Raw genomic sequence first — 144,179 nt, 5'->3', positions numbered from 1 at the left:
ACATCCTTGTATGCCAAGATAAAAAATAAAAAAGATAGCATTGTCTAACCAAATCCGTGGATGTTAATGCTTGGAATGAGTATCCCAGTTTGCAAGAATGGTCTTAAACTTTCAATAACTTTTGTTAGCATAAATAAAAAATTAAGGTTGGATAAATTAGGAATAAATTTAGTGAAGAGCAATGAAGTTGAAATGACATGAATATTTTTAGAATGACAGGGAGGAAAATCACATTTTTGATTCGTCCCAATCATTTGATGCTTAAAATGAGAAAGAGGAATAGAAAAGCATTGAGAATAGTATGAGCAGAGCAAGGCCTCCGGCTCCCGGAATATTGATCGTAGTCCTCGAAAAAGCCTGAATTGGCATCTCCAAAAGAAGTGTCGTTTCCGGCTGTCCACTTGCCCATATTGTTGCGACTACCCCCAAGCACACCCGCATTCATAGTAATTTGGTCAATATATCCTGCAGATTTGGGTTCTATGCTATAGGCCTTCTCATACTTGACCTCCACCCCCTCCCCCGACGCCACAAAGTACGCACCATTCGCCATTATATCGCCTTCACTCCTCCAATTCCATCCCCTCCACTCCTCTTTCGAACTACCCACTCGCTTTGTCACCTGCCAAACAACGCATTATAACTTGTAGGAAGTTGAAACTAAAATATACTATATAATATAACTATCACACATCAGTGTATAAACAGAACTGAAATCACTATATAAGTTTATGTCAGTTACCTCCTTAGCATTCCGATCATAGGGGGCGATGTAGCGATTCCCCTGGCTGTTAATGGTGGGATTCCCGCTCCCGCCAATGGCATACATCTCCCATCTGGTGAAATCATTGTTCACTACATGAATGTACCCTCTCCTGCATCTCGGCATCCTCTGTATCAGCTTCTTCCCGAAGTGGTTGAAAGCGATGGTGACCTGCATCCCGGAGTCGGGGAAGTAGTAATCGCTGTGGCCTAGCAGCATGACCTCGTTGTGGTAGGAGAAGTGGTTGTTGGAAATCCTGATACCCGTGGACCCCATGACGACGTCGATCAGGCCGTCCTTGCAGTGCGAGAGCGAGCAATGGTCGATCCAGATGTCCTTAGCGCCAAAGATGGAGATGCCGTCGCCGTCGGATTTCGTGCGCCAGGGGAGGAGCGTATGTTGGTCTCCCCGGACTGGTGGCAGTGGTGGATGTGGACGTTGTGGATGATGACGTGGCTGATGTACTGGAGGGTGAGGCATCCGCCGCCGGTGATGTGGACGTCGGCGCCGCGGCCGTCGAGGGTCTTGTAGGAGTTGAGGATGAGCTCCTGGGAGAGGTGGATGAGCATGTTGGAGGCGAACACGATCCACAGGGGCTCTGTCTGGATCGCGGCGAAGCGGAGCGTGCCCGGGCAGGGGGTGACGGGGTCGTGGTCGGACGAGTCCGTCACCACGTAGTAGCGCCCGCCTTTGCCGCCCAGGGCGGACTGGCCGAACCCGATGCCGCAGTCGGCCAGGCGCTGGCGGTTCAGCTGCCAGTTCGGGTCGCAGCGCCAGCAGTCGTCGATGGGGTTGCCTGTCAGACAGGAGTTGGATGTGTAGGATAGCATTTCTCGTCTAGAAATTGAAACATTCACTTTCCTGCTTGGAAGCCAATGTTTGTGGATTAGAATTGGTGTGTTTGTGAAATGAGACGAGCATTGGATGCCGCCGCAGTCAACATAAAAATGAAATTATGCCCGTCCTAAATTACATTAAAAATGTTTTTAATGAGTTTTTTTGTTGTAGTACGTGAGGAAAATGAGTTAGTGGAATTACCAAAAATAGTAAAAGTGAAGTTGAACAACTAATAAGGGACGGAACAAAATGGGACACAAAATAGGGGAGTGATGAGTACTCCATTAAAAAATCTCGATCATGAAACATAATGTATACTAAAAATGAAGGGAGAAAGTTAGCATTACTCAAAAACAGGATGGAGAAGGTGGAACACAAATACTCCTTTAATCTCATCACCAACATGAAATTTACCAACAAAATTTCAGACACAAACTGAAAATGTAGGTACTCTGCTAGAAGAAGATACTGAAATTAAAGCAAGAGCTGACCCTGAAAGAAACATAGAAAAATAAAGACTAGAAATAGAAGAGTAAAGTATAGTAGGTTGCCTGTGAACATCTTGAGCGACATGGTCCGGGTTGGGGTGCTGGCAGGGGAGAGTGAGGTTAAACACTACTGCCGAGCCATGCCCGGAAAAAGAGGCCAAAACAAGCAGCACAGACACAAACACAATGTAGCTCAGCATTTCAAGAATCTGCCTCATGCTGCTGCAGCGTTGGTAAAGAATTGAAGGTAGAGTGATGTGAGTGGAGAGAATGAATCTTGCTACGTACACTAGGCTACTTTTTGTTCCTTCTCTATAGTTGTGTGAAAAAGAATCTTTTCAGTTGATATACTAGTATGTTTCAGAAAGTATACCCATTTTGTGTAGGTGAGTGAACCAATTTAGACAAGTTGATTGTTTAGTGCATTTTACGTAAATTTATTGTATCATTCTGGCTTTTGTCAACAACTATAATAATTGCATAAATGAAATAAAAATAGCGCCTTTTGAAATGGAATTATGAGAGAGCCGGCTTTCTATTTATTTATTTATTATTATTATTTTTATCATGTCTTATAATATAAAAGATCTGAATTGAAGAAATTATAACAAATCTTATGGAGTATAAGATTTAAGAACGATATCGCACTATAATTTGTAGACTCTCATATTTTACAATTCAATCAAGCAATTTATTTTAGAACTTTTCGTTGAAAAATCGATCCAAGAAGTAAATAAGTCTTCTTTTACAAAGTTAGTAGTAACATATAGTAAAAGCAATAATAATTTGAGTGACAGAGCGTACCGTTTTTCTCCCTTGGAACCGGATTGGAAGAAAAACACAATTAAAACCAATGTTTTAAAAATCGGACCGGCAAGCGAACCGACGACGTTACTGGTTCACGGTTCAACCGGTCGAACCATCGGTCTAACCGTTTTACTGTTGCAAATATATATAAAAATATATTAAATTTAGTAAATGATTTACAATTAATAATATATCACAAAACATTAAACCTTATAGATAATTAGTGATGTATAAATATAAATAATATTAAAATTTAGTAAATATATTCAGATATATATATATATTTAATATTAGTTAGTCTATATAAAAAATTTAATAATTCATGTATTAAAATAGATAATGTTTATATTAATTTAAGAAAATTTATTTAGTAAAATAATATATAATTAAATACGAATTAAGTACTTATTAATTAGTTTAGATAAGATTATTCATTAATGTCAATAGCTAGGGTATATAAATTAAGTATGTAATATAAAAAATTTATTTATAGTAAATAATGAATCTTATATGGTACTAATAATAATATAGGTGGTAAGTAGAGCATCATTAAAATATAAAAGATGATAATTATATATATTATAATTAATAATTATATTAAAGAATAATAAAATTAAAATGAATTATTAGTTTTTGTAGATAAAATTAATGGTTAATGTATAAAAATATTTAATGTTCAAATTGTTCAATGAGCCGATGTGGTGGAGTGGTAGAGGTCTTCTTAACTAGAAGATAGCTCATGAGTTCAACCTCTACCAACAATAAATTTTAAAAAATTTTGAAAAAAAAATAGAAAATCGGTTTCCAGTTCACGGTCCAACCGGTCCGACCGACCGGTTCCACCGGTTCACGGCGGTTCAATGCAGTGGTGGTTTAAAGGGGTGAACCGGACCGGACTATCTACCGGTTCGGTATCCGACCGGTCGAACCGGCCGGTCCGGTCCGGTTTTTAAAACATTGATTAAAACAGAAAGAGTACAATGGCCAACAAATTATCCAAAGTTTAGGGCTCATGATTTCTGGCCTACTCACTAAAGGCATATCTTTGATTATTAAATTAAGATTATACATTTATTAAGGGGTTATTAGAATCCTGTTTTCTTCTTTAAGACGGATTCTGAGAACATAATTTCTGCTTTTCATCATGTTGTACGTAATGAATATCAACAAACTTTTTTTATCTAATCATTTTTCTTAACATAATTTATTGTATTTTAATTTACATATTGCTCCATTTGTTCACGAATAAGAGTCTCATTTCTTTCCGGCACGAGTTTTAAGAAATATTAAGAAAAGTGAGTGGAAGAAAGTTAAGGGAAAATGAGTCTCACTGTTATATATTTGGATTACGTGAATGAAACGAGTTAGTGGAATGTGAGGCATCTTTATCATTTATGGTAATTATGAACCAGAACTCCTATTCGCGAACAGTTTAAAATGGAAAAACGGGACTCCTATTTGCGGACGGAGGAAGTATTTTCACAATGGGATATTGACATCTAATATCACGAAACTTTCAAAAAGTTGAGATTTTTTCCACGAACATTAAAATTGGCAAATAATATCACGAACTTTACCCCGGGTTTGTTTTTTTCTATGAATGAAAAAATTCCCACAAATAATATTATGATACAGATTTGTTTTCGTAATTTCTCGATAACAATTTTGAGAGCTTCAAGTTTTTCAATCTTTGAAGTTAGTTTTTCTTGAAGCACACCCTCCAAAATTGTTGTTCAATCTATTAAAATAACATGAATTTTTTCATTCGTGAGAAAAAACAAACTCTGGGTAAAATTCGTGATATTATTTGTCAATTTTAAAGTTCGTGAAAAAAACCGAACTTTTTAAAAGTTTCATTATATTAGAGGTCAATATCCCTTCCACAATTAAGATGTGGTTATAAAAGGGGCCTTAAATCGAGCTTCCATATACTATCGCCAGGGGCATTTTGGTCATAGCCATGTCTCCCCATTTTGAAGTAAGTCAATTCAGAGGATTAACTTTTTAAAAGTTTCATTATATTAGAGGTCAATATCCCTTCCACAATTAAGATGTGGTTATAAAAGGGGCCTTAAATCGAGCTTCCATATACTATCGCCAGGGGCATTTTGGTCATAGCCATGTCTCCCCATTTTGAAGTAAGTCAATTCAGAGGATTTTCATTTAGGCGTATTTGCACTATTTATTTTCTCCACTAACACTAGTATTGGGTAGATATTTTGTGGAATGATTGCATATTAATTTGATCGTACTGTTAATTTTTTGCTTATGTAGATATCGAATTTTATGCTTATGCAGAGAATTGTGTAGGGATGTCAATTTAGCCCGCAACCCGTGGGTTGGCCCGAATAGCCCACCAAATTTATAGGGTTAGGGCTGAAAATTTTCAACCCGATAAAATTACAACCCGATTAGCCCGCACCCGATTAACCCGTAACCCGTTAGGGCCAGACCCGAAAACCCGATGGGCTGGCCCGGAAACCCGTTAAATTTCTATTTTTCTATTTGTTTGACTCTAATTTGACACATCATTGATTATTTTATAATATAAATTACTGAAAAAATAACTTTCCATTTTATATATTAAATATATAAATTATATATTAAGTTTTTATTAATATAATAATAGATAAATGAATTAGAAACTTCAAACTCACTAAAAAATATATTTACATTTCTAAACATGCTTTAAAATTTCTTGATATTTATTTTTTATTTTGCATAAATCTCAAATATTAGTATTTGATCATATTTATGTTTGAGTTTAAGCATATATCTCAAATTTTTCATAATTAAATATTTTATATTTTATAAATATAACTAATTTCCATCATTATTTATTGGATTGATCGCATGTTAATTTTATCGGTAGCAATCCGATTAACCCGATGGGCTAGCCCGAAACCCGAGCTTTTAGGGTTAGGGTTGAACTTTTATAACCCGAAAAAATCACAACCCGATTAGCCCGCACCCGATTGATCCACAATCCGAATAGGGTTGGTCGGAAACCCGGTGGTGGGCTGGCCCGATTGACATCCCTAGAATTGTGTATATTATAGTAGTATTTGTTCTATTTTATCTTTATCGTACAATTAGGCGTTCCTTTCACTGAAATTAACCATATATTATGACATGATTTTAATGCAACGTATATTATTAAAGAGTGCGTATCAAGTTACACACTATGAATAATGAATCAATATACATAAAGCACAGATTAGGTTTCATTGGGTTCGTTGAGTAGTCACCTTTGAATATTGATAACGCAATACTATTATTTTAGCTACTCTTATAGATATAGAATTATACTAGTACTAGCTTTTTTGCTACTTTACCGTCTAATTAAAGTGAAAAATACCCCTACTTTTATTTAGTTTGGTTGTTTATTTTCTTTTTTCGCTTTATTTATTTCTCTATTTCTTTCTTTCTCCATTTTAAAATATAACTCTCTCTATTTCTCTCTTAGATAGAGAATTGATTAATAAAATGTGTACTAGCATTTGCAAAAGGGATTGATTAAACAATGCATGAGTTTGTAGAGGAGCGATGATTACGTATAGAAAAAGGAATTGATTAAGAATCCACGTGTTTTTTTAATGCACCTTAAATATTTGAGAATATAATATACATAATTAATCTTACTACATTAAGCTAGCATCAATTTGTATTCTATTTACACCCATAATTGCTGGAATCAAGTAATTTATCCCAAGGTTGGTTTGCTAAAAAAGCAAATCTTATTGAATAAATTAATTTAGATCATCGCTAGATATTTTTTAAAGTTGCAGGCATGCATATTCTCTTCTCATAGAAGCCTGCTTTTTCATCTTTATTAGCCTTTAACTACTTACAATTGGCCAAAAACAGAAAAGGTTCGTAATGATAAGAAAAAAAGTAGAGGAGAGAGTGAGTGAGAGAGTTTCTAATTTTTATCTTTATCTGCTGCGTTTTGCAACGCCCGGAAATTTCACTCTAGCTTACCTCTTCTCAACAAAAAAATAGTGAAAGTGGGAGCCTCATACTTGACTATGCTTCGTGAGTAGGTCCATATTCTTGACCTTTATACTCGCTGCGTGTCTTTTTTCATGTGAAGCTCAAATTGCAATTATTACTTTTCTTCCAATTTTCAGCTTCTGTTGGCTCCTCGACCTCTGCAGCATAATATTAGTACGTATTTTTCTAATACTAATTAATATAGTGACTGCATGATCAATTTTAAGGATGATTTGAGATTATCTTGACTAAGGATAAGGATGCATTATATATTACTAACTTTCTTAAATTGCTAACTATGCTAACTCATCAACGCACTGTATTAAAAATGTGAACACATAATGTCAACATAATATATTCAAATGTCAATAAAATTATGTGTTGACATATTAATGTCACCGTGTTCATATTTTGAATACACTACGTTGATCAGTTAGCAGAGTTAGCAATTTAAGAAAGTTAGCAATTGATCACACCTCATCTTGACTATATATACCACATGTCACGCTTATTTTGATATAGAAGAAAATTGATCAAATTACCAAAAGTATTGAATAAACGTTCAATAGAGTAACCGGCGAGGCTCTGCTACAAAACACATATAAGAGTCAAAACCGAAAACACAAAAGAAGTGGAAAAAAACAAAACAACAAAAGTGACAATATAAACCAAAAGACCAGCTAAAGCCACAAGCTGAACTCACACATACCCTAAGTGAAGACAACATACTCCATGAGGACATGCTCGCCATGCTATAACTCATATGTATTCATACTCCCTTTCTTCCCCTTATGTTTTCCATGTCTTGCCATTCTCATGTCCTTCAAATTTTCAATCATTTGTTCTAGTGGAAAGAGAAAGTTTGGGCTCCCGCCACGTATCTAAATTGCCAATATGCAACAACCTTTTTTCTTCAATCTTCCATTTTGGTTTGAAGTCTTAAAATATGATCTTATTCATAATATCTCAAATGGACTAAGATATCACATACAACATGGACGTCCATATCTTCTTGTCAAACTTCTTAGAGAGTGTTCATAATCACGAAAGAAAGCAATACTCCTTTCCAGAAAAAGAGTCTCATTTTGCCATTTTGGGATGTCCACAAAAAATAATCTCATTTCTAAAAATGGAAAATGTTCCTTTCATACTCTACTCACTTTTTCTTAACATCTCTCCTACGTTACCAATTTTTTCTCCTTCTATTTTATTTTACCTATTTTGTCACGACTGCCCTTTTAAGGTTAATAAATGCGGGTGGTCGCGACTAATGAGATTTTAAGAAAGAGAAATATTCTAGAGTTTCAATAAAGAGTTTGACCAAAAGATTTAATATTCAATTAACGGAGGGAAATAACAGAGTAATGTCTAGACATTTAAACCCAATGACAACAACTATCAAATTAATATTCCAAGAGTAAAAGGGGTTCAAAATATAATTGGGAAAAATAATATTATCTCAGCGAAAGTATTCAAGAGAAAGAGTGACGTCACGTGTGAAGACACGACGACACTCGGAATTCAATTTAAGCTCAACACTACCCAACTCATCGCCGTTCAACCTGCACATAGGGAAAACACATGTAGGGTTAAGTACTATAAAATACTTAGTGGACTCATGCCGAAAACAAGTTATCAAATATATTTATTTTTATCATGCCATCGTAGGTAACCATTGGAGTTTTAGCTTTTGAAAGGCCCGAGGCACCAAAATATTCCATCGTTCAAAAATCTTGGCTGCGCAACCATTTTCCCATAGACGTTTACCATATCAGCTCATACATGACTTGGAATATGGCCACAAACCAACCGGCCAGCCCGTACGCTAGCCCACGGTCTACCATAGGTGTACACTAGTCCAAGTAAGGTTTGCTGTCCTACGAGGACCCGAATTCGATTTAAATAATAGTGGCAAAAGCCACATCAGATAGGCACGTTAAAATCAAAATACCGCATGATAAATATAGTTGCATTCCCATCGATAAGATATTTAGGACATGGTCCTTATTTAAAAGAAAGCCCACCTCGACTTCTTAGATTTCAAGTATTTCATTTCCCTTGCTGTCACGCTGAGAGCGCGAGTTATCACCTTTAAATTATGTGTATCACAATCAGTCTCAAATACCGACTCAAAATCATACATGTCCCCAACGTTCCCCTTTTTCCTATCAATTCGTTTTATCAACATGAGAAAACATCATAGCATATATCAACGTACAACACATCACTTCATAGTAGAATAGGTTCCTTAACACATATGCATCATGAATATCATTCAAAACTTAATCATCAAGATCATTTGAACGTGGTAGAAATCAGGCAGTACAGCGCAATCGTTTTATAAAAATCATTAAAAATTCATCCGACCTCCGTTTGGGCTAAACTTTTACCACAATACAGTAGACACATCAAAGATCATCCAGTTAAACTTTCACATCAAAATCCCATCTTTAGGTTGGTCAAATAAAAAACGAAACCCACTAGTCGAGAAAAACAATTTCAGGCAGAACTGTGCAGTCAACTTCAGAAATTCACTAAAAATTCATCTTTCGTCCAAATAGGTTGAAATTTACACACGACACAGCAAACACCTTAAAGTTTACTCAGTAAAAAGAATCGAACAAAAAGGAGTTCGTTTGGTTGGTCACACATGCGTCGGAATCTACTGTCCGAACACTACAGATTTCATGCTTCACAAATTCCGAATTAGGGTTTATCAAATATTCATCCAAATACATATATTAATACAATCATGCTTCAAAAGATTTCACAATCATGTTCTCATATATTCCCATAGCATTCACCACAATCATTCACAAGTTCAAGACATATACAACCATAAACGCATAAACATATCTTTTCTCATGAAGTCATCAATCCCACCCGATTAATTTCTTAGACCTATGATCCTACACTCATTATGCATGAGGGAATCAAAATCAATTTTTGAATGGAGAGGATGAGGAAATGAAGTTCAATTGTACCTTTCTTGATTGAAACGATCGGTAGAAACAAAGTATGAATCTTGATTCTTCAACAAATTCTTGGCAAAAATGAAGAGGTCTTGAGTGGAATAGAAGAACAAGTGGAAGAGGAGTGGATAGGAGAAAGTGGCGTGTGGGATGTGAGGGGGGGTGTGTAGTTGTAGGTTTAGAGTTTTCTTCCCCTAAAGAGTTGAAATAAAATCCCAATTAATTACATGAAGATTTGGAGGAGATTTGATGGGGGAAATTAACGTGATTCTTGGGAAGGAATAATGGGGATTTCGAAAATTATAGGCTATTTAATTAGCCTATGATTTAAAATGGTATTTCACGGAGTAGAATAAAATAATACGGACCGGAAAAATTAATAATAATCCTCCCAAGATATAGGGAAATAGGTGTGTATTAAGTTCCTCCCATAAGGAATAAATTTCAAATCTTTAATTGAATAAGGTAAGACAAGATTTGCTAGAATATTTCAATTCACTCATGAATAGAAATAGATAAGGGATAAAAATAAATAATTTCCTCCTCCCATAATTAGGAAAATTTCGAAATCTCCCTTGGAATAAGCATAGGGATCGATTTTTCTCATGAAGAAATAAGGTGATTGGACTTTGGATTTAATTTGGATAATTATCCAAAACAAATAATTAAATCCAAGAAAATAGAATTCATCTCCAATATTTAATAGTGGTCAAAGATTCTAAATAAAATGGCCAAAATAATTATTGATGATCCTATTTAATCTCACTCACCCTTAGAAAAAAAAAAATAATTCACCGCAATATATTTCACCCCACATCAAATATTCAAATAGCCATGTCATCAATTCAATGAAGTTGACTCCGTCAACCCAAAATCATAACTACGAACCAAAATTAGGTCACCAAAGAAATCACATAACAATTCGTAATTTAATTCACGACATTAAAAGAAATAAATGCAATCGCCTTAGGGTTCGAAAATTAGGGTTCAAAAAGTGAGGCGTTACACTACATCTCATAATATATGTCACATTTTCATTTTTAGCTTATCCCATAAAAGATATTATTTTCTCTCATATTAATATAAACTAGTATCACCCCCGTGCGATGCACGGGTCATTTTAATTTCTTCATATTTATTTCATTATAATAAAATTTTTGAAATGATAAACAAAAGAATATTCGACGTCCTCTTACTTTGGATTATACTTTTTCAATCACATTAACCCCACATGACACAAGAGTGCGCTTAAATGCTAACTTTTCTTAAAAATGTCAATACGGTCACATTAAAATTTCAACACATATTTGTGTTGACATTTTAATAAATTGTCTTGACATTTAAATATCCGACTTAAAATTAAAAATCATTTTAATTCTGTAAAAATATGAATTAACCGTTGACTTATAACTGCAGGAGCAAGTTTACATTGCAATAATTTAAGATTGCACTGGTGAGACACTTCCTAGTCGTGCTTCATTTCATTGCAATATAGTGACCCTATACACTAAAAACCCAAACCTTGAAACCTAAAATCATAAACCCTTAACTTTAAAATATACTCATCATATCCAAGCCCCTTGGCCTAGCGGTAAAGGGTGCTGGATACCGCGTCCATCGTGGAGGTCTCGAGTTCGAACCCTGAGTGGCGTAATTTGTCTTTCCTCCTTGTTATAGGAGTTGATTTGTAATTGCCTACTTCATATATATGATATAAATATATGAAGTTAATTTTAAAAAAAAAAATATATATGCTCATCATGACCAACAAATGAGCCAAATATCAATAAAATTCCCCCTCTGCCCCAGTCCAATTTTACTTTGTTGATCACTTATTCAAAATATACTCATCATGACCAACAAATGAGCCAAATATCAATAAAATTTTCCCTCCGTTCCAGTTCAATTGTAATTTGTTGATCACTTATTCTATTTTGGGGGGTTTTAGATCTGTATTTTATATCTTACATTGGGTCAGCCTACTTAATAATCCTTACTGATAGTGGAGGTTTTTTACCTGAATTTTGTCTGTAAATTTGTTTATATGCTCATATCAGCTTTTGGCTTGTCATTTTAAACAAATACTAATAATATTGTAACTGAAGAAATATTTTAAATAAATTTACTATCACTTCTAATATTTAACGTTTGATATTTCAATAGCCATTTATGTTATTTGATTTAAAAACCTTTTCATTTTAAAAATTTAAATCCTAAACCCTAAACTCTAAACATATATCATAACAATTGGGAAAACATTTGACTTTCCTCACTAAGACATAGCAGTATTTTATAGCAATTATATGCACGACCCATTGTATTTCCTTCAAAACTATATTATGAAATTATTATGCGTAAAAGTAAGAATATAAAAAAATCATTCATTAAATATAACCTATAAATAGTGACTAAAATATTTTTTATATCTAATGAAAAAACTACAAACACAACAATATATAATCAAGAACATGTGTACTTCAATAGTGAAACAACATTAATAAGAAATATGTGTCTCATTAATTTTTTTGGTACTAACTTCACATTATCGATTAATTAATTGAAATGGAAAATGATATAATTGTACAAAATCTAAAACTAAGAAAATGTATAAGAATTTTAAAAAAACATAAAACTCAATCAATTTGACATTTAAATAACGCAAATACATACTCCGGTATATTTTGACTATAATACTTTTGGATCTCTATTACAACTTTAAAAAGATCATGAAAAATCATGATCCCTAACTCATATATAGTGTACACTTTATCGTTTTATTTGCAAGTGAGTGAGAATGAGTTAGTGGGAAAATCATGATCCCTAAATTACTTAATAAAATAAATAGAATAGAGGTTATAATTTGTGTATCAGTAAATCACTCATAGAAAATGGATTTATGTATCGTTATTAAAGATTTTATTGTAACGCGTTATCATAATGTCACACATTCTTTTAATTGCAGTTACTTTACATTTATACTTTGCGCCAATTAGTCGGGATCTTATTGCCACTTTAGCATTTTGAGGTGATTTTCAATTAACTAATTTTGAATTCTTTATTTTTGTTCTCATAATTTCAACCGCCCCCTATTTTAGGGCGAATCATTATTTTCCCATTTAAATTCTCTGTTTCGTTATTTGATTCCCATTTAAATTCTCTAAGTTTGTTCTCATAATTTCAACCGCCCCCTATTTTAGGGCGTATCCTAAATTAAACAATTTTTAATTATTGTATAGCCGTTACATTTTTTATTAATGGCTTCCTTTTTAATGGCTGTCTGAACTAAATAAATTTAATTAGTGTATAACTGTTCAAAAATGTTGATTGGCCATTGAATCTTTCAAAATATTCACGTAAACTAATTATCTTGTCAATAAAAACCAATGACATCAATTACGAAGCAATCTTAATTATGTTGAAATTCTAATCTTATACTTATGTTTGATTTAATTACATTGTTCATCAATCCGTTTAATTATTAACATTCAATAATTTCACTAATAGAAAAAAATCGATTGACAATAAAAAAAAATAATCAACTTCATTAATAAGATCTATATCAGAATGCAACCAAAAAATGAAGAAATCGGTAAAAAAAATAGTAGAATTCAGAATCATTTAGGCTCATGCAGCTCTGGCCCACCGCCCATCAGCCTCCATCTATCTCCAATAGCTTTCATCTTCTCCACTCATCGTCTCCAACACTTTTATTGTCCTGCGTCGACAGCATCTTCTCCATCAGGTTAGTATGCTCTCATATGTAGATGAGAACTTCAAACAAAAGTCAACTAAATACCCCATATTACAATTCGATAAATATTTCATTCATGAACAATGCAAATACAACTTTGCGTTTTGTACTATAAAATTTTATAGATACTATACCAATTTCAAAACCAAATTTGGCAAGGGGAATGCTTCCATGATTTCAACATTTGATTGATAAAGCTGTGGTAGTTTGTAGATCACTAAGAGAGATTAGTTCTATTTCCATAGTTTCAACCATCCTCTATGGTAAGAACACAACAACAAATATTAGTAACATAATAATCACACAAAAATAATGCATAAAGTGGTTAAATATAAAAAGATATTGTTGACAAAGAGCAAGAACCATACCGAAAATATTTTTTTTTAGAAAATTCAGTGATGCAATAGATTATAGGTGAAGGTAATATGAAAGTGGATAATAAGCTAGCAATGACACAAATATATAGACAAAAAATATAGGGAGTTTATAGTGTGTTATAATTTTCATTAAATTATTATTAACACAATTACTAATAATGTGTAATAATGTGGCGGTTATAAAGTTAATCTCTAGTTCGTGTAACCCCAATTCCATGGCTGATTGATATGTGGTGCTTATTATTGAAATTTTGAAATTAAATCATAATTATTAAAAATTTGCAACTGCCAAAATCTTTTAAACCTGTATGAAGAAATTGCATGCCACATTTATCACTCTAATTAGTGTAACTGCCTATTCTATTTTTATGGGCGAAATATTATTAGTGTAAGATTGAGATGAATTGATTCAAATGATGTTTATGATTGGTGAATTGTAACAGCTATATTAAATAATTGAATTATTTTTTTACGGACCAACCAAAATATCTAACGTTTACAATATAATCCAAAACTTATATATTTTTACAATTAAGGATAAAACTTTTCCACTTCCACTTCCCTAAATTATTAATTTATTATAATAACAATAAAAATCGTACACATTATAATTTTATTTAAATATTTATAATGGCACATTATAATCTCAAATCAAAATTTTTAATTCCCAAAATGCCCCCAAAACTCAACTTTTATATATGTATAGATAGATATATTATTTTTCTCTCTCCATTTAATACACAAAATAACATCTCCTAAAATCTTATGTCATTCTTCAACCATGACAGATGGAGTATAAAACAAAAGAATGGAATCTCAAAACCATCGGCCACTCTCTCTACTCTGTACTTTTCAAAAGAACACACCCAAATCTGCATTTGTTGAACAAAACAAAAATCCTTGAATTCATCTCCCTCCCGATTTCTCTCACAAAATCCGCCACCGGAATCTCTTCCCGATGGGGATCGGAGCTTCAGCCGCCGTCTGCAATCTGCCGTCGCCGCTGCTGTCGCCACCATCGCGCAGCCGCTGGTGCTGCTGTCCAGTCCCGTTCTGGCAGCCGTTGCCCCCATTCCCCAAAGTTAAGTCCTTTTGTTCTAAAGTTTAAATCTTTAAATTTGGAGGTGTTCGATTTATTATGCACTTTGAGTTACGGATTATGTGTGCTTTGCAACTGGTGAAGGAAACAAATTGGGTGTTGGAAGAATTGATACCTTTGTGATTGGGGCGATTTGGAGTTTGTTTTATCAAGCAGTGATGTGTTTAGAGTCTTGGTGTGGCTCCAGTTCCATCACTATATCTTTGTCATTAAGATTTCTCAAGTGTGATGATAAAGATGAGAAATTTCAAAATAATGGTCTTAATTCGCTGACCTCTCGAAATGACCTTTTGGAATATGTTTTCGAGTCATGCCAATTTTTCAGAATAAGGGTTTTTCATCTTTTTATATTTATTTTCTTCATTTTTTTATTATTTCTCTTCTAGTAATTATAAATAGATTAAATTATCCTTTAAGCTAATTTCTCACAAATTTCATTCTATCCCTTCAACCAATTTGCGCTCCACTCTAAAAAGTCAATCTTTCTCTCTCAAATTCTCACATTCACGCCGCCTCCACCTCCACCTCCACCCTCCACTTCACCGCCACCTCTTCCTAGCGCATCTTCACCGTCTCTGCCTCGACCCTTCGCCACCTCCGCTTCCACTCTTCGCCCTAGCTTCCTTCGTAATCGTTGCAGAGGTATGAAATTTAATTGCTTTAAACTTCCAGTGTCGTGTTCTTGGAGAGGAGAAAACTCAATTTATTAACAAGTTACCATTAAATTTTTACAAAAGCAATTGCCTATTAGAAATAAAGAAAGCAAATATTAAATTGCGTATGAGTTAGAAATTTTGTATCAGATTTCATGTGGAGAAACAACCATAAGCAAAAATACGAAAATGAGGTTAAATATAATTTAATTATCAAATTTAATAATCACTGAGCGGAACATTTTTCATAAATTCAAAAGGGAAAATAATTTGTGGTGTGAGAATATGAGAGATCATATTGATTTTTTGGATATTTGGAGGGAGTAGAATGAAATTTTTGAGAAATTGGATGAAAGGGTAGTTTAGTCAATTTATAATTATTGAAAGAGAAATAATAAGAAAAATGAAGAGAATAAATATTAAAAAGTAAAAGGTGAAAAATCTTTATTCCGAAAAATCTGCATGCCTCGGACCATATATTAAAAGGTCAGCCCTCATCTTGAAAGGTCAGCGGATTAAGACCATTATTTCGAAATTTCTCGATAAGGGATATCAGATTGGAGTGTGTTGAGGCAGAAAGAAATTTGGGATTTACCTCCGTAGGTTCGGAACAGCGATGTGAGGGAGAAAAATATGAGCTTAAGTGCTAAAGGCTGGTAAAGGATCTTCTCCGTCTCTTCTCTGCCGCATTCCTCTCAAAGAAAAATAGAAGTGTTTAAGATATGTGAAAGAGTTGTGTTGTGTGAGGGAGCGGCGATGGGAGGTTAGGGTAGATAAAAAAACGTGTCTTATAGGAGTGATTGAGGTAATTGATTTCCAATTGATGGAGAATAAATGTTGATTGACTGTTTTAAATTTGGAATTTATTTTGCAGATGATGGAGAGTAACGAGTGGAACCGTGAAAAAGAAAAAGGAGAATTTATTTTGGCGCAGATTTCCCTTGGTATTTTTTGGGCTCAAGAAACGGAAATAGAGTTTGAGCTCACGAGTCTGTGTAAGATTTGAATTTATAAACCGGGCTTAAGAGCATCTCCAATAAAAATAGCCCAGTCATAGCCCAGCCACAAACTCCTCATGTCATATCATCAGCACTAAAACTCCTCCAGCCACATCATCAGGACAAGCAACTGAACAAGCAATAGCCCAGCCACAATAAACAAAATTATTAAAAACAAATAATTAACAATCACACAAAATACGGAATTAAATTTACAACACATATACGGGAAAATTCAATAATAATATTAAAATTTAAAAAAGTACATTAATTAAAAAAAAGTACATCTGCGCCCGCGTTTGTTGACGCGACAAGAAGACGAGGTAGGCTGTTGGGCTGCCAACAGTGGGGGATGGCGACTGGACCTCCTCGGACCTCTGGCGAGCCCGTTGCGCCCGCCTTTGACCAATCGGGCGAGTGCGGCGAGTAAACGCGGGAGGGGACGGGGTCTCCTGAGCATCTTCGGGGAGTTCGTGGGAACCGCCGCTGCTACCGCCGGCGTAATCACCGGTATAGTTCTGGCGCTGCTTCTTCGGCCAGCCAGCATCGACTCCTGCCCGAAACTTCTCGGAGTCCATTAGCATCAGGTAGCAGCTCCAGTAGGTGAACTCCTTGTAAAGCCCGGGCACGGGAAACTCTTTCTCCGCCATCCTCCTGCAGTCCTCGTCAGTTTGGCCACTGGACTGCATTCGTAGGGCGTTGGTGTACAAGCCCGAAAATCGGGAGACCCCTTGCCGGATTCGGTCCCACCCCTTCCGGCACTCCTCCCCATTGCGTGGCCTCCCCTCCGGGCAAAATGCCTTGTAGGCTGCTGCTATCTTAGCAAACAAGTTGACGATCCTCTGATTGTTCGAGGCGAGGGGATCATCACAAACACTCACCCACGCCTTGGACAACGCGACGTTCTCCGCGTCCGTCCATTTCCTCCGTACCGAGCTGTCGTCACCAGCTGGCTACGACGACTCGCCGACCACCCTCTTTCCCTTCTTCTTCTTGGGCGCGCCCCGACCCCACCCTACTCCCCCCGTTTGAACGGGAGTGTCCGCATCCCCGAGATCTAGTCCCAACTCCTCTAAGGAGAAGGTCTCAAACCCAGTGAACTGCGTCTCCGCTAGGGTCGATGTGTGCGAAGCAGCAATAGCAAAATCAAGACTGGGGCGATAGACGTTGTCCCCGCCAGCGTCCCATGCATCCCCGGGTACCCCGGCGTCCCCTGCATCCCCGGGTGTCCACCCCGGCATCATCGGCATAGGGGGTTACATCCCCGGTCCCCCCTGCCCGCCCGGAACCGCCGGCCCGCCCTGCATCCCCTGCCATCCCGGCATACCACCCCCGGATGCCAGCCCGAGCATCATCTGCTGCCAAGGGTAGTAGTACCCGGGCATCGGACCCCATCCATCTCCCGCGGGTACCGTCAGAGTTTGAGACCCGCTCGTCCCTAGAGTAGGCTCGTTGTTGTGCTCCATTTCGCTTTGTTGCTCTTGTACAGAAATTAAGATAGAGAGAGTACTCGTTAAAACAAGTGGTACAAATGAAAATGACGTCCAAATCGCGTATATATAGTGTTTCGAAAATTAAATAAAAAAATCCCGCTCGCCGATCTGGAGCCTGCAATGGCGGCTAGGAGATCGGCGAGCGCATCACCGAGCGCTCGGGAATCGGCGTGCGCTCGCCGTTTTTCTCGCCGATTTGGCGCTCGCCGGCTGCAATGGTTCGGCGAGCGGACCGGCGAGCGCCAAGAATCGGCTAGCCGGTGCGCTCGCCGCTATTGGAGATGCTCTAAGACCCCTTGTATTTTATTTAAATTGTCCAGCCCAGTAATTATATTCCACAAGATTGGACTTGTATCAATTATTTAATCCAACACAGAATTGAGTACAATATATATTCCTCACGGAAATGAATTATTAAATATTCGACTTGTGATTTCATCATCGCGATTTCAACTCGTAAATCAAGTTCTCGTGCCTTGTCAATAATTCTAAATAGTCAAATTAAATTCACCATGCCTCAATCATTCAAACAACCACGTCACGTAATCAACAAAGTTGACTAAAAAACGCACAGTCAAAGTTCCAAATCCAATTAGGTCAGAAGAATAACAAATAACAATTTCACTCGTCATTTAACTCACGGACTTCTCGGCATTAAAAGAATTAAATGCAAAAAAAATTAGGGTTCAAAAATTAGGGTTCAAAATAAGTGGGGCGTTACAAATTTCTTATTAAAACTCGTGTCGTCCACAAATAAGACTATTTTTTTTATAGACGAAGGGAGTATATTGGTAGGATTGGTAGAAATAGATATGAGCTACATCAACGACAACAAGAGTACAAACTTTGTTCTGATCCGGGAACATGGGATTCACTAAGGCTAGTACTTTATGCTTACTGCACTACAATGTGCCATATTAATTACTCCCTCCGTCCCATAGAAATAGGCCATATTCATTTTTCGTCCGTCTCATAGAAATAGTCAAAATCCATTTATGGTAATATTTTTCTCCTTTTTTACTTTATCATTTATGGTCCCACCATCCACTACACAATTTCAACTACTTTTTCTCATTCTCTCTTACTTTACCAATTATGCATTAAAATCTGTACCAACCCCTAATGGCCTATTTCTATGGCACGAGGGAGTACTATTTTTTGAAGAATAATACATCCTCCTACAAACTATGGGATTCTACCATAGTTGATTCATTTTAGGAAAATGTTGTCCCCCTCTAGAACCTCTACCCGACTAGGTAGGGTCATCCACAGACCAACCTGGGCCGGGTTAAGCATGCCGAAAAGTCAAAATTTGTCTTATTTTCGGGAATTTCATATCCTACTCATATTTGGAGACCTAGGGTATGATATGTAGTACACCCTTCGTCCCATAAAAATAGGGACTTTGGGATCGCATGGATTTTATGTGGTAAAATAGGAGAGATGGAGAAAGAAAAAGTGAATGGAGTATCGTTAGTAGAGAATGTGGGCCACCTTATAAGTGAGAAGAGATTTGTCAAAAATGGAAAGAGATTATTTCTGTGGGACGAACCAAAATGGAAAAAAGAAGACTATTTTTATGGGACGGAGGGAGTACATCATTCCGCATGATTTTAAGGGAATTCCTCACCGTACACACATACTAGAGAGAGAATAGACTAAGAGATTAAAGAATTCAAGAAAGGATTCCTCAATCATTCAACGGAGTGCAAACGGAGCTTCCAATCGTGATTCCTTCAGTCAAGGGTGTAGTTAGTTTAGTTCTATCATGTTTTCTTCCATTAGTTGTTTGATTGTTGTTATGAATATGTCTGGATAAATCAATGTTTTCTATGCTTAATTGGTTTCCGTTTTTCGATGCATTGACTCATGTTGTTGTTTCAATTGGTGATGTGGTCATGTCGCTCACACTGACGCTCATTTTAAGGAGGCAGAAGATCATATCTCACGCCTTATAATATAAATGGTGCTATACAATATATATCCGTGCTATACGAAAACTGAGCCTAAACTTGGACTAAAAGTGTCTAGTTCCTTTTCCTTTGTGTTTTCAATTATTTTCTTGGAAAACTTTGAATAATCTGTGTTTCTATGGGGTATTATTAACTGGTTGCTTGTATGCCTCAGGAGATTCCAAAATATTTTATTGTGCTATTCATGTTAGGTAATCGATGTGTATAAGTGAGGGCTGATCACTTCACATAGTGTGTTTTAAAAGTTCTTGATTTAAGAGAGTTATTGGCTGCTCTGATCCTTACAACATAGGTAGAGGAATATACGAATGAGCTCTTTAGAAAACAGCTTCACTAACGGGTCACAACCTTTTCCCAAACTTTAAACTCAGAGAATCATCCTGCAAATCATAGTATTATAGCTCACATACTTGACTGCAGTCTAATTTAGCTCTAACTAAGCAATCAAAGAGGATTCTTTAGGGTTGAAATCATATATGAACATACAAAGTATAATAGTAAACAATAGCATCTAAAGTTAAGCGATGTGCGTAGCAACTACTCGGATTTTACATTTGTTTCATAAAACAACAAAGTACAAACGAGAAACACAATTTCCAAAAACAACAGAGTTAAGATTAAGACGACCTGTAATACGATGAAAATTTAGTTCTGTAGAAAGCATCAGGGGCTCCTTCTTGATCAAGTACGGTTGTCCGCATCAGGGGCTCCATCTTGATCTTGGCTGCTATCCCAGGCGCGCCTCGGGATGGTGTGGTGGTTTTTCATCTCGTCTTGGTCAGGGGCAGCAGCAGCCACGGCGGAGACAGCCACTGTATCTGTATAGTCCCCCCTCATCATTTTCCTATTGGTGGCATTGGCAAGGCACACATGCCCCCACACCAACACTAGCAGAACCATTGTTTTCATGCCCATCACCAACTCTACTTTCTTTTCTTTTCTGCTACTAATATTAACAATTCCCATTCCCTTATATATATAGCAATAGCAATTATAGCATGATGGAATGTAATTATAATGAATTCGGACTAAGTGTTTAGATTGGATGGACGGCTAATTAATTATTATTTGCGATGCTAAATATTAGTATTACCATGATCAAATTACAATATCCTATAACCCCAAATCATGGGAAAATCTTTACCGCACAAACCAGTATCATCACCACTAAGCGATTGCAACATAGACAGCCACCAAATTTAGTCTTTGTCGTGTAAGAAATACTATTAAAAGTTGAGAGTGAGAGAGAGTGTTTAGTCACGAGTAAAAATGAGATTGATCATGATGAAAGTAGGAAGGTGGAGAGAAAAGCGTGTGTCGAACCCTCTGATTCGATGCTAACGTTAATATATGGAACCTAAAAGCTCTGCCAATTGATGAAAGGCACTCATGCAAATTTCAGATTTATTAAAGATTGTCGTTTTTAAAAGAAAAAAGTGTGAGATCTGATCCAGTACTTTTCTAAAGATCCAAGAGATAGATATAAAAATTAGAGAAAAGTGGGTGGGAAAATTAAGAATATAAAAGAAACGAAATAAAAATGATAATGAAGTTGAGTCACGTAGGCATCATGGTTTTCACTACTATCAGCAGCGGTGGCCGAATTTATTTTAGGTAGGGATTTCATGGTATGTACTCCTTTTGTCCCTTAAAATTGGCAGAATTTATTTTAGGTAGGGATTTCATGGTATGTACTCCTTTTGTCCCTTAAAATTTGTCATTTATTTCCATTTTCGTCCGTCACTAAAAATTTCTCACATTTCATTATTTACCATTTTTGGTAATAGACGTCACATTTAACTGACTCATTACCACTCATATTTTTATTAGCAGTATAAAACTGATATATAAAAGTAGGACCCACCTGCCACTAACTTTTTCAATATTACATTTCTTAAAACCCCTGTCGGATAAAATGGTGACAAATAATTAGGGACAGAGAGAGTATTTTATATAGTCAATATATGTGTGTGTGGGCGCTCGTGCGCACTAAAGCGTATTTAAGATTTTCAATATTTTAGGGTGCGAATGTGCGATAAATAATTACAGCGTCTTGGAGCTTCAAAATCCGAGCGATCCTTTTTTCCCTTTAAATAATTATTGAACCAGGAGCTACAAATTGATCAGTAATGTTTTTGTACTTTCATATCTTGATATATATATATAAATGGAACTAATGAATTTGCAGTTTTCTGATGAGCTGGGAACTTTTTGTATCATGTTAGTTGAGTTCATTTTTGTATTCAAACTTTCATATACAGATATGAGTTAACATCACTGCTAAAACTGTTAGAGATTAAACGGTGATGAGTAGATTAATACGTGCTGAAGATTGATTTACAGAATGTTTCCTAAGTAGTGAAGTAAGAATAAATGAACAACACTATCTTTTGGCTTCAGCCCACAGCCTTATTCCTACTCCAAGAATACTTCTTCCTCTATTTTATTTTTGGTTTACATCTAAACAAGTTGTGAGGCGCATGATGTATGGGAACGCCCTCTCGTCTGCCTCGTGTTGTAGGAGTTGCAGTTGGTGCATTTGTGCGCGAGTATATGGTAGTTCACCTCGGATGTTTCCCCACAGTCATTGCAGAGAATCCAAACCTAAAACAAAGCAACATAAATAAGGCCTTTTCGAGTTAGTACCAATCAAGCAAACAAACCAAAGCCTAATCTCTTTTAGCAGTTTCCTCACCATTTTGTTCTGATACATTTGAGGCATAGGCGTTGAAGCAACCTCCTGATCGAGCTTCTCCCAGACGCACGTCATATCACAATACGACTTTGAGCATACCGGGCAAGAATACCTGCATCGCCAAATTTATTAGACATGTAGAGGACACGAGTGGAGTGAGATAGGGAGATTCATTCTTACTGGAAATGGCGCTCCATCTCCTTAACACAGTCGAGATGTATGGTATGACCGCATGGCAACACGGTAGTGTCTCTGGGCGTGTCAAAAAGATACTGCGTATATTCGGATATGTTGATTAGCTATAGCCACCAATTGACACCAAATCGATTAGAGATTTAATTACCTCAAAGCAAATTGGACAATTGTGATGCATTGCTCTCTCTATGCATATATGTGAATCCTTCAACACATTTGAATAGCAGCATTCTGCAACAGGATATATTTCGCTCAATACGGTAATCAGCAGTAGATTTTTCAAGACCGGCAGGAACTCGACTTACCACATTTATCGCAGTGGAAAAAGTTGTCTTTGCCACCGGTTCTAGAACAAGAAAAAGAGAAGAAAGTTAGATTCGAAGGAGATGACTTTAGTGAAAAGAAGCTACGAGAGAATCAACTGCATCGAGTCTAGGATAATGTGGGGCATAGCAATGTCCGGGGTAACATGTTGGCCATTGCTACGCCATGGCGAAAGGGACAAGAATAAAAATGGTTTGCTATCATAGGACAGATGAAGACATATGACATTCAATCTGTTCATAGCATCTAATTCTGTAATCCACATTAAGGAAAAGGAAAAGAGAAAAATAACCTGCATATTCCACATTTTTGGCAGTGATATTGATTCTTTGAAATCTGACAAGGAGAAAGAATACACTGATGAGAGACATAATAATCGGATAACAACTACTCCAATAGTTAGATGAAAAGAAGCTCACATCATCATCGAAGAATTTGCATATCGAGCAATAGTACTTCCCCATACAAACACCACAGCTAATGCAATTCTGCTGGACCTACAAACATTGAATAGCATCATAAATTAAGTCGATGACTCGTATACGAAAACACCATCTTCCTATTTAATTAAACTTACATCTTGTTCTGTGTCACACACTGAGCAAATGACCTGAAAAGCCACATATGCAGAGTAACTGAGAATGTGGTTCGGCAAAGTAATAATCAAGTAGGAAATTAAAGAAAACTAACCCTTGTAATATCATGGCGCGGGATATCATGGCGATCGAGTGGATCAATTTCTATAGAGTTCTGCTAGAAGATCATTAGCATCAAAACACAAATCTAGTGAAAGAATTGAATCATATGCTAAAAAGTAAAAAAATAATAATAATAAAATAGAGAAACCTTTGCATCATTGTGGCAGTGCCTGCAATCAAATGTCTGGTTGCAACAGGGCGCTACGATCTTACACTTCCTCTTGTAATGACGACAGCTGAAAAACGGGTATCCGCGATTAATTATTGGCTTAATCGAAATTAACAAAACAGGGCAGCAGAAACAGAGTTAAGTATACCCATATTCCTGCTTAATCATGCATTCATTAGAAAATATGTGGTGTTCAAAAACACAGTCCATTTCTTCTTCAAGCAAAAAATCTTAGTTAATAAATTTAGCAGTGGGAGTGAGTGGTGGTGGAGAAGAGCAAAATGGGGACGTTAATATAGTTGGGAATGGAAGGGTAACGGCCAAAACGAAAATGGCGCGTAGGCGGGCGCGTGTGTTTGGATTAGATTGTGGTCCTCACCTCACACAATACCATCATATTTCTTGTGACTGCTCTTTTGATCTTTTCTTTTCTCAAATCCAATCTCTACACGTTCCCTAACTTATGTTTTCATTATATTTGTTTTTTTGAAAATGGAAGATTTGATAATTTTTTGTGAACTCTTTTCTACTTATTTTTTTTTCAGGGAAGAAATGGGATTTGTTTTTTGTTGAATGAGAATTTTCAGTGTGCTTTCTTCAACGGGGCAAGAATGTGTTCATTATGACTATTCAGTTTGGAAATGGAAATGTCTTCATTATGTTGTCTACTTGTATATACTACTAGTTCCGTCCCACTATAAGTGATGAGTTTCTTTTGGATACGAGATTTAAGAAAATAATATTTATTGAATTAAGTGGAGAGTATAAAGTACGAGAGAGAAAAAAAATAAGAGAGATAAAGAAAGACCAAAAGTAAGAAAGAGAGAATAAAGTAATCCCTCCGTCCCATTGAAGATGACCCACTTTCCTTTTTAATTTGTCCCAACCAAGATGACTCATTACTAAAAATAAAAACACATTTCTCTTTACTTTATTCTCTCTCTTACTTACTCTCTCCACTTTACACACGAAATAAAGTTGCATAAATTCTCGTGCTGCCCAAGGAAGGTGTTGCTCTAATTTGGGATATTTAGAATTTGTGGGGAGTAGATACTTGACATTGGTGGAGATAAAATCGATAAAGAGTGTATGTCTTTAGTTCCCATGTGATCATTGGGCAAACCAACAAAGTTGCATGTGCATGGATGGGCTCTTAATTTGTGCATGTCGTCTATAGTATAATAAAATAAAATGCTGACAGATTTTAGTATTAAATAAATAGGCATGATGAATAAAAGGGTCAAATTAATTTAGGTTACCGTTTCTTTAGTTACAAGTTAGCGGTTTTCAAAAAAGTAAAAGTGAACGTATATATATGCATTGTCATTGTCTGGACATAGCAATAATGAATCGGGATAATAATTTACAACATGCAAGTCCTAATATATATGGAAGATAACATTTTTTTATCAATATTAAAGTGAAAGATATAGTATATCTTTGGTAAAGAATACTGCTCCATAATAAAGGAGTGTGATACTCCCATCGTCCCACTATAAACGAGTTATTTCTCTTTTAAGTAAAAAATTATTTTTCTTACTTTATTTTTCCATCTACTTTATTCTCTTTACTTTCTAATATTTTAATCTCATTACTTCAACTCTTTAAATATTAATTTCTTAAATTTTGTGTCTGAAAGAAGTAGCTCGATAATAGCAGGACTGAGAAGGGGGTACTAATTTTTTTTATCAGTACTCTCAACTTAAGTGTCCACTGTTCAGATACCCTGGACAAATAATTTTGTTTTTTGAAAAAGAAAGTTGATATTTCATGGAAAGACAAAGATTTTTACAGAGGAAGAGGATTGTTTGAAGTGACGGAAGAGCGTATGTAGACAATTAAATGGATAAATTCTAGAGATCTGCTGACAAGGACGGGCCCCACTTGACAGCACCAGCTTCCGTACCTACCTTGAACTATTTCAAATTTGTGAAGAATCAGCGCATAGATAGGAATTCCTGTAAATTTTTATTTATTTTTTATTTTTTTAAAGTAAAAATATTGAATCATCAAGATCGAAATATGTGAAGAATCAGCGCATAGATAGGAATTAGCAAGGAGATAAGAAAGTAGGGAAAGTGTCACTGTAGAAGAGTTGGGGTTGGAAATGCTCTGTGATCTTAATCCATCAATATCTACATTTACAAACAAGTTATGGGCTTCTCCGTTTCTATCCATTTCTGCAGACTTTGTTGACTCCATATTTCGTTTTTCCTTAAATTCCAAACAAAAATGCATTAGTCATGCAACTCAACACAATGTCGGCAATACTCACAAATAGGAGTTTGTTTGTTGATAAGATTTTGCAACTCCATTTGTCGGAATAGTATTTAGATAATTTCATTAATTCTCATCCACTTTGTTATTTCAACTAATTTTCAATTGACTTCTCATCCTGGAACTGAAAAGACATTCATATGAAGTTTCGAAATATTTTTACTATTAGTGGCTCGTACTATTGATTTTAATTTTATAAATGATTGGATAAGGTAAATATTGCCGGTCATAATAAACAAATTATAAATAATTTTAAGCATGTCATGATTATTGGAGAGATGGATGCTCTATTTATGTTCTATATATTAATAGTAGTAGTAGTAGTGTTGAGTGTGATTGTGTGAACATTCAGCTAGCAATCTTATTCAGATAATATACGACCTAGTATTTTGGGATTATGTCTGACTCATCATTATAAATCATCTTCTTCTTTTCTTGAGGGAGAATCATGATTATCCATCACCATCAGTGTGCTTAGTATTGATCAGTTTATATAGATAATAGGCTACTAGTATATTTTTTATTAAAATGAATTAATAATTTGATCGTAATACTTTTGTTGATTACGTTTACCATTTGAGATCACTTACTTATGTCATATCATGTTGAAAGGACCACAGAATCAATACCCGAAGATCATTTTCAGTCTGTTTTTAGGTCATAATAGTAAACATGACCTAAAATAGTCTAAAACTGATATCCGTATTTTTGAACTCAGGATTTTATAAAATGACTTAAAACAAATTAAAAATTACCTAAAACAAATTAACAATATTTTAAAATGACCTAAAACAAACTAACAATGACGAGTAGAAATTAGTTCGATATTGATTATAGCCCATACTCTATAAATATAATTTCAATATCTTTATGATAGAGATAAAATTTCCAATCACATGCAATAATGTCAATCTCGCTAGCATATGCTCTCCAATGTAAAGTATCTACGCAAGCCATCTAAAAATATTAGAATATCTAGTCACGATTATTCTCTTTATATATCAGCAACCTTTGCAAAAGCTTCTTTTCTCAACCCTTTAAGAACCCTTTATCGATGTATCACTCTATCTCATCATGGATTGAGCGATCTAAATCATGTGATTCTCTATCCATGCTCTGGGTTCCACTATCATATGTTATATTCTTGGATGTTATTGTTAGGTTTCAGAGTCATTATTAAAAAAAAAGTAACTGATTTGATTCCATTCCAAAATATTCATGTGTTTCCCTCTTACACCATCTCCAACCTCACTGAAAACGCGTTTTCAGTGGAGAATATCCCTCAAGACTCCGGCGGTAATGATGTATCGAAAATAAAACTCATTTTGTCATTTCGAGATATTTGCAATTCAAAGACTCATCTAACTTTTTCTTCTTTAGGGGACTTCACACTCAAATAAACTACTTCATCCGTCCCATAACAAGAGTCACATTGTGGCATTTTGGTCTGTCCCACAAGAAAAGTCACATTTCATTTTTGCCATAAATAGTAAGTAGGTCTCATATTCTAGTAACTTACTTCACTCACAATTCATTATAAAACTAATATAAAAAAGTGGACCCCATATTCCACTAACTTTGTCAACTCACTGTTCTTTATATTTCTTAAAACTCGTGTCCTAAATGTGACTCCTTTTATGGGTCGGAGGGAGTATTATACTTACATTTTATTATAAATATAATATACTCCCTCCGTCCCAGTTTAGGAGTGCAATTTAGTTAGGGCATGAGTTTTAAGAAATTGTTGGAGTGTGTGATAATTGAAGTGAGGTAGTGGTTGTTGGAGTGTATAATAATTGAAGTGAGATAGTAGAAAGTGTGACCCTTTTGACTTTTTGTATGTTTATCATTTTGTTTTGTTTTATATTTATGAAAGTAACGGCATTTGAGTATAAATTTCATCAACAATGAGATTAAATTTTATGTCCAAATATGGTAAATTCTAAATGAGGTTCATCTTCCAACTAATTATTCCACCTACCTTCTTGCACAAAATCAATAATTTCTTAAAGCTAGTGCCGAGTCAAAACAGGTACTGACTACCTCCCAAATTTGTTAAAGCATTTCTTTTGGATAAAATATTTAAGAAATTAATGCTTAAAGGTTAAAATGGATAAACAATAAAAGTATTAGAGAAAGAGAGTGTAAAAGTAGGAGGGAGAATAAGGTTTTTATCCAAAAAATAACTCAACTACATTGGAACGGCCCGAAAAGATTGCTACCCAACTATCTTGGGAATATTTAAATTATAGACGAGGGAGTGTATAATTTAAATACTCTCTCCTTCCCACAATAAGAATCCTATTTGGTTTGGCACAGAACTTTAAAAAATATAAATAAAAGTTGGTTGAATAAGTTAGTACAATCTGAGTTTCACTTATCTATTAGTTTTATAATAAAATATGAGTGGAATAAGTTTGTGGAATGTGGGTCTACTTACCATTTATGGTAAGAGTGAAATATGACTCTTATTGTGGGACAAACGGAAATGGAAAAATAGTGTTGGATTTAGAAAGCAGAGAATACAAAAAAGAGAAATATTTATAGCCAAACGTGTATATCAGAAGATGACTCCAAATGACTTGTTTATTCCATTAATATGTGGTGCTATTTATAAGCCCTCTACTCATGAAGATTACAACGACAAAGAGAGAAAAGCTAAAAATCAGGAATAACAGAATATAGCTAATGACTGGGAATACTAAAAAACTAACTAAGACTAAGTCAAGATAAGCTTGAGCTGTCAATTATGAGTCAACAATCTTCATTTAACACCCCCCCCCCCTTGATTCATAATTACACACTCCAAGCATATTTCTGAACTTGACGTGCTTCTCCGAAGACAACGACTTGGTGAAAATATCAACCAAGTTATAAGGCTGCTGCAAAACTTCAAGGAAATAGACATCAAATTTTGTATGAAGTGAAACTTAATATTGATGTGCTTCGTTCTCCCGTGCATAACTGGATTCTTTGCAATCGCAATAGCTGATCGATTATCACAGAAAATTCTAGTAGCCTCCTTCTGCTCCTGCTCAAAATCATCCAGGAACCTTCTCAACCATACTGCTTGTCACGCTAAAGAAGTAGCAGCCACATATTCTGCTTCTGCCGTCGAAAGCATTGTTACTCCTTGCTTCTTCGAGCTCCATGTTACAGCTCCTGGCCCAAGATTGAACACGAAGCCTAAAGTCCTTCGCCTATCATCCACATAACCTGCCCAATCACTGTCCGTGAAACCAACCAACTCAAATTCAGTAACATTTGAGTACCAAATACCACAACATTGAGTTCCAACTACGTAGCGAAGAATCCTTTTCGCAACTCCGAAATGTTGATGTGTTAGATTTTGCATAAATTTGGAAATTATACCAACTCCGAAGGCAATATCAGGTCTCGTATGCGTTGAATAAATCAAACCTCCAACTAGACTTCGAAAGCTTACTGTATCAGCTTCCTCTGTACCATCAGCAAGCTGCAACTTTTCATTGATATTCATGGGGGTAATTGCAGCTTTGTAATTCATCATGTTCAAGCGTTTGAAAAGATCATCGGCATATTTTTTCTGGAAGATAAACACTTCATCTTCTCCTTGCTTATTTTCCAATCCAAGAAAATAATTAAGCAAACCTAAATCTGTCATCTCAAACATATTCATAACACTCTATTTGAACTCAGTAACAAGAGAGTTAGAAGATCTCATATGGATTATATCATCAACAAATACACAAACAAGGAGCAAGTTACCATTACTTCCTTCTTTGCATACAATGTAGGCTCATTAGCACTTCTTTCAAATCCACCTTGCTAGAGAAATGAATCCAGCTTGTTGTACCAAGCACATGGAGCTTGCTTCCAAAGCTAAAAACATTCTCACGGTTTTGAAGCGAGCAACTGGAGAGAACGTTTGCTTGTAGTCAATGCCCTGCTGTTGCGCATAGCCCTTGACATTACTTCCTTCTTTGCATACAATGTAGGCTCATTAGCACTTCTTTCAAATCCACCTTGCTAGAGAAATGAATCCAGCTTGTTGTACCAAGCACATGGAGCTTGCTTCCAAAGCTAAAAACATTCTCACGGTTTTGAAGCGAGCAACTGGAGAGAACGTTTGCTTGTAGTCAATGCCCTGCTGTTGCGCATAGCCCTTGACAACCAAACAAACCTTAGGTTTCTACACACACCCATCTGCATTATACTTTGTCTTGAACACCCACTTCAAGCCAATTGCACTCTTATTTTCTGGCAAGTCTTCAAGAATCCAAGTTCCATTCTTTTCGATTGCTCCAATCTCCTCATTCATTGCTTTTTACCACTTCTCTTCTCCAGCAGCATCATTGAACCGAGTTAGATCTACAACCATAAGAGCAAAAGTACATCTCTCATAAACTTTAGTTAAAGACCTATAGCCCCGTGGAGGTGGTGTTTCGAGAGATGAACAACTACTTAATGAAGGTGGTGTATTTATGTTTAGAGGATTTATAGGGTTGGTATGATGCGTATTTTGAGGAGTAGTGTTTGGAGTAGTATTTGGTGAGTTTGTGGGATTGCTTTGTGGTGAATTCGGAGGGCTGTTGTGCGTTGAATTCATACCAGAATCTGCATCACTCGAATCCAACGAGAAGAGAGTATATGAATCATCTTGCTTGCTCTCCTAATCCCATCCAACATCTTCATGAAACGTGATGTCTCTGCTGATAATAACTTTGCCGCTAAGAGGTTTATATAGCTTGTATGCTTTGGATTGAGAAGAGTACCCAATGAAGACACAATTTTCATATTTGTCATAGAGCTTTCGACGACATTGAGAGTTCACCAAAGCATAAGCTACGCATCCAAAAACCTTTAGATGGCTCACCGTCGGCTTCGGACCTCCCAAAGCTTCATATGGAGTGCGATTCAAGATAGCTTTTGTTGGAGAAATATTCAACAAAAATACAACACTAGCAATAACTTCTGCCCACAAAGAGTTTGGGAGATGCTTTGCCTTCAACGTGCTTCTCGCCATCTCTACAACGGTGCGATTTTTCCTCTCCGCCACACCATTCTGCTATGTCGTATATGGTGTGGTTAATTCCCTGCGTATTTCGTCAGTTTCGCAAAAATGATTAAAATCATTAGAGCACTCATCACCCCTATATGTACGAAGAACCTTGATGCTCTTTCACTTTGATTCTCCACCATCGCCTTGAAATTCTTGAAGTTCTCAAAGGCTTCGAATTTATTTCTCATAAAATATACCCAGCTCATGTGACTATAATCATCAGTAATTAAAAAGAAATATCGATTTCCACCAATCGACTCCGTATTTATAGGCCCGCACTAATCAGCGTGAATGAGATCAAGACAATTTGAAGCTCTCCACGATACACCAGTAAGAAAGGATTTCCTCATCTGTTTTCCATAGATACATCCCTCACATAGATCAAAGGCTTCAACTTTTGGCAGCCCATGAACCATACATTTCTCATGTAGAAGCTTCAATCCATTGGCGTTGAGATGCCCATATTGTAGATGCCACAACCTATTATTCTCCATCATGCAAACCTTTGCGATGATCTGCCCAGATTTCTTTTCTTTGATGACACAGAAATGATCATCAAAAAATACCATATATCCAGTAGATATCAATTGCCCAACACTCAATAAATTATGTGCCAAGTTTGGAATAAAATAGACATCATAAATGAGTTTGGTGTTACCATGGCCATCCTTTACTGCAACAGTACCTTTCCCCTCAACTTGAATGGATTTGTCGTCACCTAGCTTGACTTGAATCTTGCGAGATTCATCAATCTCTTTGAACATCTCCTTGTTGGAACACATGTGATTTGAGCAACCGCTATCCATGAACCACACATCGTTTGACACATCCACAATGTCTGCAACCGCCATGAATAATTTGTTTTTATTCGCCTCTTCTTGGACATAATTCGCTTGTTTTTCCTTAGACCAGCAATCTGCTTTCGCGTGCTTGAATTTGCCGCAATTATGGCACTGAATATGGCTCTTGTCGCCTTGTTGTCCACCAAAATATTACTTTGCATTAGATTGACCACCACGACCTCGACCTTGGCCACGCCCGCGAACTCGGAAACCTCCTATGCCCCGTCCTCTTGTTGTAGAGAAATCCTTCTAATTGGAGGATTCACCTTTCACTTGAAATGCTTTTTCATCAGACTTTTCAAACGATTGGTCAATTCTTGACTCGTGAGCTTGAAGAGATCCCATTCATTCTTCAAATGAAAACACCGATAAGTCCTTTGACTCTTCAATTACAACTACGACATGATCAAACTTTGGAGTCAAGCTTCTAAGTATCTTCTCAACGATGGTCTGGTCTGTGATCTTTTCTCTGCTAGATCGCATTTGACTGACTATTGCCATTGTTCTCGGCGAAAATCAACCACGGATTCTCCATTCTTCATGATCAGCGTTTCAAAGTCACGTCCAAGTGATTGCAATCTCACAACAATGACTTTTGAATCTCCTTTGAATTCTTTCTGCAAGGTTGACCACACTTGCTTTGAGGTGGTCACCGTTGAAATTCTGGAGAAGACGTTGTCATGGACCGCTTGTTGGATGATCGCCAACGCCTTTGAGTCTTTCTTCTTATTCTCCCGCAATCTGTTCGCCTCATCGGATTTTGCATATCCTTGTTCTACGAAGTTCCATAGATCTTGAGACTTCAGTAGAGTCTGCATCCGGATACTCCAGCATTCATAGCCTTCTCCTTTGAACACTAGTATGAGTGGTTGTGTAGCGCTCATCGAACTCCCGTTGCTGGCAATCATAACAGAACCTGGCTCTAGATGCCAAAAATGTTGGAACTAGAAAACAGAGAACACAAAAAAAAGAGAAATATTTGTACCCAAAGTATATCAGAAGATGACTCCAAATGACTTGTTTATTCCACTAATATGAGATACTATTTATAAGCCCTCTACTCATGAAGATTACAACGGCAAACAGAGAAAAGCTCAAAAATAGGAATAACAAAATATACCTCATGACTAGGAATACTAAAAAACTAACTAAGACTTGTCAATTATGAGTCAACAATCTTCATTCAACAAATAGGACTTTTATTGTGGGATGAGGAAATAATAATTATTACTTATTTTTAAATATTTTATTTAAACAATTTTTAAAAAAGTGGAATAAATTACAATTTTAAGTGGCACTATCTTTTTATACATCATATATAATTGCTTGTATTAGTATTAATATCTTGAAAGTATAGAAAATATATCAAATAACTTCATATGATTTGATTGTTTGCTTTGTTTAAATTTTTTTATTTCAGTATAATCCTTTTTTTTAATCCATTTAGCAATTTTATATTATTAATCCTATTATTCTAATAATTTTGTTAACATTTTTTTAGCATTCAATTTTCTTTTTGTTCAACAAGTATATTATTGATACTACTTGTAATTTAATTATAAATAATATAAATTAAGTTAATTAACCATAATAATTAAACATGTTTCTTTTTTATATTTTACATATTGAATGGGTTTGGTTTAATAAAGCTAAAAAATAGTATTACTTTCGTCCGATAAAAATGTCACAATTGTGGATGACACAGATTTTAAGAAGTTTTGTTTGTGTTATAAGGGGAGAGATAAAATATAAATTTTATGTGAGAGAACTTTTTTTAAAAATTGAAATGTAACATCATTAGTGGAACAAACTAAAAAGGAAAGTGAGACATCTTTTTTGGTACGGATGATAATTAACAACTAAACAAACATATCTTAAATATATTCCATGAATTAAGTTTTCATGTTATTGTAGTAGTATTTGACTTCTTTTTCCACTTTAATTAGTATGCAATTGATATGAATCAAATATATCATTTTTCCCATAGAATTCATGAATTTGAAGTGTTTATTGGACTCATTTGGATATATTTCTCATGTGTAGGTTGAGATTGAAGTTAGAATGGAGCTCAGACAGAGTTGGAAAAAGAAGATCGAAGTTCACAAGACTTTTCAAATGCATTTTACTCAACCTAATATCATTGTGTTGAAGCGACACCCATGATGCACAATTTTTTTTAGCATTACAACTACTTGCAAGTATACAAGGTAGGAGTAGTATAGCTAAGGGTAAGCACAAGCTGTCGAACACAGGGAGTACGACCATAGACTGGCTATCAAATACTAGGCTTCTCCTACTATTTGGAAACACGGTTTTGGAGTTTTGATTATGCTAATAAACAATAAATAAAGCAAATAAAGAAAGCAATAAAAACACTTGCAGATTAATCACGTGAGTAAAAACAGATAAGAAAAGAGAATTTCAGGGATGTGCTTTCATAGTTATGGTTTATACAAATTTCACAATATCCTAGCACAATTTATGCTTAACTAGAACGAATCACATAAGTATTGCCCATGTGACACAAAGTAGATTACACACCAAGGTTAGCACAATTCATGCTTAACTAGAACGGATCACATAAGTATTGCCAATGTGACACAAAGTAGATTACACACCAAGGTTGCCAATCTTAGATTAGTAACTCTAAAGAGCTCAATTAGATCCTCAAGATGTCCTCATTCTCAATTAACAATACCTTTTTAGGGGAAATTAATTGTAGCGTTAACTAAGTCCATCTAACATGCAAATCCTCTTTCTATTACTTTGCAAGCCAAGAATTCATCATAGAATTTGTCACTCAAACATGAAGCATTATCAAACAACTTAGAATAAAGCAAACATGAACAAAACGGATATTAAATAAATATGAACTATCGTTACTAATGCATCCCTAGAATTCTACTGATTTAACTACTCAGACAAATAAACTAAACTCATAGTTTGTAGGGAAAACATAGAAAACATCAAGAACTAAATAGATAAAACCAAAGGATGAATCTGTAGTTTTGATCCTCGCTTGAATCCAAGCTTCAAACTCTATGTATGATGGAAAGATGATGTTCAAATGGAAGGAACTCTTAAACTTTAATCTCAAGTAAGTAATGTTGCTAGGTCTCTTCCTTTGATAAAGCTTTGGGGGTATTTATAGCCTTGAAGTCGTGTACCACAATATGGAAAATCTTCTAACCCAGTTAAGTAAGTCTTGGAGAGAAATTAGTTAAAAATCTTGAACCACCCGATTCCACCGGATCGCTGCACAATTCTCAGCGGACCGCTGTAAATGTTCTGACTCTTCGGTGAAACTTTCGGTAGTCGCTACGCACATCCCAGTGGTCGCTGGGCGTGTTCTTCTTTGTAGGCACAAATTTTGAAACGGGCCGCTGCGACTTCAACGGTCCAGTGCAAAATTTCGAGACAGACCGCTGGCCGGTGCAAATGCTCCAGACTTCTAAATTTGACTTTTTGCTATTTTATAGGCTCTATTTTGTATATTTCTCACAAAACATGTCAACATACGAAAATAGACAAAATGTATAAATAATGGACATGTAATACAACTTTGACACTCAAAACGGCCCAAATAAAGACCTTAAAATAATGCAAAATCTAAGCGTGTCCACCCGTTCAAGTGATTTGCATTGTTGAACGAATTGGAGCCATTGACTTTTATCTGGTCGGTTATCATAGTGTTAGCTAGCCATTTTCATAGTTTGTTTTTAATTATTATAAAAAAATCACCGTCTGAACACTTCGTTTCCACACCATTCATCATATCATTCTTTATTTTCTCTCAATCTCTTCTCAAATTTCTCTGAATATTCTCTCTAACTCTCTTACTAAATTATACTCCATCCGTCCCACTTTAGAAGTCCCGATTTACCATTTTTGGGTGTCCCACTTTAGGAGTCCCGGTTGGAATATTCCGTAAAAGGCAATAGGCGCCACATTCAACCAACCTTTTTCTACTCACATTTTTATTATAAAACTAATATAAAAAAGTAGGACCCACATCCCACTATCTTTTTTTACCAACTGAAAACTCGGATCTTTTCAGTCTCTATTTTTCTCTTCATTTTTGGTATTATATTGTTGTGGCTTGCTCAAGTTGGATTGTCCAACTGATCCAGCTAGCCTGTATACGTCTGCTACCTACAAAAATGTTGGTGAGTGGCTCCAGTGGAAACTTAGGCTGATCAACTGACTTAAATTCAACTCGAGTGAGAAGAATGGAAGAACTAAAACGTGCGTTTTCAAAACCTTAACCCACAATACTATTAACTAGTATAAGGAAGTAAGGATCGATCCCACAAAGATGAGGCGTTTGGCATTTGCTTGCTTGACACGACTTGAGGATGTCTGTTGCCACGTTTTCTAGGGGGTGGATTAAGTTAACTACTTGACTTGGGAAATCTAAACTAACTAAACTGATCAACTCATGAAAGCTTAACTATTCTACTTGATCAACTCAAGTGAACTTTCCATAAATGGACAAACAGAATAAACGGGGGACTGGGGACTGTCAGTCCCCTGCAGAGTGTACGATAAAGTAAAAACTTTTTAACAACTTCATCTTCTTCACAAAATCAACATATGAAACATAGTAAAGATTAGATCTGAAAAGCTATGGAAGATGAAACTTCATAACAACTCATAAAATTAAATCTACTCCAAAAATCTAAGCTAAGACTACGTAAACAAGAAACTAACAAATAATCATGCAGAAATGAAACATAAACTACAAGATCTAAACATCCCAAGAACTCTCAAACATAGAACATCAGATGTAACCAAATCAAAACAAAACAAGACACTTTTATACCCAAGACATGCAACATAAAAAAAGGAAACGAAAACAGATCAGAAACATCATGCATGGAAAACATAACACATCAGCTGGGAACGAAAACATAAGTTCAAATTTCACTAAATGAAAAACATTAAAAGGTCGATGACATCAAAAGCTAAATTGAAAATAAACTACGAAAGCAGTAAATTGTTACATCACCCCTTCTCGGAGTGGAATAACAGACAGAACGATTAAAAACGCAGAAACTACCACCAAACGCCAACTAATCTAAACTAAGCTAGGACCAAGTATGTGTGTGCGACGAAATCAAGAAGATGAAGTAAAAGAGCTCCGATTTCAGCCCTAGAAGAGAGCTGAATTCCTAAAGATATTCTAACTAAGAAAGCTTGTGAGACCCCCATTTCACCACTGGCCGGGACTCCCTTCTTCTTGTGTTGGGCTTCTTTTGTATAGAGAGGCGTAGGGCTCTCATCCCTAGGGTACCATCCTCTCTGAAATGTTGTTCCTGCCCTTCACATTTGGTGGTGGGGTCTTTAACTTTATCTCCCAATGTGGAACTCCTGCTGGCGTTATTTGATTCTTGACTTGATCAACTCAATGCCGCTGTTTTTTTTTTGCCTTATTTTCTTAATTCATTCGTCCGCCAAACTGATTTGTTCCTTCTTCTGAATATGACTGTTTTCACACAAACCTGGCTCAAAATTGACTGTTAGTTTACAGAATTTGATGTAGTTTTACCATAGAACACATGCATTAAACGAGCCTCATCAAACTGCTCACACTTAACCCATACTTGTCCTCAAGTATGAAAGAAAAGAAAAAGAATAGATGCAAGTTTCAAAGCATGGTTCTTATTCAGAAACAGCAAACAAACACACATGTAAAAGACCTAGAAAGGAAAAACACATAAGTAAACTAAACACATTGACAAGTAAAAGAAAAAGAAAGAAAAGAAAGAACTAGTTTATGTTGTTTGGCAATCGTCCTCACAAGCTTAAGGTCAATCCAATCGTCTATAGTCTCAGATTCATTTCTCTCCCCTCTTCTACCTAATCATGCTTGTCTGTTTGTCATGATTGCTTCTATCTTTCCGACTTTGGATTCACTCAGTCACTCAATCCTCACCAGAATTGTTAGGACCATTCTCTCATTCATTTTGCCATACCATTGATGCTAGAGTTCTATTGACAGAAGCTAACTCCTTAAGGTCTTTATTCAGGTTATAATGGGGCAAGGGTTGTAGTGTATAAAGGTGAGGGTCTTATGGGTTCAAGTTCATAATGTACATAGAAGTGTGAAGGACATGTGAACTTAGGGACAAAACTAGAACAACCTCCCTATGTACAATCTAAAACTTTGGAACTACCCTTGGCCATTTTAACCTTATTTTTCTAACTCTTTCATAGGATCAGGTTACATCATTTCTTGCCCTCTCTTATTTTCTATTTTCTCTTTCTTTTTTTTGTGGGTCAGGTTAAACATTCTTCCTGCCCATTTTCTAATTTTCTTCTTTCTTTTTTTTCATTTTTCTCTCATTTCTCTCTCTCTCTCTCTCTCTCTCTCTTTTCTGGGTCAGGTTACAATGTTTCCTGCCCTTTTTCTTTCTAACTCTCTGTTTTTATACTCCCTTGTTTCACAACCTATTTCCTATCCCCAAGCGATGAGTTGCCCTAGCCCATCCCCTTGTTCACTTGACATGAGGTTTAGGGTTTCCAAAGAAGGGGTGATCATAGTTAAGGCTCAAAGGTGTAACTAGGGGGTGCCCTTACAGTGAGGCAGATTCATATGGTTCGAAAGAATTTGGCTCAACCAGTTATTCCTATTGCCTTTAGTCCTCACTAGCTTGTGTCATTTCACCACTCTAAGCATCAAGGGCAGCCTCTCTAATTTTTTTTGTTATTTTAGTAGAAAGTGTTCTACTTTGACTTTCAACTCCCATTTTAGAGGGTTTCATAGAGGGATTAGATTAAAGCCACTTCTATCTTCCTTACATCTTCCAAGCAGATTTTGGTTTATTATAGAATGGAAACTTACAAATCAACATGTATCTTCTCTTCAATTACTCTTACTAAGGGAATCTTGTCTTTATTTTTCTTAAACCAGTTCTTATTTGAAACACATAAAGCAAAACACCTAAAAGAAGACTCCTAGCTAAACAAAACACAACTTTGACACTAACTACACCAACTGTTTCCCCCCTCCCACGTCATTACAGCTTGTCCTCAAGTGGAAAACGGGGTGGTTGGTGTCCAAAACAGAGAAACAAACTTCTCACACTTAGACAAGCAATGGGTCAAGTGGTAGACGGACAGACAGAAAATTGAAATTGCAAAAACATACTTTCAACAAAAACTTCTCACACTTAGACCATGCGGTGGGCTAAGTGTGGGAATGACACAGAACGTACACAAACACATAACATATTAGCAGGAAAGACAGATAAATGTCTCACACTTAGACCAGGCACTGGGCTGAGTGGGAGAAGAACACAAAAACATAGGCAGGAGCTTGAGCAGAAATTATCTCATGAGACATACGTCACTGTTTATCACACAGAAACTTCTCATACTTAGACCAAACAAAGGGCAAAGTGGGAGAAGAGCACAAAATTCATCAACCATTAAATATACACAGGCAGGAAACAACATGATTAAGCTGAAATAGCTAAAATTGTACCAAAAATAAAGTTTACTTGGTTCGGCTAGCTTAGTTCTTTCTCTGGGTCCCGTGGGACTGGTCCTCTTTGCTGCAGGTGAGGCAGGATCTGTAGAGGGTGGTTGGCTGGTGGTGGTGGTTGGCTTCCTTTTCCTCGATGTTCCCGCAAGATTGGTATCCGGCACATTCTGCTGAGGTACACCCCGTCCTGCTGCTGAGACTGCTGGTGAAGGTTGGTTGCATGATTGAGTCTCTCTGTCCACCCAAGAGATAACTCTATCCACCAAGTTGACCATTTTGGTCATTTGCTCCCTTTGAGCCTTCAGCATAGCATTTTGCTCAGCATTCTCTGCTATTAGTAAATTCACCGTGTCTTCCTTTTGGCTCCTCCAGTCATCAAACGCAGCTACCCCCTCATCATCTATCCCTGTCAGGTCGAGAATCTCCCTAATTGGATCCTCTTGGGGTGCCCTGTTTGCCTCCTCTACAGGGATTCACAGAGGCTCCTCAGCTTCTTGCCTTTCCTTTGATTTTTTTCTCCTCCCTCGCTTCAACTTCTCTCATCTCCCTAATTACTTCGGAAGCGATTTCTTCGAACGTCCGACCTGTTTTCTTTCTCCTCTGATTTTCCTCTGCCTCTCCATCATCGTCTGTGCTGAATCTGAGTGAAGACGATGACGTTGCGCTAGTTTTGATGGCCGATTGGGTTGCAGCCTCGCTTGAACTTTCACTCGAGCTTGTCTCTTCTGCAGTGGTTCCGAAACGCTTCAATTTGGCCATCGCCTCTTTGATGATATCGAAGTATAAGTTGTCGGCGGACGTCTCCGGTGGCTATGATGTACCCACATTCGGAATCCTTACTGGTTGTGCAGTTGGAGGCATTGTACCCTCGGGTCGCGGAGTTGCAGGGATCAACCGAACCCATCGTCCGGCGGAAGGTTTCTTTGGTGGACCGGAGGTGGAGAGTTTGTCCATTTTTTTGGCTGAAGAGATATTTTGTAGAAGGTTGACAGCGAGAGGATTAGGGTTTGAGGTTTTCTTTGAGGGCAGACAGTCTAATTTGGGTGTGGATATGAAAAGACTAGAGGAAGTACGTTTAGATATCAACGGAGGAAGGTGAAAGGATCTCTGTGACGTCAGCGCCTATTCGCCTTCCTGAGCCAAAATTCAAAATTCGAGGATTTATAATATCCCTTTTATTTTTTTTCTTCTTTTACCTTTCTCCCGGTTAAAAGGTAAAAGCTACACAATAATTTTCTTTTTCACTTAATTATTAATACCGTGCTAAAAAATAAGGTAAAATTGAAAAGTTTTGTGAAACACTGGTAGAAAATCTTCATGATTGATTTTCATTTAAATCCCTACCAGGTGCGTCCAAAAATTTTGAAAATATTTTTGCTATTTCCTAAAAATTAATCTTTTTGTTTTGGAAATTTTCTTAAAAGCGGAGTAAAAATAAAAATATTTATTAAAGCTCGTGGGTAATTTTCGGGATCTACTTGATCAATTGCTCATGCACTAAGCTGAAAAATAAATTTCCGAGAATTGCCCAACAAACACTTATTTAATTAATCAAGCTAAGCATGCGTAGTGAGCAGGATACTCCTTGAAACTTTGCAGCTCCTAGGATGTGGTGGATCAATTGAGTTGCAAGTTTACACTTGCTCTTCTGAATTTGACCTGCTTCGATTTCCACCAAAACATGAGAAGTAGTACTCTTTGCCCAGTTAATCATCTTTGTACCTCTGTACTCATGAGTTAGCAGCTTCCTTGTCTTCTCACAGTCATCCATCCTCTGGTACCTGTTGCATTTTTCCCAGTTGACTGGATCAAGTGGATCTGAGTTTCGTTCCAACTTGATTAATTCAGAAGTTGGTACACCATTATGGAAATGATCATCAACTGGAGATCTTGAATTAACTTTTCTCTTATCTATCCACCGAATTTTCTTATGACACATCACCAACGTGATACCCCACTTTTTCTTGTGATTCTTATACGTCCCCTGAACTTTCTTATTCGCCTTAGGACGTAATCCAGGGTTAGGAGGTTTTTTCATCCTAAGTGGCTCCGGCCATGGTTTTAGCTGCACACCCAGTATATAGATCTTGCAGCTTTTCTTCTTGATCTTTCTTCATTCAGTCCGGGTTCACTTTCTTCGAAGCAACACCCCTCGGACTTGTCAATCACTGGAGGTGGTCTCTCTGTCTGTACATTCTCTCCTTCCACCACAGTAGTAGAGCTTTCCACCTCCTCACCAAGCACATGCATTTTTCTTGACTGGAGATAGAATAGTGTATTGTCGACTTCCACACCACACTTGATGACCCCATCTTCTTTCTCTTGAGGTTCATCATTTTTCTCCTCTAAACTTTCCTGTAGTGCTTCATCATCAGGAGGTGTGGTAATCGACTCCTTTTCGGTTAGTGTCTCTTTCTCAGCTGATTCTATCTCAACAGTCTCCACTTCTTCTTCCTTTTCCAGTCGTGCCTCTGACCTTTCCTCCGCATCTGATGGCTCCTTGTCCTCGGCTTCACTTACACCTTCCGCCTTTCCATTGTTCTCATTCACCTTAGACCTTGCTCTGTCCTCTTGCATCCCTTTCATCATCTCAGTTAATAGAGCAACCTGCTTGATCATTTCGTTCACATTGGACTGTTGCTCCTCATGAGTGTGCTGCATTTCCAGAATCGGCTCATCATTTAGTTTCAAACAGTGCTGCACGTTCTGCTGGGATACAATCAATCATTCAATCTTCTCTTCTGTAGAGTTTGCATGATGATTCTCATCCAATGGTGGTTCAAAACTTTGTTGAGGTTGAGGTTGACATTGATGTTGATCAGGACAAGTTTGGTCTTGGTAGTAATAGGCATCTTGAGTTTGCCAATCCTCATTTGACCGTGTGGGAAAATGATCCCCTGCCTCGGAAGGGTAGGTCTGATAAGGATGACTTGGGAATGAAGGGTAATGACTGGAGTAGTCATGTTGGTATGTCTGTGGGTTGCATTCCTGGCTTTAAAATTCAGGGTAAGGTTGGTAGTGTGGATATCCCATTTGCCAAGAGGGTGTTTGGGTGGAGATTTGATAGGGCTCTGTATTGTATGGGAATGGTGGGTGCTCCTCTGCCCAGATCCATTCTCCACACTGTGGGTATTCCTGTTGGTACACCTCTGCTTGACCTCTAGGGTTCCAACTCATATTTGAACTCCTGAACTCCATTGTATTTTGGTGGTGGCCCACTTGATCAGTCTGGAAGTGGGGTTGGATTGGAATTACTGGATGCTGTCTTGACTCAATCACTGACTGGAGTTTTTCCTCTTGCTTATCAATCTGGCTCTTCAGTAGATTGTCATTGTCCTTCGTGGGAGTACTCTTTACTTTTTCCTGCACTGGGGTCATTGATGTATCATCGTACTCTCTCTTTGCGTTTAGAAGCTTTTCCAGGACAATCTTAGCCTTGCTCAGCCTTAGCTTGTGGAAGCTTCCTCTGCTTGATGAGTTCACCAAGTCTTTGTTCTTTACATCCATTCCATCGTAGAATTTCAATTTGAAATCTGACCACGTCTTGATGACGTCGGGTTCCAATCCCCTAAACTAAGCATCCACTTCGCCTTTCAAAGATAGGGAAATGACCCGTTGCTTGAAATCCTCCTCACTTGATCCATTTGGCCTTTTCTGCACTCTGCAAATTTTGTCTAACTTACGAAGGAATTCAGTTAGGCTTTCAGCACTAGTTCCCAAAAAGGTAGGTAAGATGGCAAGTACTTCTGGATTCACATACACCGCTTCCTGCCCCTGAGTGATAGATATGGCAGATGTCGACTCATTTGTCGAGTGGGCGTAGAGTGAACCTATCTCCATATCTTCTTCCTGGTTACAAACCATGGTGGTTTCCTCCTTGTCTGGGGTGGCTATTGACTCAAACGGACTCACTAAGGTGATGTCCTCACTTTCTTCATAGTTGGCACCCAAGTCGATTGGTGAAGTGGGAGGCGATTCGTTTTGAGTAGTCTGTGGCTCCACACTCTCTTCTTCTTCTGTTTGCTTCCTCAACTCGGTGCCTTCGAACTATGGTAAACAGAAAACAACAAAATGTTTATTTATAAAATTTAAACTAAAATTCTTAAATAAAACTTGAGACTCTCCGCCCATCTATGTGTTCCCTTGCTCCAGTAGTTCCCTTGGTTCACACCAGCAGGGAAAACGCTTGATCCACATAGATAAAGACATTGATTCTCCACTGTTGTTGCCTTAAGCTGTCTCTCAACTGAAATCAAAAGAAACAAACAAAGAAAATATCAACAATATTTACACCCAAGGTGTCTCACAACAAATGTAGGATAAACGCCATCATCCTGAGAACGACGCGATTTGAAAACTCGGATCTTTTCAGTCTATGTTCTTCTCTTCATTTTTGGTATTATTTCGTTGTGGCTTGCTCAAGTTGGATTGTCAAACTGATCCATCCAGCTTGTATACGCCTGCTACCTGCAAAAATGATGGTGAGTGGCTTCAGTGGAAACTTAGGCTGATCAACTTGACTTAAATTCAACTCGAGTGAGAAGAATGGAAGAACTAAAAAGTGCGTTTTCAAAACCTCAACCCACAATACTATTAACTAGTATAAGAAATTAAGGATCGCTCCCACAGAGATGAGGCGTTTGGCATTTGCTTGCTTGACACGACTTGAGGATGGCTGCTGCTACGCTTTCTAGGGGGTGGGCTAAGTTAACTACTTGACTTGGAAAATCTAAACTAACTAAACTGATCAACTCATGAAAGCTTAACTATTCTACTTGATCAACTCAACTGAACTTTCCATAAATGGACAAACAGAATAAACGGGGGACTGTCAGTCCCCTGCAGAGTGTACGATAAAGTAAAAACTTTTTAACAACTTCATCTTCTTCACAAAATCAACATATGAAACATAGTAAAGATTAGATCTGAAAAGCTATGGAAGATGAAACTTCATAACAACTCATAAAATTAAATCTACTCCTAAAATCTAAGCTAAGACTACGTAAACAAGAAACTAACACATAATCATGCAGAAATGAAACATAAACTACTAGATTTAAACATCCCAAGAACTCTTAAACATAGAACATCGGATCTGACCAAATCAAAACAAAACAAGACACTTTTATACCAAGACATGAAACATAAAAAGGAAACGAAAACAGATCAGAAACATCATGCATGGAAAACATAACACATCAGCTAGGAACGAAAACATAAGTTCAAATTTCACTAAATGAAAAACATTAAAAGGTCGATGACATCAAAAGCTAAATTGAAAACAAACTACGAAAGCAGTAAATTGTTTCATCACCCCTTTTCGGAGTGGAATAATAGACATAATGATTAAAAACGCAGAAACTACCACCAAACGCCAACTAATCTAAACTAAGCTAGGACCAAGTGTGTGTGTGTGCGAAGAAATCAAGAAGATGAAGTAAAAGATCTCCGATTTCAGCCCTAGAAGAGAGCTAAATTCTTAAAGATATTATAACTAAGAAAGCTTGTGAGACCCCCCCCCCCCACCAATGGCTGGGACTCCCTTCTTCTTGTGTTGGGCTTCATTTATATAGAGAGGCGTAGGGCTCTCATCCCTAGGGTACCATCCTCTCTGAAATGTCGTTCCTGCCCTTCACATTTGGTGGTGGGGTCTTTAGCTCTATCTCCCAATGCGGAACTCCTGCCGGCGTCATTTGATTCTTGACTTGATCAACTCAATGCCGCTGTTTTTTTTTGCCTTCTTTTCTTAATTCATTCGTCCGCCCAACTGATTTGTTCCTTCTTCTGAATATGGCGGTTTTCACGCAAACCTGGCTCAAAATTGACTGTTAGTTTACAGAATTTGATGTAGTTTTACCATAGAACATATGCATGAAACGAGCCTCATCACTAACTTTCCTTTACATTTCTTAAAATCCGTGCCAAACTCAAATGAGACTCTTAAAGTGGGACAAAGGGAGTAGTAAATTATTCAATAAAGAAAATAGCAGTTTGGATGATGAGTGTGATCGTCTCATAACTTTCATTCAGGAGGTGACACTGATCATTTCTCGATATTTGATGGAAGATGTGCGGGCTCCGGATCCACCAAGTCAGTGAAGTTCAATCAAGGATGTACGTGCACAAGGAATGAGAAGTTTTCCCCATCTGCTCCGTGCAAGATTAGTTTTCCGACCAACCACTATGGGGGGCAGATATGTTTCATCGTCGAACATAACCATGTGTCAAGAACTATCAACCCTACTAAAGTGCACATCGGTGATCTGCGACTAGTGAATGGTGGAATTTATGATACGTTCGATAAGTACTTACACGTTGGCAGAACTACGGGGCAGAACGCTTGAAATGAATTTGCAAGAACATTCACGACAAATTTGATGCACAATATTTGATGGCACTGACAACTCAAATCTATTAGCAATTGGCAACGTGAAAACTATTCAACGACATGAAGGGATGCATATACCAGCGACCATAAAGGCTCCCATTAGATGATTGTGCTAGAAGTAGTCGTCGACCACCGACTCCAGATTTGACATAAATATTTTTGGTGTTCTCAGATCCAACGATGACATATTATCTTAAACCAATCCGACATCTTCGACAGGGTGTTACATTGTAGAACACCAACAAAAAATTATTTTAAACAAGTATGAGTAAGAAATTAGGTACTCTTATTGATGACATATATCCAAGGTGGACGGCGTTCGTCTAAGTCTTTTATGTGTCCAACTGAGCGAAAGATCTCGTTTAGGGAAGAAGTAAGATTCCACATAAAGAGATATGTTAGCTGATACTCCTTGTAGGTGTATATATTGACAAGATGATTATCAATGACATATATCCAAGGTGGACGACGTTCGTCTAAGTCTTTTATGATGAGTGTGATCGTCTAAGTCTTTTATGATGAGTGCCGAATCCAAAGTACACATTCTTTGGGGACGGAGGGAGTAGTATTTTTATTATAGGACAAATAAATATGGTTAATATTATGAGATTTGGACCAAAAATGATACTTTGGACCACATGAGGGGAGACTTGCTATTAATATTATGAGATTTTTCCCATATTTATTCAGTAATGCACAACTATTCTTCTCATGTCTATTATCTATCAACTCTAGAATTTTCCAGACACACAACTCAAAATGTCTTTTCAGATAATGATGTTTCCGTAGCTTAATTGAGTTTCTTTTTTTTGGGCCAAAACGACCCATCGGGCATAATAAACGATGGGTTTCCATCCGTAGGTCTTATTCAGTATCTATATTACATGAATTCCATCCAAATACATAATCTTGCGCTCTCTCCGTCCCAAGAAAGATGATCCATTTCATGGACGACATGAGATTTTATGCAATTTAAGTTTATGTATTGAGTGAAAAGAATAAAGTAAGAGAGAGAATAAAGTAGAGATAAAGATATTTCAATTTAATAATAAGTCATCTTGGTTGTGACGAATTAAAAAGAAAAATGGGTCATCTTTGATTGGACGAAGGGAGTACATAAATGCATCCTTTTTTTTGACATTCTTTATCTGAAGTTGAAAACCTATCAAGGGGATAATCAAAATCATGTTGGATATAAAATATGATAGTGTATATAACACATTATATTGAGTGAACTGCACCAAAAATTATACTCCCTCTAGTAGATGTTAGTACATTTTTTTAGTTTGTCTCATAAAAAATACAATATACTATTTCTCTTTTCACTTAATATACACAAAATAATATCTTGTACTCCATCCGTCCTATAAAAATAGGACATTTAGGGTTGACACGAGTTTTAATGTACAAATGATAAAGTAATTGAAATTAATGCCTTAATTAGTACTACCTCCGTCCCTATAAATATGAAACATTTGGTTTTCGACACAGGATTTTATGCAGTGTTGTTTTGTGAGTTAATGAAGAGAGAGTAAAGTAAGAAAGAGGGAAAAGTACAGAGAGTGATGTTTTCATTTTAGGAAACGTTTCATTTTTAGTGGGACAACCCAAAAAGGAAAACGTTGCATTTCTAATGGGACAGAGGGAGTATAAGAATAATGCATACACTCTCAACCACTTCATTAATTAAAACAAACAGTGAGAGAGAGAGATCCATACAAAACTTGGCCGTCTGTAGATCGGGAAATTGATACGGACTTGTGACGGTTTTAAATATTTATATCCATTATAATGTGTATATTTATTGCCAGAGATGAAAATTAAATTTAATGACTGAATAATTTTATTTTCGGAAGGAGCTACGTATCATAATTTTATATGTAAAAAATACACCGCAATATCAATCGTCGTCCTTTTACACCACTGGCAACTTATTATCAACAGAAAATGAAACAATAAATAAATTAAGTAGCACGTAAGTTGCAAAGTAGACTTCACAGCCCACGACCAGCGCTGACCCAATCAGCCCTCTTGCTTATTAGTATAGTGGAGTAGTATTAAATTTTTGTAATTAGTCGAGCAGAATTATAAGCCCAATCTCAGATTTTTTTTTGTTGATTCTATCCCAGAATGAATGGAAAGTCGAACTGCATTGGATGTTTGTATAATAAATATAAATTTCAATGTTAAAAATTACTAGTATGGGAGTGTAAATTATAATTAAGTCTTGTGCATTACTAATCTCATCTATTAGCTAGCTAGGTTGCTTACAAAATTAGACAAATATAAATACTCTATATATCAGTTACTCCATTCGTCCCACGGAAGATGACCCACTTTCTTTTTTAATTTGTCATATCCAAAATGACTCATTACTAAAAATAGAAACTCCTCTATCTCTACTTTATTCATTTTCTTTTACTTTATTCTGTTTATCTAATACACAAAATAAAACTTCATAAAATTTTGCGCACTCAAGGAACGGGTTATCTTCATTGGGATGTAGGGAGTACTTGTTTATTAAAAGACTTTTGGTTTTAAGAGAGCCATAGGCGCATATGCACGGACGGAGACACCAGCGGCCAAGCCACCGCTCGAGCGGGGGCTTGGCCGGTCCCAGAAGCCTCCCACCATTGGTCACCCTCCGCGCCGCCGCCCGTGCGCTGCGGCACCGAATCCAAACTATTCACGGTTGAGTTTTGCGCCGCCAGAAAATTTGGGGAGAAGTTGATAGTAAATGGGCTTCAACTATTATTCTACCGGGCCTTAACCTTTATTGTATTTATTTAACAAATTTTCATTGAATTATAATAGTACTATAATAAAATAAGTTTAAGTTTAAATAATTAAACCCACATGCGGCATGCCAAGCAGCCAAGGAGAATTTCTTTTTCATCAATTTTGCTCTCTTCTTTTAATTTACTTTTTACTTCCCATTTTATTTTTAATTTTTAAGCGGGGTGGATAGTTGTCACCATATTGTCAAAATTTTAATTCTTAAAGGATTATAAAGTTTGCACACACAATAATTTAAATCTCCTCACCTTAATATTTCATAGATAAAATTCAAGTACAACACTCTAATTAGTTTGCACACAATCTCCATCGATCTAATAATCAATTATATAGATTTTATGATTTAAGTTACTTTTGATTTTATTAAAGAAATAAAATCAAATTTAAAGATAAATAACTAAATTACAACAACTAAATTAGTTTTGATTCTAATACTTCTATTTATTGATTTATTTTGATTCTAATATATCATTTAAGTTATATTTTTTTCTCTCTATCCCTTAAAATAAGAATTTTTAAAAGCGCATGAATTCTAATGCACAAATATATTGGCAAAATAAGAGAGAGAAATAAAAAGTAATTTAAATTTTGTTTAATAATAATACTCTTACCTCATTAAAAATGAAAATTTTTTCTAAAATCAAAAGTGCCTAAATTTAAGGAACATATAGAATTTAGGTTTTATTTTTAAAAGACATATAAATTTTTATTTTTTAGATCGGTTTGATTTTTAAAATTAAATAAATAAAATAAATCAAAATATATTTTATATAAATTAATTTTTTAATAATATTTTTATTTTAATAATATTATTATATATAATAAACTAAGGATGTTCGGTTTGCAAGATTGTATCCGGAATCAAATTTGTAGTGTGTTTGGTTCATGAGATTCAACCCCACAACTCAATCCTAGATGGATAATCATCGGATAATTAGTCATAGCTAACCTCCTATGACTAAAATAATCTTACAACTCAATTCTCGATTATATCTTGGTATTATTTTATCATGGAAACCGAACCCCACCTAAGTTGCATGTTTTCTATGGCCATATTTATATATATATATATACAAAGGTAAATATAAGACTAAATATATCAAAATTAAGACTAAATATGGACCATTAGATAAAAAAATGGATGATGAGATCTAAGGTTTTCGGCGGTCATTAGTTTAATGTGAAAATGACAATAAGGGCTAAAATGATCTGACTAAAAATTATACTCCTTCCGTCCCATAACAATAGTCACACTTCATTTTTATCATAAATGGTAAGTAGGTCTTACATTCCACTGACTCGCTTCACTCACATTTTATTATAAAACCAATATAAAAAAGTGGGTCTCATATTCCACTAACTTTTCCAACCCACTATTCTTTACATTTCTTAAAACTCATGCCCACAATAAGAGTGACTCCTATTGTGGGACGGGGAAGTAGTACTCCTTTCGTCCCATAGAAATAGACCATATTTTCTTTTTCGTCTGTCCCATAGAAATAATTCATATCCATTTATGGTAGCATTTTTCTCCTCATCTTTTACTTATCTTTTATGGACTCCACCATCCACTCCACAATTTCAACTATTTTTTCTCCTTCTCTTTTACTATACAAATTACGCATTAAAACCCGTGTCAGAACTAAATGACCTATGTCTATGGGACGGAGGGAGTATTATATATGCATACGCAATTCGAAAATACACATATTTTTTAACATTATATACACGATAGTATTTAGGCATTACATGCATTGCACTTGGTTCATTACATCATTGCAACATAATGTACTACTCTCTCTGTCCCGCTTAAGATGACACGTTTTCCTTTTTAGTTTGTCCCAACTAAGATGACGCATTTTCTTTTTTGGAAACTTTCTTTCTGTAACTAATACACCCAACAACTTTTTCTCACTCCTATTAAAATACTCATCTTTCTTTATCTCTCAATTTTAATACTTCCACACATCTTTTCTCTCTCCAATTAAACACTTTAACCAATAACTCATAAAATCTCGTGCCCGCCAAGAAATGTGTCATCTTAGCCGGAACGGAGGGAGTACTTAATTAAATCACAACTGCTTGCAAATTCGAAAAATACACTTAGACACAATTTTTTGGCGTTATATATTGAACTTAGAGCTTTATGCAATTAAGAACATTATACAAATTACTTTATTAAGAACATTATACAAATTCCTTTTAATTTGATATATGGTATGTGAAAAAATAATTTAAATCACGAGATTTATATAAAATTTAAGGATAATTACAATTAAATTCATAGAGTAAACTGCCGCAAAAGTCTCTAACTTTTTGGGTTGTGATACCACAGATCCCTAACAAAAAAAAATTTGCCAGAAGACCCTAACGTTAAATATAATCACAAATGAAGTTTTTTTGCCACTTTTCGGACAAAAATGCCCAATAAGCTTGAAGGGAATTTTTGTCAATCCCTTGATTCACTGACATATGAATTCCGACTTCTTATGTGATTTCCTAATAAGTTCTGGAACTTCACACGTGATTAAAGTTTTGTCAATTTGTATAGAAAAAATTCTTATATCCCTCTATTTCTAGTTAGTGGTAACAATATACCAGTTATATCATGTAGGAAATTCATTGAGAAACATTAAAAATATGAAAAAGTGAAGTTATTTATGCAATAAAATCCGAATCAATATTACACAGAATAAAAAATATTTCACATTTAATTAAATGATACAATAATTATTTTCTTGAAAACACTAACATCTAAAATATTATTTCATTATATATCATCGAACTAATTTGTTACTCTAAGCCTAACTTTAAGACGATTTTTATGATTTATATTTTATTAAGAATTTTAATTTAGCTCAAACTGAAATTTTTAACATCATATGAACATTCAATCTTTAGTTATAAATTTGCATAGTTTCTTGCCATTCATGATAAAATTGAAACAGGAGTAATATTTTGAAAATATTCAAGCATGTGATATTAGCTATTTAATCCTTGGAGTTTTTTTATTAATAATAGAATTTGAAATTAAGACAATGTAAATTTATAAATTATTACTGAAAAATTAGGATATTTTCATAATAAATAAAATTGATCAATAAATCAAGGTAAAAAACAAATAAAAATTAGGGGAGATAGAAATACTGAAAAATACCAGAAAATGAGTTTTATAAGGAAGAAATGGTCTCATTTTATTATTTTCATATTAATTAATGCAGATAGTGATAAATATGTATATTATAAATAAATTTGAAAGTGTATATAATGACAAAATTTTAATTACGTATACTAGAACTTATTAGAAAATTACATAAGAAGTTGCTGATAGAAATGTGCCAGAAATCACATGTTAGCAATATAATGGAGTGACAAAAATGCCATTTTAGGGTCTAAGGGTGTTTTGGTACGAAAAAATATGATTTGTGATTATATTTAACGTTAGGGTCCTCAGACACTATTTTTTTTGTTAGAAGTCTGTGGCGTCACAACCCAAAAAGTTAGGTACTTTTTGAGGCAGTTTACTCTAATTCATAAGTTTTGATTGATTTTTAGTCAATCTCATAACTTTTGAATCTGGAGTATAAAATCACAACTTATGAACTTTTCTCAATTGTCCCACATTTGTTCAAAATTGAAATTAATGTGACAACATTAAATATGATATGACAACAAAATGACGTTATTTTTTTATAAAAATGGCGTCGCCATATTTTGGGTACTGTTAAAAGATGTCGATATATCTAAATCAACGTGGTTTTGTTTTCGTATCGTATTGATTTTGTTATATTAATTTCGATTTTTGACTAACTGTGGAACAATTGGGAAAAATTAAAAAATCGTGATTTTACATTCCAATTTCAAAAGTTGCGAGATTTGCCAAAGTCAATCAAACATTATGATTTAAATAATAATTATCCCTAAAATTTAATTTCTTTTAGAATTTTTAAAGATTTTTAAGGATAGTTAATTGTCATTGAAAGTAACGTGTCATTTTAAAGATTCTAAAAATTGACAACATCATTATTCAAATGAATCTACAATATCAACAATTTTTATATAACTACAAAAGATTAATCACTGATTTAACTATACTACATAAACCATATAAATATTTCACATGGTGCATTTTAAACGATTCATCTTAACTAAGAACTCTAGTTTAGCTGTAATTTTAATATAAAAATAAATTTTGATTTGATTCATTCCCCATAAATTTTATTTTGATTTGATTTGATAGTTGGTCACAGCCCTTTACCCTTGATCTCATATATATATGGTCATTTCAAGATGCTATAAATTTCTGTCAACTATGTCTGGATGTGTGTGTGTGTGTGACACACTTATTTTGTACAAATTCGTCTAGGAGTATTACGTAAATTGTACAATCCTAGAAGTTTTCCAAACATAATTCTTTGGGGCGTAATTTGAGCAGAGAAATAATTGATATTCCTCCATTCCACAAAGTGAACGTGCTATTATTCCATGCTTTACCAACTCTAATCATTGGCTAAAGTCATTAGCAATTTAAGAAATTATTACTAATTTATTACGCAGCCGTCGTGGTTGTGGGGTTCTAATCCACTTAGCACGTACTATTATTCATCACTAATGTTAGAGTACATTGTAAGTGCATGGCAACTGCGCAATTATTTTTTTTAATTAATGATATTGACAAACAATATCTAAATCACTAAATGACAATATTTGAGATTGCTTTCAATGAAATCTAGTAAGTAGTGTATTTATTTTATCCCATATACAAGTGTTAGTATAGATGTATATTTATGACTTAGAATGACATGGCAATATTAACCCTATGACCTATAAATTGGAGGTGCACATATGAAGTATAGTGTAACTGAATTTGATAGGGATAGAAGCTATTGGAAAAGGACGTGATTTACTTTTGAATTTCACAATAAAACCGAAATTCAACAAATCTACTCAAATCTTGCATTCTATGAATCCTCATTTGTCTGATCTAAATGCATCTTAATTATCTGACTTTAATGCAATAATTAGTTAAGTTTTTGAATCTTACAGCTAGGATAGTGATAAATTAATTATAAGCCCTAAATTGGTTGGAACTTGGAAGGACAGATTTAATATACATATATGTATTCATTTATGAATGTCCACACATTCACATTTGAAAGTGTGTAAATAATTAAATAAATAAAGAAAAGAAGAAGAAGTGGGGGTGGTGAATTCTGTGGTGCGTTCTTAAAAAGTAATGCGTTTGCTTCAAACCCAACCGATTCTCACTCCTTCCCTCACTCCATTGCCATCACAAACCACCACAACCAATATACTACTCATTCTGTCCGTCTCTGGTGTACATTTTTTTTTGTCTCACTCCAGATATCCACTTTTTACATATGAAAATAAATCATTTATTTTTTATTAAAATATTTAACTATTTTTCCTCTCTATTTACTTCACCTAATAACTCAATCTAAAATCTCGTGCTATTAAAAAATGTGAATATCTTGAATGGAACAGAGGAGTACTAGTATATAATTCCATGTTAAGTTGCGACTGCAAGAAAAGAAGAACATCGTAAGTGAACAATTTCTCCTTTTTCCACTTTTCAGATTATATATATAGAAACTATATATCTTCACCACCCAATTACCTCTCTTCCTTTCTATTCCAATTTCCAACCAAAAGCCATGCAACAAGAAGTTGCTATGGTGAAGGGCAAGCGGAGCAAGAGGCCGCGCTCGGCCTCCCCGCTCGCCTTAACCATCGCCAGCACCTCCTCCACCAGCGCCGTTATAAGCAACGCCTCGCCTTCTCACTCCAGCGGGATCGCATTAGCACATGACGAGGAGGAAGATATGGCCAATTGCCTAATCCTCTTAGCCGAAGGCAGATTACCACCACAACCACCTGCGTCCGCAGAAGTTTACCAGTGTAAAACGTGTAGCAAGTGTTTCCCATCCTTCCAAGCATTGGGTGGCCACAGAGCCAGTCACAAGAAGCCGAATAAGCCAACAAGCCTAGAAGAAAAGAAGCCATTGAGTGATGAAGACACAAATCTCTCACTGCAAATTTCAAATAGACCGGCGTCTGGCACCCCCAGGGTCCACGAGTGCTCCATATGCGGTGCGGAATTCGGGTCAGGGCAGGCGCTGGGCGGACACATGCGCCGGCACAGGCCGATTCCGGGAGTGAAGAAGGCGAGGAATCTGTTGTCGTTAGACCTCAATCTACCGGCACCGGGAGACGATCAACCGGAATCTAAGTTTCCTTTTGCGGCAAAGGAACAAGTCATAGTCTTTGCTGCTTCGCCTTTAATTGATTGCCATTATTAACTGGCAGATTACAGATTTAATTCCTTGTATCCATTCTTTCTTTGCTTTCTTTTTTATTTTTTATTTTAAAAAAAAACTTACTTTCTTTTTATTGATTTCTACCGATTTCACATGAAAGGTAGTGAAATTCGTTGACACTATTTAATATTCACACGCTTTGAATGTGGTTGATTTTTCTACAAATTGCCAAAATAAGTTACTCACGACTAGATTCTCTAAAAACTATTCTAGATTCTCTAAAAACTATTACCTTAATTGTAGAATTCTCAAAGATTATTACAAGTCATAAATAGTTGTCAGCATTACCTAAATTACAAGGCCAAGAATTGGTTTTAGTGATTATGGTTGCTTGCACTACCACATGGAGTATATTAGGTCAGTTCTGTTAATTTAAAACTAAAATTGGATAATATAGTTGTTAGTATGCCTTGAATCTATATGATTTGCCGCTAGCCCGCTAGCCTAACGGGGTCTCACTATATTGGGTCATATTTCTCATATTGTGCCTAGCCCGTCTTGTGTGCTATTTATATAGAAGTAGGGCATAAAACTTTGTAACCACTATCATAATACAATCTGTTCTCCTTTCTTGTTCTCCTTTCCTGACCATGGACGTAGCCAACACAATGTTGGTGAACCACGTAAATCTGTGTCTCTTTATGTTTCTGTTTGTTTTGATTGTTCATATTACCCTATTCCATCACAACAATAGTCATAGAGATATTGAGTCTCTGTCTAATTATGACTACTAATATGATTATATAGTGAGAGTCTTTCTGTATTGTGTGTCAGCAATGTTAATTTATTGCCGAAAGGAGTATATATTAGGAATAAGTCGTATGTCAATAACGTTTTAGGGATAGTGACAGCAGCCTGCTGGGTTTCATAATCGGATAAATATGAATTATATATATATATATGTATATATATATATGCGTGTATGCCAGTGGTAGAACGATTAATACGAAGCCAAAGGTTGCATGAGGTTCAAATCCACCGTGACTCAATTAGACCTTTCAATTTAAGTTCATTTAACAAAAATAAAAATTATGAATTATAGATATGATCTGCGCATGCGACTATATGTTGAAGTGTTCTCATCTTGCATTCTTGATCTGTGTGAGAGAGAAGATAATTGTATCCACTTAAATTAAGAAAATGCACATGGAGAAAAAAGATTAAATGAACCTTACATGCATATATGTTTAAGAAATAAGAATTACTAATATAGTGTATTTTTAGTAGTAGAAATTGCGTATTGGTCACATATAAATAGTGATAATTAAGATCTTTGGTCACATATAAATACTGATAAGATCTTAATATAGCTGCTCGATCCAACTACACAAAAGTTATTATGTTGGGATATAAATATCATTAAATTATTAAGGGAAAAATGACGCGTAATTTACTAAATTTTTCAAACAAGTTTTTCGCACTAATTAGCATTACTAAAGTACTAGTATCTATTTCCATCTCATAGCTTGTATGGTTAAACATTGCTTAGATGGAATATGTTTGAACGAATATTTTGGTAGCTAAATCGATACAGCCAACGTTAGTTGGAGAAACATTAATATGTTTGGAAAAATGGGCGAAGGTTACTTACTATGGTAGGAATTAGGAAATAATAATAATAGGGGATACGTGGATTGGATTGGATTGGATTGGATTGGATTGGATTATATCCACGTGATGGGTAGTTATTCAATTCCATGTTTTCTGGGGATCTTCCACAAACACTCATTCAATGTTACAATAGAAGTAGATCCTTTCTTTATCATTTGCCCAATACACTACAGTTATTAGGCACTCGTCACTCACCACAACCAAAGCTAAAATGCACATGCTTCTCTCTCTTACACTCACACACACACTCTTTTGCTTGAAATTAATATCCCTAACTAAACAAACGGTTATATGATTATATTTATCGGCTAATGGTCTACCAAATAAATTTGTGAACCCTAACCTAGCTATTGAATTGAATTATAAGTCTTAATTTTACTTGGACTATATAAATAAAAGTGTTTATGTATATTCTACTAGATGTGAAAAGACAGCCTATATATGGTCCATTCCTTTCTGTTATTTTGACAAGGGTTTTACGCATTGTGTTTGCTTAATTAAGGGTGGCTCCGCTGTTGATGGACTACTTATACAATGTGCATCCAATTGGTTGGGTTGAATAAATATATATATATATATATATATAGAGGTTAGTGATCAAGATATAACTAATCTTAAGTGTATAACTAGAGAATAAATCTCAGCCACACATCTTATTAGAACAAATATTATTTATTTTAATAATATAAAATAGGCCAAGGGTATATTTGGCAATTACATTATGAAATTTAAATATGAAATTATGCAGTTTCAATTTCCAAATCTCGTTGGAAATTATAGTGATTATTGTCTTTCTGTTTCTCTTCCCCGTCGATCGCCGCCGCAAAATCACCCTGAGCCTTGTTCACCTCCGCGTCATTCTCCGATATCTTCTTTTCCAACACCTTCTTCAGTTCCGCCGTCACTTCAGTTTACCCGATCTCGCCGATAGCTCCACGAAGTCATCAGATTATGCCCGCTCCGCTGCGTCGAAAAAATTCTCCAGCCACTGCTCCTCGCGCCGGCGCTGTAGCCGAATTCCTCATTTATTCTGCTGAATCGAACTGTAGGATTTCTCGACACTGCAGAATTCATGGCTGCTGCCATCTAATTTTAGATCAAATCTGGAATTCAATACAAAAAATGTTAAGGAATTTATATAAATTGGGGGATTTTGTTGACTTGTGTTTATTTTTTTCCAAGTTGGTGGGTGGAATGATAAATACTGTATTAAACTCGATTATGTCACTATAATTTGGTTTTACTAAAATTGGTCAACAAATGAACATTCCGAGAAGAAACATTTTGATATATTCGTTAAAGTCTAGAAGGGTTTCCTTGTAAATTAATTTTATTCAATATTCACACCGTGTTAGTCTTAAGCAGTTGATTTTAATCTTGTGTGTAATGATTGTATTTATATAATGAAGCAATATATTGACCATTAACAGTAATTAAAGGTAGTGCTTTTACTTCACTGTTGTTTACAACTGTTGTTTACAAAACATATCACTCTTATTATGATTTTACTTCACTATTGTTTACAAAACACATCACTCTTAGCATGATTTTACTTCACTGTTGTTTACAAAACACATCAATCTTAGCATAATTTTACTTCACTCTTGTTTACAAAACACATCACTCTTAGCATGATTTTACTTCATTCTTGTTTACAAAACACATCACTCTTAGCATGATTTTACTTCACTCTTGTTTAAAAAACACATCACTCTAATTATGATTTTACTTCACTGTTGTTTACAAAACACATCACTCTTAGCATGATTTTACTTCACTATTGTTTACAAAACACATCACTCTTAGCATGATTTTACTTCACTCTTGTTCACAAAACACATCACTATTACTCTGATTTTACTTCACTCTTGTTCACAAAACACATCACTCTTATTCTGATTTTACTTCACTCTTGTTCACAAAACACATCACTCGTACTCTGATTTTACTTCACTCTTGTTCACAAAACATATCACTCTTACTCTGATTTTACTTCACTCTTGTTCACAAAACACATCACTCTTACTCTGATTTTACTTCACTATTGTTCACAAAACACATCACTCTTACTCTGATTTTACTTCACTCTTGTTCACAAAACACATCACTCTTATTCTGATTTTACTTTACTCTTGTTTACAAAACACATCACTCTTATTATGTTTTTACTTCACTGTTGTTTACAAAACACATCACTCTTAGCATGATTTTACTTCACTATTGTTTACAAAACACATCACTCTTAGCATGATTTTACTTTACTCTTGTTTACAAAACACATCACTCTTAGCATGATTTTACTTCACTCTTGTTCACAAAACACATCACTCTTAATCTGATTTACTTCACTCTCTTTCACAAAACGCATCACTCTTATTCTGATTTTACGTCACTCTTGTTCACAAAACACATCACTCTTACTCTGATTTTACTTCACTCTTGTTCACAAAACACATCACTCTTACTCTGATTTTACTTCACTCTTGTTCACAAAACACATCACTCTTATTCTGATTTTACTTCACTCTTGTTCACAAAACACATCACTCTTATTATGATTTTACTTTACTCTTGTTCACAAAACGCATCACTCTTATTCTGATTTTACTTCACTCTTGTTCACAAAACACATCACTCTTAGCATGATTTTACTTCATTCTTGTTCACAAAACACATCACTATTAATCTGATTTTACTTCACTCTTGTTCACAAAACGCATCACTCTTATTCTGATTTTACATCACTCTTATTCACAAAACACATCACTCTTAATCTAATTTTACTTCACTCTTGTTCACAAAACACATAACTCTTACTCTGATTTTACTTCACTCTTGTTCACAAAACACATCACTCTTATTCTGATTTTACTTCACTCTTGTTCACAAAACACATCACTCTTATTCCGATTTTATTTCACTCTTGTTCACAAAACGCATCACTCTTACTCTGATTTTACTTCACTCTTGTTCACAAAACACATCACTGTTACTCTGATTTTACTTCACTCTTGTTAACAAAACCCATCACTCTTAATCAGATTTTACTTCACTCTTGTTCACAAAACACATCACTCTTACTCTGATTTTACTTCACTCTTGTTCACAAAACACATCACTCTTATTCTGATTTTACTTTACTCTTGTTTACAAAACACATCACTCTTATTATGTTTTTACTTCACTGTTGTTTACAAAACACATCACTCTTAGCATGATTTTACTTCACTATTGTTTACAAAACACATCACTCTTAGCATGATTTTACTTTACTCTTGTTTACAAAACACATCACTCTTAGCATGATTTTACTTCACTCTTGTTCACAAAACACATCACTCTTAATCTGATTTTACTTCACTCTCTTTCACAAAACGCATCACTCTTATTCTGATTTTACGTCACTCTTGTTCACAAAACACATCACTCTTACTCTGATTTTACTTCACTCTTGTTCACAAAACACATCACTCTTACTCTGATTTTACTTCACTCTTGTTCACAAAACACATCACTCTTATTCTGATTTTACTTCACTCTTGTTCACAAAACACATCACTCTTATTATGATTTTACTTTACTCTTGTTCACAAAACGCATCACTCTTATTCTGATTTTACTTCACTCTTGTTCACAAAACACATCACTCTTAGCATGATTTTACTTCATTCTTGTTCACAAAACACATCACTATTAATCTGATTTTACTTCACTCTTGTTCACAAAACGCATCACTCTTATTTTGATTTTACATCACTCTTATTCACAAAACACATCACTCTTAATCTAATTTTACTTCACTCTTGTTCACAAAACACATAACTCTTACTCTGATTTTACTTCACTCTTGTTCACAAAACACATCACTCTTATTCTGATTTTACTTCACTCTTGTTCACAAAACACATCACTCTTATTCCGATTTTACTTCACTCTTGTTCACAAAACGCATCACTCTTACTCTGATTTTACTTCACTCTTGTTCACAAAACACATCACTGTTACTCTGATTTTACTTCACTCTTGTTAACAAAACACATCACTCTTAATCAGATTTTACTTCACTCTTGTTCACAAAACACATCACTCTTACTCTGATTTTACTTCACTCTTGTTCACAAAACACATCACTCTTACTCTGATTTTACTTCACTCTTGTTCACAAAACACATCACTCTTATTCTGATTTTACTTCACTCTTGTTTACAAAACACATCACTCTTATTATGTTTTTACTTCACTGTTGTTTACAAAACACATCACTCTTAGCATGATTTTACTTCACTATTGTTTACAAAACACATCACTCTTAGCATGATTTTACTTTACTCTTGTTTACAAAACACATCACTCTTAGCATGATTTTACTTCACTCTTGTTCACAAAACACATCACTCTTAATCTGATTTTACTTCACTCTCTTTCACAAAACGCATCACTCTTATTCTGATTTTACGTCACTCTTGTTCACAAAACACATCACTCTTACTCTGATTTTACTTCACTCTTGTTCACAAAACACATCACTCTTAATCTGATTTTACTTCACTCTTGTTCACAAAACACATCACTCCTACTCTGATTTTACTTCACTCTTGTTCACAAAACACATCACTCTTATTCTGATTTACTTCACTCTTGTTCACAAAACACATCACTCTTATTCTGATTTTACTTTACTCTTGTTCACAAAACGCATCACTCTTATTCTGATTTTAATTCACTCTTGTTCACAAAATACGTCACTCTTAGCATGATTTTACTTCATTCTTGTTCACAAAACACATCACTATTAATCTGATTTTACTTCACTTGTTCACAAAACGCATCACTCTTATTCTGATTTTACGTCACTCTTATTCACAAAACACATCACTCTTAATCTAATTTTACTTCACTCTTGTTCACAAAACACATCACTCTTACTCTGATTTTACTTCACTCTTGTTCACAAAACACATCACTCTTATTCTGATTTTACTTCACTCTTGTTCACAAAACACATAACTCTTACTCTGATTTTACTTCACTCTTGTTCACAAAACGCATCACTCTTATTCTGATTTTACTTCACTCTTGTTCACAAAACACATCACTCTTATTCCGATTTTACTTCACTCTTGTTCACAAAACGCATCACTCTTACTCTGATTTTACTTCACTCTTGTTCACAAAACACATCACTGTTACTCTGATTTTACTTCACTCTTGTTAACAAAACACATCACTCTTAATCAGATTTTACTTCACTCTTGTTCACAAAACACATCACTCTTACTCTGATTTTACTTCACTCTTGTTCACAAAACACATCACTCTTACTCTGATTTTACTTCACTCTTGTTCACAAAACACATCACTCTTATTCTGATTTTACTTCACTCTTGTTTACAAAACACATCACTCTTATTATGTTTTTACTTCACTGTTGTTTACAAAACACATCACTCTTAGCATGATTTTACTTCACTATTGTTTACAAAACACATCACTCTTAGCATGATTTTACTTTACTCTTGTTTACAAAACACATCACTCTTAGCATGATTTTACTTCACTCTTGTTCACAAAACACATCACTCTTAATCTGATTTTACTTCACTCTCTTTCACAAAACGCATCACTCTTATTCTGATTTTACGTCACTCTTGTTCACAAAACACATCACTCTTACTCTGATTTTACTTCACTCTTGTTCACAAAACACATCACTCTTAATCTGATTTTACTTCACTCTTGTTCACAAAACACATCACTCTTATTCTGATTTTACTTCACTCTTGTTCACAAAACACATCACTCTTATTCCGATTTTACTTCACTCTTGTTCACAAAACGCATCACTCTTACTCTGATTTTACTTCACTCTTGTTCACAAAACACATCACTCTTACTCTGATTTTACTTCACTCTTGTTCACAAAACACATCACTCTTATTCTGATTTTACTTCACTCTTGTTCACAAAACACATCACTCTTATTATGATTTTACTTTACTCTTGTTCACAAAACGCATCACTCTTATTCTGATTTTACTTCACTCTTGTTCACAAAACACATCACTCTTAGCATGATTTTACTTCATTCTTGTTCACAAAACACATCACTATTAATCTGATTTTACTTCACTCTTGTTCACAAAACGCATCACTCTTATTCTGATTTTACATCACTCTTATTCACAAAACACATCACTCTTAATCTAATTTTACTTCACTCTTGTTCACAAAACACATAACTCTTACTCTGATTTTACTTCACTCTTGTTCACAAAACACATCACTCTTATTCTGATTTTACTTCACTCTTGTTCACAAAACACATCACTCTTATTCCGATTTTACTTCACTCTTGTTCACAAAACGCATCACTCTTACTCTGATTTTACTTCACTCTTGTTCACAAAACACATCACTGTTACTCTGATTTTACTTCACTCTTGTTAACAAAACACATCACTCTTAATCAGATTTTACTTCACTCTTGTTCACAAAACACATCACTCTTACTCTGATTTTACTTCACTCTTGTTCACAAAACACATCACTCTTACTCTGATTTTACTTCACTCTTGTTCACAGAACACATCACTCTTATTCTGATTTTACTTCACTCTTGTTTACAAAACACATCACTCTTATTATGTTTTTACTTCACTGTTGTTTACAAAACACATCACTCTTAGCATGATTTTACTTCACTATTGTTTACAAAACACATCACTCTTAGCATGATTTTACTTTACTCTTGTTTACAAAACACATCACTCTTAGCATGATTTTACTTCACTCTTGTTCACAAAACACATCACTCTTAATCTGATTTTACTTCACTCTCTTTCACAAAACGCATCACTCTTATTCTGATTTTACGTCACTCTTGTTCACAAAACACATCACTCTTACTCTGATTTTACTTCACTCTTGTTCACAAAACACATCACTCTTAATCTGATTTTACTTCACTCTTGTTCACAAAACACATCACTCCTACTCTGATTTTACTTCACTCTTGTTCACAAAACACATCACTCTTATTCTGATTTACTTCACTCTTGTTCACAAAACACATCACTCTTATTCTGATTTTACTTTACTCTTGTTCACAAAACGCATCACTCTTATTCTGATTTTAATTCACTCTTGTTCACAAAATACGTCACTCTTAGCATGATTTTACTTCATTCTTGTTCACAAAACACATCACTATTAATCTGATTTTACTTCACTTGTTCACAAAACGCATCACTCTTATTCTGATTTTACGTCACTCTTATTCACAAAACACATCACTCTTAATCTAATTTTACTTCACTCTTGTTCACAAAACACATCACTCTTACTCTGATTTTACTTCACTCTTGTTCACAAAACACATCACTCTTATTCTGATTTTACTTCACTCTTGTTCACAAAACACATAACTCTTACTCTGATTTTACTTCACTCTTGTTCACAAAACGCATCACTCTTATTCTGATTTTACTTCACTCTTGTTCACAAAACACATCACTCTTATTCCGATTTTACTTCACTCTTGTTCACAAAACGCATCACTCTTACTCTGATTTTACTTCACTCTTGTTCACAAAACACATCACTGTTACTCTGATTTTACTTCACTCTTGTTAACAAAACACATCACTCTTAATCAGCTTTTACTTCACTCTTGTTCACAAAACACATCACTCTTACTCTGATTTTACTTCACTCTTGTTCACAAAACACATCACTCTTACTCTGATTTTACTTCACTCTTGTTCACAAAACACATCACTCTTATTCTGATTTTACTTCACTCTTGTTTACAAAACACATCACTCTTATTATGTTTTTACTTCACTGTTGTTTACAAAACACATCACTCTTAGCATGATTTTACTTCACTATTGTTTACAAAACACATCACTCTTAGCATGATTTTACTTTACTCTTGTTTACAAAACACATCACTCTTAGCATGATTTTACTTCACTCTTGTTCACAAAACACATCACTCTTAATCTGATTTTACTTCACTCTCTTTCACAAAACGCATCACTCTTATTCTGATTTTACGTCACTCTTGTTCACAAAACACATCACTCTTACTCTGATTTTACTTCACTCTTGTTCACAAAACACATCACTCTTAATCTGATTTTACTTCACTCTTGTTCACAAAACACATCACTCCTACTCTGATTTTACTTCACTCTTGTTCACAAAACACATCACTCTTATTCTGATTTACTTCACTCTTGTTCACAAAACACATCACTCTTATTCTGATTTTACTTCACTCTTGTTCACAAAACACATCACTCTTACTCTGATTTTACTTCACTCTTGTTCACAAAACACATCACTCTTACTCTGATTTTACTTCACTCTTGTTCACAAAACACGTCACTCTTATTATGATTTTACTTCACTCTTGTTTACAAAACACTAGTTCCTTATTCAGTGAAGTAAATAGATACAACACAACAGTGATTTAAATAGTAAACAAGATATTAATGTAAAATAAATACTTGCTATTGAATTTAAATGAAGTTTTCTACAATAGTTCTTGAACGCTTGAAGTTTACAACAACAAATTTGTTCTTCTTAGCCTTTACAATTATTACGATGGGCATGATTAAACACGTAATCGGCGACGGCTTGTAGCACGACGTGCTATCGGATTCTCCCAGCCAGGAACAGGCATTCCTCTGCTATGTCATGGCTGATGTGGACGATCCTGCAATGGGAATCTCAGTAAGTTCGTCCAATTTGGCGGAGGAACCGCCGCGGATTTCAATTTTAGCGGCGGCTTTGGTGTGATGGATCAAGGGTTCGGCGGGGAGCAATTTGGGGGAAGCAGCTTCATGCCCTCGGTCCCAATTTTCCCAAACACCAACAGATCCAGCGTTGAGAAGATTGGTTTGGTTCCCAATCCCATTTCTTCAAACACTAATTTTAAATTTCTCCCAAATTTGATGAATTCATCTTCGGTTTCAAACAATTTGGGTGCAACATGTAATATAGGCGACGGCTTGAATGCGGTTTAATCGGTGATTTTACGATGGTGAACAGAGAAGAGGAGAAGAGAGAAGAAGACGCAGTTTCAAATGAATTCAATTTTCGAATCTAACCTGATTTTGGAGTTAATTAGTTGTGCAATGACCATAATACCCCTAACTTGTTATTATGGAGTAAATTTGTGATTGAGGGAGCTAATATCTCATTAAATTCGAAAATTAATACTAGCCCTTGATTTTTTTGATCCAGTGGCTATTATTTGTTCTCTAGTTATATAGTTAAGGGGTATTTGCCATAAATCACTAATATATATATATATTCCACCGCTATAGCTGTCTATCATGAAGTATATTGACTTTATAGTTGGATATGTCATACTCCACAATTCTGAGGCTTCAATTTTGACATTCCATGTCTTCATTTTCAGTCACACTTATATAAAACTATTGTCAGACACCCAATGAATACATTGGAATCATATAAAATCTCATAATAAGCTAACTTTTATTCCTTATATGTTTGTACAGTTCAGATGCCTCAGCTGCCCTCAGAAGCAAATTGACTGTCACACTTGTTTAAATAACATTAACAACCACCCTTCCTTGGCTAGACTTTTTGTAATTTATTAATGTTCAGTTTCATTTGTTTTTATATTACTTTCATTGTTTTTCCTCGGTATTTGCTTACGTATTGTTAGGCCTTCCACAATAGAGACCCGGCCGCAGCTCCACTGCAACGCATCAAATGATCCGCCCGCCCGCGGTTCCAACCTCCATACAGCGCAAAGTTGGGCCGAGCGGTAGTTTTTTGGCACTGTTGTGGCCAGGTGGTGGCCGCAAAGTGAATTTTTTAAATAATTAATTTTTGTTTATAATAATTAATTTCATTTTTAAAAATAATAATTACTTGAAATGAGACCCATGAATTGGTAGAAGAGTATGTTTGATCTCTTTACTAGACTCATATCATCTTTTTCTTCTATTGCGAGCATTAATGTTAAAATCAGATAGGTAACTGAACGGCAAAATTATCAGTTCACGGTTTAATCAATATACTAGTCTAACCACAGGTCAAACGGAATTATTGCAGTAGCATATACTTAAAGTTTTTGATTATATCCCTATATATACTCCCATCACAATAAATATGAAACATTTATTTTTTCGGCACGAGATTTTATGTAGCGTTATTTTGTGAGATAATGTTGTCTCTATTTTAGAAAAAAATTCATTTTTAGTGGGACAACTAAAAACGAAAAACATTTATTTTTAATGGGACAGAGGGAGTATAATATAAGTATATACTCCCTCCGTCCCGCACTACTTGCACTTATTTCCTTTTTTGGTGTCCCAAGTTATTTGCACTCTTTCCATTTTTAGTAACAATTTATACCTACAGCCGTAATTGTTGACTTTGTCTATCACTCATTCCTTAATCTCCGTGCCCAAAAGGAAAGGTGCGAGTAGTGCGGGACGGAGGGAGTATTATATAAAAAATATTACTTTAGTGCATGATTGATACGCTCGAATTCTCCATTGTTTTAAGGCAATAATTGAGTGTTAAAGTTGCATTACATGTCCATTATTTGCATATTTTTATCTATTTTGATATTTTTGACGTGTTTTGTAAGAAATATGCAAAATAAAGCATAAAAAGATAGTTAAAATTCGAAGTTTGAAGCCTGGAGTATTCGATCCAGCCAGCGGTCCACTGGACCTTACTCAGCTGCTGCTGGAGCACATCTACTGTTGTCCATGCGGCCCAACTCGTAAACCGTGCCTAAAAAAGAGGAACACGTCCAGCGACCGCTGGATCGTGCACGGTGACCACTTATAGTAGTCCAGAGTGTTCCGGAAGACTCCACAGCGACCGTTGGGATTTTGCCCAGCGGTTCGCTGGGAGAGTGCGTCGCAAAATTTTACCTAGTTTCTCTCCAAGACTTTCGTAACTGGAATAGAAGATTTACCATATAATGATGCACGACTTCAAGGCTATTACACTAGAGAATTATATTTAAGAGTTCCTTCCATTTATCATCATCTTTCCATCATACGTAGAGTTTGAAGCTTGGAATCAAGAGAAGATCAAGGATACGAGATTCAACCTTTGGGTTTTATTATCTTAGCTCTTATGTATTTCATGTATTCCCTACAAACTATGGGTTTAGATTATTGGTCTATGAGTAACTAAATTCATAGAAATATATGTGTTAGTAACTGTTGGTAGATTGTGATGGCTCAAGCACCAAGCTCGGCAAGCTCGGCAAGCTCGGCAAGCTCGGCAGCTCGGCAGCTCGGCAGCTCGGCTGTTATGACAACTCGTTTCAGCAGCCGTTAGATCTGTTTGTTAGTCAAGTTTTAATCCTAGCCGTAGGATTGAAACTAGCCGTTAGTTTCTGTTAAATAGCTAATTCATTAGTTAGTTTTACATGGTAGCTCATCTTCTCTCTCTCGTTTTTCTCATTCCAGTGAATAAAATTTCCTTTACAATTTCATTCCAATCTTCAACCGATTGTTCTTGCTACTCAAATCGTTCCTCAATTGTTTACAAATTGGCGCCGTCTATGGGAATCGGGAGGCGCGATTGATTTCTGATTTGTTCTTTCGGTGGTGAGATTGGAGGGTGTTATGGCTTCTAGGTTTGAGGCCGAGAAATTCACGGGTAGGAATGATTTCGGCTTATGGCGGATGAAGATGCGGGCTATGCTGATTCATCAAGGCCTTGCTTCGGCGTTGGAGGCGGGCGGAAAGGAGGACAAGTCGGAGGAAGGGGAGAAGGTGGATCTTGACGAAAAGGAGATCCTTAAACGAGCTGAGATCGAGGCGAAAGCTCATAGTGCAATTGTGCTATGCCTCGGGGATAAAGTTCTTCGAGAGGTTGCAAAAGAAAAGACTGCAGCCGGAATAATCGCGAAGCTCGAAGACTTGTACATGGCTAAGTCCTTGGCCAATAGGCTGCTCATGAAGCAGCGGTTATACTCCTATCGATTCTTGGATGATAAAGGGATATTGGAGCAACTTGAAGACTTCAATAAGGCGGTCGATGATCTTGAAAATATCGACGCCTCGATAGGGGATGAAGATAAGGCAATATTACTTTTGAATGCTCTGCCGAAGTCATTTGATCAGCTACGAGATGCTATATTGTATGGCCGAGAGGGTACTATCACCCTTGTTGAAGTTCAGTCGGCCATAAGAGCAAAAGAAATTCAGAAGTCAGGTTCTAAGAATCCAGAGGCTATGGCTGAGAGCCTAAATGTCAAGAAGTTCAAGGGAGTCAAGAGGTTTCAGAAGCCGAGCCAAGAAAATCAGAAAACTCCATCAAATGATCAAAAGGAAACCCGCTCATGTCATTGGTGCAAGAAGTCGGGTCACCTCAAAAAGGATTGCTTCGCATGGAAAAGAAGGCAAGCAAATGGTGGTGGAAACCGTGTTCCATCCACTGACTGTGTTGAGGAAACTGATGTGCCAGAAATTCTGAATGTGATGGAGGGTGGTCTGGGAGGATCTTGGATCATGGACTCGGGGTGTAGTCTGCATATGAGTTCGAATCTTGGCTGGTTTGAGGAGATCCAAGAGATGACTGGATCGGTTATATTGGGCAACAACCAAGTTTGTACCATCCAAGGTATAGGCAAGATCAGGCTGAGAATGCAAGATGGATCTGTGAAGATTATAAGTGAAGTGAGATACATACCTGATATCAAGAGGAATCTCATTTCACTTGGGCTTCTTGAACGCAAGGGATATACATTCTGCTCTACTGGGGGAAAAATGACAGTTTCCAAGGATCAAAGAGTGGTGATGGAAGCTGAAAGGAGGGGAAGCTTGTATTATCTACTGGCTAGTGTTGAGATCCCTACTGCACAGGCAAATATTGTGAAGGCTGATGACTTCAAAATCTGGCATATGCGGCTTGCTCATGCAGCTGAGGGAAGCATTAAGGAGCTGGCCAAGAAGGGGATTATACAAAGTTCTGGGCAGATGGACACTACTCCATGTGAGGAATGCATTTTGGGTAAGTCCAAGAAACAGCCCTATCCCAAAGGCAAGCACACTTCCACATCCACTCTTGATTATGCCCATAGTGACTTGTGGGGTCCTGCATCTGTGGTGTCAGTAGGTGGAGGGAAGTATTATATGAGTATCATAGATGACTACTCTAGAAAAATGTGGATATACATTTTGAGAGAGAAATCAGAGGCTTTTAGTAAGTTCAAGCAATGGTGCCTGGAAGTGGAGAAGGAGAAGTCAGTGGTTCTTAAATGTTTGAGGACTGATAACGGCTTGGAGTATCTCTCCAAAGAGTTTGATAACTTTTGTAAGGAGAGGGGAATTAAAAGGCACCGGACTGTACCTCTGAATCCTCAGCAGAATGGCATAGCAGAAAGGGCAAATAGAACCATATTAGAGAGGGTGAGGTGTATGCTCCTCTCATCTGGACTTGAGAAGAAGTTTTGGGCCGAGGCTGCATCCACGGCTGTGAAACTTATCAACAAATGTCCCTCATCAAGTATAGAGGGAGACACACCTGATTTTAGATGGTATGGCAGCCATGGAGATTACACCACATTGAGAGTGTTTGGCTGCAAGGCATATGCTCATCTCAAACAAGGGAAGTTGGATGCTCGGGCTATTAGGTGTGTGATGTTGGGATATCAACCTGGGGTGAAGGGATATCGTTTGTGGTGTGTAGAGCCAGGGAATCACAAGATTGTGATTAGTAGAGATGTTGTATTCTCTGAAACTGAAATGCCTTTTCTGGATAAGAACAAAGTGATAGTTGAGAAGCCTGATTCTGTGACTGATTCTGTTGATAAAGCTGACTTTGAGGTGGAGCATGGGAGGCATGAGAAACATGGGGAGAGTGAAGAAGTCACTGAGCCTCAGAGTGCTCAGAATGAGACACAAACACAGCCTCAAGATAATCTGGAAAACTACCAGCTGGCTAGGGATCGAGTCAGAAGAAAGATCAAGCTGCCATCAAGATTTGATGATTCTGAGATGCTATTTTATGCATTATGTGTGGCTGAAGATGTTGAGTATATAGAGCCATCCTCATATAAGGAAGCAATGGAGAGCAAAGAATGGGAAAAGTGGATGAAAGCAATGGTGGATGAAATTGATTCTCTACTGAAAAATGGCACTTGGATATTGGTTGAGAAACCTGATGGAAGGAAGGTTATCAGCTGTAAATGGATATTCAAAAAGAAGCTGGAAGGTGCTGAGGGTGATCAGATCAGATTTAAAGCCCGGTTAGTGGCTAGAGGATTCACTCAAGAGCATGGAGTTGATTTCAATGAGGTCTTCTCACCGGTTGTAAAGCATTCTTCCATTCGAATGTTGCTGGCTTTGGTTGCTAAGTTGGATCTGGAATTGGAGCAGCTTGATGTGAAAACGGCCTTCTTACATGGAGGACTAGAGGAAACAATCTACATGGCCCAGCCTGAGGGCTTCATCAAACCAGGGAATGAAAATAAAGTATGCTTGCTGAGAAGAAGTATATATGGTTTGAAGCAGGCTAGTAGACAGTGGAATAAGACTTTTGATGATTATATGATCAAGATTGGTTTTCAGAGATCAAGTTATGACTCCTGTGTATATGTCAGAAAAGGGGGCATACATCCTACATATCTTCTACTTTATGTAGATGACATGCTTGTTGCTGGAGCTAGCAGGAAGGCAGTGCAAGAAGTGAAGGATGAACTCAATGCTGCGTTTGAAATGAAAGACCTCGGGCCAGCAAGGAGAATCTTAGGCATGAACATTATCAGAGATAGAGCTAAAAGGCATTGTGGCTCACACAATCTGATTATATATCAAAGTTGCTGAGAAGGTTCAAGGTGGAGAATATGAAGGCAGTGGCTACTCCACTAGCAATGCACTTCAAGCTCAAGGCTGATCAGAGGCCCAACAGTGAGGCTGAGTCCAGAGAAATGATGAAGATACCCTATGCTAATATAGTAGGGAGCATTATGTATGCTATGATCAGCACCAGAGCAGATATAGCACAAGCCACAAGTGTTGTCAGCCGGTTTATGGCAAATCATGGAAGAGAACATTGGATTGCTCTCAAATGGTTGATGAGGTATCTAAGGGGTGCTGGGGATGTAGGCATTCTATATGGAGTGAATGATGGAGGTGGAGCTGATGCTATTGTGGGATATTGTGACTCGGACTTTGCTGGGAACTTAGACAACAGAAAGTCTCAGTCGGCATACATATTCACAATGTTTGGGTCTGCTATTAGCTGGAAATCAAGTCTCCAAAGTGTGGTGGCACTTTCCACAACGGAAGCAGAATTTATCTCACTTGCTGCTGCAATCAAAGAGAGTTTCTGGTTGAAAGGAATGTTGTCTGATCTTGGGATTGAGCAAGGGGCGATAGCAGTTGGCTGTGACAATAATAGTGCCCTATTTCTGGCCAAGCATCAAGCTTATCACGAGAGATCAAAGCACATTGATGTGCGGTATCACTTCATCAGGGAGGAGATTGAAAGAGGCAATGTGAAAGTCTTCAAAGTTCATACTTCAGAGAACCCGGCAGACATGTTGACTAAACCATTGCCTAAGGAAAAGTTTCTGCTATGTTTGAAACTAGTGGGACTGGAAAGGAAGAGTTTGGTTGGTGATTGAGCAATCAAGGTGGAGTTTGTTGGTAGATTGTGATGGCTCAAGCACCAAGCTCGGCAAGCTCGGCAAGCTCGGCAAGCTCGGCAGCTCGGCAGCTCGGCAGCTCGGCTGTTATGACAACTCGTTTCAGCAGCCGTTAGATCTGTTTGTTAGTCAAGTTTTAATCCTAGCCGTAGGATTGAAACTAGCCGTTAGTTTCTGTTAAATAGCTAATTCATTAGTTAGTTTTACATGGTAGCTCATCTTCTCTCTCTCGTTTTTCTCATTCCAGTGAATAAAATTTCCTTTACAATTTCATTCCAATCTTCAACCGATTGTTCTTGCTACTCAAATCGTTCCTCAATTGTTTACAGTAACGATTTTGATTTATACGGTTCCTATTTATTTAATATCCGTTTTGTTCATTGTTTGCTTTATTCTAAGTAGTGGATAATGTTACATGTTTGAGTGACACATTATGTGATGATTTATTGGCTTGCAAATTTGAGAGAGGATTTGCATGTTAAAAGAACTTAGCTAACACTACAATTAATTCCCTTAAACACTTTTAATTGAGAGTGAAAACAACTTGAATCATATTGTGCTTTTTGGAGTTGCTAGATGACCTTAGTGTTTAACAAACTTTGTGTCGCATGTGCCATATTTATGTGACTCGTTCTAGTAAAGCATGAACTGTGATAGGGTGTTGTAGTTGAGACTTGTATAAACCATAACTGTGAAAGCACGTCCCTGGAATTCCCTTGTCTCATCTGTCTTTTCTCTGTGTTATTATCTGCGATTGTTATTGCTTTCTTTTTAATTGTTTTATTTACTGTTTATCAGCATTCAAAACCAATCCACAACCGTGTCTTCAAATAGTGAAAGAAGCCTAGTCTTAGATAGCCAGTCTGTGTTAACATTCCATGTATTCAATATCATGTGCTTATCTGTACCTACGTTGTATACTTGTAAAAGTTGTAGTGCTAAAAAAATAGTGCATCAATGATAATAAAAAAAAATATATTGTAGAATACAAGTCTTGGATTTTAACACATTAAATGCCAACAAATTAGTTAAAATAAAGTTAATAAAAAATAATACTCCATCTGTCCCTTAATAGATGTCACACTTTCCTTTTTAGTTTGTCTCAAAAAAAATGTTACATTTTCTTTTTTGGAAAAAGTTCTTTGTCACATTAATATAAATATACCTATTTTCTCTTCACATAACACATAAAACAACACCTCCTAAAATTTCGTGCCATTTCCCAACTATGTCATCTATTATAGAACGGAGGGAGTATAAACTTAATTGAAATCATTTTTACATGCCTCAGATGCCAATATCACTAATCTTTTAAGACCCAGAAACATAAATTCCTTATATGCTTACAAATTGCGTATTGAATACGTTATGTTAGCAAAAAAAAAATAGGAATCCCGAACTTTAAAAAATAGAAAAGTAAAATATAAAATTAAATCATGGAGTAATATTTTAAAGATCATGTCAATCATGACTGTATTTACTTAAAAAATATAAGCACTTCATTTGTTAGTTTCAATATCCATCAATGATTTTGTAATATGATTTCATTAGTAGTTTAATTTGATCACTATCATTTTGATTTACAACCTCAATTAAATTAATCATTGTATATCTTTCATATTAGAGCTATTTTCACTCTAAATTAGTGCTCAAAGACTTCTATTCCACATTGAATAAACAAGATAAAATATTGTAAGATGTGACTATAAAATAAAGACTTTTTTTCATATATTGAAAAATCAAAACAAACATTATGAAATGTCCTAACTAACTATAAGCATGGGCTATTATAAAATTCAAATATAATAATTTTCATTTTATGGGCCAACTTTAAACATGAGTCATGATGAAATTTAGTATTAGTACTCCATCTGTCACGCCGAAATGGGACGCTTCTTTTAAGTACGAGATTTAGAAAAAGTATTTAATAGAGAGTAAGATAAGACAATGAATAATATAGATACTTTTTTTTACTTACTTTACTACTTTTTACAGTACGGATGGAGTAGTAATATTTTCATAAAAAAAAATACTATATTTTATAATAAAAATAAATTTTAAATTGGTTGATGTGGTTTACCAGCCAGTGGTTCATAGGCCATGTCCATACGGCTGGTTTTTTCAGTTCAAATAGGCCTCAAAAGTTACTGATTATACTATCCGAATAGGCCGGCCTAGTCTGATTTTTAGAACAATGATTGTATGTGTTGTGAGCGAAGCTAATTATTTGGTTTGCATTGTGATGCCTTAGCAATCATACACACGAGCTAACAGATTTTACAGTAAACAGCAGCACTTACACCAAAAGCAGTAGAGTGAAAGAAGCATATTACTCATTTACACTTGTGAACATAAAACACAATGCATGCAAAATGTTGTCTACGAGCAGCATCCACCACTTGGAGGTGTCTGATGCTCTTGTTTCTGTTTCAAGATATTTCTCTTCACCGTTGATCCTTCTTCCAGCAGTCTTGGCACCTCCATTATCTGAGGAAAACGGAAAAACCTCACTTAGCTTACACCAGACAGTAAACTCTCTCTTCATCAAACGAAACAGAGAGCGACGTAAAACAAGTTTTCTGGACTCTGATACTTCTTCACATATTATCTTCGAATAGTTGTCTACCTTCAATGCTAGTTCTGCAAAGCATTGCTCGACGTTTTCTCGAGTTCTGGCGCTGCATTCCAGGAACAGACATCCGAGCTCTTTCCCTAGACTCACCCCTTCTTCCCTGCTTACAACTCGTTCAGATTCCTAAAAGTAAAAAAAAATCACTTGGTTAGACTGAAAATAAGCAAGATGAAAATCAAACGCGACAGAAGTGTACCCAATTATGCAACACCAACAAGGAAAGTGCTCATTGAAAGAGTAGAGTAATGAATGAAATATAAGTGCTATTCATATCACAGTGGTAAAACAACACACAGTGCGTTGAAATCCAAAGGTTGAAAAGGAAAAGGACCAACCCTATCAACTTTATTTCCAACAAGCATCTTCAAGCAATCCTCATTAGTGGAGTAGAGCTCCAGTTCCTTAGCCCATACATCAGATAAGTTTGTAAATGTATCTCTCCTTGTAACGTCGTAAACTACAACGAGATGTCAACCGATTGAAACCATCAAAAGAACACAAAGCAACAGCGCCGCAGATTAAAGTGAGGAAGGTGGAAATTATAGCCATTTATCTTTCTCATTCAAATGACAGCTGAATGAAAACTTTCTCAATCAGATTTATGCATTTGCTCCAACGTACAAGTGCCAATTTCCGGGATGGGTTATCCTTATTCAAGTTATTAACAATAGGATCCTAGTGGATGTCATAGATTGAGATTAAACTAGGTAGGACATGAAGAGGGTGTCTCAAAAAACCCGGAAGAAGAGATAAGTGCATTTCACGATTTAGCAGAAACAATTACCCATAACAATTGGAGAAAAATAACAATCTGATTATTTCCTAACATTAAAATCTTGAAACAGAAATCCAGCATCAACAATAAAACATCTCAAGATAAGATTCTCAACCTTGTAAAAGTCATTAAACTTTCTCGGTTCATTTCATGGCTTACCGAGAATGATTCCATGAGCACCTCTATAATATGAGCTTGTTAACGTCCTAAATCTCTCTTGTCCAGCTGCAAAAGACATACTAGTCAATTCACTGTTGAGAAGCAAAATTACAGCAGCATTGTCATCATACATCTTAATCTTGGAATCGGGAAAAAGGGATGAAAATCACTTATCATTCTTTTTTCAATTGATTAAATCAAAGCCAAGACTGCTAAAAAGTTATTACCTGTGTCCCAAATGGTAAGCTTCAGTTTCTTCCCACCAACTGTGAGAAACTTGATCTTAAAATCCACACCTAGATTTCAACAAAAGGGTGAGAACCACAAAAACAGAAGTACACAACAGTAAAAAAAAAGTAATTCTCATATGAGTAATTTGGAAATCCTTCACTTAAAGAATCTAAATAAGCTATAAAGTTGAGGGGAATGAGTTCTAGCACTTATTTAGTTGAACAACTTAACAATCCTATATGCAATCTCTCGTTAGGAATAAGATAGCGGCTAATCATCCACTTATTTAGTGGCTTATAATTTCAAACACTCTTAATTCAGCATTTGCATCATATTGTTTAATGGTAAGATATAAATCTATTCTAAGGTTGCATGAAATGACAACAGCAAATGAAGTAAAGTTCATATAATTTGACCAAAATAGAATTGCTTGCTACCTATTTGCCAAATTTACTCTATACCTCAAACAAGATACAAACAAGGCAACATGCTAAGAAAATGTTCACATGTATCACGCCACAAAGTACCCCCCCTGTTTCAATCCAGAACAAGAATGCCAAAAGCAATTCAGACAGTTTCTTCTAAGCAACCAAAATAGCTCCAACATTTAACTATCCATAACAAGCAGGAATCACCAAAAAAAACAAATCTAGAATCAAATTCGACAACAATTTAAAAAAAAATTAAATGATTTTCATTTATAAATTGCATAAATCAGATATCTATCAGCTAACAAACTGGAAGGTGTGATCGCAACTTGATAAGAGTGGATGAATTTCATAATTGATAGCGGAGAAATACCTACGGTAGGGGAAAGATCGTCGACAACGTTGGAAATGAAGCTGACGAGCAGGCTGCTCTTGCCGACGGCGGAATCTCCGATGAGCAGGATCTTAAACGAGAGATCGTAATTGCTCTGCCCCTGCCCCGAGCTCCCCATCAGAGCACCTGACTTTCTCTCTCTACAAACTTTATTTCTCTCTCTAAATAAGTAGACGAAAAAGCAGATAAATATAACAGGAAATCTCTGTGACAGTAGCAAACGACCGTGTAGCCGCTCAACAACCACAGCAGTGACAATGCGCAATCAATTGGAGAGAGAGAGAGGAGGAGAAAGATGGAGACGGCAAGGCTGATATGCCATCACTAGTCTTAACTGTCTCTCTCTAAAAAAAAGATGGCAATGTGATCGATACAGTGCGGGGGTATGTTTTTTTTTTTTTTTCAATCTGTCGTAGTGTGTTGTTAGCTTAGCTCGCGGCTTAGATTCGATTCCCGGTTTTGCGCCAGAGAAATGGCAACCTTGTAATTAACCATAAAGGCATGGGTAATATTGTAAGAGTTGGGAGGTATGATGGACTGGGCTCCATCTGCTTATTTTTGGTAGGACTTTTGTATTGTTTATGAATTTTAGAGGGCCCATATTACCAGGTTTTATTATTTTTAATTGAACAATACAATTTCCCATCGTTACTGGTCGTCGTATTTTTATTATAAATGTCAATTGATTCATAGCACAAGATCAAGAATTAATGTTCCAACACCTTCCTTTTTTTTATCCAAATAAGCATTGGTGATCCAAATTAATTTTCACTCACATAAGACGATGGTTTTTCACAGTGTCGAATTTGGTAACTTAGATAGTCGGTCAAAATCGCGCCATATCGGTTGAATCATTTATTTCTATTCTACTTCTTTCTCAGTTTTTTAAAATAACAACTATTTTCATTTTGGGTCGTTGCTTAAAAATAGAAACTTTAGAATCTTTCTATTTTAGTACATAAATCCTATAATCCACTAACTCCTTTCACTATTTTTTCTCTTCATCTCTCTTACTTTACCAATTATTCTCACTTACATTACCAATTGTACATTAAAACCCGTGTTGTTTCAAATATTTCTATTTTTTGAATACGGAGTGAATATTTTGAAATCGTATTATTATTATTATTATTATTATTATTATAAATAAAGAAGGCAGCCTAAGAGTGTCCACATCCTTCTCCCACCGCCGGCCGCCAAAAAACAGAGTTTCCAGGGAGCCGCGGCGTCGTGCAATAGCCAGCCGCGGTCAGTGCCCCCCCCCCCTCTCAGCCCCGTCCCTGCCAACTACTCGGCGGTGGCTTTTCCACCCCCAGCCCCTGCCCCCTCTGTCCAGCGCAATAGGGAGCCGCCGCGGCCGCCGGAGCTCCCTTAATTGTGGTCACTTTTTAAGCCTCAAGGCCCTCAAGAACATAAAAGCTAAGATAATAAACCCTATTCTGTCTAATTATTATTTTCATGGACATTAATCTGGGCCCAAATAAAACATGGTAAATGTCCAGTTTTTTTCGAAAAAAGAACAACCAGCACCCTAAACATATGCAATGTCACTATCTGCAACCCCATATTTTGTTTCAATAGGCCTAAATAAAATTCATTGTAGATCTTGAACAAGAATTTTTTTTTACACACACACATACATCGGAGTTCGTGATACATTTGGCAAGCTAACTAGCCCTTCCCAACCCTCGTGGCTCGTGAACTAGCCTCCCCCAGCCGGATTCGGTCTCGTGAACTAGCCTTGGTCAGGCTCGTAGACCAGCCACCCTCCGATGGGTTCAGCCCGTAGACCAGCGCTGTCTCGGACGGGTCAAGGCTTATCAGCTTGCCAAGCCCCAAGGCAACAAGCCTTGTAAAGGCCCACAGGGGAAATTAATCCCAGGTTGCACTATCCAGGATTCAAACTCAAGACCTCCTGGATGGGCGGTATTCTTGCCTCCCTTCTCAACCAGTTGAGCTAGGAGTCATGGATAGATCTTGAACAAGAATAGCTTCGGAAGAACGCAACAATCACGGAAATTTAGCATGTCGGACGATCTCAATGATCACTAAAAACAAATCACCCAAACAGGAAGCCAACAAAATGATAAACAAAAATGGCCATTTAAGAATCCTCCACCTACACAGGAAAGATTGGTCTCTCCTGCTTTACAAGCAGATATACGTAGCATTACATGATAGTCACAATCACCAAACCAGCTATTATAGGTAACACTGATTATGATCTAATTCCACAAATGATAGAACTAAATAGGAGTAGAAGACAGTGTGGCACTAATGTCATAATATTTTCATTATTAATGTAACAAAAGACTCAGGAAGTCACCAATCTACGAACTTATATCGCAGGTCTGACATATCAAGGACTCTCACTCCCGCTCTCATCCTCACCAGCTTTCTGTTTTACAACACTATCTTTCTTGGCCTCTGTCATAACACGCCCACTCAGTGGATCAACTGGGCGCATGTCTCGTGGACCTCCTTTCCGTCCCATTGCCAGCATGGGTGGTGGAGGCAACAAGCCTGCTCGAAAGAGAAGGCGCTGAACAGGATCAGAGGGTTGTGCGCCAACTGAAAGCCAATACCTGTATGGTGATCGGAGACATCAGGATAAACGAGAACGTTCATGCATTTTAGTAAACATATATACTCTTTTACAATCGACAGCATCTGGAACAAACCTAAGAAGTTATGATGTCAATGCCAATACTAAGGGGGGTGTTGGGTTTGCAAGATTGTATCTCGGGTTTAAATATTATATGTAGTGTGTTTGGTTCATGAGATTCAATACACAACTCAATCCTAGATGGATAATCATGAGATAATTAGTCATAGCTAACCCCCTATGACTAAAATAATCTCACAACTCTATGCTAGATTGTATCTTGGTGCTATTTTATCAAGGAAACCGAACACCACCTAAATGTCATAACTGACATTGTTTGCAAGATTTATAGACTACCTTTTAGAACGCAATAAAACCCTTTTAAACGTAATTGGCTTGCTGACGAGCAGCTAAGAGTACATGGACGGAACATCGATAGTTTCGTATCTCCTAAAACTAGCTACCCAAAATTCAAATGTTGACATCATTCGTGTCAAAATACTACATTTTGCGCAGTTTGAGATTCTCCTATAGAGTTATACAGTGATGCAAATCAAATGATCCGCAATAAATAATTTCGTAATGCACTAGCAACATCCTTAAGATATAAATTGTTCTTCATAAAACTTGGACAGATAGATGAGAAATTTGAGATGAATGACAATAAAAGATCAAATTTACTAAGTCACTTACTTCACTCTATCAAAGTTAACTCCCATTCTTTTACCTCCATCCTGACCTGCATAATTCGCAAATTAAAATTTAGTAGCATTTCCTAGATTGAGCAGCAGCTGAAATCAGCTTAGCATATGGCGCGTGAAACGAATCTGAGGACGAATTACAAATAATTTGCCGAATTCACAAACTAATGTATTTCAAGTTCGGAGATAAAATCGATTAAACAAAAAAATCAAGCTCTGCACATCCTTGCGTAATCAATAACCATGAAATTCTAGGGTTACCAGGTAGGGGATTATAGTATCCCAAGACTTCCAAATGCTTGCCATCTCTCGGGGATCGGCTATCACCAGCCATCAATCGGTAGAACGGTTTGTTTCGACATCCAAATCTCGACAGCCTTAATCGCACCACCATCTCACTCTCTTTTGCCAACTTCTGTTGATTCCGGAGTGAGGAAACGGAAACTTTCAAAGAGGGTTTTGGAATGGATTTTATATTTTCTGAGCAGATATTACACTAACGAAATAAGATACGACGTCGTACCACTTTGCCAGTAGATCTATTTGGGCTTCCTTGTTAGGGCCCATAGAATGAACACTAATTGGGCCCATTCTGTAAGTCATTCCATTTCTCTCCCATCTTCCTTTCTACTCAGATTTACAGCAATGGACAGGGAGTGGGGTTCTAAGCCGGGAAGCGGTGGGGCCGCCACCGCCCAGAATGAGGCCATCGACCGACGGGAGCGGCTCCGGCGACTTGCCCTGGAAACCATTGATTTGGCCAAAGATCCATATTTCATGCGCAATCACCTTGGAAGGTAAAACCCTAGAATTTGGGGCATAGGCGATTTCTTCTTTACTTCGACTTCTTTGACGTGATAGTGTTGCAGCTACGAGTGCAAGCTCTGCTTGACTCTGCACAACAATGAGGGGAATTACTTAGCGCACACACAGGGGAAGCGTCACCAGACCAACTTGGCTAAGCGAGCGGCTCGTGAAGCAAAAGAAGCTCCAGCTCAGCCGCAACCCCATAAGCGCAAAGTTAATCTGAAGAAAGTTGGTAATCGATCAATTCAATTGCTTCCTTTTTACCATTGGCATTTTACTTTGTCAATGAATTGCTGTTTCTCATTTCGCCTAGCCAATTTTTTCCCCCTTTTTTCCTCATCGCATAATCTTTTGTTTGTAGAAAGTTATTTTCTGAGGGGTTAGTTTATAATTTATTTGCATCGTGAATTTGTGAATGTATGGAAGCAATAATCCATTTTATATGAAATTTTCTTATGCATTTATGTATGAAGATACCTTTTTCATTGAACAATGTGCTAAAATGAGTTAGCGTGATATAAAATAATTTACACACATTGTAGAATATATAAAATAATTTAGAGAATTTGTTGCTAAGATAGTGAACCATCGTAGCTTCATATATTGTAGTAGCATGTAGTTAAGATATTTTCTTGTTGTGTCAGTTAAAATTGGTCGGCCTGGATATCGTGTGACCAAGCAATTTGACGGGGAGACCAAACAGAGATCACTGCTTTTCCAGGTGGGCGTTTTGTTCTTCTTGTATGTTTTATCATGCAAATCGAAATAGTCATGCTTGATCTTCTAATTGGGGTTTATCAGTTATCACCATGAGCTCATCCTTGTATGCAGTTAGTTCTGTTACTGATTAGTCTGGCCTTAGCATGGGGCACTGGAGGATGCCATAAAAACCCATATGATTTTATAATCGAAAGCAATTTCAGCTTCTTACTGCTTCACGTTAGTAGCCAGAAATTAAGTAATGTACTTTCATTAAGAATTTTTATGGATTGGTCATTTCAGATAGAATATCCTGAGATTGAAGACAATACAAAGCCAAGGCATCGGTTTATGTCATCCTTTGAACAGGTACCTTCCGTCGCCGCAGCTAGCTTTATACATAAAATATTGAATACAATTACTTACTGATTCTCTTACTTCCCACATTATTTTTAGCAATGCACTTCTATATAAACTCACGTTACTCTCGATGCAATCTGCAGAAAGTTCAACCGTTCGATAAAAGATATCAATACCTGTTATTTGCTGCTGAGCCATATGAAATTATAGCTTTCAAGGTAATAATCCATTCCCAGTCTGAATGCATCATATATGCAATTCACTTACTTGTACTGGTAAGGTCATCCCTCGATCTTTATCTTTTAGGTTCCTAGTATAGAGATTGATAAGTCAACTCCCAAATTCTTCTCCCACTGGGATCCAGACTCGAAGATGTTCACGGTATGTGCCACTTCCTTTGAAATTATGTATCATGGTATTAGCGATACTACAGTTCTAGCTTGCTCCAAGATTAACTGGTGAAGATCGCACGTCGCTGCTATCTTTACTCTTCAGGATCTTATACCTTACGTTTTCTTTGTGGGATGTTTGAATGCGCAGTTGCAGTTGTACTTTAAGATAAAGCCACCAGAGACAAATAAACCTCAACCTGCTCCTGCAGCTAATGGGACTGCAGTTCCTGGTGCCCCACCTAGGCCTTTGCCACCACCTCCTCCTCCACAAGGACTGCCTCCGCCACCTCCAACTAGTAATCCTCCAATGCCTCCAACTTTGATGCCTCCTCCTTTAGCCAATGGACCAAGACCTATGCCACCTGGTGGGAATCTGCCTGCCCCACCTCCACCTCCTGTTGGCAGTGGTCCTATGGCAAATTTTACCCCTGGTGCACAAATGGGAAGGCCACCTATGCCACCACCTCAAGGTTTCTTGGGGCAGCAAATGCAGGGTCATGGGATGTACCAACCCCCTCCACCTAACATGGGTTGAACCATCATATCTGCAACACATTCTGTGTAAATGTTATATGGCAAGCAATCTTCTGGTATAAGGTTGTTTTGTTTATAAGACAGACGAAGGCATGGTATTCTGCAATGATTGTGATTGAAGTTTGACGACTTGCCCTTATATTTGAAGCACTTTTGTGAGAAACCATGAGTGAGGATAGATATGGTCCATGCTGTATAAGTGCAAGATCTTATGGCTTTGTTAGATGTCTTTTAGGCCATCCGCAATGGGCGGGCGATGGCACGCCCGATGGCGCGCATCGTCCGCGCCATTCATCGTCCGCCCCCACTGTGGGTGTGTGGCATAGGCCGCGGACGATAGTCTCGGCCTATGCTTCGGGCGCGACTTAAACCGTGGACGATGGCCATCGTCCGCGCCGTCGTCCGCTCCATTGCGGACGTCGCGGACGATGGCCATTGTCCGCCCCATTGTGAAGGCCGCGAACGATGGCACGCGGTTTCGTTTTTTTATAAATGGCGTTCATTTGTAACATTTCATTTCACACGATTTCATCTTCGAAACTTACATTTATATAATTACTACGAAATGGATTCAAGCCCCAATAGCTCTACGTTTAGCGGAGAGGCGCATTGGCCGGGTACAGAACCCAGCGATTATCGTTCGTTCGGCGACAACACCCATTACGATCCCGATTTCAGTACGGAATCGTATGGGTTGTCTGATATAGAGTCGTCGCCGCACCGCCCAACCGCATCGGCCGATCCCGCCCCCGCAGCTACCGGTGCCGCCAAGGGGAAGGCGAAGCGGAACCGGCAGCGGGCGCAGAAGTTGCCGCCTCCCGGTGACTGCGATGAGTACGCCCCCGGCCGTACGAACTACACCGACGACGAAACTCTCACTTTAGCCCGGTGTTGGGTAGATATATCGGAAGATCCGATATTCGCCAACTACCAGAGACAGACCGCGTACTGGGAGCGCATCGCTGACCTCTACAATTCGGTCAAGCCGCCGACCGCGTACAAGCGCAAGAGTGAGCAACTCCGCAAGCACTGGGATCAAATCAAGAAACAAGTGAACTTGTACTCGGCGGAGTTCGAGAAGTGCGCGCGGTCACAGGGGAGCGGCGAGAGTGTGCACGACGTGCGCTCTAAAGCGATGTTGTCGTACCGGTCGAAGTTCGGCGAGTTCAAGCACGAGGCCATCTGGGCGCTCTTGAGGGAGAAGCAAAAGTTCCAAGGTGGAATTCTGCACACTGGTGCGCCGAAGAGGACGAAGGTCACCGAAGCTGGTGACTACACGAGCAGCGGCAGCGGCACTAACCCGGTTGACCTCAACCGGACGTACGTGGATGAAGGGAGTTCCGGCACACCGGTGTCCTCCCGGCGTCCTTCCGGCATCAAGGCTGCGAAGGCCAAGGGGAAGGCGACCGCGACGTCATCGTCGACCGCTGCAACCCTTGTTCCGGACCCGGATGAGCTCCCGACGCAGACGGCCACCGCGTTTGCGTCGTTAGCTACAGCGTCGATGGCAATGACGATGTTGCAGACGCACAAGGCCCTCAAGAAGTGCACCGACCCGAACAAGCCGAGTATCTCCGTGCATTACTCGATGAGTTGCGTAGGAAGTTGGGAATTGGCCCGACTTAGTTTTTTTCTCTTTTTAGTTGAATGGTGTAATTTTTTTTATTATTAAAACTTCGCCGCTTGTTATTTAGTCGTTTTTTACTCGTTACGTGTTATTTGAAAACAGTTAAATTAATTAAACAAAACAACAAAATGATTATGTGGCGCGTCATAGGGCGCGCCTTAGGGTGCCCCACTGCAGGTGGAGAAGGAGGAGGATAAAAATGCTGACGTGGCGCGCCATAGGGCGCCCCACTGCTGATGGTCCTAGCCTTACTGAAAATGAAGTGTATTCTACCATCTTAATATTGAATTTCTTCAAGGTGCTCAACTGTTAATGAATTCCTAATTCTGCTGCAATCTTGTTATCCACATTTGAAATTGCATCAAATTGAAGTGTTTATTTACTAAAGAAATTCGTAGAATACAAGAACAAAATTACAGAGTTTATGCAAGGACAAAATTATTAGTACATTATATACAATGATATACAAGATCCACAAATTTTCAGCATAGATTCCATTCGCAGCTTTTTTTTGGTTTAAGATTGGAAAACTGGCTTTCTTCGTTGGCCGAAAGGACAATGAGATCAGTCGGGCCATCTAACCCGAGACGCCAAATGATGGATGAATTCCAGGATGCGTTTTGAGTAAAATGTCGGATCAACATCCGAGATCTTCACTGAATCAAATTGCATGGATTTGTAGGCATGTTCTATTTTTTAGTTATATTGTAATCTAGCAGGATGTCAACCTCATGGCCGAAATATAAGACCGCATCGTAAACCTCATGAATGCCTCCCTAGGATCATCCACATGAAATTTCTCTGCACTTGCTGGCATACTCATCCCAGGTTGGATATGGCAGAATGTTGTTTGTACAAGTATAAGGCTTGCATATCTTGTTTTAATGGCCTCAATGTTAGAAAAGTACTATAGTTCTAATCAGTGTTTTAAAAACCGGACCAGGCCGGTTCGGCCGCGAATCGGTGCTCAGTCCGGTCCGGTTCACCACTTAAAACCTCCAAGAGGTTGAGCCGTTTTGAACTGGATGAACCGGCCAATTCGACCGGGAACGGTTTTTTTGAAATTTTCAGCTTTTTACAAAAATTCGTGTCCAATGGGATTCATCAAACCATAGACCTCCAACTCCATTACCACTCCACCACTCCAATTGTTGTGGCATAACAATAACTTTAATTATTCTTATAATCAATGAATAAATTTTCATTCATTCTATGATTAATTATTATTTTTATAAATTGATTAATTCATTATAATTAATTGAAAATAAAATATGTTAATTAAATTTGTTATATAATAAACTTTAATAGCAATTTATTACACTAAATTTCAATATTGCCATATATATATATTTAATTATATATAATTTCAATGTATTAGGTATATATTTATATAATTTATATTTATATTTCTACAAAATTTAATTATACTTATCCTCAATTAAGTTTAATAATATTTTATTTTTCCCTAAATTATATAAAAATATATATGAATTGGATCAAAACTATATTTTATTATATAATAAATTTGATATATTTATATAATATATATTTAATTATATATATTCTTTCCAACAAGGGCCGCATTGGTATCCCACCTGTCGCCAGGGCAAATGTCCGTGGCATTAACATGCCCTGTTGGCTGACCTGGTTTGCACCATTGGCAAGCTCCACATGTCATCCCACCCTTGAACAATGCTTCGCTCAATGCTGTAGTGTGTGGACCATATGTTTTCTTGTCACAATCCTCGTACCCGCATGCTCCTCGGGTGGGCCATAGAAGGTTGCATTAGCATCCTTCCATGGACCAGATCCTTCTGCTTGATGCGCGGGATGAAGATTCCTATGAGGATTTTTGTGTTCAAGCTTATGTTTCGCGTGCGCATGGCATAGTCATAAAAAATACTCCCTCCGTCCTGTGTTACTTGCACTTATTTCCTTTCTAGGCGTCCTAAGTTATTTGCACTCTTTCCATTTTTAGTAAAAATTATCACCTACAGCCGCAATTGTTGACTTTGCTATACACTCATTCCTTAATCTCCGTGCCGAAAAGCAAACGTGCGAGTAGCACGGGACGGAGGGAGTATCATGATTGATGACAAAATTGCTTGTAAGGTAGCTATCGACATTGTGAATAGATAATATTAAAAAAAGTCGAGGTATCAAGTATTTATGTTTTATAGTATGTTATATGTCACGCCCGCATTTTCTAAGGATAGAAACCACGGTTAATCGCGACTAGGGGAGGATTAAAGAAGCGGGGAAGAAAGGGGAAAACAACACAAATCGACCATAGCTCGAAACAAATGAGAATAGCTCGAATAAAATTAGAGTATCTCAACAATCAACAACTCAAAAGAAACAATATTTACCGGAAGCATTTCGAGAGTAGAATAATGCTATGTATGAAGACACAACATATTCTAGACATTTGATAGACATTCTTCACTTTTATGCTCAACACCCACCGCGCTCGTCACCGCTCAACCTGCACATTTTTAAAAAAGAAATGCAGGGCTGAGTACTTGATGCACTCAGTGGACAAATGCCAAAAACAATTTTATAAAAACAGTTATATCATGCCACCATTGAGTGACCTCGGGGTTTTAACTTGAAAAGGCCCGAGACACTAAAAATATCTCAAACACAAACTTTAAACTCATCCTCAAATCATTTTTCCTCATCATTTCAAAACACAATCATTTCTCCTTGATTTATTTAAGAAACTGTCATATCTGTTCTTTAGGGTGCCGTGTAAGGGGGCCACTTTCCACGAGCACGAAAACCGGCCAACCCGTTCGATGACTCACGGTCCTCATCGTGTACACTAGTCCGAGTAGGGACGCACCCTTGCTAGGACCCAAATTCGATTTAAACTTATAGTAGGGACTCACTCCCCACTAAGCAATCATCAACATCAACATCAACATCCTGTGAACGAGAATGTGGCCGCAAACTCGATCACTAGACCGGCCGACCCAAAAGACAACTCACGATCCCCATTGGTGTACACTAGCCTGAGTAGGGACTCACTCCCTAGTCAGACCCGAATTCGATTTCAATAGGTCTAGTAGGGACAATTCCCTTGCTAAACAAACAGATATGCATTTCTCAAAACAAAAACATGGCATGATATTCCCTTTGCAAACTTTATTTTCCTTAAAAACGTATTTGAAACACAAATCACTTTTCTGTCAAGGTCGAGCATCAATACACATAATATCAACAAAGTCAAACAATTTATAATATCATTCAATAAATCAACACATAGCACTACATAACATGCACAACAACACTTTCATTTTGATCTCATATCTCTCCTCATCATTGGAATAAATATAATAAATCAATCACACATAACATGATGCTCAAACCGATATATTAAAACGAAAGCTCTTGAAAATACTTTAGTTCAAAAGCCCACCTCGTTCGCTTAAAGGTGTCGCACTTGAGTATTTCCTCTTTCCGGATTAGAGTCTCACGGAACAATTCCCTTTAGATAAATAAAATAATAACACAACAATCAGCGCGAGAAAACTACTAATTAGAACGCATGCACCCTCATTATAGTCTTTTATCTCATTTCTCGATTTTCGCATATTTTCGATTATTCGGCGGCCGTCCAAGGTGTCGCTTGAGACGCCGGTCGGCCGCTTACGCCCATAATTCCTCCGTTGGCTCCTCGTAATTTCAACCACGATGTCGAATTAAATTCCTAAAATTATATAAGCGCTTAACTGAATTATCGCAACTATTTCCCTTTGTTAAGAAAAATTATATATATTCAGGACTTGGGATAAATTATTCATACTTCAAAAATTTAAAAGCCCCAAACTTAATTATTTCCCCACCTTATATCTCCAATTTAATTAAGAAGCCCCAACAAAATAAAAAGAGCCCAAACAACATCCAATTTTAGTTAATGAGGCCCAATTCTCTAAAAAAAACAAAAGGCCCAAAATACTCCGACATTCCTCACGCCTCCCTCTATCTCTCCATCATTCTCTCTATTTCTCTCTTTCGACGAATTGCAGACATTCTAAATCTGTCGTCGCCGGGTGTCTGCCCCTTTGTCACGACGCAGCAGATGTACCTAGCAGCCATGACCGTCTCTGTTGTCGCTGTTCCGAGCAGCCATCGCCGCTAACCTCACTGGTTCGGCTCGCTGTTCAGCCGCTGCTGTCCATTAGCCGCCGCCACTGAGCAGTCAACGCCATCGTGTCTGTTGTGCGACGAAATTCGCTGCAGCGCCGCCGCTGCTGTGCACTCCTTTCGTCCGGATATCGCCGCTGCTCGCTGCCTCTCGCAGCTGCAATAGCAGGTCGACATCGCCGCCGGTTCGCGCAGGTGTCAAAACTCACCCCGAACAGCTCCGAAAAGACACAGCGCAGCCCCGAAACCAACCCGAACCACCCCGCAACTAAAGTTCTTAAGTTGATTTCGTGAAATTAAGGTTCTATTCTTGAATTGGATTGTTCGAGTTATTAGTTTGCTTCGATTTAAAATGATTAAGAGATGATTAGTTGAATTTGGCAGAACAGGGTGTAACAAGCATGAACTGTAGATTTAGTTTCGGATTCAGTTGATGCAACAAAGTGCTATGCTTGATGTATGGTTCGATAAAAGAAAGATTGGGATTGGAGTATACCTTGAACGGATTTTGAGAGAATTATCGATAGCTCCCTCTCTCGAATTTGGTTCTCGATTTCTGCAGGAAAAATTCAATGAGTTGGTCTCAAAACATGTAAATAGAGGGAATTTTGTGAGATTACCTTGAAAGAATGAAGCTTGTTTTCTTGATCGTAGAGATCGATTAGGTGAGAAAAAAATAAACTGATTTGGAGGTTTAATATAGAAGGAGGGTGGTTAAAGATATGGGAGAGATTTAGGCCACCCGCAACGGGGCGCTCGATGGCGTCCATCGTCCTCGGGCGCGAACGATGCCCACATTGTGGGTGGCCGCCATCGTCCGCGCCCTACGTCCGCGGCCGATGCATAGGGCGCGCCCTACGTCGCGGACGATGGCCTATCGTCCGCACCATCGTCCGCGCCATCGGGTGCCCCATTGCGGGATCGGCGGACGATGACACGCGTTTTCGATTTTTTGTATAAATACCCCTACCCCACCTTCATTTGTAACGTTTCATTTCACGATTTCACTCTCGAAACTCACATTTTTATTATTACTACGAAATGGATTCAAGTCCCAAGAGTTCGATGTTTGGGGAGGCGCGTTGGCCGGGTACAGAACCGGGTGAATATTGACCGTTCGACGCCAACACGCAGTACGATCCCGAATTCAGCACAGAATCGTACGGTTTGGATGACATGGAGCCGTCTCCAAACCGACCCGTCGCGCCCTCCCGACGCGCCGCCGCCGAGACCGCCGCCGCCGCCGCCGCCACCCCTTCTGTCCCCGCCAAAAAGAAGTGGACCCGGCACCGCGAGCAGAAGTTGCCACCTCCGGGAAATTGTGAAGAGTACGCCCCCGACCATACGAACTACCAGCCGGATGAAACCCTCATATTGGCGAGGTGTTGGGTGGACATATCGGAGGACCCGATATTCGCGAACATCCAGAGGCAGGTGGCGTACTGGGAGCGCATCGTCGACGGCGAAGCCGCCGAGCGCTTACAAGCGCCAACGGGAGCAGCTCCGCAAGCACTAATACCAGGTGAAGAAGCAAATCAACCTGTTCTCGTCGGAGTACGAGAAGTGTGCGAGGGAGCAGGGGAGCGGCGAGAGCTTGAGCGACGTACGCTCCAAAGCGTTGATGTCGTACAAGTCCCTGTACGACGAGTTCAAGCACGAGGCCATCTGGGCGCTCTTGAGGGACAAGCAGAAGTTCCAAGGACGAAGACCATCGAAGCTGGTGGTTACACGAGCAGCGAAAGCGGAACTCGTCCGGTGGACCTCAACCGGACGTACGAGGACATTGAGAGTTCCGGCACACCGATGTCCTCCCTGCGTCCCATAGGCGTCAAGGCTGCGAAGGCCAAGGGGAAGGCGGCGGCGACATCATCCTCGACCGCCTCCGCCCCATTGCCGATCCCGGTCCCGCTCCCGACCCCCGAACCCGACGGCCGCCGCGTTTGAGCAGTTGGCAACAACCTCGATGGCGAAGACGTTGTTGCAGACGCACAAGGCCCTCAAGAAGTGTACGGACCCCGCCGAAGCAGAATATCTCCAGGGGTTGATCGATGAGCTGCGCCGTAAGTTAGGAATTGCGTAGATTAGCCAATTTGAATCATGTAACTTTTGTTTAATCAATGCAATCTTCGCCGGTTTTTAGTTAATCGTTGTGTTTTTTAATTAGTTTGCATTATATATTTGAAAACATTTAAATTAATTAACAAAACAACAGTAAAACATATAGGGCGCGCCATAGGGCACCCCATTGCAGGTGAGGGGTAGAAGGATAAAACTGATGACGTGGCGCGTCTTAGGGCGCCCCATTGCTAATGGCCTTAGGGGTGAGGGGAGAGGGAGCGGTTTCAACGTGGGTTGAGGGGGAGTGATTTTCGATTTTTTTTTTTATTCTCTTTTTTTTTTCGAGGTGTTACATTATAGGTGCGTGTGATTCCACCGTAATAGCGGGGTATGTTTCAAATGTTCCTATGAAAATATATAGCTTCTCCTTGGATTGTGGATACGCTTATATTAGTACATTCTCGAGTCATTCTATTTTCCAAAAAATTGTTGTTTCCAAAATTTGTAGCTATAGATGCATGTACTTTACAATAGTATAACTTTATAGCCCAGTTCAAATGTTCAATTGCTATAAAAGAAAAAAACAAAACTGATTTTTAATACTCCCAGTTAAATTAATTCTGCAGCAATTGAATTATTGGTATTGTTTAGTCTACTACTCTAATTAAATAATTGTGGAAGGTGATAACTAATATCAGGGTCAGGAATGATAATCTTGTTATCATTCAGTCTACACCATTTATCATTAATCGAGGTAATACTAACTACAAAATTCACTAGAAAATTAAAGATGACTTATATTTTATTTTGGAAGCAAAAAGATTGATTCACTTATCCGTTAAGTACAATAAAAACTTAGATTAAGTTGCACCATAAGTTTGCATACCATAATTAGTTCGACACACATTTTACCAAAAGTAGAGGTTTGTTTTGCGAGTGGGAAAAAATTAACATTGTTACTATCTGTTTTTAAATAGTTAGTAGTACTTAACATGGACAATGATAGATTATAAATATTTTTTATAAAATAATAATAAAATAAATTTAAAAAAGTTGTTAAAATTTGAATCAAAGTAGATCGATTTTATTTAAATGGGTTATTGCAACAACATTAATGTACTATGATTTGGTTGTCATTTTTTCAAACAAAAGAGAACTTTTTCATGAAATTCTTCAAATAATGCTTTAAACACTGATAATTCTCAGGTTTATAATAAAAGGACAATTCATTAAAATAAAATAGTGGCGTAAGAAATTGTGTTCACCTGAAGATGATACAAGAGAATGATATGCGAGCATGGATAATAGTAGTACAACTCATTTCACCACGCATATATCCAATTTGGACATTATTTTTTCCTAAACTATTAATTCAAATAAAATTAGCTAGAGTGATTATATAAAGGGTGAACTACAAAAATGGTTCTTGGACTATGGGTTTATCTCGCTCATAGTCCCTGGACTTTAAAAATATCGCCAGACATCTCTGGACTAAGGGTTTATATCGAAAATGGTCCCTTATCAATGTTTTCGGTCAAAAATACCCTTTTGGGGTTGGGCAATTTGGTCTTTTTACACTTTTAACATTTTAAATATGATATTATTTCAGTTATGTACTAAATCTGATATTATTTCAAAATTATCATTCTTCTTCCATTTTGTCATCCTTCACTTAGTTTCTTTATTTCAATATTAGATTTAATTTTATAAAATTAAATTTTAAATTTCAATTTTTAAATATCAATAAATTTTTATATTTATATAAATTATTAAATAACAAAAATTAATAGTCATAATCAATATTTGATAGTGTCTAATATTTAATCAATAAGGTATGACAACGCATTAGTTTTAATCAATATTTAATAGCTTCAATCATTAATAGATCATATAACACGATTTATTCTGAAATAAATATGCATCTAATGTTAGACTAATATAATTTTCGTTTATTAATTTGAAAACAATAAAAATTTACTAGAAAATTTCAACAAAGATACTCCTATATAAAAATTTTAGTAGGATCAAATTTTTAGTCAACTTCATAATATTCAATCGCAAGCAATTATAACAACCGAACGAAGGCTAAATAGAATAGCTCTTATTTTTTCCATCATGATTAATATTATTTTTATGTACTTATTCAATTCAGCTGAATATTATATTAAATAACAAAAATTAATAGTTGTAATCAGTATTTATAGTGTCCATGAATTAATAGTTTTAATTAAAAAAATTAATTGATATTTAAAAATCAAAATTAAAAATTTAATTTTATAAAATTAAATCTAATATTGAAATAAAGAAACAAATTGAAGGATGACAAAAGGGAAGAAGAATGATAATTTTAAAATAATATCAGATTTAGTACATAACTGAAATAATATCAGATTTAAAATGTTAAAAGTGTAAAAAGACCAAATTGCCCAAACCCCCAAAACCCCCAAAAGGGTATTTTCGACCGAAAATAGTGAAAAATGACCATTTTCGAGATAAACCCTTAGTCCAAGGATGTCTGGCGATATTTTTAAAGTCCAGGGACTATGTGCGAGATATACCCATAGTCTAGGGACCATTTTTATAGTTCACTCTTACATGAATGATTCCTGGACTTTGGAGTTTACACCAATTCCTAGACTTTAAAAATATCATGAGTAATCTTTGTACTAGAATTTAAAAATATTATGAGTAATCCTTGCACTAGATTTTAAAAATATCACAAGTGATCCTGTTCTTTAATATTTGCTTTTTTTTCTTTACTTTTACTTAAAATTTTCTTCGGATTGAGATACCAAGCCATGGAGTGCCTTTTAGTCTTTTACTAGTTTTCTTTGTCTGAACATTTTAATATCTCTCTCTTCCCTTTATATTTATTTGCATTTAAATAGTTGAATGTGAAAGAAAATACAAGAAAGCATAGTGAAGAAGAAAGTGATTTGTATTCGATACTCAAAATAGCATATGAACTGATTCCTTGATTCAACATCTTTGAAACCTACATTACATACTTATACTACTATAAGGAACAATCTAGAATCATATGCTAATCTTGTGCTAATCATAACAGAAACTTAATTATCTATTTTTCCCTGCACCAAGCACTACAACGTCCTTCCACGTCCTTAGGCGGTCCTGCTCGGTACACTGCTCAAGTTTATATTTGGCGTGTTGCATAGCTGTATCATCTCGTGCACTCGGTGATCCTCCTTTACCATGTGCTAGCTCATCCCGAGATCCTTTTCCAACACCATTTAACTTTCCATGCAGTTTATCTTTTTCCACTTAAACAACATTATTCGATTGCCCATGATCTCTAACACGCCCATCCGAGCGTATCATCAACATAGATTAGAAGGTATGTCACCTCATTTGCCCTCTTTCTGAAGAACATTGAGGCATCAACCTTAGATTGAGTGAAACCTATGCCCTTGAGGCTTGTTTGAGGCCATATATGGCTTTCTTCAACTTGCAAACCAAATAAGGTCCACCCTGCTCTAAACCAAAAGGCTGCTCATATAAATGTCCTCCCCAAGATCACTATTCAGAAATGCATTTTTAACATGAGTCACAGGCCAACCAAGAGAAACTGCCAACCTTAAAATAACTCTAAGTGTAGTAGGCTTCAACACTGGACTGGGTGTCTCATTAAAATCAAAACATGGCATGAGCCACAAGTCTAACCTTATATCTAGCTATGGCCCAAGAAATGAGAAATTTCAGTTTAAAAATCCAAGTGCACCCAATGAGGTTCTTCCTAGAAGGCAATGTGGTTAGAACCCAAGTACCATTCTTCAAGAGAGCAATAAACTGAGCAAGCATAGTAGCTTTACAGATTGGGATTAAAATGGCTTCCAGAGCAGACATAGGCACCATGTTGGGAGAAATGGCAAGAGTAAAAAATTTTGGCTTGTAGATTCTTGCCTTAGCTCTAGTAGTCATGTGATGAGTGGACTGAGTGGTTTGAAGAAGGGCTTCAGGTTCAGTGGGAACAACTGAAGGGGAATTTAAATCTGGAGAATTGCTGTGTACAGATGGAGTAGTTGAAGGAGGAGATGAGTCTGACTGAGAAGAAGATGATGAAGGAGAACTAATGAGGTTATAATTGAGTAGGAGAAGGTGGTGGTGGAGGGTCAGGTAATAGATACAGGGTGCAGATATGGGTACAAGAGCTTAATGTGAACTAGAAGAGAAATGGTCTAAACCTTTCTCATACATAGAGTGATAGGGGAAAACATTTTCATCAAAGACAATATCTCTAGTAACTATCACTCTCCCATCAGGAAGTAAGGGTTTATACCCCTTATGAGATGTGCTATACCCCAAAAAAGTACTCCCTCCCTTCCATAGTGACATTGAGAACCCATATGGATTGGCAGCCTGTCTAAAATCTGGATCATCATTTGAAAGGTGTGGCTTTGCATTATCTTGTTGTATCTTGATATACTTGGTTGCCCCATCTGGCCATTTGGCCAAAATGACAGGGATTATATGAGTAAATACATGAAAATGATTGACAATGTGTGCATGCATGAAAATGAAAATAAATATTCTTGCACATTTGCATTAAAACTAGTGGGTCATGAATTTATAGGCCCATTGGAATGCATTTAAAGTGTGCATATAGTAAATGCATTAGGCTAATGCATACATACCTTTGTTATTAGACAATCCTTGATCATAGTCTTTGTGATACTCTCTATGGGCTTTGTCTCTAGTGTGCCAGTTGGTCTGTTCTTACTTGATCTTTGGGCTGGAACTTGTTTTGTAAAGGAAAAAATCCCAATTTTCCTGTCAAATAAGCATTCACCGTTTGATCCAAATAGTGGTCTGCTCACTGCACACATGAACATTATCTTTGAAATGAATTTCTTATTGCTACATGTCTTATGTGGTTCTTCCTCCCCGGATGCGAGATAGTACCGGTCTGAACCTTTTGTGATATAGAACCATTTTTCGTCAACGTGAGTGGTATTGTGCATGTTTTTAAATCTGATCCTATTAAGGATCCTATCTAATTCTAATGCTTCTAAGCTGAATCTCATGCGTAGCAACTATTTCGAAGAGAAATAGTTGCGAAAATTTAGTACGCGTTTAATTAACTTTTTAAAAAAAATTCATTCTCGACGTCGTGGAAAAATACGGGGAGCCAACAGAGGAAAGAACGAGCGTAAGCGGCCGACCGGCGTCGCACGCAAAGCCTTGGGCGGCCGCCGAATAATCGAAAATGCACGAAAAACTGAGGAAACGAATTAAAATATTTTAATTAGAGTGCATGCATTCTAAAATGTCTTCGTTACCGAGTTTGATGTGAACTTTATGTATTTTCCGAAAAGGTGGTTCGCACGGCCGCTAAAGACGGAACGAGAAGTTTTTAAGGAAATTCTAAGCTTTTGAGGTGGGCTTTATTACTTAAACTCTTTTATTTGAAATGATATGTTTATGGTGAAACAAGGGTGGTTTTAAATATTATGTCATGCCGTATTTTATGTTTTGAATTGTCTATCTGATTGTCTACTAGAATAATGTTCTACTAGACTTTGATGGTTAACGAATTCGGGTCTAACTAGGGTCTAAGCCCTACTTAGGCTAGTGCACTGATGGGGATCATGAGCCGTCCCTTAGGTCGTCCGGTCCAGTGATCGAGTTTGTGGCCACATTCTCGTTTCACATGATGGTTCAGATATGGTACATGATGGGGGATGACGATTGTCCGCGCTGACACTATTTTAAGGAATGATCTTAGTGTTTCTCGGCCTTTTAAAGTAAAACCCGAGTTTCACTCAATGATGGGTTGACATAACTTAAACGATATATGTATTTCGGGCATGAGTTCACTGGGTGCATCAAGTACTCAGCCCCTGCATGTTTTCCCTATGTGCAGGTTGAGCGAGGACGGGAGGCGGAGGATGTTGAGCAATAAGCCAAGATTTTTATTCAATAAATGTTCTGGTTACTACTGTGTCCTCATACATAGTAGTAGTCAAACTCTCAATTGCTTCCGTCATTCACACTATGTTACTTCGTGATCTAAAACTATGACTTGATAATGAAGTTTCGACTGTTGATCTACATGTTGTACTCCTTTGACTGTTTTCCCCCTTCTTCCCCGCTTCTTAATTCCCCCATCAGTCGCGACCCACCGTGCTTTCTATCCTTAGGAAGTGCGGTCATGACAGAATGGTATCAGAGCAATTTTTCCTTCAGCTCTGGAGCGAGAGTCGTTTATTCAATCTAGTTTAGACTCATTTCGCTAGACTAAAAGAGTATTCATTGAAGGCTCAACATTCCGTCTCGCCGCGCTCAACAAGAAAGAAGGTAAAAAGTTTTAAAATGAGGCATGTTGGACGTGATGATGAATGGGATATGATTGAGATGTAGACTTCAAAAGCCTTAGATGTAGGCTAGTCATACATGCGAATTTCTTCATTGAAAACGATACATGTATTGATTGAACGAATGGGGCGTGGAAAGGCGTGAATTCCAAGGGATGATGAGATGACGAGACAAGGATAACCTTGTGAAGCGCGACTAACGCTAGAGCGAAAGATTGACGAGATTGCAAATTACTACGTTCCTGAAATGCGAAACATCTATCCTTAGATGATAACTTAAAAAGAAAGAATTGTTATGACCTTTTCCTTATGGAAATCGACAGGTATACACACGGTAGCACGTATGACGTTATCTACTCGTTTTTATCCTTCTCTACCTTGCTTTATGTCTTCTCTTCGACTCGTTACTAAGGAAACTCACTTTCATGTAGATGGCGATTATGATCCACGCGCCGCTAAGGGGAAGGTACGTCAAGAATGGACTGCGGGCGGTGGAACTGTACCGGGTCGAGAGAGACGAGAGGGCCCCTTTGATGTCATATGTTTCCGACTACTTGGCACTATGGAGGGATGCTCATGGGTGTGGAGTGAAGCACTACGAGGGCATTAAGAGGTTGATTGATGGGTTACCGGCGCCTTGGAATAGGTGGGCCGATGAGGCTTCGCGGCCATACATTTGGCATAAGCTCCCCGACTATAGTGTGCAAGGAGACATGCATGGTTTTGTGAAGGTTCTCTTAGAAGCTCTGGTCGATGCTCGTGACGGACCGCCACCCTATGCCCCACCTAGAAAGGAGGCATCCTCATCGAGTCTCAGCCCCTACAACGGGGTCGGTACGAGAGTGAGACGCCGCAACCAAACTTGCCCAAGAGGAGGAGGCTTGGGATGCGCACCTCCGCACCTCCCACGACGGAAGTCGTTGTTGTTGATAAGCATATCAACGTAGCTACCTATGTGAGGGAGAACGATGAGGAAGAGGAGGAAGATCCTCTTGAAGATTAGGAAGAACCTCTTGAAGATGAGGAGGATCCCATGGAGGAAGGGGATGATCCCGACGAGGATGAAGAACCCCTTGAAAGGAAGATTGAAGTTGAAAGCGAGGGAGGGGCGAATGTCGAGAGAGCACCCGAGGAGTAGCGTTTTTTTTCTTTTTCTGTTTTTTTGTTGGGTTTTGAATGTTATGTTTTGACGAACTATGTAATGTTTTCTTTTGAGTTTTGGTTGCACTTGTTGCAAAGACCTTGTGGAAACACGTACTTGTTTTTAAGTTAATAAAATTTTCGTTGTTTTATCGTTGTGCTCGTTTTTACCTTGTTATGTATGGAAAAACTTGTGAAATCACTTTTGGAAAGGTTGTGTGGTGTGGTGTTGTGATGGTAAATTCGGACTGTTGTACTAATGCGTGTGTTGAACAGAATGCCTCCCCGACGCGCAGCAGTCCATCACGAAAACGAGGCCAGCAATGAGACCCAAAGTAGTGTGGGACCTGAAGGACAACCACCACCACCACCACCACCTCCACCTCCACCACAGCCGGAACGAAACATTGAGAAGAAGTTTCGAAAGGAACGCCTCCCGTGTTTGATGGAATGGGAGGTCCGGCCAAGGCTGAAACCTGGATTCGGGCCATAGAGCGCATCTTCAAGTTCCTAAGGTGCACCGACCAGGAGCGCCTATCGTGCATAACCTACCAGCTCACTGGGTCCGCGGAGTTTTTGTGGGAGACCAAGCAGCGGACTATGACGCAGGAACAACTAGACGCCCTGGCGTGGGAAGACTTCAAGGAGGAACTATATGATAAGTATATCCCGAAGAGTTACCGTAAGGCTAAGGAGGCCGAGTTCTACAATCTGAAGCAGGGGCGGATGACAGTGACTGAATATGACCGTGCCCTATGCGACATGTCTAGATACGCACCGGAGCAGGTGAATACCGATGAGAAAATGGTGGAGAAGTTTTGTGCTGGTCTGAGGCACGAAATAAGAAAGGCTTTTGCATGCCATGGAAGGCTCTCGTATGCCGAGTCACTGTCTCGTGCGTTGGATGTGGAAGAAGCAATGCCACGAGAAAAGACAGCTACGCCTACTACTCCAACACCACCTACACTGCAACAGAATTTCCGGGATAAGAGAAAATGGGACGGGAACAAGAGATTCCAAGGTACCCCAAACTCTGCACGGGGCAAGGGAAAGCAAACTACTTCATATCAAGGTGGAGAGTACTGTCAGATAGCACCTCCATACGCCAAGTGCTAGAAGAATCATATGGGAGAGTACAGAATCGGGACAAATGTGTGCTACAAGTGTGGTGGAGTTGGACACTTCGCCAAAGAGTGCCCGAGCAATAATAACGCTGGAGTTGGGGGAACACCAAAGGGGCCTCGAGGGAATCCAACCCCACCTCAGCAGCCGCAGCAGCGTCGCCAACCATATCCCACTCAAGCTAGGGCCTATGCTTTGGGACGCAAATAAGCTAAAGCCGCACAGGGAGATCCGAAACAGGATAATCTGGCAGGTATGTGAACACTACTTGACATGCCTGTTGCTGTTCTGTTTGATACGGGTGCATCGCACTCCTTTATATCCCACTCCTGCGTAGATGCTTTAAGACTTCCTGTTGATGAACTTGAACATAAGATGAATGTGAACTCACCAGTAGGAGGTCTTATAGACATTTCACAATCTTGCTCGAACATAGAATTTATGGTGGGAGAACTTAGCTTAGTGGCTCACAACCTACATGTTATGCCAATGGATAACGTTGACATTATTCTGGGGATGGACTGGCTAGCTGAAAACTATGCCACTATTCGATGCCAAGAGAGACAAATCTCGTTACAAACCCCGGGGAAGGAGCCCTCTACCTTCCACGGGATTTCGATGAATCAGCGGACTTGTGTGATATCGGCACTTCAAGCAACTACGATGATTAGAAAGGGGCATCCTGCCTATCTCGTTTACCTGCAAGGACATGACAAGAAAGAAAGAAAAGTTGAAGATGTGGCGGTAGTACGTGAGTTCCCCGACGCTTTGCCAGGGCCTCCGCCTGATCAACAATTGGAGTTTACTATCGATCTGGAACCAGGAGCCGCACCAGTATCGAAGGTACCTTATAGGATGGCACCGAAAGAGTTGGAAGAACTCAAAATCCAGCTACAAGAACTTTTGGACTTACGTTTTATCAGACCCAGTGTATTGCCGTGGGGAGCACCTGTGCTGTTTGTGAAGAAGAAAGACGGAACACTGAGAATGTACATAGACTACCGGGAATTGAACAAATTAACTCTCAAGAACAAGTATCCTCTGCCGAGAATAGATGACCTGTTTGACCAACTCAGGGGAGCAGGAGTATTTTCGAAAATGGATTTAAGGTCAGGATATCACCAGTTGAGGGTACGAAGAGAAGATATACCCAAGACGGCGTTCCGAACAAGGTATGGGCATTATGAGTTTGTAGTAATGCCGTTTGGACTGACAAATGCACCCGCAGTATTCATGGACTTGATGAATCGAGTATTCCATCCATACTTGGACAAGTTCGTACTGGTGTTCATAGATGATGTGCTGGTTTACTCAAAGAATGAAAAAGAACATGAGGAACATCTAAGGATCACTCTAGAGACGCTGAGAACGGAGAAGTTGTACGCCAAGTTCAGTAAGTGTGATTTCTGGCTAAAGGAAGTAACTTCTGGGGCATATTGTGACGGCCGAAGGGATTCGAGTTGACCCTGCAAAGGTGGAGGCCGTACAGCAGTGGAAGGTGCCAAAGACCCCAAATGAGATTCGGAGTTTCCTGGGACTGGCAGTATACTACCGAAGATTTATTGAGGGATTTTCCAAAATTGCAAGGCCAATGACCCAACAACTGAAGAAAGGGACCAAGGTCAATTGGACACCGGAGTGTGAGGCTAGTTTCCAGTTGTTGAAAAAGAAGTTGACCATCGCACCTATTCTAGCCGTGCCAGAACCATGAATAGACTATGTGGTTTACACTGACGCGTCTAAGGTTGGACTTGGATGTGTTTTGATGCAGAACGGTAAGGTGATTGCCTATGCTTTCGCGTCAATTGAGGCCACACGAGTTAAACTACCCTACCCATGACTTGGAATTGGCAGCCGTTGTGCATGCATTGAAGATCTGGAGGCACCATCTCTACGGAGTTCGGTGTGAGATTTTTACTGATCACAAAAGCTTAAAATACTTCTTTGAACAGAAAGACTTGAACATGAGGCAACGCAGATGGCTCGAGCTAGTCAAGGATTATGACTGTGGCATTAACTATCATCCGGGCAAAGCAAATGTAGTGGCAGATGCACTGAGCCGGAAAGCCCAACCACAGTTGGCTACCTTTCTCACTCAAGAAGAAGATTTGATTCGCGAATTCAGCAAGATGCGATTGGAAGTAGTGAGAGCTCCGGACACCGTAATTGCACCCGACCTGCGGACGAGGATAAGAGAAGGTCAGAGAAATGATAAGGATTTGGAGAAGGTTCGACTAAAGGTAAGGAAAGGTGAGCAAGAGAAGTTCCGAGAAGAGGCTGACAACGCACTCACCTACGAGGGAAGGCTATGTGTGCCGAATGACGAAGGACTTCGAAATGAAATTTTGACTGAGGCACACGAGACTCCATATACCGCTCATACTGGAAGTACAAAGATGTACCATGATCTGAAGGGATCATTCTGGTGTGATGGGATGAAGAGGGATATAGCTTCGTTTGTGGAGAAATGCTTGGCTTGCCAGCAAGTAAAAGCTCTGCATCAACGACCCTATGGGAAGTTGCAACCGCTAGAGATTCCGGAATGGAAATGGGAACACATCGCCATGGATTTCGTGACGGGTTTGCCAAAGATTCGGCAAGGGAATACGACCATCTGGCTAATCATAGACCGCCTCGCTAAAAGTGCGCATTTTATACCTATTCCCATAACTCATGGATCCGACGAACTAGCCCGACTTTATGTGAAAGAAATTATTCGGCTACATGGAGTGCTAGTAACAATCACATCGGACCGAGTCACAAGGTTCACTTCAAGATTTTGGATAAGTCTGCAACGAGAGCTTGGTACTCGACTAAATTTTAGTACTGCTTTTCATCCACAAACCGATGGACAGTCCGAGAGAACGATTCAAACTCTCGAGGATATGTTGAGAGCCGTGGTTCTTGACAGAGGAGAAAATTGGGAAGTCGTATTGCCGTTGATCGAGTTTGCCTACAACAACAGTTTCCAGGCAACGATAAATATGGCCCCATACGAAATATTGTATGGGAGGAAGTGTAGATCACCCCTCTACTGGGATGAGGTTGGTGAAAGAAGAATACTTGGGCCAGATTCAGTCGAAGAAATGATTGAGATTGTGCGACAAATTCGTCAAAGGATAAAAGAAGCTCAAGACCGACAGAAGTCATATGCTGATGTCCGGCGTATCGACTTACAGTTCAACGCTGGAGATAAGGTGTTCTTGAAAGTATCTCCGTCGAATGGGATAACGAGGTTTGGTGTGAAGGGAAAGTTGAAGCCACGTTACGTAGGGCCTTATGAAATTCTTGAGAAGGTGGGACCCGTAGCGTATAGGTTGGCACTACCACCGAGTTTTGGGACTGTGCATAACATTTTCCATGTGTCGCAATTAAGAAAGTATGTGTTCGATCCCAAACACGTAGTGCATCAGGAGGAGATGATTTTGAATCCCGACTTGAGTTATGAGGAGAAGCCCAAAACTATTCTGGACAGGAAAGTGCAGGAATTGAGAAATAAAACAATTTCGTCCGTGAAAGTGCTTTGGAAACATCATGGTCACGAGGAGGCTACATGGGAACTCGAGGATAGAATGAAAGAGAAATACCCGGAGTTGTTCGTTAGAAATGAGTAAATTTCGGGACGAAATTTCTGTTAAGGTGGGTAGAATGTAACACCCGTACTTTTAAGTACTAAATTAAAGCATGTCATGAAATAATTAATATAAAATATTTATGCATGCTATGTTTCTCGTTAATGTGCTTTGGAATGTAGTATGGTATTTATGTGATGATGTGATTTGGGACGTCCTTTGATTTAATTGTGGAACTTTGGGAGACATGCTGAAAGTCTCGTTGAAATAATGATGACGATATTGCTATATTTAGCATAATGAATGAGATGTGGGAGATGAATATTTTTATGGAAGATGATGCGCATAAATCGAGGAGCGATCGAAGAAATTATATTTGGAACAACACCAAATATAAGTTGTGACGTTAGGCGTTCTCTAAATTTTTGTGAAGAACAAGATAAGAAATTTAATAAAGTTTCTGTGAATTTTAATTATCGAAAGAAATGCGAGAATATAAAGTACGTATATTTATATTTCGGCTTCTCAAATTAAATTAGAGTCCAATGAGTATATAAAAAATGGCTTAGGCCCTAACTATTTAAGAATCTAACCAATTAATAATGTTATCAACTTGTGCTTTCAACTAAATGAACCCAAACTAATATAAATAAAATATGTTGAGGCCAAGACCATTTAATTAATTTAGGAGACCAAATTCCTTTCCAAACAAATGGGAGCAAGCCCAAGAACCTTTCTTCCTCTCCCTCATGACCGGCGGTTTTGGTGTTGAATGGAGACCCTCCAATTCCCAACTCCTTCACCTTCCCTCTTCCACCTTCAATTCTCCCACCCAAGAGTCACACAAGTTATTACTTTATCCCTTCAATCCTTTCCTCACATTACACTTCACAAAAAAAAGAGAGAGAGGGAGAGCCGAAGGTAGAGAGAGCCGAGAGAGAGAAGGAAGAGGAATTGCCACCATTCTTACCCATTCACCACCAAGTCCAACCATTTTGAGGTATAATCCCTTTCCAATCCCAAAGCATGAATTTGTAGTAGCTAATTCTTACATGTTGTTCATACATCCACTCTCACAACCAATTCAAACAATTTAACAACAAAGAACTAATCGAACAACGCCGTACTTAATCGAACACGCGAAAGAACTTAACTTTGCGATAAAAAAACATATCCTGCGGGTTGAATCGGGGTTGTTCGGAGTGGTTTCGGGGAGGGGGAAACTGCCCGCAGCGGGGACAGTGGCGGACAGCGGCGGTTCCCGACGGCTCCAGCGGCAGCGACGACTCCAGCGCTCCCCGACGACTCCAGCGGCAGCCGTCGGCGACCAGCAGCGACTCCGGCGGCGGCGCGGCGACTGCAGCAGTAACCCGGTGACCCAACGAGCAACACGGGACAGCAGCGATGACCTCAGGCCCGAACCGCGATGGCGGAGTCATCCCGCTCCTACAGTGACGCCGGTGGCAAGCTCCGGAGTGAGGTTCGAAGGCTGACCACCACTGCGCTGTGCAGCGGCTGAGTAAGCGACGAAATTTGTAAGAAGATGAGAGAAGGAGAAGAAGAAGATAGAGGGGGAGAGAGAGACGTGGGGTAGGAGAGTGAACTTTGGGCTTTTGTTTTTTTTTGTTAGATGGGCCTTTGTTTGTTTTTTAAAGATTGGGGCTTATATTTATGAGATGATTTACCTAAAGTTGGGCTCTTTTTATATTAGTTGGGGCTTTTAAATTAAATTGGAAACATAAGGTGGGGGAATAAGTCTTGGGCCTTCTAATTAAATCCTTAGGCTGATAATATAATCGTGGGGAATTATTTATTTAATTCTCGAAATAATTTAAGGTACGAAATAATATATTTTCGAAGAGAAATAGTTGCAAAAATTAAGTACGCATTTAATTAACTTTTTTAAAAAAAAATCATTCTCGACGTTGTGGAAAAATACGAGGAGCCAACAGAGGAAAGAACGAGCGTAAGCGGCCGACCGGCGTCGCACGCGACGCCTTGGGCGGCCGCCGAATAATCGAAAATGCACGAAAAACTGAGGAAACGAATTAAAAGATTTTAATTAGAGTGCATGCATTCTAAAATATCTTCGTTACCGAGTTTGATGTGAACTTTATGTATTTTCCGAAAAGGTGGTTCGCACGGCCGCTAAAGACGGAACGAGAAGTTTTTAACGAAATTCTAAGCTTTTGAGGTGGGCTTTATTACTTAAACTCTTTTATTTGAAGTGATATGTTTATGGTGAAACAAGGGTGGTTTTAAATATTATGTCATGCCGTATTTTATGTTTTGAATTGCCTATCTGATTGTCTACTAGAATAATGTTCTACTAGACTTTGATGGTTAACGAATTCGGTTCTAACTAGGGTCTAAGCCCTACTTAGGCTAGTGCACTGATGGGGATCGTGAGCCGTCCCTTAGGTCGGCCGGTCCAGTGATCAAGTTTGTGGCCACATTCTCGTTTAACATGATGGTTCAGATATGGTACATGATGGGGGATGACGATTGTCCGCGCGGACACTATTTTAAGGAATGATTTTAGTATTTCTCGGCCTTTTAAAGTAAAACCCGAGTTTCACTCAATGATGGGTTGACATAACTTAAACGATAAATGTATTTCGGGCATGAGTTCACTGGGTGCATCAAGTACTCAGCCCCTGCATATGTTTTCCCTATGTGCAGGTTGAACGAGGAAGGGAGGCGGAGGATGTTGAGCAATGAGCCAAGATTTTTATTCAATAAATGTTCCGGTTACTACCGTGTCCTCATACATAGTAGTAGTCAGACTCTCAATTGCTTCTGCTACTCTTAGTCTTAAGAATTTTTACTTTTTCTTTAAGTTGTTGAACTATGTCATTCACACTATGTTACTTCGTGATCTAAAACTATGACTTGATAATGAAGTTTCGACTGTTGATCTACATGTTGTACTCCTTTGGCTGTTTTCCCCCTTCTTCCCCACTTCTTAATTCCCCATTAGTCGCGACCCACCGTGCTTTCTATCCTTAGGAAGTGCGGACGTGAGAAATACCTTTGTCGATGTGGCCAAAAATGACTAAGAGAAGTCAAATGGGAGTTCCGTCTCCTGCACCACCGTGTCAGATTCGTCACACGGAGGAATCATCTCTGGCACCACCATGTCGGAATCGTCAAACAGAAGAATCATCTCCGGCACTACCGCGGTCGAGTCTTCGAACAGCAGAACGGTCTCTACCGTTCTGGTGTGCTCAAACGAAATCAGAGTCTCTGGCATCACCATTTCCGATTCCTTCACTGAAACAACTGGATCGAGCCCCGAACTTTCAAAATCTGAAATGGGGGCGACAAGAACTCTTCTGAACAGAGAGCGATTCACGTTACGCCGGAGTGGAGGGCTACGACTGCGGTAACACCATGGGGGAGTATCCGGCACGATGGTATTCATTTTGGACTCCATTGACAGAAAAGATGGAGGGCGATGAGAAGAAGAGAAGATTGATGAACTAGGGTTTCGATTTGATTTGGGGATGGTGCTCGATTGTTTTAGGAGGGTTTTGATTTAGTTTGAATTTGGGAATGGTGTTCAATTGTTTTAGGAGTGTCTTTGAATTTAAGTTAATTAAAAGAAAAGGAAAATAAATACTTTATATACTTTATTAACAAACCCAACACACTAAACATCCATTTCATATTCTTCGTGCGGGAAACAAGCGCCCCTACTACAATGGAATGGAGGGAATAGCTTTTACTGATCTATAGTTCAGTTTGTGTTTGTTTTAGGGTGAGCAATGGATAGCACAAAGAACCAAATACTCTAAGGGAAGAATAATCTGGTTTACTAGAATGAAGTTTCTCAAAAGGTGAGATATTTTTTATGATCTTGGAGGGCATAATGTTTATCAAATGAGTAGCAGTAAGGAAAACATCATCCCAGAATTTGAGTGGAAGAGAAGCCGAAGAGAGAAGAGCTAGACCAGTTTCAACTATATGTCCATATTTTCTCACCGCTAATCCATTTTGTTGGGGTGTAAAAGGGCAAGAGACTCCGTGAACAATACCACACTCTTTTAGAAAAGGAGACAAACCCTGAAACTCCCCACCCCAATCAGACCGAAGAATTTTAATCTTTGAATCAAACTGAGTTTCAACCATGATTTTGAATTGCTTGAAAACTGCAGATACATCAGACTTTGTTTCAGGAGATAGATCCAAGTGAATCTTGTGGAATGATCTACAAATGATATGAAATAGTAAAAGTCGGTTCTGGACATGATGGGAGATGGTCCCCAAAGATCACTATGAAATAATTATAGGACAACACCATGATCAGAATGAGATAGAGAATAAGGCAGTGTATGAGCCTTTGACACATAATATGGATCAGAAAGAGGACTTTTCATTGAAAGATAAGGGATATTACAACTATTCAAAGCATGCTTCACTATATCTAGAGTAGGATGTCCAAGTCTATTATGCCACAAGGCAAGATCTAGAGCTGAACTAGCCACTGAACTACTACTAGAATTTAAAGTTTGCAGATGAAGGGGATCTGCTGGATTTTCTGGAATGGATGAGATGATGGAACTACTAGAACTAGAACTTCTTTTGATTGGAGAATAATCTACTAAGAAGTGATAGAGTCCTTTTTCAAGTGCCCCCATCACGATTTCCTTGGTGTGCAAATCCTTCACAAAACAAAATGAAGGGTGAAATTCAAAAAATACTGCATTGTCTTTAGAAAACTGAGAAACACTAAGGAGATTCTTGGTGATGTTAGGCACATGTAGGAGATTTTTAAGATATAATATTCTCGAATAATTTTAAGAGTGAGGTTCTCCTATGGATCTTATATGTTTGCTATAGCTACTGCCTCTCCATTACCAAGAAGTAGGTTCTTACCTCCAGTATACTCTATGCTTATATTGAGATTATTGAGGTCGTTTGACAAATGATTGGTAGCTCCAGAATCTGTATACCAGCTAGTAGAAGTGCATATACTCAAAAGAATTCCCAAGGGAAAGGTTGATGGAGATCTTGCTCCAGATTGCACCGGATGTGCTGAGGGGACTGCTGTTGAGAAGGCTGATTTGGCCTCATTTGACCCTAAGGTGGAGTGTAGTTTTGCTCAAATCTGTGTCAGCATTTAGCTGCTTAATGGCCTGGCTTCTCACAAAGTTGGCAGATTATCTTGTTCCCTCCTCTGCCAAATCCTCTTTCTCCACCTCTTCTTCCCCCTCTCAGGTTCATGGATCCTCCTCTTCCACCATTGTTTTCAAATTTGTTGTTATAGGGAGCAACATCCTTTTTCTAACCAGATTGTTGCACGAAGTTGAGTGAGGGTTGTTAACCTTCAACACTAGTGGCATGGGCTCTAGTTACTTCCATTCTTGACTCAAACTGAGAACAAAAGCACAAACATCTGCTACTGCCCAAGGCTCAGATCTTGAGGTGATTGAGCAGACAGCTGGATCACAATCTTGTCCAAGACCCCTCAAGATGTGAAGAATTTGTTCTCCATCCGACACTCTACACTCAACTGAACCAAGGAGATCAAAATAAGTTCTCATTTTAATCAAGAACTCACTCAGAGAAAGGGAATTCTTTTTTCTAATTCTGCATTTGCTGGCGGTATTGCATAACCTTTGTTGTGGATCTACTTGCAAAGTTAGTCTCCAAAGCTCTCCATGTTTCCTTCGCAGATCTCAGCCCTACCACGAGCACCAGCACGCCCTCTGATAGTGAAAACAACAACCATCCAACCACCCTCGGTCTTGTCTTTGCCAGGTAATGAAAGCTGGATTTGGTACTGCTGCACCTTTAACTGGATCTGGCACCATTTGGGGTGGTGGAACTGCATCTCCAGTGGGAAATCCTTCCAATCCATAACCCCAAACGGCTACTTCTACCTGTTGTTGCCACATAAGATAGTTCCCATATGTCAGCTTTACTGATATTGGTGGGAGTTGTTAAAAATTTGGCAAAGCAGAAAAGAGGATTGAGTTGGCGTTTGAATCGTTTGATTCCGCCATTTCAAGCTAAAAAAACAAAAGCAAAGATAGGTTCCCTAGAGTCAGGATAAAAAAAGATCATGCTTTGATACCATGAATGAAAACACAAGAAAGCATAGTGAAGAAGATAGTGATTTGTATTCAATACTCAAAATAGCATATGAATTGTTTCCTTGATTCGACATCTTTGAAAGCTACATTACATACTTATACTATTGTAAGGAACAATCTAGAATCATATGCTCTAATCATAATAGAAACTTAATTATCTCTTCTTCACTGCACCAAGCATTACAACGTCCTTCCACGTCCTCAAGTAGTCCTGCTCGATACATTGCTCAAGTTTATCTTTGGTGTGTTGCACAACTGTATCATCCCGTGCACTCGGTGGTCCTCCTTCACCAAGTGCCAGCTCATCCCGAGATCCTTTTCCAACACCATTCAACTTCCCATGCAGTTTGAACATCATTATTCGATCGCCCATGATCTCTAACAGAGTGAACTACAAAAATATCAATGGACTTTGCCGTTTGCACGTATGCGGTTACTAGACTTTAAAATTTCATTTTGCGGATCCGGATTTCAATATTTGCACAATTTTTTTTATCGTTTCACACTTTTTAAAATTGTTTTCAAGCTCCGGATTTCAATATTTGCACAATTTTTTTTATCGTTTCACACTTTTAAAATTGTTTTCAAGACTTAAATGTCCCAACCCATAGTGTATGCATGGTTTTTTTTTCGAGAAACAGACGGCCGTCAACTATTGCTGTATATGTTGGGGTAAATCCCATTGAATATAATATTGCGAATCACAAATGAGTGACAACTGATCATATTGTAGATGAATGGGGTGGCACAATGATTAGAGTTAGGCTTAGGACGTTAGATTTTGGAGATTTATAATAAATTATTTCATGAACTAATTTAATGGATTTATATATATCTGTGAGGTGATACTAGCTCATAAGAAGGTCATTACAAAACAATTAATGCTATGCCTAACAATGCGGTCGCTTGGATTTATTCATGGTTTATTTGTTTAGTTTAGTTCATTTCTAATCCCAAAATTCGTATTCCTTAATTGTTATTTGAACTTCAAATAGGATTATTTTATTTAAATGTATTTTAATTTTATAAATTAAATCAACTTTGATTTTTGAATAATCCATGTCACTTCTGCTTCGGTGTAACACAAGATTCGAGTTTTAAGTGAAAAATAAAATCCACACAAAAAAATTACTCCAGTCCACAATATGAATTTTACATATGGTATGGAGTAATTATTTTGTGGATAAAGCATAAGAAGTTATGTTGCACAATATAGACCACATCTAGAATTCGAGAAAGATAAGCTTTGACAGTAGCAAGAAGCTCCCATCCAAATGATCTTCTACATGATTTTGACAGAAAACAAATGAGTACGACAGTAAGTGCAGGTATTTAGCTGCATCGACGCATCTGTTTCTTGCTAATGTTGATCCACATATCTGAGCTGATACCACAAATCCAATAATAATCCTGGAATATGCTAATGTATGCTCTTACATCATCACACACACTTCCAAATTGGAACCTTCCATGCCTCCATTATTTATCCCCCTTTTCCACATTACAAACCACAAACCAAAACCATTGATAAATCTACAATGGAACCGCCACATTTCGTAATGTTCCCCTTCATGGCTCAAGGACACCTGATTCCCGCCGTCGACATCGCCAAGATGCTGGCCAAGCGCGGCGTCACGGTCTCGATTCTCGTGACACCGAAGAACGGGTGCAGAGTTAAGAAAGTGGTGGACCGTGCCATCGCCTCCGGGCTGAGCATCCGCGTGTTCCACCTCAGGCTTCCCTGCGCGGAGGCCGGGCTGCCCGAGGGCTGCGAGCATTTTGACACGCTGCCGTCCAAGGACCACGTGCTGAACTTCTTCAAGGCCACCGCCATGCTGCGGGACCAGGTCCAGGATTTTATCGCCCGAGTTAATCCCACTTGCCTGATAGCCGACATGTGCTTTCCCTGGGCCACCGATGTCGCCACACAGCTGGGAATCCCACGCCTCGTCTTCCATGGCACCAGCTGCTTCTCCCTCTCCTGTGTAAACTTGTTAGAAAACTCTTCGTTTTTCGAAGGTATAGCTTCTGATACAGAATATTTCGTGGTGCCTGGATTGCCCCACCGGATCGAGATCACTAAAATCCAGGCCAGGGGCTCTGTTCAGGAGCTCAATCCGGAATCGGTCGAGATCCGGAAGCAGATCTTCAACTCCGAGGAAGACGCGGCCGGAACGGTGGCCAACACCTTCCAGGAGCTGGAGAGTGAATACATCAACAAATACGCTAATATCAAATCCAAAAAGGTGTGGTGCATTGGACCGGTTTCGCTCTGCAACGTGGAGGAGTCCGACAAGGCAGAGCGAGGAAACACGGCAGCAATTGAAGGGCACGAGTGCTTGAAATGGCTGGATTCCCACGCGCCGGGATCTGTTATCTACGTCTGCCTCGGGAGCATATCGCGCGTGGGCGACGTGCAGCTCATGGAGATGGGACTAGGCCTGGAGGCCACCAACCGCCCCTTCGTGTGGGTGATAAGGAATGCCTCAGACGCGTTCGAGTCGTGGCTGTCGGAGGAGAAATTCGAGGAGCGGGTGGGAGGGAGGGGGCTTTTGATCCGGGGGTGGGCGCCACAGGTGCTGATACTGTCGCACCGGGCAACAGGGGGGTTCGTGACGCACTGTGGGTGGAACTCGACTCTGGAGGGGGTGAGCTCGGGGGTGGGGATGATCACGTGGCCTGTGTTCGCGGAGCAGTTCTGCAACGAGAAGTTCATCGTGGGCGTGATCAAGACGGGGGTGAGAGTTGGGGTGGAGGTGCCTGTGCAGTTGGGAATGGACGAGAGTGGTGAAGTGCAGGTGAAGAGGGATGATGTGAAGAGAGCGATTGATGAGTTGATGGATGGAGGAGTGGAGGGGGCGGAGAGGAGAGAGAGGGCTCGGAGGCTCGGAGAGGCAGCGAAGAGAGCGGTGGAGGAAGGAGGGTCGTCTCAGGTTAGCATGACGGAGCTTATGCAAGATATGGTGCGGCTCAAGGCCAGCTACTCCGATAAATCTCTGGATGCTACTAAATTAGATGAAATTTCTTCTCTAATTTCTACTCCAGTTAACTAGAACAAAATTTGTGTTGCTCATTCAAATTTCTTTTTCTTTTTCTTTTGGGAATTCCCTAGTTTCTTTGTTTTACATGTTGCAATAATATCACTGTCGTTTTATCTGTTCTAGACAAAAAAAAACATTGCATGCTCATTGGCCTATGATGAGTCTCTCAAATAAATTTAGTTTCGTTAGGGTTCAAACCATCTCATCTCATTCGATCTTCTATGGAATTTGTTTTTATCATTCAAATTCTATTTTTTCATTGGAATTCCCTAGAGAACGTAAAATGTGTGTTTTACAAAAGCTATGCAATTATGGATTTTACATAAGAGTGATGCTAAATAGCCATATTGTGGCTGGCCATAAAATTAAAAAAATTAGTAGTACATTGAATGCTAGTTTACTTGAAATTAGTTCATCTTAAAAGTATCAATTTGTCTGAGACTAATATACCCTTATGCACAAATAACAAACTAACTCATTATATAGTATTTTGGAAAAATTCTATTTTTTCATTGGAATTCCCTTGAGAACGTAAAATGTGGGTTTTACAAAAGCTAAGCAATTATGGATTTTACATAATTCCATCAACAGCTCTCTGCTTAATTTTCATCCCTTCCTTTTAACTATTCATAGATCTTCTTTACCTTTTACTCCATTTCTTACTCAACACATGACAATCACAGCTACCAAATGTTCCCTTTACTTATCGACGAGCCTCGGATAATCCGGAGAAGACATGTCCGAAAGGTTGAGAATAAAAATTGTGTGAGAGTTTTTTTTTGGTAAAAAAAAGTACGTAATGAATAGGGTATTTAAAATTGTTTGAGAGATAAAAAATCTAATAAATAAAAAAGAGAAGAAAACGGTTATATTTAAAATTGTACGAGCTGTCTTGCGCCCCTTCCCTTCGCTGCGCGAGTCTCGCTAGGAGGAAACGCCTGCAACACGTCTCCCCAACAGTCAGTGGCGGATCCAGGATCCGGAAACGGAGGGGGAGAATATATAGTATTAGCTTGATTTAATGCGGACATAGCTATTTTTTTGTTGATCGGGGCGACGCCGGAGGCAAACGGAGGGGGCGGACATGGTAATTTTAAGTCCCGATAAGGGGAAAATAGTCGCGTGGAGGGGGCGACCGTCCCCTCCTACCCCCTAGATCCGCCACTGCCAACAGGCACAACCCATACCGCGGAAACGAGATAAGTCCGATATTTTAACCCGCGTTCTGGATGGCCTAGAAAATCCATAGACTTGACATGTGTCAATTATTTATTTGGCCTGTAAATGACGAGACCAGATATTTTGAAGTCAAGAATCCAATCATTAAAAATCGAAGCAAACAGTTAGAGATGTTAATCGGGCCGGTCCAGCGGATTTCGGACCAACCCTACTCGGGTTGCGGGTCAATTGGGTGCGGGCTAATCGGGTTGTAATTTTTTCGGGTAATAAAAGTTCAACTCTAACCCTAAAAGCTCAAGTTTCGGGCTAGTCCACCGGGTTAATCGGGTTGCTACCGATAAAATTAACATGCGATCAATCCAATTAATAATGATGAAAATTAGTTATGTTTATATAATGTAAAATATTTAATTATGATAAATTTGAGATATATGCATAAACTCAAACATAAACATGATAATATATTAATATTTGAGATTTTTGAAAAATAAAACAGTAACATATTTTGAGAAATTTTAAAATATGCTTGAAAAATTTAAATAATTTTAGTTAATTTGAAGTTTCTAATTTATTTATCTATTATTATATTAATAAAAATTTAATACATAATTTATATATTTAATATAAAATTGAAAGTTATTTTTTTAGTTATCTATATTAGTATAAAATAATCAATGAAGTGTTGAATAAGGAGTCAAACAAATAGAACAATAGAAATTTTATCGGGCTTTTGGGTTAATCGGGTGCGGGCTAATCGGGTTGTAGTTTTATCGGGCTAGAAAATTTCAACCCTAACCCTATAAATTTAACGGGATATTCGGGCCAACCCACGGGTTGCGGGCTGCATTGAGATCTATACAACCAGTAAAAGAAGCAAAGACTTGATACTAAATACAATCCATACATCCATATCTTCGTCAAGATGGCCGCTGAAATCCACTTTGTGTTGTTCCCAATGTTGACCCCCGGCCACATGAACCCCATCATCGACATTGCCAAACTCCTCGCCCGCCGCAGCCTCACGGTTTCCCCGTCACCACCAATGGCAGATCCAAGAATAAAATGCCATGGGGTCGAAAGAAATAATAAAATATACTAATATATATACTTATAAAGATACATTATAAATGAAATATCTCTATTTTATATGTACTTCTACGATATTATGAAACTGTCAAGTTAGTTGCGAAAATATCTTCTAGTTGCTGTTGTTTTTGTTCGCCATTAGCATTAGAAGAGTTTATGGAAACTCGAGATTTTTTAAAAAATGAATACTCTATCCGTCCCATAATATGAGTCACATTTGATGTAGACATGAGTTTTAAGCAGGGGCGTAGCGCAGTTGGCAACGGAGGGGCAGATCTTGCTGCAATAAAAAATGTAAAGAATAGTGGGTAGGAAAAGTGAGTGGAACATGAGACCCACTTTTTTATATTGATTTTTTATAATAAAATGTGAGTGAAGTGAGTTAGTGGAATGTGAGACCTATTTACCATTTATGATAAAAGTGAAATGTGACTCTTATTGTAGGATGGACCGAAATGATAAAATATGACTTTTATTGTGGGACGAATGGAGTATCTATTAATCTAAAATAGAAGGTAACTAAAATCAATAATTAAAAGTAAAAGATAGATATTACTCCATCCGTCCCATAAAAATAAATACATTTTCATTTTGGAATGTCACATAAAATTATCTCCTTTTATAGTATTTGGTAACTTCCTTTTCTAGTAAATGAGCCACATTCTACACTAACAATACTATAATTACTTTTTCTTTCCATTTATCTCTTATTTTAACAATTGTACATTAATTTCCGTTTCATTCCAAATATTCATATTTTTATCGGACGGAGGGAATATCTATTAAAATTAGATTAAAATTTATCGGTTACTACGATAATAAAATAAATTAATTAATAAAACATGACTACAAGTTGTTCAATAACTATACTCCTATAATATAATGCTCCGAATCTTTTTTTGCACAGCCTATGCTCTACGCTTCAAATCCTTAATTTGAATTAAAATTAATTTAGATACCGAACAATCTTAGTTGTAATTTGTAAAGAAAGTATTAACCATTATAATAGATATAAATTATTTATGAAGAAAGTATTCCCTGCATGTTTTAATTAAAATAAATGAAAAGGCTCAAACCTAAACCCACGCATAAAAGATTTAGCAGTAGAGGAAATAACAATGGAAGTGCAAAAGCTACGCGCAGCTTGAAGATGAATCATGGGCAGAATTCCGAACGCCGTGGGGTCGGGGGCCGTTGGGAGGAGTATTCCGGCAGTTCACCAGGGATGGCGGTGGGGTCGGCCGACCCCACTCGACCCCACCTCCATCCGCCGCTGGTCACCACCCCAGCCAACGCCGCCGCAATCGGTTCCAAATTGCTATTAACGATAATTGCATATTTTTAGTGTCGAGCATAAGGACAGAGAAATGGTATTCGAACACAGCAGTACAGCACCTTCTAATTACATGACCAACTCGCCAACCAACTGAGCTAATGATGTATAATTATACATACTATAGTAAATAGCCAAATGGGTAGGGGTTACCTCCGCCTCTACCTGCCAGAATATGGACTCCCTTCCATCTCTAGAGACGAGCTACAAATTCGTCATCGCATTCGAGGTGATGCAGAACGACGTCGTCCGCGCGTACAGCCTTCCCTGGACCTCCCATCTCGCCCACCAGTTCAACATCCCCCGAATCGTGTTTCACGGCTCTAGCTGCACCTCCTTCCTCGCTTGGCACCACAAAACCTCTTCCGCTGAGGCTGAGGTTCCCGACGTCGGCGGCGTGGAAACTACAAAAGCAAGCGTTATGAAGAGACTGGTGGAACAAGTGAGGGCTGCGGAGCAGACTTCCTAGGGCGTGGTGGTGAATAGCTTCGAGGAGTTGGAGGTGGAGAGCGTGAAGGAATACAGCGAGGTGAAAGGCGGAAGAGTGTGGTGCATCGGCCCTGTCTCCTTGTGCAATGTGGAGACCTCGGACATGGCCGGGAGGGGGCATATCTCCGCCGTCAATGTGCATCACTGCACGAAATGGCTCGATCTGCATGAGCCGGGATGCGTGATCTACGTGGCTCTGGGCTCGTTGGCGCGCCCCGCGCCTGAGCAGATGATGGAGCTGCCGCTCGCTCTTGACGAATCGAATAGGCCTTTCGTTTGGGGCTTGGGGGGAGCTTCGTCTCCGGCGTTGGAGGGTATGTTTGTGGAGAGTGGATTCGTGCGGAGGACTAGAGACAGAGGCTTCTTGATTCACGGTTGGGCGCCACAGCTCGTGATCCTATCACACCCTGCGGTTGGGGGGTTCTTGACGCACTGTGGATGGAACTCGAAGGTTGAAGGGATCACGGCGGGGTGCCGTTTGTGACAGCCATTTGTGGGGGAGCAGTTTACGAATGAGAAATTGGTGGTGGAAATGCTTGGAATTGGAGCTAGTGTTGAAATAAAGTTGGTGTTGCGTTTGGAGAGGAGGAGAAGGCTGAGGTGTTCGTGGCAAAGGATGCTATCAAGGGAGCTTTGGTGGTGTTGATGGAGGAAGGTGCAGAAATGAGGGTAGGAGAGCTCAGTTTACACAAGTTCTTATTTAGGACTCACTTTGCTTATTGAAGAAATTAAGGCTAGAGTTTAATGTATTTGCAAAGTATTAGATTATAGGGATAACTGCCTTAAAAGTCACAAACTTTGCCCGAATTCCGGTTTTTCCCACGAGCTTTAAAATTGGCGTATAAAGTCACGAACTTTGCATTTAGTCGCCGATTTCCCATGATTGTTTTTCCGGCGAAATGGTGAGCTGACGTGTCGTTTTTAAATGATGTGGCGTCTCGTGGCCGCTTACATGGACATCATGTAGTGACTATGAAAAAATTAAAAAAATAAATTTAAAAAACAAAATTAAAAAAATAGAAAAAACTTAAAAAAACTTAAAACACAAAATTAAAAAAATTTAAAAATTAAAATTTTAAAAAACTTAAAACACAAAATTTAAAACACTTAAAAAACTTAAAACAATTACTCCAAAAAACTTAAAAAAACTTTAAAAAACTTAAAACACAAAATTAAAAAACTTAAAAAAACTTAAAACACAAAATTAAAAAACTTTAAAAAAATATAAAACACAAAATAATAAAAACTTAAAATTTTAAAAAACTTAAAACTCAAAATTAAAAATACTTAAAAAACCTCTTCCAAGCCTCCGGCGAGGCCGCCGGCACCTCCGGCACCTCGGATTTTGACCCTCCCATGGCCACATTCCTCAAACGATGCTGGAGTCCGGAGGTACGATCGGTTGTGTGCTGGAGGACGATGGCGGCGGCGGTGGTGGCGTTGTCGACGATGGAGCTGTTGACGATGAATTGAAAACACTGCAAGCTCTATCAGGGAGCCCACATTTCGCGTAGAAATCAACCAGGCTAGACTTAACAACATCGTTATCTGCAAAACTCGACGCAATAAACTGCGCGTGCAATTGCTGCAGACTTTCAAAGCATTATAGCCAGCGCAAGTGTTAAACAAGGTGACGTAGATGAAATCGTCGGGCTGGAGATTTCCTCTAGAGGCGGCGGCGAATACAAGAAGAGAGTTTTTTTGGGGGAGATTGGCGCGGTTGTGTGAGGTGAAAATGGAGGCCCAAGAAGCTAGGTCTCTGTGGGACATTTCGTCGAACAGCTGGAGAGCGTCTTTTAGAAAGCCACATTTTCCATACATGTAGAGTAGCGTCATTTAGAAAGCCACATTTTCCAGCTGGAGGTCGAAGCCGGATTTGATGACATGGGCGTGGAGTTTCTTGCCCTCTAGTGGGAGACGGAGCTTTATGCATTGCTTTATTTGATGCAAAATCTCAAAATGATGATTCATTCAAATGAGGAGCGTGGCTGGTGGTGGCGTTGTCGACGATGGAGCTGGTGGTGGTGCTGGGCAGCGGAGGAAGAGGGCTGGCGGAGGAAGGGAGGAAGAGGAGCTGGAGGCAGGGCAGCAGCTACGTAAAACGACGTCGTTTTACGATTTTCCGATGCCGGACACGTCAATATTCAAGCATGCCACATAAGATTTTGAGTTGCCGGAAAACACAGGGTCGGGTCGAGTTGGGAAATACCAGGCTAAATGCAAAGTTCGTGACTTTATACGCCAATTTTAAAGCTCGTGAGAAAAACCGGAATTCGGGCAAAGTTTATGACTTTTAAGGCAGTTATCCCTAGATTATATGACTAGCAACTATTTTCGTTCAAATAATAATGCAAGTAAATTATACACCCAATCAAAAGAAACTGAAGTAAGAAAACACATGCATACCTTTTCCGTTTTAAGCAAAAATTAAACCTTTTGACATAACTTGAAACACATCAAATCATGAAACATCAAGACCTATCAGATGAATTCGGAATGAAGAGACTAATAATTGAGCCAATTATCCCGAGATGAAATTACAGGTGTAATGCTACAACATTTTATACAATCACATTAATTATCATGTCTAAACAAGATAGTACAAAACTACATTAACTGAAAAACGATAAACACCCTGCTGCTCTATTACAGAGCATCACTTGATACACCGGCCAATAGCAATTTATTTACAGGAAAAGGGGAAAATAAAGAATAAGACATCAATCACCCTCCTGTCTAATAAACTACAGGTAAACATTTTTTATACAATTCAACCTCTCTCTTCTCATCTACTCATTACAATCACCTTCCGCTTCAGTCAGGAAAATTGTCATTAAATTCTCTCCACACTCCATAAGAATATAAATAACATACCAATTTACACCAGCCCACAAAGCCGCTAAGGAAAATGGCTTAAATGGCTTTGCTTCCTTAATCACTGCACCGGAACATCATCTGCTTCTGCTTCATCTTGATTGATAATTCTACATTTAGGCACTGGTTTCTCTAACATGGATGTCCCCTTGAAACCAATCATTTGCCAACAGATTTTTCTGTAATTCAAAAGCTGCAAAATACGGAGGATCAACTAACGATAACATGTCAAAATAGGTTGGCAGTAATTCTATTCGGCCACTTGCATACCTGCTCTTCCGGTATCTTGTTAAATCCAAACATTTCTGTCCAAATTGACTTTGCCTCATCTGTTGCCGGAAGAACAAATCTTTTAACATTCAGAAACGCAAGCAATTTCTCGATGCATGAATAAAGTAGTTGAAAGTATCCCTGCGAAGACATTTAATTCCATCAGTACAAGTACAATACCAAGTTCTCCACACAAAACACGGCAGAAAATATTCCTAAACCACATCATGGAGTCGATAGCTCAAGTGTCTCAAAGAAAAGCTGACTGGACTACCATGATTAGACTAAGAGATGGAATGACGCATGGTACTGAATATGGGAAGAAAATATAAATCAACTTCCAACATGGGATGTGTAGTATATAGGCTAGGCCATTAGGCACAACCGCATGACTTGCTTTAAATCACAAGGCGGCATAAACTATAGAAACCAACATTTGAGTGATTCAACTTACTTTTCCCTGATGACCAATGCGTGTTGCAGCCAAAGGAAGTTCGGCAAATTCTTCTCCAAAAAACCGAAGGATACCAGCTGATACAACAGTTGAGCTGAAAGATAGCAATAATTTATTGATCATAATGTTAACTATTCCTGCAATAATATAAAAGTGCAGATATGGTTCTTACTTCACAGTCAAAATAGCACAGTATATCCCACTGAAGTCTTGACCCCTTATATTCCTCCTGAGAGATAAATTAAGTGGCACATAAAAAGGCTGGTAAGAGCAAATGGCTACAGGGCATACTGATAACAACTCTAAGCAAGAACGAAATTATGCCTTGAAGGCAAATAAGCAATGCATACCCATAAACCAAAGATGGAATGAAATCACGTCCAGTTTCTGAATCAACTATAGGGTCAAAACATTCCTGAAACACAATTAAATAAACAGCTGCAAAAATCAAAACTTGACACGTGAACGTTAAGAAAACTTGAGAAAAAGTATCAAGAGATTAAAATTTTTCCTCAAAGAAATTATGGTGGTATGATAACATTCATTTCACATATCATTTAACAGGAGTGATTTTCTTTATGAGTCCATCAATGATTCTAATCTATTAACCTGGATTCCAACATAACTCTGGATATATATCAATATCTGCCATAGTTCCATAAGTTGGGATAACAACTTGACTACCATGAAGAAAATATAGATTATGACAGCTCAGAAGGTGCATAATATGTACTACAAAATACTCCCTCCATCCCAATAAATATGCAACATTTGCTTTTCGGCACGGGATTTTATGTAGTGTTGTTTTGTGAGTTAATGAAGAGAGAAGAAAAAGTAGAGAGAGTATTGTATCCATTTTTAGAAACGTTTCATTTTTAATGGGACAGACCAAAAAGGAAAACGTTTCATTTCTAATGGAACAGAGGGAGTACTTAACTACTCACAGAGCTGTGATATTCGTCAAAACAATGAGCATCAGCTTAAAGTGCAAACTCTTACATGAAATATAGCTACAGCCTGCGATAGCAACACTCTGGTTTCCCGAGATGCAATTTTCCCACTTAGAAGTCTCCATCTCACGTCAAGATCAGTGTCAAAATCTGAATTCTTATCTGTTAACTTCTCTCTTATAATCTCCAAGGTGGAATCAGGGAGCCTTTCTGAACCTGCATTCAGTACATTCTGCAGAGCAGAATATATCCATTTGCAGTTCCCAGAGCAGAACCACTTTCCTTTTGGAAGTTCCTGTAAGAGGTGTACAAGGATTATAAACAAGTAAAACTATTTAAAGCAAAGTAGGATCCTTCTGCTGAAGTGCTAACCTTCAAATCAGCCAACTTGCATTTTTTCAAACAGCCGACATGATATTCCTTTTCGCACTGGAAAAAAGGAAACCTTATTTAGAATATAATATTCCACATAAGAACCTAGAGGAGAAGTCATGAAGATTACCTGATCACACAATATAACAGTACGGGGACCAAAGCCAGACTTACTGAAATCATAGCCTCTGAAAATTACAAATTCAAAATATCAACAAATAAAATATGTGCAATTTTAGTTTCTTGGTTCCTTCATTCTATGTGTTTTGTGGCTCCTACCTGCAGATTATGCATGCTATAACTTCTGCTTCGTCTGGATTCTTGACAGTTCGAATGCAACGATTTGTTATTTGCTCAATTGGATCAATACCTGACACTCTCCCAGCTGCAACAGCATTGGCATTCCACTCAACAAATTTTTCTCGAAGAAACATGTTTTGGCAATAGGTGCAATACCATTTACCACGAGGTATGCTCGAAAGAGATGCACATTCTGCATTAGCACATAACAGATTAAGATGATGTTATTTCATAAGGGAATGAGAAATAAAATTCCCAAAATAGTTTAAGAAACAAGTATAAGTACATAAAAAAACAAAAATCAAAAGAAAGTACAGGAATATAAATAAAAGTAAGAGCAGAACAAAATAAGTATTAAAAGGAATAAAAGAAAAAACTGTGGATGGATGACATGTATTTAGAAAATAAGGCCATCGTATGGATGACAGGTACTTAACAATAAACCAAAGTAAAAATTGTCCAGCTTAACAGGCTTATACAGATAACCACCTTTGTGAAAGGCTCTCGGACAGCCATCACATAGCACAAGTTTCCCACCATCTGCGCAGATGATGCACAAGTCATCATTGTCTTTTGAAGAACACTTGCGCCCTTTTAATAGAGAGACGGCAAACTCATGGAGAGACACACCATTAGATGTGTAGATATACATATAGCTGCAGAAATATGTGACCTAGTCAGGAGGAGTTATATAAACAGAAAAGTGTGATCAAGATACACTGATGATCCAAAGAAAAAATGTAAGACTGACGGTTTCCGGCGGGAAGCCCAACCAGCATGAGCTTCAAACTGAGATGGGCTAACCTGTTCATTGAAAAGAAGATAAATCAATGTCACCGAAACAATTAAGTATTTCAGAAGCTAGATCAATATCATACCAAAGTGCTACAGCAGCGGCATATTATTCCTGATCCCATTTTATAGCCATCTCGCAATTTCTACAAAAGCACCAGAATGTTAAAATGCAGAAATAGCACGATAAGACGTTAAAGTTAACATTTATGTGAACCACCTTTCCATTAGAATAATAAGCAACTTCAGTTCCATCTAGCAATCCATCATTCTCAAAGACCAGCTTGTGCATCCTCTGATCCCTGGTAAATTGTATCAAAGTTGTTTAGTATGTGCAAAGGAATAGAAGTAAAAGTGCATAAGTGAAAATCAAAGCTAACTGTACGACTTTTTAGTTATCTTCTTTGAGGAACTTTTTGAGTTCCCAGAAAGGGGAGGAGATGCAATTTTTGAGGACTGTGAGAGCGATGCAGTACTTGACAACCTACAAGACCAAAAGAAAAAACTAAATTAACACTTTTACTGAATTTCATATCAATTACATCAACATATGCACCAACTTCTTTAGTATCTTTCTCGTAGTCTTGTTCCTCAGTAAGCCACGAGAGGAAGTTCTGCCATTTGAAGTTGGATCAGATAATGATTTGGAATATGTCATGATAACACTTCCAGGAGACTTTAATGAAGAAGTTGACAGTGACAGCCTGAGTATGCCAAACAACACAAGGAAATACTTATAGGCAACTTTTTCTAGAACAAAACAATTAATGAGCACAAAATTTTCCCATGATAGAGAGAACAAGAAAAGCCTAAAAGCCCCACATCTTAGTCATCTTTAGTTGGCCTTTCTTTTTTGTTGCACCACGCAATGAGGATTTTGCTGATGATTTTGCACAGGCCTTGAGCTCTGAATGCCTGCAAATGAGCGGACAAATGTCACATCCTTCATTTCTTATCTTTTCAGAAAATCATACGGAAAGCAATCATAAGCAATAGAGGTAAAAAAGATGCAGACTTTGTCATTTTTCTTCCTGGACGACCTCTTTTTAGGGGAGTGGAATGTACTTCACCATTTTCAGAAAGTGATAAACCTAATAATGGCTCCATAGGCCTGAACGGGAACAAAAAAAGGTTAATCAAGAGGAAAATTTTATAACAAAATCATGAGCAACTTTTGATCAGCAAAACTCAACAATCACTCCAGAGTTTTCAACAGATTATTAAGAATAGCGATGAGTATATTTCACAGAGTCAACATCGAGTTTTCGAGGGAGAAATGTTTAAGCAATGATTACTCGTAAGGATATAGCACCTTGACTTTACACTTTCTGCATCAAAATCTGAATTCAGAATAACCATGCAAGAATCACAGAGGAGTTCCACCTTTGCAGCAGAGGTCGCAAGAAATGACCCTGTAAAAAAGAAAATCAAAGATGTAATTTAGAAGAGATTAAATCAGTAGGTACTAGAAATTAAGCATAACATCTATCAATATGTATGTACACATTTGAATATGAACAAATAATATAAAAGAATAAAGAAACCATATTGCTTACCAGAACAATTCCTACAGATGACAGATTCCTTCACAGGAATAGGGCCTATGAAGTTTTGTATTGTTTCTTCTAAAGTTTTAACAGATGATTTTCGGCATTCTTTGACCACATCCAGGAGGCTCATCCCATTCTCTAAGCAGATATATTGTGATGCACGTCTATATGATTTGCAGGCATGTATCTCAAACTGGCATGGCGGAACTACCTGGACAATTGAGAGAATCATTCTGGCTTCAGGTGATATGTACAGTATGTACAGTATGCAATAGGTGAAAATTTTGGATTCCCTGCATTGACTACAAAAGAGAACCTCAAGATTACTACCCACCTGTGCTCCCTTGCAGAAACTACAAGAACACAGGATCCCAGCATCTTTTATCGTACCACGTAGTGGAAACCCCTGGGAAGATGTTATAATCAGTTGAGTATCCTGAAGGAAGCGTTACATATTGACGGTGCTCAACTTCATAAGAAACAATCACATGGGCGGCAAGATTAATATCTTTACTAGCATTCTGACAGTGTCAAAACAATAGAAATACTGGAAATGTTAAGAGAGATTATCCCTAATCCTTCAATATGACCATAAACAAGTTAACGCAAATAAAGACTGATTACACCCAGTGTCGAGGATGTCTGACTCATGTAATATGTTGATCTGAACGTTATTTATATATTTTCTTCACATAAATGTTGACTTTTGAGAAGCTAAGAGGAACCTTCAAGGGGCTTTAACACTATATCAACATCCCTAAATTAGAATACAAAGCCTTGTGACCTTTGCCTTTATTATGTACACTAAATAAGTGGTGTGAAATACATGATATGGCACTATGACTGTAGCTAAATCAAGTCTTTAACCCAAGTCACTAATCACTACAATCCTAAATGACATGCTATTGCCTGTGAAGATAAAGAGTATGCTGTAACAAGCATCTAATGATTGGCTTAGCCATACCATCTTATCCCCAATCATCAACATTGCAATCTAATCCTCAGAAAATTGCTGCCATAGGAGTTTCTAGTTGAAAATGAAGCACATAGCATACGCAAACGGCCCAAATTGAAATTGACAGCTGATTCAAGTAACAAACCACATGCAAGATCCAATTAGGAAACCTTGGAGAGTTCCATAACATCTGAAATTCAAAATGATATTTATATGCAGAAGGAATATAAATTGCTGCTCAACCAATTTACACAAAAATGTAACAATGATAGTGATCTCTCTCTCTTCCCGATCCTTCCCACCCACAGGCACAAACCACCCATATCACTCTTTTCTTGCAACAGGAGTATTAAATTTGCTAGAGCAGATCGTATAAAGCTATATAGAATTACATCCTGACATGCCTAATGTCAACAGTAATTGAGTGATTAGGGAAATTAAATAACACAGACAATTTTATTACTATACCTTTTACATTCCTAAATAAATTAGCAATATCGAGAATGGCATGATACTTACAAATAGTATAAAAAAAAACATAACCAGCAACAATAATAGCAGAGCAAAAACAATTAAAAAGAAATAGCTAAACCAACACTACGGAAACAGCAATTCAAAGAGGCCATCTAATATCATAATTAGTAGTGACAGCACATGTAATATAACCACAGCAAAAGAAGTACTACTAAGAAAAGATATTATGGCTGATCGAAATACCCTCTTGCCACCATTGTAGAAAACTGGGTATCCTTCCAGCAGCCCAGTCTCAAAGAGCTCTCTAACTGTTGTTGGCCGCCCTTTTATAAGTATTTTCTTCGACATCTTCATCTCCATTTTCCTAGTCTTCATGCTGCCCAACAGCGCCAATTCTTCACTCACCAATCCATCTGCCTCCAAAATCACCGCGTCCCTCAGATTACCTAAATCCTCATTCTCCATTTCAGAGTCAGCAAGTAAAGAGCGCGTAAACCTCCGTCTCCCCGCTAAAGGAATAGATTCCTCTTTCACTTCAATCTCCATCATCTCCCCCTCACTATCCCTTCCCAAATCACCCCCAACTTCAACCACATTCAATCCATCACCACCATTAACTGCGAATTCATCTTTCAAACGCACAACATCCTCAATTTTAACTGATACCACAGGATCTCCCTCAATTTTAGACGCTCTATCCATACTTCTACTCTTAAACCTCTTATTCCTCGTATAAACCGCAAAACCGTTCGCCTCACTCGGCCTCACTCTAGGAACATAGCAGTGATCCATCCAACTAGAACTGTTCGATTCGGGTCGGTTCGGATCTCCTGAACCGGTTCCTGGTTCAGGCTTAATGAACTCACTCGGATACTCAATATCCAAACCCGATTCCGGCTTCATTGCCGTTAATCCGCCTCTATCCTCAAATCCTCAGCAATTGATGATTCACCAATCGCGAAAACTGCAGAAGCGGAGGGAGAAGACTCAATTCTGATTATGGATCTGCGCGAGTTGGATAATTCAGTTGCATGCATAGAAGAGGGTTATTATCTGGAGTTTGTTTTCTGTGGGTGTGAAAAGAAACTAGAGAGAGAAATCCTATGAAGTGTGTGAGAGAGATGGAAGAAATTTTGCAGTGAGAATCTTCTTTTTTTAATTGGAAAATAGAGTTAAAATATTAATGTTATCAGGCTGTAATTGAGTTGCGTTCCTTTACTTGCAGTAATTGCTTTTCGGCCTTTCTACATTACTTTTCACTGCGGTTCTATACTATTTAACTCATATCTCATGAACATATTTACTCACCATCAACTATTTGGGAAAATTAAATTATCCTTCGTTCACAAACGCTGTAAAAAAAATTAATAGGGGTTCAAGAGCATCCACAAAGGATGCTTTCTCGCCAGGCCACAATTCGCTGCCAAGAGTATCCATGAAGGATGCTCTCTCGCCAGACCACAATTCACTGTAAAGAGTATCCACAAAGGATGCTCTCTCGCCACGCCACAATTCACTGTCATCTTATCATTCCGATTTCCCTATGTCTCCTACATTAATTTGCATTAATAATTGTTTTAATTGTAAAATTGAAAAATGAATAGCCAATGTATAACACAAAACGATTTAATAGAACTAAAAATAAAATTACGATATAATAGAAAATACAATAAAATCTACTAATCATATTTTTCGATCCTCTTAATGAGTACGTGCAACATGAGGTTGTGCACTCAGAGCTCATCCTCAGTCATCTTCGACGTCTCATTGGCTTCTAGATTGGAGTATCGTTGGATGGTCACATTAACATTCATGTTGGTGTTATAAAGAGCCTCGGAAATGCTATCTAGTAATATGTTGGTGTACAACTCTAATGAGTGTTGGAGATGACTTGAGGTTCTTAATTTCTTGATAGATTTCAGGCAGTGCATCTACGATCAATTCCATCGCCCAATTGAGAAGAGCATTTTCATCCATCGCTGAGCATCTACTTATATGTTCACTGTCTGCATATCTTGCATCAGTTGGAAACTCAGCTGCAACATGTTGGTACATTATCCACTACTGAATCAGAGTATATAGCCATTACAGAGGTTATGGAGGAGTCTTTCTGGTTGAAGGGAGTTCGTTCTTAACTCAATTTTCTTAAAGTTGTTCATGTTGTTTACTTTGATAGCCAGTCAGCCATTCAATTATGCAAAAATCCAGTCTTTCATGATACAACAAACCCCATAGATGTTAAGTTCTATTTCATTATAGATGTATTTGAAAAAGATTCTATTCGGCAATGATTGCACATACGATATGAGTTATTCATTGAAAGATGAGATCGAACCAGGGTGGTCACTCAGAAGTTGGAGGTAGCAAGAAAAGACATAAGAGTGTCCACTATAAGGCGGACACTTCCAATAGCCCCGCCCCCTTTTTTTGTCCACAGCCCCAGTTTATTTATCCGCGCCCACAAAAAACGTTGTCCGCCCCTATAGGTGGACACTTCCAATAGCCCCAATTTTTTCGTTTATTTTAATTCAATTATAATTAAAATTATCGGACTATACGTAATTAGAAAAAAACGGCTATAAGTGAAGAAATTAAAATTAAACACTAAATTTTCGTCGTATTAAAGTACTGAAAAAATTATACAACGAAAATTTAATCTATTGAAAATCACAATGGTGTTCACACTGCGTCACCTCCCCTACGTGTCCAAACTTCTTCAATCAAATCGGCCTGGAGTGTGGTATGTGTTGTGCTCCTGCGCATATCAGTGAAACGTTGGAGCAAATATTCATTGCTCCGTTGGAATGGTGTGAAAATAATGATAGGAATGGGGTGTATTTATAGGTAAATTAAATTGAATTTAAAAAAAACAAAAAAAATCGTCTGCCCCGGAACTGCCGCACCTCGCACCGCCCCACTATAGGCCGGCCCGCCTATCGCCTCGGGGCGGTCAGTCCGGCGCGTCCTCGCACAAAACTCGCCGGAGGGCCTTTCACCCCAAAAATGGCGTCCGCCTCGGGGCGGTCGGTCCCTCCATTATAGCAAGGTGGGGCGGAGGCGGGATGGGGGCGGCCGGCGCGCCGCCCCTATAGTGGACACCCTAATGTGCATTTCGAGTGCTCCTATCATGCCAAGAGATAGTGTAAGTGATATGCTCGGATTTTACATTGTTTTTTAAGGTCATTATTTGGTCCATTTTGAGTGTCAAAGTTGCATTACATGTCCATTATTTGTATGTTTTATCCATTTTGGTATTTTTGACGTGTTTTGTGAGTGTTGTGCAAAATAGAGCCCAAAATGGACAGAAAAAAGTCGAAATCTGGAAGCTGGAGAAGAAGCGCATGCTAGCGGTCGCTGGACCCTAGCCAACGAGTGCTGAAACATGTCCAGAGAGCTCAGAAACTTCCCAGCGGCCGCTGGGCACAACAGCCTCAACTGTTCAAACCCTTATCTCTAGCAATTCTAAAGTCCGATCAGAGTGTTTTGTATACCATTCTCTTCTTCTTCGAAATAGCTTCACGATGGTACCTTGAACATCTCAATCGGAGTTCTGTGAAAGTTATGGCCTTTCAACGAACGTCGCGTAATGTTGTCAAGTGCTTAATAACTCAAGGAATGAAAGCAAAATATTACCTTATGAAGCCAAATCTTTTCTTTATCCTCTGGAGCATGAAAATTACCCTCTCCAAACCTTTTTCAAGCCTATAAATACCTCATAATCTGACTCATATATATACCATTCACTGCCTCCAAAATTAGGGAGCCTCCAAGGCTTCTCCCACTACTAGAAAATTCACATTTTATGACACGTATAAATGCAACTAGAAAACTATTATCTTGACACTTTATGTGTAATTACACTTATTGTATGTGTGAGGAAAAAATGTGTACAAAGCAAGTGAGAAGATAGACCCTTCTTTATTACACTAAAAAAGTGTCGAGAAAAAACTCATGTCATCACAATGCATAGTGTTACAAACTATTCTTTTAAACTACACTATACAAATGCACGAAAATTTACAAAAAAAACCCCAAAAAATATATATTATTCCCTCCGTCCCTCTGTAGTAGAGGCATTTCTTTTCGGAACGGGATTTAAGAAAAATGATTTTAAATGAGTTAAGTAAAAGGAGAATAAAGCAGAAAGGCAAAATATAGAGAGGTGAAGAGAGGGTAAAGTACTTTTTGTCAAAAAGGAAATGACTCAGCTGAATACGACTCAGATACAAAGGGACGGAGGGAGTATTACAACTTCCCACCTACATTTTATTTTTTTTATACTTTTCACCTACAAATTGCTATGATTTGTATTTTCATCCTATAAATATTTATAAATTACATTTAGTCATTCAAATTTTTATATTTACATCTTTATTAAATATATAATTATATTTCCACTTTCAATGTAAAAATATCATATTAAATTGCTATTAACCATCCAACAAAATTTATATAAACAACTAATTCAAATAAAATGCAAAATTTGAATAACAAAAATCCAATGTCATAATGATACATCAAAATCCTACGTGCATAGATAGTAGTAGTACTAAAAATTGAGGTCCAAACATTTCTAAAAGTGCAACCCATATTTGAAACATAATACTTTAAGCTTGCAAATCTGCAATAGAGAAGAGAAGCAGCAGCATCAAATAACATAAACAAGCACATAATCAACAACTCATTATCTTTATTATGTGTGGCCATCACCTCTCTCTCTCTCTCCATATTCATTGCAGGGGGATAAATTATTGGCAGTGACAAATTTTGAACCATGCCACTACTACTAGTTAGGGCTGGCAAATCGTGCTAATTGGGTCGTTATCGGGTCAACCTGATAATGACCCAACCCAATAAGGCCTAACCTGAACCCGACCTGTTAAGGAAACTGTAAATCCGAACACGAACCCGACCTGCTACCTTCAAATCCGAACACGACCCGCACCCGACACGAACCCGTTATCGACACGATATAATATGGGTTGACACGACACGATAACAACCTGAACCTGATATTACACGATTAAAACCTAATATTACACGATTAAACCTTAATTTTTAACCTAATTTACACAATTAAAATTCGTTTTATACTATTTAAACCTAATTTATAAGAAATTAAAAATTTAAAGTAATATATATTTTTTGAAATAATAATAAAAATAATAATATTATTTCTTAATGGGTTACCCGTATCCGACCTGCATCCGACCCGAACCCAACCCGAAATTATCGGGTTCTTAATGGGTCAACCCGATAAGAACACGAATCCAATAAGACTTGACCCCAACCCAATAATTTCGTGCGGATTCGTGTCGTATTATCGTGTCGTGTCGAAAATTGCCAGCCCTACTACTAGTCTACTAGTAGTTGGAAACCTTTGTAAATTATTGCATATGCAGAAATAAAAATTCTACAACTTTGAATGATACGTTATTTTCGTACCTCATTAGAATAGACAGAAGTAAATAAGAAATAATTAGTAGCTACAGTGAATGCACAAAGTATAGATCGCATTATTTTTTTAATAAAGAACAAAGAAAATTATACTGTAGATAATAAAAGATCCATCTGGTGAATAACATAAGGCAAAGAATCAGGATTATCAAAGTTTCATAGATGTAACTGAATCGAAGATTTAAAGAGGGTTATTAGATGAAATAAATAGTGAATTTGTTCTCACTTTTTTCACCGTTTGTCACCATTCTCGTACCTGCAGATTAGAACATATATTATAACAACTAAAAACTAATCATATGAATTAATGCAAATCTATAAAATAACTATAGAAAATAGTATATTCTAATATCCACATACAAAGGCCGGGCAAAAACAATACATGTAGAGCTCTTATCTGGTGAATTAAAATACAAATATCCAACTGAAATTGAATGCAATAATAGTAAGTCCACACACAGAGAGAATGCAAATGTCCACAAAAATGTAGTAGTATAAATCAAGACGAGTAGTTCAAACAGTATAATTTGTAATCAAATTTAGAGTACCTGTCATCTAAATGTGGATCGAGAAATTATAAATATCCAATGGATGTCACTCAGTGGGTGTCACCTGCATGTATAAGACGGATATGAATTATGCCTACTTTGTGTCGCATGGACAATACTTATGTGACTCGTTCTAGTTAAGCATGAACTGTGCTAGGTTGTTGTAAATTGTGTCTTATATAAACCATAGTTGTGAAAGCACATCCAAGTAATTCTCTTGCTTCATCTGCTAAACCAAGTTAACTGCGATCTTTTACTGTTTTTGTTTACTTGCTTTCATTAACTAGTTTTCTTAGTTAAATCAAACTCCAAATTATGTGTCCAAATATTGATAGAAGCCTAGTATTTGGTAACCAATCTGTGACCGTATTCCCTGTGTTCGATATCCATGTGCTTACCCTTTAGCTATACTATTTATGCCTTGTATACTTGCAAATTGTTGTAGAGCTAAGGAAATAGTGCATTACATATCAATGGGCAATCACATAGTTTCCTAGTCTAATGGATCTAATCCTCCGGTTCTGGAATAATAACCGATCGGTTATCGGAACCAAAATTAAATTCAATTATATTTTTAATTAATAATAGAAAAAATTGTAATTTCTTTTCAAACTTTGTCACAATAGAAGAAATTAGAATTTACTTCCAAATTTTGTCAAAGTCAATTTTAATTTGTGTCACTATCAGTTATAAGATCTCAAAGTCAATGAAGTGTCTAAACATTATTGATATGATCATGGGAGTCGTGCGTCAAATGTTTCTGCCGCAGCTGGATTCCAAGAGTAATCGGCCCATTGAAATGACGTCCAAATGCTCCTCAAATACCACCAATGTCTTCGTCTTCGAAAAGAGGTTCGCATGAGTATCTTGTACGCCTCAATCGGAGTTCGGCGGAGAGAGTTATGGCAAATTTACCAAAGCCACGCCGACCTTGGAGAGAACGCGTGGCAGGGCGTTTTTGTCAAATTTGAGGAATTGAGGCAGAAAGTTCAGCCGGACGGGCGATTTTCCGTATTCTAAAACGCCCGGTCGGGCGTTGGCACTGTTTTGGCAGATTTTATCCATTTTTTAGGCTTTTTCTTAGGTTTTCAACCCCACCTATATATACTTATTTTTTAGACTTTTAACCCTAGTTGATTGATGAATGTTGAATGTTAAAGGACTCCTATGGAGCATCTCCTTTGTGAGATTTTTATCCAAATTCTTACTTGTAGGTTGTTTGATTTGGTCTTTTTGATTAAGTTAAGTAAGGTATGCATTTATGGTGGTGTAGTCATAAATGTGGAGCCAATGGAGTGTTTGCTTTGGTGAAAGTAGCTTGGGTTGCCCTCATTTTTCTTATGGGAGGTCTTAGGTCACAAAGAGGATTCCTCCTTTACACCTTTCTTTCCATCTCTTTCTCTCCATCCAAATTTCTTTTGAGCCTAATTTTTTAGGCTAGGCTCACCCTATCCTTTTTATTTTAGTTAAAATTGGGGTCAAACACTATTTGAGGCATATCTTGGGAATATGGAAAGGTTCAATCATATGAATCCTTATCATTTGGTATCAGAGCCTAGGTGGCTAGCAAGTGTTTGGTTTTTTGCATCTAAGAAAATTCATTTTCCTTGTTTTTCCTTGTTTTAGCCTATGCATGTTTATTAGTCTATTTTTATTGGATTGATCTGATTTTTGGTGTGCATGAACCTTGAAGTGTGCAGTTGCTGCCTTGTTTTGTGCCATAGTTTGACAGATTTGGGGAAAACGTTAAATTGAGGGTCTTCTCGAAAACCTTCTATATTGGGAATATTTTTCTCTCATTCTAATCCCTTTAATCTTGTTATCTACCAAGTTTCATAAATTTTGGGGTTGGGTAGCCATATCAAAAAAAATTCTAAAGATCAGCCAAGAGTTATATAAATTTTCAGCTCAACTAAGTTTGTTTGTTAGCTTCCTTAGGCATTGAACCTTACTTTTACATGCTTGATTGGCTTTGCTTACTTGGTTGTATTGCCTACGTGTATACCTTGATTGATTTGTCTTAGCACCAACAATTGGGAATTGGATCGGAAATGAGTGATACTAGCCCGATTATATTCTAAACCTACCGAGTGACATTGGTGAGTGACGTGGGAGGGTGTTAGATACTGAAGAGCGGAATTATTAATGCTGCTGCTATGTAAAAGTAAACTCTTAGGTTCAGAGGATTCGCTAGAGCACAAGGTCTAGGAGATCATGAACTCTCAGAATTCAGTCGTTGTCACAACAATCCCGCTTCAAAACCTCAACCCTCTATACTATTGGCTAGTATAGGGAAGTCGGGATCGAATCCAAGAGGACGGAAGGGTTTGGAATGCATTAAGAGAATTTTGGAGGGTTTGGCTGCTGCCACGGAACAAGAGGGTTGAGTTTTACTACTAGACCTGAGAAATTAAAACTAATCTATTCTATCTACTGGATCCAGAGAACTGAAAGTGCTTCAAACATAGTCACATGCATGATTCGAAACTGGAAATTAACTTTGGAACAGTTATCAAACTACTGGGTTAGGTAAAGTAAAGTTTCCTAAAACAGCGAGACAACGGAACATAAGAAAAAGTAACAAAACAGATTTCCTTAAATAGCTACTGACAAGAAAGCTGCAACTAACAAACTAAAGCGAATCTGATTCTAACTACCGATTATCTTCATCTTCTTCAGTAAACAAACATGAACTGGAACAGAACAGAGCATAGAAACAAAGCAAACTTCAGATCGGACGTTAAACATGACGATTAAGCAGAAAATTAACAGATCTAATCTATTAGTTCAAGTAAATCAATAGTAACAGAAAGTTCCATGCAGATCCAAAAATACGTACTCAGATTTAAACATTAAAAAGGAAATCTACACTAGATCCATCAGATTCACACCAACAAAACTCAGATCCACAACCTACAACTCCGATTCAAACTAACAACCAACAAATCCACTCAGATCTCTCCGATCTCAACTTCAAATATCCAACAGTTGCGAAAAGCATCCAGATCAGTAAATAAACAGTAGAGCAGCAGAATCAGAGCGGAAACAGAAAATAGAAACTAGATTAAGCATCAAACTGCAAATGTAGCCTCAAAACAGTAGCCAAACTTCCGGCAAGGAAGTCGGCAAAAGTAAGTACGTGCAGAAATTTAAAATTGTTTCTTCGCCCATATCGGGACGGTGTTACACTTCCAAAGACACTGAAACTGCAGCACTACCCAGAATTCCCCATATGAAACTAAAGTCGTGAGCTAAGTGAGTGAAGATGAAGAGTGAGCCGAAACTAACTAAGGATTTTCCTATCTCCCCCAAAAAAACCTCCTTCTTTGATATTTTTCCTCGTATTTATAGGCACGGCTCCAATCCCTAGGGCAATCGATCTTTGTGGTTTGACGTTTATGCCCTCGAGGATTATGCTCATTTTCTTCACTTTTTGCTCCTATTTCCTCTGCCCTGGTAAATAGAACACATTCCTGGGTCTGACAGAATATTCACACACCTGGACTTATAATTACACGTTAGCACCATGGAAAACACATAATTTAGACCCAAAATAGATGCATAAAACGAGCATTATCAGATACTACTACCATTGGGGTGAGCTTGCTTCTTAAATCTCTCTTTCTTGTTTTACTAAACTCTAGGACTAGATCCTAGTGTTTGTTGTTTCTTGTAGGTACACCTCTATGGCGAAAGACGTTAAATCCCTTAATTAGCAACGAAGGCCATTGGAGAGTGAAAGGAGGTTGTCTTGGGATACCATAGGACGAGGTGAAAGAGAGTTTGAGAATCGAAATAGGCCTCATCTTGACTATAAGTTCTATGGAGGATATAGCAGAGAGATGGATAAAAGATGTGATTATGAGTTAAGGGGCCATGATAGAGGGGTTAGAGGGGAACGAGAAATAAGGAACCTCCCCATAGAAGCTATGGAGAATATATGGGGAATGAGTATGGGATGAATGGTGAAGGTGGATATAGGGGCTATAGGTGCTTTGAAGGGAATAGCTGAATGAGACATGAAAGAGGTGATGAGTCAAGGTACCATGGTTATGGGCTTGATAAAGGGGGTACAAGAGAACGAGGGGCAAGGCTTCAAGAATAGCCTCGCCTTAGATTGAATGGAGAGTATGAAAGTCATAAGGAGTTTGAGAGGCCAATTGAGAGAGACACTCTTTGTAGAGCACGGAGGGGTCTAGCTCCCGACATGGTAAATGTGACAACACTCAAAGTCGCATTTCACCAAGGAGGATAGATACATCTCATCCTATCGTTGCCCCGAAGAGCTCTTTGGATCCATTGTGGGGCAATTTCAAAGAATAGTTACAAGTAGAAGTGAGAAACACCATAATCCCAAGTGTAAAGGTCTTGGCTATGAAGCCAAGAAAGAGTGCAAGCCCATTGGAATCCTTCCATCCTTGATTCCCGACTTGAGTCCAATGGTGTATGAGGGGCCGAGTACCGATACCTTGCACATGCAATGTAAAGTGGCAACGAAGACATGCTTGATAGTTATCGATGGTGGAAGTGGTGCCAACATGGTGAGTAAATGGCTCGTGACCAAGCTTTCTTTAAAGGTGGTTGAACATCCTAATCCGTATGCGTTTCAATGGTTAGGAGAAATTGGTGATTGGATGGTGGAGGCTCAAGTAATGGTTCCGCTTAAAATTAGAGACATGGAAAGTGATGTCCTTTGTGACGTGGTGCCTATGAATATTTGTGACGTTCTCCTTGGGAAACCATGGGAATGTGATAATAAGGCCATTAAAAATGAAGTCACCCATGAGTATGTTTATATGTGGGGAAGGACAAGAGTTAGATTGAGATCTCTTCTTCCTCCGGAGATTGAAAAAGCTTATGAGCATACGAGAAAGCGACGAGAAAGAGAGAAAAGGCTTAAGAGTGAAAGTGGGCCTAAAAAGCCAAGAGAGTTTAAAAAATGACTCGAGTGTGAGATGAAAAAGTCAAGAGAGAGTGGAGGGGGTGAGAGAAAAGATAAACACAAATTGAGAAAAAAACCACAAGCACAAGTGAGTGAAGGGTGCTTGTTAGATTCTAAGGCCAACCATGGGTGGGCACTAGATAATCCTTGACCCTTTGCCCTGGGTGATGAATATAAGCTTTTACCCACTAACACTTCTTGTATGTCTTTTTGTGTTGATGAATTTGTAGGAAGCAAAAGTGAAGGCACGGAAGTAGAGCATCATGTTGCATTTGGCTTGGAGACTACGCTACCGGTGATGGATCAAGAGGAACAAGGGCAAGTCGATGAACTCCTTACCCAAGGTTCAAGTGCACTAACCTTGTCTCCTTTTGATTCCCCTTTGAATGCGGTTGGATTAGAGAATCATATTTGTGTTGATAGGTTTGTCATTATTGATGTGTGTGATATGTGGCATCAAGACTTAAATTGTTAAATCGTAAATCTATCTTTGCATCGTATGTTGATCCTTTCTTGATAAATCCAAGTATTGATAGACATGAGATTTTTCTTGTGAATTCTATATTGAATGTTGGAATGACTTCCTTTCATACTAAGATGACTAAGCTTTCGTTTGTTGGTAATTTTATGCTTCATGAGTATGTGGATTAGAATAGTAGAACCACGAGGAGTGAAATTGTTGATGAGTTTAGAACTTGGTGCTTGCTTTGTTTTCATTGTAAAATGGTTAAACCCTTCAACGGGATTGGAATGTTTTATGGCCGTTTTGTGAAGGATTTTTCCACTCACATGTCTCATGTGGATTGTGTTGTGATTAATGGCATAACAATGTATCGTTCTCATATTTGTGCTCATGCTTTGAGATTGTTATGGCAATTGAGTGAAATCCTTTTTGATAAAATTGGTTTGTTGATTGATATATCTTCTTGCAAGCTTGATGTGAATTGTCATGAACCTACTCTATGTGTTAGACAAGAGTTTGTCAATTTGTGGAAGGGTATTATTTATTTGAGCAAGAATTATGTGTTAATGGTTGTTGATGGTCTTCCCTTGTATGATCTTGAGGTTAGAGATTTTGTGCTTAGGCTTTTCTTGGTGATATTTAACCATGCACAATATGAAGACCATTTCTTGTGTACCTTTAGCCCTAATGAGAATGTCAAATCTTTTGTAAAGATATTCAAGAATTTGGGCATAGATAGTGCGGGGATGATCGAGCCAAATGGAAATAAAGTGCTTGGGACATGTGTGTTTTGCCATGTTAATTGTTTTTATTGCATCTCAATCAAGCCTTTCAATGCAATTGAGATGTTTTATGGTCTTTTTGTTAAAGACTTTGTTTCTAATGGTCTTGTTTGGGATTTCATTGTGAAAGAAAGTATAGGCTTATGTGCACCCACATCTTGTGCCTACTTTTTAAGATTATTTGGGTATTGGCATGAAGGATATCTTGATGACTTTGTTAGGTTTTATTATGAGGATGATAATTTGGAAAATTTCTAAAATCTTGTTATATACTTTTCCCTCTATGGATTGGTTTTGGACATGAAAGAATTCATGAATTTATGCTCTCATACTTCTTGTGACTTAGTCTTGAACTTGATGGTTCATGAATATGTTGGATTGGCTTTTGGTTTTGTGCATGATCATACCCACCTTATTGGTGTGATACCTTTTTTTGGAGTTTGTAGTGGTCCTAATCCCCATTATTGGTGTGATATTTGATTTGCTCTTGCTTAATTTTATAGGTATGCGAGATCGGAATTTGAGGACAAATCCTTTCTAAGGAGAAGAGGATGATATGACCATGTCTGCCGGACATCAAGAGTCACTCCGACGACGTGATCCGTGGATAGATTGGGGTCCAAGGATGAAAGAGAAGACACTTCAAGGATCCTACAAAGCTCGATGGTCTCCCAAAGATCATAGGAAAGGAAAACGCTCGGATTTGAGGACAAGTCCTTTCCAAGAAGGAGAGGATGATATGATCATGGGAGCCGTGCGTAAAAAGTTTCAGCCGCAGCTGGATTCCAAGAGTAATCGTCCTATTGAAAGGACGTCCAAATGCTCCTCAAGGATAACCAATGTCTTCGTCTTCGAAAGAGGTTCACGTGAGTATCTTGCACGCCTCAATCGGAGTCCGGTGGAGAGAGTTATGACAAATTTACGAAAGCTGTGCGCTGGCTCCAGAGAGAACGCGCGGTCAGGCCGATTTTGATATACAAAACGTAGTTTATGTCATATATGAGGAATGGCAGAAAGTTCGCCCAGACGGACGATTTTTCGTATTCTAAAATTTCCGGTCGGGCGTTGGCACTGGTTTGGCCGATTTTATCCATTTTTCAGGCTTTTTATTGGGTTTTCAACCCCACCTATATATACTTATTTGTGAGACTTTAAACCCTAGTTGATTGATGAATGTTGAATGTTAAAAGACTCCTATGGAGCATCTCCTTTGTGAGATTTTTATCCAAATTCCTACTTGTAGGTGGTTTGATTTGGTCTTTTAGATTAAGTCAAGTAAATGTATGCATTTATGGTTGTGTAGTCATAAATGTGGAGCCAATCGAGTGTTTACTTTGGCCAAAGTAGCCTAGGGTTGCCCTAATTTTCTTGTGGGAGGTCTTAGGTACCAAAGAGGATTCCTCCTTCTTTAGGGTATCCGCAACGCATCTCGTTGCGGTCCCTATCTCGTCTCGGAGAGACGAGACGGCAGCGAGATAGCGTTGCAGGCTCCGTCTCGTCCCCAGCCCGTTCATATCCCGTCCCGTAACTCGTCTCGGAGAGACACTCTGGCCAGCTATCTCGCCACGCGCGTTGGCGACGTGGCGAGCTGCGGTTCATCCGTGACGCCCACTCGCCGGCCCGCGAGTGGGCGTCGTTTATTTCTATTGAAAATGTATTTTTTATTGTTTTTTTTAAATAAAATTCAGAAAAAAATCAAAAAATAAAAAAATACCCCAAAATTATACTAGCCGTTTATAGCCATTTTTTACAGATTTTTTTTATTTTTTTTGAATTTTTTTTACGCCCCCAATCACTTCTATAAATATCAAATCATTCCCACAAATTAATCCACAAAAAAACTCTCTATTCTCACTCAAGAACTCTACATTCTTCATCTCAAAACATTATTTTTCTCCCAAATTTAATCCATTCATGGATCCATTTGAGCAAATGCGTCGAATAATGGAAGAATCGCTAGCAGAAGATCGTCGTCGGGAGGAGCAGGAAGCCGCGGCACCTCAAAGGCGATCCCGGACTTACATCCATCGTAACCGGGAGGAAGCCGCCGCAAGGAAGAAATTAAATTATGTATTTTTTTTTTATTTTTTAGGATTTTAATTATGTGTTTTTTAAATTTTTTTAGAATTTGAAGTTGTAATTTTATTTTATTTAATGAAGTGTGTTTTTATTAATTGTAAATAAAAATAAAAAATGAAATTGAAAGAATAGTTAATGGATGAGATGGTTAAGAGACGGATAAGAGATGGAGGGTTGCAGGTGTTGTCTCTAAGTTAAGAGATTGAGTGAAAAGTATAGTGTGGCCCATGAATAGTTAAGAGATAAGACGGCTAAGAGACAGCGTTGCGGATGGCCTTACACCTTTCTTTCCATCTCTTTCTCTCAATCCAAATTAATTTTGAGCCTAGTTTTTTAGGCTAGGTTCATCCTATCCTTTTTATTTTAGTTAAAATTGGAGTCAAACACTATTTGAGGCATATCTTGGGAATATGGAAGTGTTCAATCATAAGAATCCTTATAAATTATTTTAAAAATAAGTATCTCAAAGTCAAAAGTGCTTATGCATTAATATTTTAAAAATAGGATAACTCTTCACTTATTATCGGAGAAAAACTTTTAAATTTTACTTCCTCCGTCCCAATTTAGGAATCTCATTTCAGTTCAGCACGAGTTTTAAGAAATGTAAAGGAAAGTTGGTGAAAAAAGATAGTGGAATATGAGTCCTACTTTTTTATATTAGTTTTTTAATAATATGTGGGTGGAAAAAGGTTAGTGGAATGTGGGGCCTAATACCATTTATGGAATATTCCAACCGGGACTCCTAAAGTGGGACACCCAAAAATGGTAAACTGAGACTCCTAAAGTGGGACGGAGGGAGTACATCGTTTAAAGTTGAAGTCTTTTAAAGTGCGTAAACAATATATCTATTACTTGTAAATAGAAAGAATACAATAATAATAATAAAAGTAGATGAAAAGTTAAAACCCTAAATAATTCTTCTCTCGTTTTCTCCCTTGCGCCGACGATAAAATTTGTTCTTTAGCGCCGCTGTGAAATCCCAACTGGAATCGGTTGTCCATCTATGTCCTGCCGTTTAAAGTCCCTTCCGATTTGAATTTCAAAATAAGTATGTATTTATTTCACTTTTAAATATTTGTCATGCTGGATTTTGTATAATCAAATATTTTGTATCATCATGAAACTCGTTTTAATATTATGGTAGTTTGTTATTTGGGAATTTGTATATTACATGTATTAATAATTTTGGGAGTTTGTATATATTTGTGTATATCATCATCAAACTTCCTTTCAAATCTAATCTAAATTTTAATGTTTTGTAAGATTCTCTTCTCGTGGTCGATTTCTTTTGTGAGTTCTTTAGCAACTTAAACTTAGGTTATTGTTTAGTGTTTATTTTTACTGTTTAATATTAATATTTTTAGAAGTAACTTTTAATGAGGTTATTGTTTAGTGACTTTATCCTTTACTGTTTGGTGTTAAATTGCTAATGGATTATGGCTTTATGCTATTGTGCTTGAAATTACAGATGGTGGATTGTGGTTCTAGTACGCAAGCTCAACCTAGCAATATACTAGGTCCAGATTTTGAAATGCTTGAAGATATTGAAATACAAGAAATGGAAAACGTTATTGCTAAAGAGGCAAAGAAGCGAAAAGTTCCATGAAGGTCAGATATATGGGATGTTTTCACAAAAGTCTTTGTTGAGATAGGGAATCATGCTATAAAGGTTCAGAAAGGAAAATGCAACAGATGTGAGAAATCGATTGCAGCTGATCCTAAGTTAAAAGGAACCACGACAATGTGGAAACACCATCAATCATGTTCGAAGAAGCATACAGCTACACAAGAGCAAACAATGCTCAACCAAGAAAGTATTAGGGTTATTGACAACTTGGAGATTCAACTAGGAAGCTTGTAGGATTGCACTATGCAAGATGATTATCCTCGATGAACTTTCTTTTAGGTTCGTTGAGCGAGACTGTTTCAAGCAATTTATAAGAGAAGTTTGTCCACAGTTCAAGATCCCAAGTAGATACATTATTCATGCAGACTGTGTTAAGATGCCTGTGGAGCAAAAGGAACATGTCAAGGTCTTTTTCAGCTCTAAAGGAATATGGAGAGTATCAATTACTACAGATTGTTGGACATCAATCAATAACACAAACTTTATTTGTGTTACGGCGCATTGCATCAATAAAGATTGCAAATTGCATAAGAAGATAATAAACTTCTCCAAAGTTTGTAGTCATAAAGGGAAGGATCTTGCTAAAGCAGTGATGGCTGTCTTGGATGAATGGGGGTTACACAGACTTATGTGTTGCACCATAGAAAATGCTACTTCAAACAATGTAGCGATTAGGCACTTGAAGTCAAAGCCTCTTGATAACAATATGATTTCAGCAGGTGGAGAACATCTCCACATGAGATGTGTTGCACACATCTTTAACCTAGTCGTGTGTGATTGAATGACTGATATAGGAATGCCTATCAGACGAGTGGGGGAAGCTGTAAGATGGATAAATGGTTCACCTACCAGATCTGATTCATTTAAGGATATAACAACATTGCTTAAGGTGAATACATCCAAGTTTCTATGTTTGGATGTGCTGACTAGAGGGAACTCCACATACTTAATGCTAGAGGCAGCAATACCATATGAGTAAGTGATGAAGGGATTTGAGTCACTTAACTTAGATTTTTGTCGTGATTTGAAGCAGAAGAAGCACAACAAACAATCCCTTGGTCTGCCCAAAGAAGAAGATTGGATTGAAGTCAAGAAGATATGTGGCTACCTTGAGAAGTTCTATGATCTCACTGTTGAAGTATTTGGCACCAAATATGTCACGACACACAGCTTTTTCAAGGAAATGTATGATCTCTTCACAATCATCTGTCGATTGGAGAGTCAAGTAGATGATGACATAAAGAACATGGCAAAGAAGATGAAGGAGAAACTTTGAAAATATTGGCTGGAGGAAACTGAATTGAACCCGAACATGAACAATATTATTTACATTGCAGTAATCTTGGATCCTCGACAAAAGATAAAGCATGTGTTGAACTGTTTGAAGTTTGTGTATGGTGATTATCATGCGAGTTAGCTGGTGGAAGATATAAATGACTCATTGCATGACTTATTTGAGTTGTATCAAACTTAGATAGTTGTGGATCACACACCAGCACCAGCATCACCAACATCAATGGCCAATCCGTCAGATAATCTTCGATTTCTCGAGCAAGGATTGTGTAGTCAGCTACATATTATTGAGGAAGATGATGGTGATGATGCCATTGAATATTAAGAGCTCAAACTCTTTCTTTCATAGAAACAATACAAGATGATTGTTGTTGAACATGTACATTTTAATATTCTAGCTTGGTGGAAGAAACACGTTGGACGCTATCTCATTATGTCCGAAATGGCAAAGGATATTATGGCCATCCCTATATCTAGTGTTGCTTCTGAAGCCGCATTTAGCACCAGGGGTCGTGTTCTATCTCAATTCATAAGCTCATTGACTCCAAATATGGTAGGAGCTTTGATATGCGCCGAAGATTAGTTGAGCTCGAACTCAACTAACATCCTTTGGAAAGATGAAGAAGGCGAAGCTGAAACTGTCTTGGAAAAAGAATATAAAGATGGTGATTACTTCATTATATATTTACTCTTATTTATCAATTTATTTACATGGTTTTGATCTATGTGATCCGCTCGCATTTTTCACTGTTTTAAGGCCTTTATTTGGTATGTTTTGAGTGTCAAAGTTGCATTACACGTCCATTATTTGCATATTTTTATCTATGTTGGTATTTTGACATGTTATGTGAGAAATGATCAAAATAGAGCCTTAAAAGATAGCAAAAAGTCAAAGTTGAAAATTTGGAGTCTTCGAGCTAGCCAGCATTCCGCTGGCCGCCATCGACTGTTGCCCCTGTAACGGTCTGCTTCGGAAAATAGAGTTGAAAAGAAAAACACGCCCAACGACCGCTGATTTAGATCCAGATGCTACAGAATGCTCCAGCGACTGCTGGGAAAACACGGCACACAAAAATTCTCATATTTTCTATCCAAGACATACCATACTATGCTGCAGATTTACCATATCATTATACACGACTTGGAGGCTATAACTACCCCCTCAAGCTTCATCAAAGGAACCTTATGTTGAATAATTTTCATAGCATAATATTTGAGAGTTCCTTCCACTGTTCATCAACGTTTAAGGAGTTTGAAGTGTGGATTCAAGAGAAGATCAAGGCTACGAGATTCAACTTTTGGGTTTTATTATCTTAGTACTCATGTTTTCTA

At 37.9% G+C, this 144,179-nt stretch overlaps 9 protein-coding genes and 1 pseudogene across 9 annotated transcripts; 5 read left to right on the top strand and 5 right to left on the bottom strand.

Moving 5' to 3' along the window:
• Positions 1 to 156: 156 nt before the first annotated feature.
• On the bottom strand, positions 157 to 2,446 carry LOC121793593 (annotated as a pseudogene).
• Positions 2,447 to 22,493: 20,047 nt separating this feature from the next.
• LOC121793528 (E3 ubiquitin-protein ligase RZFP34-like) lies at positions 22,494 to 24,585 on the bottom strand. The gene is made up of 11 exons (XM_042191552.1): positions 24,434 to 24,585; positions 24,265 to 24,352; positions 24,109 to 24,168; positions 23,996 to 24,028; positions 23,838 to 23,915; positions 23,711 to 23,754; positions 23,400 to 23,440; positions 23,243 to 23,325; positions 23,080 to 23,171; positions 22,900 to 23,011; positions 22,494 to 22,808 (listed from the first exon to the last, which is right to left on the bottom strand). Exons 1-11 carry the CDS (start codon positions 24,493 to 24,495, stop codon positions 22,665 to 22,667), a joined length of 837 nt encoding a protein of 278 aa, XP_042047486.1. The 5' UTR covers positions 24,496 to 24,585; the 3' UTR covers positions 22,494 to 22,664.
• Positions 24,586 to 53,726: 29,141 nt separating this feature from the next.
• LOC121796744 (zinc finger protein ZAT5-like) lies at positions 53,727 to 55,435 on the top strand. The gene is made up of 2 exons (XM_042195532.1): positions 53,727 to 53,741; positions 54,713 to 55,435. The coding sequence occupies exons 1-2, from the start codon at positions 53,727 to 53,729 to the stop codon at positions 55,433 to 55,435; spliced, it is 738 nt and encodes a 245-aa protein (XP_042051466.1).
• Positions 55,436 to 74,932: 19,497 nt separating this feature from the next.
• LOC121795475 (ras-related protein RABC2a-like) lies at positions 74,933 to 77,754 on the bottom strand. The gene is made up of 6 exons (XM_042194013.1): positions 77,321 to 77,754; positions 76,516 to 76,584; positions 76,289 to 76,354; positions 75,690 to 75,811; positions 75,349 to 75,477; positions 74,933 to 75,209 (listed from the first exon to the last, which is right to left on the bottom strand). The coding sequence occupies exons 1-6, from the start codon at positions 77,457 to 77,459 to the stop codon at positions 75,102 to 75,104; spliced, it is 633 nt and encodes a 210-aa protein (XP_042049947.1). The 5' UTR covers positions 77,460 to 77,754; the 3' UTR covers positions 74,933 to 75,101.
• A 1,671-nt stretch (positions 77,755 to 79,425) lies between these two features.
• LOC121793532 (30S ribosomal protein S16-2, chloroplastic/mitochondrial-like) lies at positions 79,426 to 81,126 on the bottom strand. The gene is made up of 3 exons (XM_042191555.1): positions 80,909 to 81,126; positions 80,640 to 80,685; positions 79,426 to 79,926 (listed from the first exon to the last, which is right to left on the bottom strand). Exons 1-3 carry the CDS (start codon positions 81,039 to 81,041, stop codon positions 79,701 to 79,703), a joined length of 405 nt encoding a protein of 134 aa, XP_042047489.1. The 5' UTR covers positions 81,042 to 81,126; the 3' UTR covers positions 79,426 to 79,700.
• A 125-nt stretch (positions 81,127 to 81,251) lies between these two features.
• LOC121793481 (splicing factor 3A subunit 2-like) lies at positions 81,252 to 83,602 on the top strand. The gene is made up of 7 exons (XM_042191492.1): positions 81,252 to 81,444; positions 81,517 to 81,686; positions 82,099 to 82,175; positions 82,457 to 82,522; positions 82,657 to 82,731; positions 82,820 to 82,894; positions 83,054 to 83,602. The coding sequence occupies exons 1-7, from the start codon at positions 81,293 to 81,295 to the stop codon at positions 83,438 to 83,440; spliced, it is 1,002 nt and encodes a 333-aa protein (XP_042047426.1). The 5' UTR covers positions 81,252 to 81,292; the 3' UTR covers positions 83,441 to 83,602.
• A 15,593-nt stretch (positions 83,603 to 99,195) lies between these two features.
• Positions 99,196 to 102,992, top strand: LOC121796743 (the record flags this gene model as incomplete). The annotated part of the gene is made up of 6 exons (XM_042195531.1): positions 99,196 to 99,446; positions 99,516 to 99,854; positions 100,791 to 101,267; positions 101,308 to 101,571; positions 101,894 to 101,944; positions 102,731 to 102,992. Coding segments are annotated over exons 1-6 (1,644 nt in total), but the record flags the coding sequence as incomplete, so codon positions are not given.
• Positions 102,993 to 110,923: 7,931 nt separating this feature from the next.
• LOC121797360 (UDP-glycosyltransferase 73C4-like) lies at positions 110,924 to 112,723 on the top strand. Its single transcript, XM_042196116.1, has one exon. The coding sequence runs from the start codon at positions 110,965 to 110,967 to the stop codon at positions 112,588 to 112,590; it is 1,626 nt and encodes a 541-aa protein (XP_042052050.1). The 5' UTR covers positions 110,924 to 110,964; the 3' UTR covers positions 112,591 to 112,723.
• A 4,045-nt stretch (positions 112,724 to 116,768) lies between these two features.
• LOC121796742 (UDP-glycosyltransferase 73E1-like) lies at positions 116,769 to 118,826 on the top strand. The gene is made up of 3 exons (XM_042195529.1): positions 116,769 to 117,141; positions 117,231 to 117,357; positions 118,649 to 118,826. Exons 1-3 carry the CDS (start codon positions 116,769 to 116,771, stop codon positions 118,824 to 118,826), a joined length of 678 nt encoding a protein of 225 aa, XP_042051463.1.
• A 371-nt stretch (positions 118,827 to 119,197) lies between these two features.
• On the bottom strand, positions 119,198 to 126,801 carry LOC121795472. The gene is made up of 21 exons (XM_042194011.1): positions 125,900 to 126,801; positions 124,562 to 124,633; positions 124,234 to 124,438; positions 123,990 to 124,089; positions 123,693 to 123,788; positions 123,500 to 123,592; positions 123,238 to 123,381; positions 123,066 to 123,161; positions 122,898 to 122,979; positions 122,764 to 122,823; positions 122,637 to 122,689; positions 122,375 to 122,541; positions 121,865 to 122,078; positions 121,716 to 121,773; positions 121,586 to 121,642; positions 121,263 to 121,508; positions 120,614 to 120,678; positions 120,436 to 120,492; positions 120,264 to 120,357; positions 119,810 to 119,950; positions 119,198 to 119,732 (listed from the first exon to the last, which is right to left on the bottom strand). Exons 1-21 carry the CDS (start codon positions 126,557 to 126,559, stop codon positions 119,601 to 119,603), a joined length of 2,892 nt encoding a protein of 963 aa, XP_042049945.1. The 5' UTR covers positions 126,560 to 126,801; the 3' UTR covers positions 119,198 to 119,600.
• Between the last annotated feature and the right edge of the window lie 17,378 nt (positions 126,802 to 144,179).

The sequence above is a fragment of the Salvia splendens genome, chromosome 3 (assembly GCF_004379255.2).
Source record: "Salvia splendens isolate huo1 chromosome 3, SspV2, whole genome shotgun sequence".
In the NCBI taxonomy this organism is placed as follows: Eukaryota; Viridiplantae; Streptophyta; class Magnoliopsida; order Lamiales; family Lamiaceae; genus Salvia; species Salvia splendens.
Note: the sequence above shows the minus strand (reverse complement) of the source record. Positions and strands in the feature narration are given on the sequence as shown.

Bases quoted from the DNA above. Each gene is read 5' to 3' on its own strand.
- LOC121793528 (XM_042191552.1), bottom strand. From the start codon at position 24,495: ATGGACTGTGTTTTTGAACACCACATATTTTCTAATGAATGCATGATT. The intron at 23,326-23,399 runs GTAAGTCGAGTT...ATCCTGTTGCAG, and splicing joins TTTCCACTGCGATAAATGTG to AATGCTGCTATTCAAATGTG. The intron at 23,172-23,242 runs GTAATTAAATCT...GAATATACGCAG, and splicing joins ATTGTCCAATTTGCTTTGAG to TATCTTTTTGACACGCCCAG.
- LOC121795475 (XM_042194013.1), bottom strand. From the start codon at position 77,459: ATGGGGAGCTCGGGGCAGGGGCAGAGCAATTACGATCTCTCGTTTAAG. The intron at 75,812-76,288 runs GTAAGCCATGAA...ATCTCGTTGTAG, and splicing joins TGCTCATGGAATCATTCTCG to TTTACGACGTTACAAGGAGA. The intron at 75,210-75,348 runs GTAGACAACTAT...CGTTTTCCTCAG, and splicing joins TTGCAGAACTAGCATTGAAG to ATAATGGAGGTGCCAAGACT.
- LOC121795472 (XM_042194011.1), bottom strand. From the start codon at position 126,559: ATGAAGCCGGAATCGGGTTTGGATATTGAGTATCCGAGTGAGTTCATT. The intron at 122,690-122,763 runs GTATGATATTGA...TTCAATGAACAG, and splicing joins GCCGCTGCTGTAGCACTTTG to GTTAGCCCATCTCAGTTTGA. The intron at 120,493-120,613 runs GTATGCATTGCT...TTTATCTCTCAG, and splicing joins ATTCCATCTTTGGTTTATGG to GAGGAATATAAGGGGTCAAG.
- LOC121797360 (XM_042196116.1), top strand. From the start codon at position 110,965: ATGCTCTTACATCATCACACACACTTCCAAATTGGAACCTTCCATGCC.
- LOC121793481 (XM_042191492.1), top strand. From the start codon at position 81,293: ATGGACAGGGAGTGGGGTTCTAAGCCGGGAAGCGGTGGGGCCGCCACC. The intron at 81,687-82,098 runs GTAATCGATCAA...TTGTTGTGTCAG, and splicing joins AGTTAATCTGAAGAAAGTTG to TTAAAATTGGTCGGCCTGGA. The intron at 82,895-83,053 runs GTATGTGCCACT...TTGAATGCGCAG, and splicing joins CAGACTCGAAGATGTTCACG to TTGCAGTTGTACTTTAAGAT.
- LOC121796742 (XM_042195529.1), top strand. From the start codon at position 116,769: ATGGCCGGGAGGGGGCATATCTCCGCCGTCAATGTGCATCACTGCACG. The intron at 117,142-117,230 runs GTTTGTGACAGC...GTTGAAATAAAG, and splicing joins AGGGATCACGGCGGGGTGCC to TTGGTGTTGCGTTTGGAGAG. The intron at 117,358-118,648 runs GTTCTTATTTAG...TCAAATGAGGAG, and splicing joins GGAGAGCTCAGTTTACACAA to CGTGGCTGGTGGTGGCGTTG.
- LOC121793532 (XM_042191555.1), bottom strand. From the start codon at position 81,041: ATGGTGGTGCGATTAAGGCTGTCGAGATTTGGATGTCGAAACAAACCG. The intron at 80,686-80,908 runs GTAACCCTAGAA...CGAATTATGCAG, and splicing joins ATACTATAATCCCCTACCTG to GTCAGGATGGAGGTAAAAGA. The intron at 79,927-80,639 runs GTAAGTGACTTA...ATCACCATACAG, and splicing joins GTTAACTTTGATAGAGTGAA to GTATTGGCTTTCAGTTGGCG.